At 40.7% G+C, this 144,179-nt stretch overlaps 7 protein-coding genes across 11 annotated transcripts; 5 read left to right on the forward strand and 2 right to left on the reverse strand.

The window, feature by feature from the left end:
- Window positions 1-704: 704 nt before the first annotated feature.
- On the reverse strand, window positions 705-26,520 carry LOC133413205 (gamma-aminobutyric acid receptor subunit rho-1-like). Of its 4 annotated transcripts, none has more exons than XM_061697254.1 (11): window positions 26,089-26,520; window positions 25,578-25,616; window positions 19,072-19,122; window positions 18,443-18,549; window positions 15,353-15,420; window positions 14,979-15,202; window positions 13,727-13,809; window positions 12,288-12,428; window positions 11,673-11,825; window positions 7,536-7,732; window positions 705-5,146 (listed from the first exon to the last, which is right to left on the reverse strand). In XM_061697254.1, the coding sequence occupies exons 1-11, from the start codon at window positions 26,196-26,198 to the stop codon at window positions 4,844-4,846; spliced, it is 1,476 nt and encodes a 491-aa protein (XP_061553238.1). In that variant the 5' UTR covers window positions 26,199-26,520; the 3' UTR covers window positions 705-4,843. The 4 variants fall into 4 exon arrangements, with proteins under 4 accessions (XP_061553238.1, XP_061553239.1, XP_061553240.1 ...); XM_061697257.1 differs by having other exon boundaries at window positions 5,054-6,649; XM_061697255.1 differs by lacking the exon at window positions 25,578-25,616 and having other exon boundaries at window positions 26,089-26,207.
- A 3,554-nt stretch (window positions 26,521-30,074) lies between these two features.
- Window positions 30,075-53,438, forward strand: LOC133412347 (tonsoku-like protein). Its single transcript, XM_061695423.1, is given in 29 exon segments — window positions 30,075-30,339; window positions 30,457-30,552; window positions 32,318-32,460; window positions 32,543-32,723; window positions 32,825-32,954; window positions 34,502-34,673; window positions 34,786-34,900; window positions 36,019-36,170; window positions 36,269-36,421; window positions 36,502-36,627; window positions 37,670-37,868; window positions 38,332-38,387; window positions 38,466-38,555; window positions 38,768-38,840; window positions 38,934-39,097; window positions 42,951-43,071; window positions 43,158-43,396; window positions 44,815-45,256; window positions 45,327-45,529; window positions 47,967-48,061; window positions 48,133-48,289; window positions 48,353-48,431; window positions 49,105-49,199; window positions 49,201-49,413; window positions 50,275-50,446; window positions 50,967-51,142; window positions 51,311-51,384; window positions 52,632-52,765; window positions 53,048-53,438. Coding segments are annotated over 29 exon segments (4,275 nt in total). The 5' UTR covers window positions 30,075-30,314; the 3' UTR covers window positions 53,248-53,438.
- Window positions 53,439-57,114: 3,676 nt separating this feature from the next.
- Window positions 57,115-60,869, forward strand: LOC133412348 (actin, alpha cardiac muscle). Of its 2 annotated transcripts, XM_061695425.1 has the most exons (9): window positions 57,115-57,185; window positions 58,400-58,560; window positions 58,648-58,776; window positions 58,934-59,044; window positions 59,504-59,588; window positions 59,871-60,032; window positions 60,110-60,301; window positions 60,380-60,561; window positions 60,635-60,869. In XM_061695425.1, exons 2-9 carry the CDS (start codon window positions 58,432-58,434, stop codon window positions 60,776-60,778), a joined length of 1,134 nt encoding a protein of 377 aa, XP_061551409.1. In that variant the 5' UTR covers window positions 57,115-57,185; window positions 58,400-58,431; the 3' UTR covers window positions 60,779-60,869. The 2 variants fall into 2 exon arrangements, with proteins under 2 accessions (XP_061551409.1, XP_061551408.1); XM_061695424.1 differs by having other exon boundaries at window positions 60,110-60,561.
- A 2,993-nt stretch (window positions 60,870-63,862) lies between these two features.
- On the forward strand, window positions 63,863-67,652 carry olfm4.2 (olfactomedin 4, tandem duplicate 2). The gene is made up of 5 exons (XM_061697250.1): window positions 63,863-63,919; window positions 63,984-64,151; window positions 66,069-66,281; window positions 66,641-66,782; window positions 66,859-67,652. The coding sequence occupies exons 1-5, from the start codon at window positions 63,863-63,865 to the stop codon at window positions 67,650-67,652; spliced, it is 1,374 nt and encodes a 457-aa protein (XP_061553234.1).
- A 1,467-nt stretch (window positions 67,653-69,119) lies between these two features.
- On the forward strand, window positions 69,120-79,872 carry rps6kl1 (ribosomal protein S6 kinase-like 1). Its single transcript, XM_061695737.1, has 12 exons — window positions 69,120-69,177; window positions 69,687-69,803; window positions 70,642-70,815; window positions 71,280-71,404; window positions 71,604-71,696; window positions 71,797-71,844; window positions 72,882-73,014; window positions 75,784-77,121; window positions 77,195-77,284; window positions 77,736-77,818; window positions 78,141-78,236; window positions 78,731-79,872. Exons 3-12 carry the CDS (start codon window positions 70,680-70,682, stop codon window positions 78,839-78,841), a joined length of 2,253 nt encoding a protein of 750 aa, XP_061551721.1. The 5' UTR covers window positions 69,120-69,177; window positions 69,687-69,803; window positions 70,642-70,679; the 3' UTR covers window positions 78,842-79,872.
- dlst (dihydrolipoamide S-succinyltransferase) lies at window positions 79,502-93,317 on the reverse strand. Its single transcript, XM_061695738.1, has 15 exons — window positions 93,191-93,317; window positions 91,821-91,854; window positions 91,698-91,737; window positions 91,326-91,387; window positions 88,686-88,760; window positions 88,534-88,589; window positions 88,193-88,301; window positions 87,161-87,334; window positions 86,948-87,021; window positions 86,748-86,845; window positions 83,752-83,882; window positions 83,377-83,450; window positions 83,154-83,237; window positions 81,072-81,239; window positions 79,502-80,142 (listed from the first exon to the last, which is right to left on the reverse strand). Exons 1-15 carry the CDS (start codon window positions 93,251-93,253, stop codon window positions 80,008-80,010), a joined length of 1,377 nt encoding a protein of 458 aa, XP_061551722.1. The 5' UTR covers window positions 93,254-93,317; the 3' UTR covers window positions 79,502-80,007.
- A 3,069-nt stretch (window positions 93,318-96,386) lies between these two features.
- Window positions 96,387-113,844, forward strand: prox2 (prospero homeobox 2). The gene is made up of 5 exons (XM_061696716.1): window positions 96,387-96,410; window positions 97,665-99,226; window positions 103,896-104,003; window positions 105,178-105,372; window positions 113,627-113,844. The coding sequence occupies exons 2-5, from the start codon at window positions 97,703-97,705 to the stop codon at window positions 113,792-113,794; spliced, it is 1,995 nt and encodes a 664-aa protein (XP_061552700.1). The 5' UTR covers window positions 96,387-96,410; window positions 97,665-97,702; the 3' UTR covers window positions 113,795-113,844.
- The last annotated feature ends 30,335 nt before the right edge of the window (window positions 113,845-144,179 follow it).

Raw genomic sequence — 144,179 nt, forward strand, 5'->3', positions numbered from 1 at the left:
TTAACGCTAAAGATAGCTTGAGTGTCATAGAGGGACCATTTGTAAAAGAACAAAAAAAAAAAAAAAAAAAAACAACTCTTAAGACACTAAGATGCATTTGTGTTACTTTTCATGAGAAAAGCAGATTAAGCAAAAGGAGAAAAATCCTACATATCCAAAAATATAATAAACACCAAATCATGAAATTTCATTTGGGATAAATAACGGTAAAGACATTTTTAACATTGAAAGTGTGAAAAATAATATTTTTCACACTTTCAATGCTAAAAATTACTGAACATTTTTTCCCTCATATAAACAATTATTACCATAAGAATGATAACAACTGCCAGTAATTCAAATACTCATACCAGCAAAATTACTATAATTTATTTTCAAAATGAAAGACAGTGGAATATGTTTTTACTGTTATTGATGAAATTGTTAATTGTTTTTTAAAATCTTGCAGCCTCATCAGACTTTGGCAACGTGTCGTTCATGGTCCCAGGGATCCATCCCGTCTTCTACACTGGCACAGACGTGTTTAATCACACTGAGGAATAAGCCAACACAGCAGGTAGTATAATAATATTCTTTTAAGCCATGTTGTTTGCCTGTTTACTTCGTGTCCACATGATGCCATCTCCTCCTCCTCCTCCTCATCGTCGACTGTGTCTTTGCCAAGCGCTGAAGAAGCCCAGATGTACACCCTGAGGGTGGCCAAGGCTCTGGCCATGACAGCTGTAGATGTAGTGTGCGACCCACATCCGCTGAGCCAAGTGAAAGAGGACTTTGCTGCGGCCAAACTGAAGCAAGAGTACTGACGAGAACTCATGACAATACAGCGTACTACACAACATTAAAAGCAGTTATAAGGAAAGGAAAAAAGTCATGTCAGTGGCGGAGTTTTTAGGATTTTGGATTCATACGCCAATGCAATGGATTTGAAATGATGCAAAAGGAGCATTCAGCTTTAATTTGAGAGGTTTGACAAAAACATAACATTTACCATTTAGGTGTGAAAGCCAATTTTTTTTCAGAGGATTCCAATTTCCAGGGGCTCAAAGAAAGTTGACATTTGACACAGTTGTAAATAAAACCATCAATTTTAATAGTTGGATGAACATCAATAGAAGTCTGGAGCCCACAGGCATCTTGTTCACTGCAGCACCTTCGCTTGATTCTTGTTTGTGGCTCTTGCTTCTTTCATATTTGTTTTTAGTAAATGAAAAACATGCTCTTCTAACAAGAACAGGTCACCAATTTCATTCGATCAAATATAAATTCCTTTCCTTCAGAAAATATCGAGATGATTCTTTCAACAAGCCTCTGCAGATTTGTTTCCATTCCAGAAAACCATCTCTCATCATGCACTTGAAGGCAATTGACATTGAATATTCTTCAGTGGCCGAGTCAATAGAGTACAGAATGCTTTTTACTTATTGAAGACAAAATTGAAGGTAACTGACTGTAAACCATTTTCATTCATTCTTTCATTTTCAAGTATTGAAAATAATAGTTATACACTTGAAGTCTACACGGTCATTCAAATGCACGTTTTTTTGTGATATAAAAAAAAATAGACTGAGATAAATCATTTCAAAAACGTTTTCCACCGTTAAATGTCACTTTAACCTGTACAACTCAAGTGAAAAACAATACAATGTTGTAAAGCCGGCACGTAAAACTAAACAACTGAGGTGATCGATGCGGTTGCAATCCACCAAAACTTCAACCTTTGTTTCATCGGACCATAACACATTTTTCCACATGCGTTTGGGATTTCAAGTGTGATTTTGCAAACTATAGCCGGGCTTGGATGTAAAGCTTCCATGTTGTCACCCTAGCCTAGCCCATCACCCAGGCATATGAAGAAGACGGGAGATTGTTGTCACATGTACTAAACAGCCAGTACTTGGCAGAAATTCCTGCAGCTCCTTCAATGTTGCTGTTAGCCTCTTGGAAATCTTCCCTGATGAGATTTCTTGTCTTTTCTTCAGTTTTGGAGGGACGTGCACTTCATATTTCATCCAATTAATGATGACTGTCTTCACCGTGTTCCACAGTGCATGTAATGCCTTGGCAATTCTTTTGTACCCTTCTCCTGACTGATGCTGTGAAAGCTCTCTGCAGATCATGGCTTTTGCTGTAAGGTGTGACAACAAAAAATGTCAGGAAAAGCCAACTAAAACATCTGAACTTTAGTTTGGTTTAATCGGGGGCATTTCAAATGGTGGCAGGTGTGTGCTGAGTCCCATTGACATGAGTTTGAATGTGATTGGTTATTTCTGAATGCAGCCACATCCCCAGTTACAAGTGGGTGTGCACACTTGTGCAAACACAATCGCAGATGTTTATTTTCACTTTCCCTCTTTAAAATATTTCCTTTCTAAGTGAGTCGTACAGGTTATAGGGAACAATAATGGTGGAAAGATTTTGAAATGATTTAGCTTCGTCTAATCTAAGTCTAATCACAAAAACCTGGCGTTTGAACAGAGCTAAGTAGACTTTTTACATGCACTCTACTCACATTTGTGTGTCACTTTGTCCGAATACTTCTACCTTAAAAGGAACTTACTCCGACATAAAATGGCTGTCATTCTGCCATACCCTTACACTGTTTGTGAGTCTTCTTAAATTAAAGCTGAAAATCTACACTTTGGTCACATGTTGATTGTTTTACTGTACCGTATCTACGACAAATCAATTTGTGGTGGTGTTTAAAGGCAAAATCACAATAACACTGTGATTGTCCTAATACTTCTGGACCAACAGAAACAATTTCTTTGGCTTCTGGCTTCACTGCATGTTGCATGGGCTTACTCCAGGTACTCCGGTTTCTCCCCACATTCCAAACACGTGCATGTTAGATTAATTACAGACTCTACATTGTGCCTAGGTGTAAACTAAATCAAGTGTGTTCCCAAAGTCAGCTGGGAGACAGTCCAGCTCACCCGTGACCCTAATGAGCATTTCTACAAAAACATTGTAACACAACATCTCACACGTGCCATGTCAAAGTAAATGTTTAATACTGTACCTGTATTTCTATTTATTATTTATTCATAAACCAGCAAAGTATGTTTTGAGTGTAAGCATCTAGGCAGGATCACAGTGAACCTCAAAGCTTCACAACACCCAACAGAGAACACAAGCTGTCCTTGGATTATAAAGAAGAAATAAAGTCATTTTAATGAGTGAGTACATCAGCAAGTGTTTCCCTCTTTTGTGTGTGTGTTGTATTATTATTATTTTTTTTACAATTGTAATAATTTTTTAACGAAACATTGTCCAATCACAAAGATGCAATGCGGTAGCTTCACAGCACTGATACAAAAGTCACACAAGGAAACATACATCGAGTCATATTTCACGTGCTGATTGTCATGAGGAGGTTTAGTGTTGTGTGACTGATTGGCAAGTGTGCAGAAAGAGGTGATGTAGTGCCTATCAACGTTCTCATTCAGGGGTTTGGAACCTTCTGCGAGGCAATTCTAAAAAGAAAATAATGCTACAAGCGGTGATAAACCTCACTCTTTCACTGCAACCCCTTGAAATGATCATTAAACTTCGACAGTTAGCACATCTACCACAAAGTCGAGAGGTTGTGTATTTAGATCTCGGCTCAGGCCCTCCTGTGTAGAGTTTGTGTTGTTCACATGCTTCCGCCCACATCCCAAAAACATGCGGACAGGCTCTAAATTTTCCATACATGTGAATGGTGCTTTGTTTATATCTGCCACACAATTGACCAAACCACGGTGTACCCACTTGTCGCCCCAAAGTCAGCTGGGTTAGACTCCGGCTCACCCGTAACCTAAATGAGGAAATGCACAATAGAAAATGTATGGCTAGAGTTCATCAAAGTATGAGCCCTGGAATTTGCCCCAAATTGCAGATTGTTCAATTTTGGGCATGGGTCCTTGAGACTTTTTCTTGTGTTTTGCTATTATAGACATGTCCACCCAATTTCTTGTTGATCAGTAAAACTGGCAACAGGAAAAAAAAAAATTTTCTAACTTCCCAAGGGCGCTATTGTGACCTCGGGGAGTTACTTTGAGGTGCCCTTAAAATACAGTACATGCATTTTCACCAGGTTACACATGAGTCAGGTCCCCAAAAAGGGGACGAAGTCATTAGAAAAATTATGATGATTAAAGCTGCAATGCTGTAAAGAAGCTTTTTTCATAGGCTTCAGTACGCCCGCGAGCATAGTGTGGATAAGCGTTACAGAAAATGGATGGATGAATCCTTTAATTGATCATTAAACTTTGACACCATACTCTACCCACATTAGTTATTTGTCTGAAGAAGAAGAATCAATGCTGCTGGCAGCGAAAAACGGGCCCTTCTTCATCCATGCTACATCCACATTAGACGGCATAGGCAAAAAGCTTGGAAATTTAGTGCCGTCCATCTGTGAATGATACCTTTTTCAAACAAAAACCTCAGAGCAACATTGAAAAAAAGCCCTAAAACATTTAATGCTTATAATATATAATCAGAAACATATTTGTGCAGCAGTTGCATCTGTTCATCCCTTGAGCACTTTATGAAAAAGTGCTGCTCTCCCCTCTCATAGCAGGCGAACATCAAGCGACAGCAAACGTCTTTCCGTGAACGCCACAACAGTCACAGCATGACAGCACGCGCACACACACGCGCGCGCGCACACACACACACACACGTGCATATGGATCGGAACCAGTGCAAGTCACCAGTTGTGAGAGGCTGTTGTTGAGAAGGCGGCGGTCCTTGTTCCCAGTGGTGTTTCCAGCAAGTCCTCCAAGTGTCAGTTCTTCTCAGCTCGGCGCCCTACCGTGCAGTTCACCACCGGCTGTGACGACGCTCCTGCGTGTGCACCTTACGAGTAGATGGACCAGTAGATGATGTTGAAGAGGATGTAAGCGCCGGGAAAGACCACGCGCGAGTATTTGTCTATGGCGTGCGTGTCGATCCATATGTTCACGTAACCCCTGGAGGGCTTCACCTGGCCCGTGAGTTGCGGGTCGTTTAGGGCCACCTGAGCCAGAATCCGATCCTGTCGCCCGCCGTTCTCCGGCATGCCGTAGTTCCCCGTGGTGTTGATGTCCACAGTGCCGTATCCGGTGATCTGGGGGTCGATCATCATGTCGTCCGGGTTGCCGATGCCGCACGTGCAGGGCAGCTGGGCAGGCGCACGTTTAAAAAACAACAACAACATGATTATTAGTGTGTTAATCTTTAATCAAGACCTCTAAATAAGGGACAATATTTATGGAGAAATGTTTGTACTGGAAATGTTCCTCGGGGGTACGTGGGTGATTTTGGCTCCATATGCCTTGGTATTTGCCAGATGGAATATTGTAAGATGTGTGAGTTCCAGGCCTGCATTGATTAGCCATGGCTTACAACTGATGCAATTTAGAAAATAGTCACTGCAAATTAACATCATATATTATTCATTCTCGTGTGTGCCAGTTTAGAATTTCCTTCAGTTTGTGTATTGGCTGGTTTATTTAATTGCTACGCTTGACTATAATTCGTTTTAAAAACTATAGGAAATAACATAAAGTGGTTTAAATCGTCACAAACTCAAACTGTTGCCGTCATAGAACGACATTATGAACAGGGCTCAATGAACTAATTTGTGCAGCAGCGCAAGAATATTTTGCCCCGTATCACGGCAGAGCACACAGTTGCCGCCGTACTTAATGTTCGTAATAGACGACTGTGACGCGTTCCGATTTACTGTACGTACCAGTTCGCTTCCACCGGTTTCATAGGAATGGAACGCCATCATAAAACAAGAACCTTCTGTACAGGCAACATTTAAGTAATGTTTTAACATTCCTAACTATCATACAAGTATCAAACTAACAACTGTATAATGAAACTAAAAGAAAGTAAAACTACTTACCCTCTGAAGAACATTTCAAGTTTTCCACACATGGGCAAAAAAAATCGTTGGCTAGATTGGTCATTTTCATGCTCGTTATTAGCCAGTATGCCACATGCTATTAATGTTCTTCTTGGTGCAGTTGATCTGTGTGTGCAATTGATAGTTAATTAACTGTATTGCTCATGTTGCACAAAGCAGCCACACCCTCTTCTACATGGCAGAGCGTTCCATTTGTGGTTCTCTGGTGATAGTCTCACTGTCCCCTACCCGTATTTGGTCTCACTAGATGTAAAAAAAAATTGTAGTTGTAGTTTTGGAGTTGTAGACTTAAATCTTCAGATACTCACTGAGCTAAAGTCTCAAAAGTTTTGGATGATGATGGTTTTGTTTTTATTTTGGGGGCATATTTTTTTCACAAGGTTCTGGTTGAACTCCAGACTGTACCACTTTCAGGGTGTTCAATTTTGGAAACTCCGCTCGAGCATCTTTTTTTCTTCTTCATATTTTAAGTAACATTTTAACAAAAAGTTAGAACTGTATATATTAAAACATGAAATCATGATACCTTAGCTTTAACCCCATGTATTGACATTAAAACACTACAACACTATCTTATGTAATGTTAAATGTTAAATCAATAGAACAGTACTTTACTTCCTACTTTCTTTGACAGCAAATGGCCATGCATTCACCAGTTAGCCCGTCATCGCTAGGACCCCACTGCTCGGATAGGGCCTGACCCTTAGTCCTTCCATTTTTGAAATACAGGTACAGGTTTACATCTGAAATCTGACACAAACAAACAGCCATATCAAACTGTGGGATTTAAATCATTCTATTTTTATTCTGAGGTAAACCTCTTTGCATCTGTCTTTTTCATTTGGCAGATGAAAAAAATATTAATATCCACGAGTTGACGTCCCAGGAATAATTGGCCGTAGCACCGAGAGTAGCTTAAACTGATGCAATTTAAAAAATATGTATTGCAAATGGGCGTTCTAGATTGTATTATTTATTAGTGCATGTACCAATTTAGAGCTGTGTTTTAATATAACATATTCAACCATCCATCCATTCATTTGCTATAGCATTTGTCGTCATTAGGGTCACTGGTGAGCTGGAACCTAACTCAGCTGTTATCAATCATTTATTGCACCTGTCCCATCAATTATTTACTGTGGGAAAATATATACATCATATTAATTTCTGCCTGTGTCAGTTTAGAATTATTTTACATGTTTTTAGTTTGAATTTACACCAGTCAATGAGGCCATTTAAGACTTGAGATTTGAATCCGCTTTTTCCAATCATCCACTTCATATATTTTCTCTTCTTGGTCTCAGTCTTTTGCACACAGTAGAATAGCAAAAGAACATTCAGGCAACGAGCGCGTTTGTTTATGTGTTCCGCATCGGGGGGAAAGCTACGTTGATTTGAAGCAAAATAATTGCATTCTTATTGACTTTAATAAATCACCTCTTGGGATCACTGTTATTAGATGAGGCCTTCAAACACGATGACAATACGAATGTTTTAATCTCTTCTCTAATTTGTTTGCGCAAGTGCAGTGCAGCAGATAATATCTGCAGGAGATGATGTGAAAATGCAATTTTCCAGCATCTCACAGGGTAAGAGTTCCATTAACAATCAAAAGGGTGAAAACAACACTACTTACTCTCTCTCTGAGCTTCCTCTCTTTCCTCTCCTGCACCGTGGAGAGGTAGTTGACGGCGGCGTACTCTATCACCGACAGGAAGACAAACACAAAGCTGACCCACAGGTAAATGTCCACCGCCTTGATGTAGGAGACCCGCGGCATGGAGGCGTTGACCCCGGTGATGATGGTGGACATGGTGAGCACAGTGGTGATGCCTGTCGTGAGAAACACACACACACAAACACACACACAGACACACACAAATACCTCAGCTGGTTACAAGCCCATGTTAAATAAAAGACAAAAATAGAAAGCAATACTGAACGCCGTGAGACGTGATTATTTGCGTGGTTTTGCGCCACAGTAAGGTCATAAAGGAAGTAAGCATGTAGGACACAGTCTGCCTGCAGCTGTTCTCGTCAGTGCGCCTCTGGCTTTAAAATGTCACGAGGAAATAAATAGCTTTTTATTTGTGAGGCTGAAAGAGAAAAACATGCATTCACAACGCAAGTATTGCCTTCCTTTGCAACTTCATTAAACGACACATATTATTCAATGTTAATATTACAGGTTCACTCATACATTTACATTTACTCTGTTACATTTACTCAAGTAATATTTTAGATAAATTTTACTTGTCAAAATAGTTTTAGTTCTTTTTACTTTTACTTGAGTATTTATGTTAAGAAGAAATGGTACTTTTACTCTGTTACAATAATCTACATGCTGCTCGCTACGTTCATTTATCAATAATTGCATGTGTGATCTATTTTTAGACTCTCATTTTCAACTTCCACATCAGGCGCCATTGCTCCAATCCACCGTGATTACCACAGTGATGTTTGACTCACGTTCACCAATCAAATGACACAAGAAAGTCACATGTCTGCACACAAAGTCTCCCATTGGGCTTCGTGGGCCAATCAAAGTGAGTCGTGACAGCCGCAGTGACATTACAGATCACAAAACAAAAAAACAGCTTTAACATGCAGCGTAGTTTTGCCACCGCCCAAACTTGGTTATTTCAGCCCACTTCTAACTTGAGAAAACACCTTGCGGTAAGTTGCAGATGTACGTTCTCTCTCTCTCTCTCTCTCTCTCTCTCTCTCTCTCTCTCTCTCTCTCTCTCTCTCTGTCTCTCTCTCTTACACACACACTTTATCAATAAGTCTGGTCAGAAAACAGCTTCTTCATTCAGTCATTTTAGTAGGTAAAGCAAATAATATTTCCATACGGCTCTATGCATGTGTTGATGTTTTTTTTTGCCACTTAAAAAGTGAAATGGTGGCAGGTGTGTGTGGACTCCCATTGATCATGAATTTGAATGTAATCTGTTACTTCTGAACACAGCCACATGCCAGTTATTAGAGGGAGTGCATCTTTGTGAAACAAGATTTATTTTTATTTATTTTATTTAAACTATTTCACCAGGTAAAAGACCTCTTAAAACAGAATATCTCTTTTCCAATGGTGTTAAACATCAAGTCCAAGTCAATCACATGCAATATTTATTTTCACCTCCCCTCTCAAAAAGATGTTGAGTTGTACCAATTCTAGATCGCATTAAAGGTGGAAACAGTTTAAAAAGACTTTACATGTATCTATCTTTGGAATTCACATGTGATTTATTTAAATTCTTTTACATCACAAATACCTGCAATTTGAACAGGGGTGTGTATACTTTTTATATCCACTGCAGCCTTGTTCCTGTTTTTTTGTAATCTGCCTGGTGAGGCTACAGTATTGAAACAAATAGTATAAGACAATTTTTGGGAGCTGAATTTGCCTTAATTTATATTACAAAGATTTAATTTGGTAAAGATTTTATTTATTATGGTTTAGATTAATGATATTGTTCAGCAATATCTGAATTTGCACATTCGTATTTTATTTAGTAATTTTTATTTTATTTGACGTTCATGCTCTGATTTAAAAAATAAATCAGAAGTTACTCACGGGTTAGTACTATTTTTTTTCACTGGGTACTTTCTTACTCTTACTCAAGTAATTATTCGGAGGACTACTTTTTACTTTTACTTGAATCATCTTATTCTAAAGTAATGGTACTCTTACTTGAGTACAATATTTGGATACTCTACTCACCGCTCTATTACAGATGGGCCTAATTGCTGATTAATTGATTGCGAAGACATTCATCCATCCATCCATCCATTTTCTGTACCGCTTACCCTCACTAGGGTCGCGGGTATGCTGGAGCCTATCCTAGCCATCTTCGGGCGGGAGGCGGGGTACACCCTGAACCGGTCGGCAGCCAATCGCAGGGCACATATAAACAAACAACCATTCGCGCACACATTCACACCAAAGGGCAATTTAGAGTCTTCAATCAACCGACCATGCATGTTTTTAGGGATGGGGAAGGAAACCGGAATGCCCGGAGAAAACCCACGCAGGCACGGGGAGAACATGCCAACTCCACACAGGCGAGGCCGTGATTTGAACCCCGGTCCTCAGAACTGAGGCAGATGTGCTCACCAGTCCACCACCGTTCCGCCTGAAGAAATTCAGTGTTAGTTAACTTTGTTGTGACGTGATTGAGACAAGATGGAGTGCATGTCTTGGCAGGGATGCAATCAATTGAGTCTCAACTGCTCTCTAAAATTTTTTTTTCAAAAAATGACATGACATTAGCAATGGGAACTTCTTCCACTAGTCCTCTGGGCAACATTATTCTGCTTAATTGGAAGGTGCCGTGGAAACAGGAGTTTCTCATTATATCTATTATAAATAATAATGTATTGTCTAATGTCAAATAACCCAAAGGTCAAATTCCACCTAAATTTAGTCTAAAAACAATGGAATTTTAACTGTGTTAACACTAGACCAAGAAAAACATGCAAAAGAAACAGGAAGTGAATTTTTATTCACGATGTCCATGAATATGAAATGTTTTCTTTATTCGTGACTTCATGAAGCACCGCAAGTAAAACATGCCCAATGTTAATATTGGGAATGGGTACAATAATCGACGAATTGATTGTTGATTAATAATGTCTTGAAGGATCCAAGTCAAAATGGAGGACACTACTTGTGCCAACCAGCAGCTGATCCAGTCTCAATTACTTTTACTGTGTAAAGAAGTTCAACATGACATCATCTATGAGAACTTAATTTACTATGACTCTGCTCCTCTGGGCAACATCTCATCACATTAAAAATAATAACGTATAAGTAAGGTAAGATAACTTCTCTTTTCCTGAAAAAAATGTCTGAACACAAGAAATCTAATCATAAAAGAAGACATAATGAACACAATAGATCGATAATCATGTACACTCTAAAGTCGAACAACCCTGAGGTCAAATATGACCAAAATCTTGCCTTTAAAGTCTCAGAAAAACTGAATTTGATCTGCGTCCTCAATATCTGAATGAAGAAAAACTTGCATAGGAATGAGGAAGTGAGTTTTTATTCGTGATGAATTTGAAGTGGTGCCTTCATATATGACTCAATTAATCACCACAAGTAAAACATCTATCCATCGACTTTCTCTACCGCTTAATCCCATTAGTGTCGTGGGGGTGGGGGAGCCTATCCGTACTGACCCTGGACTGGTCACCATAAACAACGCTCTCACATTCACACCGATGACAATTTACAGTCTTCAATGTCAACGTCAATGTCAGTCTTTTTGTTAGGACTAGAAACTTGCTACATTGCTGGATTTGAGGGTACGGTAGCTAATAGCATTGCAGTTTTTCTCATGATGTCATGGCAGGGGAGGAATTTCATACCACTTACTTGGATAATCATATTACAGGGCCATATTTGGTTTGGTATCTGCAGATTGCTATGACAGCGTTTGATGTATTCACCAGCGCTTAAAGTGATGCGTTCATTACTTTCTTCTTTGCATTACCCTTGGAGAGAGCATCTCGTGGCAATGTTTAAAGGGAATTGCAACCTCTAATTGTCATTATAGCTCCAAATATAATGTTAATTTGCTAATTAAATCTGAATGAGCAGCACCATATTTCAGGGAATAATAATAATAGTTTTTTGTGCAAATCTATCCTGCGTAGGAGCCCCGTTGGCGGTGTTTTCTTTGAAAGTCTTCGTTTGTGAACATTAAAGCTGCATTACCCCAAAACCTGGAAGGGTAGATCCCTAGAGGAGACTAAAAGGGGGGCCTACCTAGGGGGACTCTGGCGGGTACGGCCCTGCGGTCGATCCAGAAGGACACCCAAGACAACATGACCATGAGTGTAGCGGGGAAGTAGGTCTGCAGCAAGAAGAAGAAGATGTGGCGCCGCAGGGTGAAGTGGATGTACAAGCGGTTGTACCAGCCTGGAAAGCACACACACACACACACACACACACACACACACACTAAGTGGTGTGTACAAGCAGTCGCTAGGCCATAAAACCACTGGAAGGAAAGGTTCATGCTATTTCTGGCAAGGGAAGATAGCGCACAAAATAATTTTAAGACTTGAAAGGCTTTTGTGAGAATAGAAGTGATGGGTGCTGAGAAAACCGCCGCAGGTCATTTAAAGCGCCGCACAAGTTGTTCGAAGTCATTTGATTCATTCGGTGTTCGTGTGAAATTTACTGTAAATAGTAGCACAGTTTACATGGTGGGCTGTGCTAGGAACACAGTTTGAATTTTCCTTGCGTTTGCTTCCGGAGCTTCTCCGCTCACTGTCGATCAGTGTGGGAGAGGCTTCGAAAGCTAAACGAGTCCAACTGGAATACTCGTGATCGTGGATGCTCCCATTTGGCTCGAACACACTGGAAGGAAAAGATTACCTGTGCTGCTGTAGAAAGCCAGCTTGGTGGTGGTGTGAAATTTCTGGATGAGAAACTGGGAAAGGGATATTCTTTCGTCTGTGTTGAGGGATTCGTTGCCTTTCTTCCAGTAAAGCATCAGATCGTCGTCCGTGTACGCATCTGTGGGAAGAGGGAACAAGCCAAGCCATGACAATAGTGCCCCCCGCCCTGAAAGACATTTAGCCCTAAGAAAGAGGACTGATAGATATCACAACTAAAACAAAGTGGTTCACAGATGGCTTTTCAAAAGCCATAACTCTGCAACTGCAATGATTACTATGTTCTCAACAATAGAGAATACCAGGCATTTGAGAGGTTTATGAGTCCTATATTTGTACACGGTATTCGAACTGTATTAAACAATGTAACAGGTATATTACAATGTATGATGTCCTATAGTTCAGCAGGGCATAAACATGGACACACAAAATTGTGGCGTGATCACGTCAGGGTCGACTGGAATGTTAACTGTCGTTAAACATAACATTTAATACTGCAAAGGGAACTTGTTTACAACATACAGTATGGTAAGCCTCCACACTTTAATGCATAGCTGCCTCCGTAGGTGCTGCTTTTTCAGTTGGCAACATGGTTCAAATGGGTCAAATTTGTTTGTCAACATTGACATCTTTGAACATACAGCAGGTGACTTACGACCCTTTTTTTTCTGAGAGCAAAAATGAAGCATCTCTTTGAGTGAGTCATTAATTTGTCCTATGTGGATGACACACCCAGAGACTAATTCAATTAATTGAAGGCCCCTATTTGAGGAAATAGCGTACAGGAGGTCCTCGATTTACAAGTAACCAGAATTTTTATGTAAATCGGAACATGCCATAGTCTATTACTAACCTACAGCAGTAGTAAAGTCATAATTACAGTACATATTTCTATGAAAAACACTTGTAGGCCATAACTAGAAAACAATCAATTGAAAAACAGTAACAATACAAGTACAATGGTAACTAACCGTGGCTTATTTTGCCACGTGACATATTCTTGTGTTGCTGCGCAAATTAGTTTATTGCGCGTGCTGCTGGTAACCTCTAAATGTCACATGTCGGGACAGTCATATACTGAAGACCCCCTGTATATTACTATGGTATTACAATTCTATTATTATACTGGTCGCGTCTGATTTTAATTATCTAGGATTGTGATATAAATTATTTGTATTTGTACAAATGGGTTAGAATGAATTAATCAATACAAATACCAACCCTGTATTCATTTTGGTAATAATATATATATATATATATATATATATATATATATGTGTGTGTATATAGTGCACCACATTTGGTTGCATCAGATGTGGCAGTAAACGAGATAAAAAGGAGGTGTGTTTTTTTTTTTCCATGTGAATATCGCTTTTGGGAGCCCGAGGATGTGAATTACGAGATGATGAAACCACTCACAGCTTTCGATCTCAAGTGAGCAAGTCTGGGTGTCCAGAGGGAAGCGGCTGAGGTCCATGTTGCACATGGCAGTGACTGTGACTCTAATTTACAAGACACAAAAAAGCAAAAAACAAACAAAAAAAAGCATATGTAGTGAGTGGCAGTTTCGCTATGTTCTTTATTTGTATGGAGAGGTGCCTTAAAACATGGGCACAATAGCTATTATGATTCCTTCACTGAATGTGGGATGAATCATTTCATATTGTCTTGTGATGAGCTGGACAATATCACATTTATCTCGTAATGTGATTACAGTTATTATATATTATATTATTACATATCCCAGTTGTCCTGCCCTTGCAGTATCAACCTTCATCTCCAAGGTTTGCTCCTATGCTGCATTTCACATTAATGATTCATTCTATTTTACCAGCATTGTGTTTTGGGGAACAGTTTTTCATTTTTGACCATTCTTTCACTATCACATAAAAACAGCCTATGACTAATTCAATTTTTTTTGGGGTCTGGGAAATTGCACACATGAAAGATAGATACAATTGTTCCCTTTAATGTACAATTTGAAGAAAGCTTGTTCCTTTTTTGACAGACATTTATATAATATATACAGTGCTTAACATATTAGACCACATAAAACGATGCTGCATCATCCTGAGAGGAGTTTCTAACACGTTGTCCCTCTCAAGTTACTGATGAGGTAGTGTTAAAGTTAGCCAGAAAATATTCAAACCAGAAATATTCAAACCAACCAATTGGGAGTTCCTTTATGTGAATGAAGTTCCAGGAGCACAAACGGACAGTTGTCTGTCGTTCATTGGCAAGGAGCAACATCGCGTTGGAGACAGATAGTTTCACAAGCCGTGCCACTAAGTGTCTGTCTCGACAAGGAAGTGCTGTCTATCTTATACTCTACTCTGAGTAGGGTGTGGAGTGGAATGTGCCAGCAAGTTCTACTCCTTATAAGGTAAACTACAGATGTTACAACCTTCAGAAACAAGCCCAGATAATAATTGCAAATATACGCAATATTTTCTGTTCTTTTTCACAGACTACACCTCTCTAGATCTCACACAACATTCTTTATTTATTTCGATATGCAGGCATTCTATCTTTATAAAAATATATCCGTAGGCAATAAACCTCAGTATGATGCCATGCAAAGTACAACCAAAACAATAAATTACCAGTGAATGCATATAAAGAAAGAAACAAAAACGCTAGAATAAAATGTCTGCCGTTTGCTGTGTTTTACCGGAGGCTGTAGAGGACGTTGCCGTCGGGATAAACCCTCAGCATGACATTGTCTGTGGTGGTGTCATGGATGAAAGAGCGCTTGGAGTGGACAAAGAACATGTCCGGGACCCAAATCTTCTTCACCAGGCGACTGTCAAAAGTCATGCTCTGGTTGTTGGTGCTAGGGAACGACAGACGCTCATCCTTCCAGTAGTGACGCAGATAGAGTGTCATAGTGAAGTCCTATATGGAATAAACACAGTTCATAAGGTAAGGCACATCTAATGAGGCCCAATATGAGAGCTTGATCAAAATAACCTAACATTGCTCAGATTTTATTGACACTTTCAAGGATTTATTAATTTTACAATATGCGTTTGTTTATTTGTTCACCATATCCACTTCAGAGATGGTGTCCAAACTTTCCACCTGAACATCTACTCCGACTGGAATGGGAGGACCTGAAATAAAACATGATGGTGAATGTTACACAGACTGCTTTCACGGTCACGCTTCTGCAACAGCCACTTGTAAAAAACATGGTTCAACCCCGCAAATCGGTCTGGTTGGGATTCTACAGCGCATGTGACCTATTTACGCTTTGCGACTCCACAGCATCATCCTGTGATAAAAGTGCGTGAACACAATTAGGTCGCAATAATGGATCAAAGTTGATGCAGCGGCGGGATGAAATCCAGTCCATGCTTGCACTTTAAGGACGTGGAGTTAAAATGTGATGCAGGAAAATATTTGTTTGGTTATGCTCATGTGATGTGAGCCAAGGTTTCCCTCGTTGGCATCAATGAATGTTGCCGTTTATGCTCAATAAATAGTTCAAAATAGGGTTTAACTTCTGAGAGCTGCATCAAAAATGTATTTATACGGATGCTCTGTTTTGATTGACAATCAAAGGGGTACTCATTTAAAAATATGATTATCACTGTGGTTGTTCTGCACTGCTTCATACTGATAGCAATTTTTAAATAGCTACAGCGATGGGCAAAATATGAAAATCCATTCTTAATATGATGCAGTACAGTTTGTTGTACATGAAAGCAAATTATGATCACTACAAGAAAAGAAAACCATGAATAATAATAAATAACAGATTATAATTACAGATACTATATAAACAAAACAAAAATTATTAAAATTAACACTACGGCTGAAATAAGTATTTAACACGTCACCATTTTTCTCACTAAATATACTTCCAAAGGTGCTATTGACCTGAATATTTCACCAGATGTTGGGCACAACCCAAGTATTCCATACATACAAAGAAAGTACAACAAATAAGATCAGAAATTAAGTTGTGTGTAGAGATGTGAAATGACACATAGAAAAAGTATTGAACACATGAAGAAAGGGAGGTGCAAAAAGGCATAGAAAGCCAAGACACCACCTAAAATCTATCCATAATCAAACAGCAATCCAGTCCCTTGTCAGTGCAAATGAATATCAGCTGGTTCAGTCCTAATTGATGGCCTACACAATTGTCTCATTGCCAAGGTGTGAGTCAAGCACATGTTATGATGGGTAAGAGCTGTCTCAAGACCATTGCAAAGTAATTGTTGCAAAACATAACGATGGCATTGGTTAAGCTTCTGAACCTTCCAGTGAGCATGGTTGAGGCCATAATTCATGAGTGGAAAGCAAATCATACCGCCATAACTTTCTCTCGATCAGATGCTCCTCACAAGATTTCTGACAGAGGAGTGCAAAGAATAATCATAAGAGTTGTCCAAGAGCCAAGGACCATCTGTGGAGAGCTTCAAAAAGACATGGAATTAGCAGGTACTGTTGCGAAAAGGAAAACAGTGAGTAATGCACTCTGCTGCCATGGCCTGAATGCACGGTCAGCATGCAAGACCCATTACTGAAAAAAAAAAAAGAAGCATGTCAAAGCTCGTTTAAAGTTTGCTGAACAACATTTTGACAAGCCAGTTAAATACTGGGAGAATATAGTTTGGTCCGATGAGAGCAAAATCGAACTGCTTGGATGCCATAATGCACACCACGTTTGGAGGACAAATGGTACTGCACATCACCCTAAAAACACCATACCAACAGAGAAGTTCGGAGGTAGGAACATGATGGTGAGGGGCTGCTTTCCAGCAAATGGTACTGGTAAACTTCACATTAGTGAAGGAAGGATCAATGGGCAAATGTACCGAGACATTCTTGACAAAGACATTCTTGTCTCTGCTGCCATCTACGAGGATGATGAAAATGAAACAAGGGTGGACATTTCAGCAGGACAATGATCCAAAACATACTACCAAGGAAACTCTCAATTGCTTTCAAAGAAAAAAAATAAAGCTGCTAGAATGGCCCAGCCAATCACGTGATTTGAATCCAATCAAAAATATGTGGAGAGAACTGAAACTCAAGGTCCATAAAAGAACACCACGGAACCTTCCAGATTTGAAGACTGCTTGTGTGGAGGAATGGGCCAAAATCACAGCAGGACAATGCATGCGACTAGTTTCTCCCTACGGGAGGCATCTTGAAGCTGTCATTCCAAAAAAAAGTATTAAATAAATACCAGTTGCCATGTTCGATACTTTTTCCCTGTGTCATTTCACATTATTACACACAACTTAATTTCTGATCTTATTTGTGCTACTTTCTTTGCATGTATAGATTACTTGGGTTCTTCCCAACATCTGGTGACATTTTCAGGTCAATAGCAGCTTTGGAAATATCATCTGCTGTGTGTGTGTATATATAAACATCCATCCATCCATCCATTTTCTGAGCCGCTTCTCCTCACTAGAGTCGCGGGCGTGCTGGAGCCTATCCCAGCTATCATCGGGCAGGAGGCGGGGTACACCCTGTACTGGTTGCCAGCCAATCGCAGGGCACATACAAACAAACAACCATTCACACTCACACCTACGGGCAATTTAGAGTCTCCAATTAATGCATGTTTTTGGGATGTGGGAGGAAACCGGAGTGCCCGGAGAAAACCCACGCAGGCACGGGGAGAACATGCAAACTCCACACAGGCGGGGCCGGGGATTGAACCCCGGTCCTCAGAACTGTGAGGCTGACGCTCTAACCAGTCTTCCACCGTGCCACGTATATAAACATATATATATATATATATAAAATTTTATTAATTTTTGTGTTGTTTATATAGTATCTGTAATTATAATCTGTTATTTATTATTATTCATGTTTTGCTTTTCTTGTAGGAAAGCGGAAGCATTTTCCTCTTTTGGATCTTATTACTGAGATGCGTGCTGAGTTTATATTCAGTGTTGTTTCTCAAAAAAAAAACAAAAAAAAACCAGCTGGTGTGTTTATCCTATAAATATATTTCAGTCCACAATTCTTCAAATCCCTTGTATAATATAAAGAGCTCAGCTATGCCTGTCATAGGAGGAAGTGATGGTACACCACTCCAATGGCTGCAAGCAATGTCCTTTTTTTTGCAGAACCCAAACATGAGTCATGCATACACATCTTTTGCCTGACCTCCAAATGCTGGCCTCATAGTGAAATCGTGGTCGTCTATTCTGAGAAGCTGCTCCGATTTTGTCAACAGAGATTTTGTCATGTCGGGGCTTCTCTTGTAGATCGGGCTGCGGAAATAAAGACAATTTAAGTAGACATGGGCCATTTGGCTACATTTCCTTGACTTACTGTGAAGTAAATCAGTTAATGGATTCATTATGTGTTTGCCATTACTTTTAATGGGATGTGATTATCATTAAATGCTCTGAACTCCTGTTTTCATCCCAGTGTAATGAGCAGAATAACGTTATGCCATTGTGGAAGTCTGCATGGATGTACAGTAGCTCAGCATCAAATAGCTGATTGAGCCTGACTGAGCCCTAGTTCTTCAACATGTAAGGACATCCACTGAATGCAGCTAATTACTGCTTTTTAATTTGACTTTATTACTCAACGTGGTTGCATAATCAAGTCAACGATCAATTCCACACAATCAATAGAACTATCAACAGTCAATTACGTAAGAGAATATTTATTGCTATTGATGTGGAATTTAACGGATTTCCAGTATTTACAGGTGGAATTATTAAGAGTCAAAGAAAAATAAAATATCTCCTTATAAAACCAAATATACTTGGTATATAACTCACCTTCCTGTTTTGTGACCTGAACCTCCATCCATTCTTGTTTCTCTTCGGGACCTAATCATTGACATAAAATATATATTTATATATATATATATATATATATATATATATATATATATATATACATTAGTGTAGATTTAGTTAGCGAGTCTTCCTCTCAGTCAAGAGCATTCATGTTTGAAACTCAGCTTGGGCCTATCTTTGTGGTCATCTTCTCCCTGGTAAGACTCAATTGCCCATTGGTGTCAATGTGAGCGTGAATAGCTATTTGTCTATCTGTGCCCTGGATTGACTCCAGCTCACCCGTTACCCTGAACAGGATAAGCAGTAGAAAATGGATGGATGGGTGGATCAAATGATGGACGAATGGCAGGCATTTCGGGATTTGTATGTACAGTAAATCGGAATGCCCATTTTTGGGGGTTCTGAAGCACCCCTAAAATGAATCCCAGCACCCCTAAATTTTTAGAGCTCAATTATTTTTTTTATTGTGTAAAACCACAATACTTGGTTGTAACTTAATATTTTAACAACAAAAATACAGCACCTCCTAGTGCCTCGAAAAGGTTTGCTACACCCAATCCCTCCCCGACTGGGCTGTGAGCACAGAGCAATAAACTGTCTTTCGGTGATATGGCCCAAGTACCTGGTTTAAACCAGAATACAGTATGTTGCACATTTCTTGACTCCAAACACTCAAAACCAACACACTTTTATCATTACCAGTTCTCATTTTTTGCCGCATTTAATCGTAGCTCACTGTTTATGTTGTTTGGCAGCAGTTAGTGGATATTTTTTTCTAGCTAGGAAACGATTCAGGTGGTCAGACAGCAGAACTGTCCTCTGGTTGAATTAGAATAAGAGAAGTTAGGTTTCGCTGCCTTGTGTGGCGTTTGCATGTTGCCCTCTGTGCTTGCGTGGTATGTCTTCCGCTACTTCCTCTAATGTCCCAAAAACATGCCTGTTGGATTAAGTGTAGACTCTTATTTGTCCTTATGGTATGCATGGTTATTTGTCTGTTTGTGCCCTATGATTGGTGCTACCTTTTCAAATTATGGCCAAAAAGTTCAACCTTGGTTTAATTGGACATGAACAAAATCTACAAACACGTGGGAAAATGTGATTTGATCCGATGAAACAAAGGCTGAACTTTTTGGCCATGATCGCCAAAGGTAGATTTGGTGCAAACACAACACTGCTCATCATCAAAAGCACCATACTTATTTTGAAGCATGGTGGTGGCAGCATCATGTGCTGGGGCTGTTTTGTTTTTCTCAGCTTCAAACACAGCCTTAGTAAGGTGGAGGGAGTTATGAACAGTTCCAAATACTAGTCAGTGTTAGCACAAAATCTTCAGGCTTCTTAATATAAAGTAAAACAAACAAAAGTTAAGAAAACCCCACTAGGACAGCTAAAATGTATTTGTAAATGTTCATCGGAGGAACTTTAAATGGTGGCAGGTGTGTGCTACTCACTTCCATTTAACATGAGTTCAAATCTGATTGGTGGATTCTGAACACAGCCACTTCTTAGCTATAAGAGGGTGTGCACAATTGTGCAACTACATTATTTCCATAGTTTATTTTTACCCCCTCTCAAAAAGACTAAAATATGTTTTATCACATTAATGGAAGAAAATGTTTTGAAAGGATTTATCTTGGTCTCCATTCATCCATTTTCTGCATCGCTTATCCACATTAGGGGCGTGGGTGTGCTGGAGCCTATCCCTGGTGACTTTGTGTGAGAGGCTGGGCACAACCTGGACAGGATGCCAGCCAACTGCAGGTCACATATAGACAAACATGGACAAATAAGCATTAATACACACATTCACACCTGAGGACAATACAGTCTTCAATTAACCTAACATGCATGTTTTTCGAATGTGGGAGTAAACCAGAGTACCCAGACAAACCCCGCACAAGCACGGGGAGAACAAATCTCCACAAAGAAAGGTTGGAACCCTGATACGAACCCACGATGTCCGAACTGTGAATTGATCGTGTTAACCATGCCGTCTTGTAGTTGTCTCATTTTTTATATCTCAAAAACCTAGCATTTGAACAGGGGTGTGTAGACTTTTAATATACACTGTACTTTAAACACTGCATAGGGTTACGAGAGCACACATTTTCTACCATTCTGCTGCTTTTCCCTGCTTTCAGGAGCAATAGTGACTGTGATTACATCACCCACACTTCAATCCCAGCATCAATCACACATGGGCCAAAAGGGCATCATCTCCTCACGGCTTCCAAGTTGAATGAAGCCGCCTCTTCTCTGATGCCACTCTTCCAGAGGCGTGCCTTCAGTACAGTCAGGGCTTAGCTGGCTTTCGTCAGACCACATACGGCACGAGAGCGAGAGAGAAAAGATGAATTCCAAGCCCTCTAAAATGGATTAATGGAGTAGAGCATGTTGTGACAGACAGAGACAAATCCCTCTGACAAGCACAGACAAACATAAAGACGACAGCACAGAAGCAGACGCAAAGAAAGAAAATGAGAAGGGAGGGAGGGAAAAACGGAAATAAGGGCAAATCATGGGTGATGGCTGCACCGATGGCCGATGGGTGCCACTCGTCCGGTTCCATCCAGCAGCTGGTTCCTAATCCTCTTGGCAGAAATGACGCTCCAATCCCCTCTCGGACTGTCATCAGAACACAGCCGACTGCGTGTCTGCACGCCGCTTTACCTCGCAGCACTTTCTCCTGGGGGAGGCCCAGTTGTAGGCCTACTTAATCAATCCGTAACAGCCCCCATGTTGTCAATTTTAATATGGAGAAGTGAGCATCAGGGACGATTCCTGCTGCATTTGACTAGTTTAAAGTGGTCCCCAAAGCCTCATGAGGCGTTTCTAGTGTGCCCTGCTACCCATATCCACCCATCACTATTCAGCATCCTCAAGGCTGAGAGCAGGGAGGAAAATCTGAGTAACAATAAACACACAGCAGCAGCATGTTTTGGCTCCTTTTTACTCTTCTGAAAGGAGGCGATAGGCCACGAGAAATGCCAGATGATTCCCGCCGTGGTGAGGATTGTGTGCTTTGTGCAAAGTGAAACCTCAACTGTGCAAACGCCCCTGAAGGCGTACACTTCGGAATCCAATCCACATTTTCAGGAAAAATAAGTCGAAAATCTTTTGCGCCTTCAGCTCGGTAAACATAAACCCCATAAGTGCTTTTAACTGGACTTTTTGTGTGCTTCCACCACGTGACAGAAGGATGCTGATGACAGCAAAGAAGTGTGACGACCATAGAAGAGGGATCATAGCGACATATGCGTTACATGTGTCTCTGTCCGGGTTGCTCTGTAAAACATGGCAAATAGGGAGGGGCATATGATTACAGGGGTCCTCAGTTGATGAATATCAAAATGTAACCTTAAGAATATCGTGTTACCTTGACTTACGAGTTTAATTCATCCTGTGACCAAGCTTGCAACTCAATTTATTCATATACCAAATCAATTTTCCCCATCGAAATGAATCAAAATCCGTTTCATACACCCAAACAACACTACCTTTTTTTCATTACACACGTTTTTAGTAAAGAAAAATAGAACTGTATTGTATCAAAACATAACAAAATATAATAAAAGACAATGTAAAAATAAACTGGTATCATACAGCGTAATTACTGAACATACTCAAGTATTTGTGTCATGCATATAAATGGAAACACACCCGTATGAACACTCACACACACACGCACACACACACACACACACAAACAGAGCACATATTGACTAATAGTGTAGACACTGTAGAGGAATGGCAAGACACTGAGGAAAGACAACCTGTGGGAACAATCCACACTGAGAGGTGCCACAACCTGCAGCCACAGAGGATGCCGCCACAGAGACCATCACGACCTGGGTAGGCCGGGGTGGATTCTCCACATTGTGTAGAGACCCCTAGTCTCCCGGGTCTGGGGAAATTGCAGGACGACATCCCAACGGGTAGACCGAAAACACCTCCCAACGTGGAGGCTCCCATGAGGAGACACGAGAATTAAACTTCAAAAGACTAAAAGACAATAGGACAGGATAAAAACAAAACATAACTGAAAGACAATAAGCAAGCCAATAAAACAAGATAATAAAAAATAAATAAATAAGGGAGTAATAAATAAATGTCTGCATAAATAATAAAGAAATCAGTTAAAAGCTAAACCAAACAGGTGAGTCGTGAGCCTTCTTTGAAAAGCATCAACAGTCTCTGCGGTCTTGATGCCTTTTAACTCATTCACTGCCACAGATGTTTATATTCCTCAAGTGGAATACAACTGTTATATTGATATTCTATATTCTTCAAGTATGTTTTTCTACAGAAAGGCGAGCAGGAGGGTCTGGTCCAGCTCGTCCGTGAACTTCAGGTTTGTAAACCACTGTAATGACTAACAAATTCCTGTCAATGACGGCGTTGCATCGCTTTGCATTTGAGATCAGCACGGCTTTGGAGTTGAAGATAAAGATTAGGAGGTGAATCTCAGCTCGTCACGTCGATTATGAGGGAGAGAAATACAAATACGTTGGAAGTAGGATGTGTTTAGACACCTCACACGCCAACAGCGTATTTGTACGGCATGAAAAGAGTATGTGTCGGGTAATTAGTAGAAAGTGTGTGTCGCGATCGTGAGAAGAGGATGCAGTTCATGGAGTGAATGGTGAACTGTGTGTGTAAACTCACGGTGCATTTCTTAGTTGTAGATCTGTAAATAAATGATTATTTTGCCATCAAAAGCTCTTTCTCAGTCTTCTTTAGCCGCTTCAGTGGCCTTGTTCCGTAACTTAAAATTAGGCTCGCAACACAAAGCAAAACATTGGTATGTAACTTGAAAAACACCGAATTGGGTCACTTGTAGGTCGAGGTACTACTGCACGTGGTTGTGTCTCATCGCCATTGTAATTCATCATCAATTTATTTATTTATTAGTTGCCTGGTGTGGATTCCTTGATCAATGTCCTGAATTTCCCTTGATAACCTTTCTTTTCATTTGAAAAACAAATGTAATTTCTCGATGAATTTTAGATTTGGAAAAGTACGTTGAATATTTTAAATACCGGGTACATTTTTTAAGACATTAAATTATTTGTAACAAAGACTACTGCTCCCAGAGGCGTCCAACCACAATGAAGGACTATGTGGATGTAGCCTATAGCGACTCGAGCGAGTTGAGATTGAACCAACAGCGCCTCTGCTGCTTGCAGCCAAGTAGTGCATGCCATCGCATCGCTGATAAATCAACAATCATTGATTATTATGCAATAATGGCTAAAGCAACAATAAGTGGACATTACTAATAACAAAAGAAGAATGCAATTTACACTGCAAAGTCAGCTCTTTTTAGTCTTTATGTCAAGAGACTGCTCCCCTCCGAGGCACATGTTGTAATCTCATAGTTCAGCACGCCATCATAGTTAAGGGTGGGTTAAAACATGACTTAAAACATTGCCGTTACAGTTGATTTTAACACCGAAAAAAAAAAAAAAACAGCTGAGAAAATACAAAGAGTACAAGGCTAGATTTGAGATGAAGACAACACAGGCATCTGCAGGGTTTACTGCTTTCAATCACATTTGCATTCATGACTTCATTCCTCGTTCTACTCGACAACCGCCAATCAGCCGCGAGATGATTAGCGACAAAATGGTGCACACTCGCAGCCCAAATGACCTGAGGCTCATTCATTCCAGCTGATGATGCTGAGCCGTTTAATGTCTCCAGTGATCTCTGAAACAACATCTGGACAAATGATAGTGTATCTAAAGGCAGCAGGATTATATGATATGGTGGGCTTCTGCTTTCGATAAACTTGTGACTTCTGCAAGGGTCTTATCATCCTCAACAGAAACCAATCAGAAGTTCATCGTGGCCACAGGCTACGACTGAGCCAAATGTGTATTTAATGAGAAAAAGATTTGAAAAGTGAAAAGATGGTAACCTTTTATTGCGTAAATAGTTTTTTTTTGCACTACTTTAACCATCAAAATAGTTCAGTGCTACTTTCATACCAGCTCTTTAATTTCTGAGTAGACTATCTATAATTTTTTAATGAACTCATACATTAATGATGAAAATAAATCCTTAATCTATATCCCCGGCTCAAAAATAAATGTCTTCATCAACCTGATGGATTTATAATATAACTTGGCAACAATTGAATTCATGTGTTAGTCTAGATCAGGTGTGAGGAATGTTTTTTAGCCATTCTCACTTTCATAAAATATTCCGAAGGCAATAACAAATTGCTGAAAAAAATATGTTGCAACGATCAAACAAATGTTTCTTATCATATATTACGAGCAGTTGATGTTTTGTTTTATAAGGTTTTATGAGGTTTTATTTATTTTTTGTATTTTAAGGCGGGCCATATATAGTTAACACACAGTGGTTTTCCAACCCCTGATTTGTTTGCCTAGCTACTCTACTTAATTAAACAGGAAGTATTCTCAGGCTATGCCCTGCTATTGGCTGGCGACCAGTCCAGTGTGTAGCCAGCCTCTTACCCAAAGTCAGCTGGGATAGGCTCCAGCTCCCCAGCGACCCTAATGAGGACACACAGTAAAGAAAATGGATACATGGATTTTTTTGGGGAGTCACTATTGGGGAAAATTACATCACACACAAAAAAATTCCCATTAGTTTTTTTTCCAGCATCTAATAGTCTAAACACTTGCTAAATCCTTAAAACCAATGGGTAATGAGTTCTAATTGCATAAATGGTCAGCAAGACGTAACCACCGGGTGAAGATATGTCGCCTCGCTTTCCTGCTGCGGTTGTGGGGCAAAATAACTTGTCAGTGGTTCATGAATAGATTCAGGTCTCCTTGCTGTCCAATCTGCTGTATGTGGAAAAAATAAAAAAAATAAAAACTGGAGGGGCAAAGTAGCACACAGGTGATGCCAGCCCACATCCTGTCAATCTAACCTTCTGAACTCCTTTTCAAGCACACACAGCAACAGCGTTTGTGACTGAAGCAACAAGCGCACACATTCATTGCTTTTCCACGTTTGTACCTGCTTTCCTTCAAGGTCTCCAGTTTGTGACCCTGCGACCGAGCCAGCTTCCCGGCGGCGCCCACCAGGCAGACGCAGATGAAGAACACAAGCACAGTATCCACCCGCATGGCTCACATTCCCCGGAGGACGGACCTCTCTCTCTCTCTCCAGTCAATCAGAACGTGCTCCCCTCTTGGGCTCCAACTACTTCCTCAGGCATTCCCTCAGCCAGCTTCTTAGCTCCTATGTTGAAAGACTGAGAGGAAAAAAAAAAAAAAAAAAGCAGCAAGGCAAAGCAAAGCTACACTGGTTTATTCTACAGCCTGGGTGGAAAACATTCTACGTCCTCCGGTGCTTAATCTCCACAGTGGGAAAAGCAATTTTGACTAAACCCATAAATCCTTGAGCGTCAGATGGTGCAGATTTGATCCCTGCAGCGAGCGGCGGATGTGCCTGCCTCTCTGCTGCACTCACTGATGTGTGCTCTCTTCTCTACTTTACTTTGCGCCGCCCAGAAACACCAATTCCCACAATGATGCAGCATGCTCATTTGTAAGGTCAACGCTTTGGAGATGCAGACTCACAGAGGATGGCATGGTGGAGGTGGATGAAGGAGTGGTGGTCTGAGGTTGATGCAAAAGGCTATTTAACTCCTTGTGAGCCTGTCATGAGAAAAATCCATCCATCCATCCATTTTCTACACCGCTTATCTTCACGAGAGCTGTGTGTAAATTGGAGCCTATACTAGCTGACATTGGGAGAGAGGCAATGTACAACCTGGATTCGTCGCCAGCCAATCGCAGGGCTCAATTGACAAACCTTCACACTCACAACTAAAGACAATTGAGAGTTTTCAATAACCTAAGAAGCATGTTTTTGGAATACGTGAGGAAGCCGCAGCACCCAGCAAGCATGGGGAGAACATACACACATGAAGGCTGGAGCCCAGATTCGAACCACCAACCTTTCAACTGTGAGGCAGATGGGCTAATCACTCGACTACCACCTTGACAACAACAACAAAAAAACAATACACTGCATCTGGGTGCTGGATGTGTTTATGTCATGATTGCTGGCCAGCATGTTATTTTCATTCAACAAAGGTTGATGTCAAAGCAACAGTATTTGGCCCACATGGAAGAAATAACAGAGAAAAAAAGTCATGAAGATACATATTACAATGGAAAAAGTTAAAAAACTTATGAGAATGAAATCAGAATGTTATGAGATAAAGTCGTAATATTACGAGTCAGAGCTTTATGATGAACTGCATTCTTCAGAAAAACTAAAGAAAATGTATATATATTTTATATATATATATATATATATATATATAAAACTGTTGTAATTCCTACACTGCTCACCTGATTTGGATGTAAATACTCTCAAATTAAAAAGTCTGCATTTAAAGAAAATCTTGTTCATTTCATTTCAAACCCATAGATTCTCTATAAATAAAGGCTCATGTTGACACCTGCAGATCTAATATGTGATATAATGAGATGACCTAACAGAATTGCCTGAGTCAATATCACCATCAGATGTCTTTGAGACCTTCCCATTTCACCAAAAGCAAAACAGCAAACTATGTGAACTTGCTGACACGGTGGACATTTTTGACTAATGTTAGCTTTTAATAAGAAACATGATTCAAGCTGACTGTTTAACAAGTATATTTAAAATTTCGGAAAGGTTTTTACATCAATTGATATTTCATTATGGCAGAGGGGACATGTGAAGCCTAACAACATCCTACTACACACAAATATGATAAAAATTCTGAAACCTAAGGTTAAATATTTATTCTGCAACTACCACTGTATAAGAAAGACAAAATGCTGGTAGTAATTTTATATTTGAGTTAATCTATTTCAAGGCTTGTACCTAGAAATGTGTCATCTCATTTTCAAGGGGGCCCTTGATGTCACTGAAAACATCAGAAGGTTTCTTAATGGTGCAGTTACTCCATTATGACAAGGTGGACAGCAATTCCAGGAACACGTTTAATATGATTATGAAAATTGAATATACCTGATCAGAATTACTCTTTTTATCAACTAACCTGTTGTGGACTATAAAACCTTGTAAAAAAAAATATTACTCTTATTACACACACTGTAGGAAGCAGAGCAGTGTGTGGGACATGCCAAAATCACATACACCCAATGAACAAATATTGTTTAAAAGGACGGAAACACATTTCAAGAGACTTATCATTGTACAGTGATGTATGTATAGCGCTTGCCGTTATAAGGGAAATAGGTGGGCTGGGGCCTATCAGTTCACACCCTGGACTAGTCGCCAACCAATTGCAGGGCACATCCAAACAACCATTTGCACTCAAATTCACACCTATGTATCTCTGATTAAATCGAACATGTTTTTGGAAAGTGGGTGGAAGTCGGGAGAACACCCACGTAAGCACGGAGGGAAAACGCACACTCCACACAGGAAGGGCGGAGTCAAGATTCAAACCCTAAAACTCAAAACTATGAGGCAGATGTGGTAAAAACATTTTACTTTACTTTTGTTTAATAACTAATCAAGCAAAGTTGTTTCCAAAGTAGCATTCTTTTTAGACTCATCATTTATTCTATTTCAGCACTTAGTTTGGCATGCGGACACACAAATTGAAAGTATCCCAGTGCTGCCACCCCAGCTTTGATTTATTTGGCTTTTTTTAAATTATTATTATTTTTATTTTTTTTTAACACAGGCGGTTGGATTAGAAGAACACGGATTTGGGTTAACTCGACGGATGTCAGGCTTGATAATTGGTGTAAGTAATACAATACTAGGCTTTGTTTGTGCAGCTGTCTTTGCAGCAGCACAAATATGACAGCACAAGCTTGCTCTTGGCCTAATCACAACTACACTAATTCCCTCTTCCTACGTGTTGGGGGTATTGTTGTTTGTGAGTCTCCTTTTATGTTTTAGATTTATTATATAGATGGGTAGGCAGGTAGATAGTGGCACTGTCTAAATCGTTGTTAATTAAGAGAAATTAGAAAATGTAGGGGAGATGCTCGAGTCATTTAATATATGTTGCATTAATTTTGCTGTTATTTTCCCCAAAAATGTATTCGTTAAAATGTATTTATTCATTTTACCATTCATTCAAATCATTGAACAATTGGTTGATTGGGTGAATAGTAGTAAAATAAATAAATAATCAAATACATAAACTTTTAACAAGGTTTTATTTATTTTAATAAGTAATTTGATAATTATTATAACTTAATTATAAAAGAATGAATTATTGTATGAGCAAAATAAATATTTTACATGCAATTATTAATTTCTTATTTCGTATTTATTAATTTGTTGCATTAAATAATGGCAGTTTGCCCAAACACATTAAGGCTACTTCTGCCTTTCAATTTTTTGGTAGCTAGACAAAATTACCCAATTAAGATAAATGTTCCTGTACTTTCAAATTAATAACTTGTTCGTGTTAAATATTTACATGAAAAAGGCAATATTTCTTAAACCATAGCATAATAAAAATGGACGTCACTTCGTGGAAAATCGTACCTGTGCCTCTCACACGCACTGAATATTTGCTCGTTTTGCCTCTCGTATCTTGTGTCTCCAAAAATATAAATAAAAATAAAATACATGAATAGATGTAATGTATTTCTGAGTGTCATGACGCACCAGATTAGAACTTCATACTGTTGTTTTCTTGTCTCCAAGCGTTATCCATCACGTGCACTCCCGGTAGCCAATCAAAGCCCATTATTCAAGTTTATTTTCTCTCTTTCTTAATTGACAGGCATAATGTACACCTCGCTTTTACCGCTATTAAAGGCAACCATCAAATTTTTTCTCTTCCCATAGATTTCTTGAGCCAATTTATGTATGTATTTGAAATATGACTATTACATATGATCAGGAAAAGAGGAATTTTGCCTGACAGTCAAAATGTAGGGTATATTAATAAATGCGTTTATTTGATTGGTTGGCAACGCGCTGGCGGGGCTTTGTAAAGTTCCAGAAAGGCAACACACTTTTGTCTCTAAAAATGGTGATGTTTCATATCAGGAGTAGTTCACGATCTGCCACGTCAATTACCGGTAACGATGTATCTTAGTGAAAAGTACGCGTAAAAGTGTGTGTCAGTCAGTGAGTCGGCAATTGTTTTTGGACGCAACAGATTGAGCTGAGCGGGTTCCACTGTCAAGTTATTATTATTTTTTTGCTAGCAAGCTAGCTTGTGGCTAGCATTGCCGGAAAGCTTCACGATGAGTTTTTCACGGGAGATGAAACGTAAGTCATAAATAAGTATTCCCGTTTATTTGTTTGCTATCTCACCTAGCCGCGATTGTTACGTTCTCGTCGTCGTCGTCATTGTTGTTGTCGTTGGCGGCGATTGTTGTTTTGTAGTGCTGCAGAAAGCGAAAAACAAAGCCCAGAACAGCAAGGACATAAGAGAGGAGGCCACCATCTGCAATCAGCTTGGAGACCTGCTATCAAGAAACGGTCAGTGCTCTATTTCTGTCCTTTATTTATTACCTTTTCCATCAAGGATAAAGGGGACAATAATTGGGCGAGTCACGTCTCGGTTGGATTGTCTCCAAGTGTTGGTTAAAATCACATGCTGCTATTTCTGGTTTTCTTAATATAGTTGACATTAATGACGAATATAATAATCAAACAATAAATACATGAAAATTGTAAATTTATTAAAAAATATATGCATAGTTTAAGCGCTTGAAATGCGCAATATAAAAGCAAGTAGTTATAGTAATCATTTATTATTTTCACATTAGCCAGCAACACCATAGCTCCATGATATTGTCTTGCAAATGGGGTTGTAAATCATCTGTAATGTTGCATGTGTAATGTGCATTTATGGAAATTTTGTATTTTTAAAAAAAAGTTTTATACGGTTATGAATTATTTTATTAGCAATGTAAAAAACTTTTCCCCAATATGATTGTCTGTCATCTATGTGCCCATTGATTGGCTGGCGACCAGTTCAGGGTGTACCCCGCCTCTCGCCCGAAGATAGCTACGATAGGCTCCAGCACGCCCGCCACCCTAGTGAGGATAAGCAGTACAGAAAATGAATGGATGGATGATAGTCTGTCAAAATGCTGAATCTGGTTGCAATGGCCACGTCAACCTTAGCACAACGCATCAAGAATTTTGAAAATCAGAGGATGGGTTCCCCAGCAATGTAGTCTTTTGTGTCGGACAGAATGGCCGAGAATGGGAACGTTTTTGTTGCCAATCTAAAATCTGGTCAAAAAATGGCTTCAAATTAAAGCAAATCAGTATAACGTGATTCTTTTAAAATATATTTTAATTATATATATATATATATATATATATATATATTTTAGAAGAGCAGTGTGGGCAGTAGAATTGGTCATCCATCCATCCATCCATTTTCTGAGTCGTTTCTCCTCACTAGGGTCGCAGGCGTGCTGGATCCTATCCCAGCTATCAACGGGCAGGAGGCGGGGTACACCCTGAACTAGTTGCCAGCCAATCCCAGGGCACATACAAACAAACAACCATTCGCACTCACATTCACACCTACGGGCAATTTAGAGTTTTCATTTAACCTAGCATGCATGTTTTTGGGATGTGGGAGGAAACCGGAGTGCCCGGAGAAAACCCACGCAGGCACGGGGAGAACATGCAAACTTCACACAGGCAGGGATTGAACCCCGCTCTTCAGAAGTGTGAGGCTGAGGCTCTAACCAGTCGTCCACCGTGCCGAGAATTGGTCATATACTTTCATAATCAATTATTTTTCCATAATGTAATTAATTATGGAGGATTTTAGGGGCACTTGAAGTGCTTTTTAGATGGCCAAAGATAGCAGCCACTTGTCACGTATTTGTATGCAATAATTATTAATGAAAAGAGTACATATTTGTATTCACTGAGTCGCATAATTGGTTATGTTGAATAAAACCGTCCAATTAAAACATACACATTATTTTATATACTAATTTTACCTGGTATAAAAAATAATTAATTACCTATTTATTTTAATGCCTGACATTTTCGACCTACTGTAAAAATGTCACCAGAGAAACATCCCACACACATGCACACACTTTAGTAAGAAAAACAGTATAGGCTACGATGAGATTTTAAAGGCTGTTTTTAAATGTTTTAAATTTTAGGTTAATCTATAGCAAGAAATTGTTCTATACATTTATTTTTTTGTCCCTTTTGCAAAACTTTATGATGTTTTTTTGTGGATTTTTTGGGGGGGTCTTTCGTCCAGGTGACTATGAAGCAGCCATTATGGAGCACCGGCAGGAGTTGTCGCTGTCTGAGGTGTTAAACGACAGAATTTCACGAGCTGTGGCCCATCGTAAGATTGGAGAGTGCTTTGCTGAGCTGGGCAACATTGAGGCTGCACTGAAAGTGAGTTCATCTACAGTATGTACAAATATTCATTTGGAAACAGAATCTCTAAATGGGTTGTGTCTGCGTTTGTCTTGTCCAGCATCAGCGCTGTCACCTGGACTTGGCCCGCTCTGTCAACGATCTCGTAGAGGAGCAGCGGGCGCTCGCCACGATTGGTCGAACTTATCTCTTCCGCTTTGAATCGGACCAATCGAAGAAAAGTCTCAAAGAAGCAGAAGATGCCTTCCGGAAGAGCCTTAGTATTGTAGATGATCTTCTCGGTGTGAACCGTGAACATGCTGCTGCTCTCTGCTCCTCTCTTGTATAAATATAATAATGACCTAAATTAATCTTTGTGCCTGTGTCTGTGTGTATTGTTAAGGGACTGTGCCAGAGCGAGACATTCATGAAATGAAGGCTCGACTTTTCCTCAATCTCGGTGTGGTTTGCGACCACCTGGGAGAACCCAAGCGCTGCAGCGAGTTCATTCGACGCAGTGTCTTCACCGCAGAGTAAGAGCTGCCTCAATAAGACACAGACACTTTCTTTGGAAAGTCAACTCTCCTAACATTTTCAGCACCTTTCCTTAACCTTTGTGGAAAACGTCATTGGGTCAAGGCGAGATACAAAATGTGCTTTCTTTCGAACATGGAAAAAAACAGCACTGTTTAAAATGAATTTGACTCTACTTTTCCTGACTGATGGCATCATGCAACGGCAAGCATTGCTGGCTTAAGGCCAGGTACACATAAAGACAATCGGCCTGTTTTTGTGCTTATTCTGCCCCTTCTCGACCTTGTACGGCAAATGCCAGACAATCTTAACTTTTAAGATTATCCGATAAGGTTGTCCTTAGGTGTGATGTGTGTTAAGAGTGGATTCGTCCCGATTTTAGAGTCTGAAACAGGTCGGGGCCCGACAATCTTAAATAATGAATGTGTTCAACATTTACGACCAAAGCTCTTCGTGTGTGGGGAATGCCGACTTCTCCTGAGTCATGACGCCGATAATGGTGACGTGGAACAGAATGTAGCCACTCAAGAAGCACCCGAGACTGACGAATACAGAAGTGACCGTAAATAAAAACAAAAATGTTTTACCCGAAGTTGTTTTCTGGATAAAAGTGTGTTCTCCAGACAACAAGGTGTATTTTCCAAACCAAGTTGTTTTTTGAGAACATCCCTGCTGTAGCAGATAAAACCTCTTTAAGAGTGGAAAAATCTTTGTGTGTGTGTACCAGGCTTAAGTCTCAAGCGTGAAACTAGTATTTCCCAAAGATGGACTTTAAAAAGTCCTGTGTGCTTGTTATATTTATTTCAGTCTTTTGTTGCCAACAGCGAGAATCAACTTATGTGAATGTGGAAATTGACTGCTCCCAGTACTCGTTCTTAAATGTGAAGTTGGCATTTTCTTTTCTAAATTATGGGCTACGAAAATAACTTATATTTTTTAATACTAACATCATAAGTTATTGTTTTGTAGCGTAATAGTAACTTACCCGCAATGCATTGCTTCTTCTCCTTAGGCGTTTTCTTTTCTGTTGGTTCTGTAATCTCGAGCATCTTCACGGCGTCGGTATACTTTGTTGATGGCCTGTTGATTTAAATATTTTTGCTATAAAGGATTATAGGTAAAATCCTTTTTTTAAAGGTTGGTCAGGAGTAACCTATGCTAACGGTGGGTTAAAGGTTGCATCGAGGCACCTTTTCTCAGCATTTTTACAATTTGAACACCTTTCCTTAAAGTACTTTCGGTTCATCTCGCTTGGATAGGAAAAGAAAGTTCCTAAGTAAAAACCAGAATCCAAAAAGGCCCATGATGTCATTTTGTTTGACTGAGAGAGGTCAAGTGGATTGCTCATCCATTGATTGTCTTTACCCCATTTATTGTCTTGTCCCATTTTTGTTCCTGTATTTGATTTTTGTTGGACTTTTGGACCATATTTTCAAGAAATTTCCAGCTGAATTTCACTGAGCTGTCTGAGAGTCCTGTGTACCTTCAACGCTGAACTAGCTTCCTTTGCTTGCTATTAACTCTCTTCCCCTTTGCTCTTAAAAAGGAAGAGCGGGCTGCTGGAGGATCTCTATCGGGCCAACTTCCACCTGGGCAACATCTTCTTCCGCAACGGCCAGCACTCCAACTCCTTGCGCTGCCTCGAGCAGGCCAAAGAATGCGCCCGGAAGATGAAGGACAAGTTCAGCGAAAGCGAGTGCTTCTATTGCATCGGCAAGGTAACAACTTGCTCTAGAAAAGGGATAACAAGATGGAGGCTAAAGTTAAACTATAAGTTTTGTGACTTTTTTTTTTTTTTTTTAATATATATATATATATAAACGTACTCAGGTCCAGCTTTCTTTGGGTGATTTTGTGACCGGGAGACGATCCTTTAAAAAAGCGCTGTTGTTGGGTTCCCAGCAGCCACAAGACAGGCAAGCGGTGAAGAAACACTTTAAATATGGTAAAGGAGATTACTTGCTTTTTAATATACTCTACATTATATTTGTTTTCAAGCAATGATGTGTACGAGTGTTAAGTCACTATTAGATTGTTTGTTTTAGAAATGCTATACGACAGTTCTTCAACGCTGTGCACAGGTTCTGGATGGCGTTTACGTGTTGTTATTACATATTGTGGTTTGAGTGTTTGCATCATCTTCTTGAAGGTCTGGTTTTTCACCATACTGTAGCCTACGGTCAAAGGTTCTTGCATATGAACACGGCCAGAGATTCCGTTATTTTCCCCGCATGGAGAAAACTTGGCGGCAGTTTGCAGGCAAAAGCTTTGTCAAGTTGCGTATTTTTTTAGTTAACAGTTTTAGCCACGGGTTGTTGCAAATGTTTGTTATATTACTGCAATACTTAATTCTGCCTGATACAGCTTACGAAAGACATTACTTTTGTCTATTTCCTGTGTTCCGGATTTAAAAAGGAATCCAAAATGACCCCAAACGTAAGATTTTAAAGTTGAAGGCACTGGATTCTCGCTGCTGCCGGTTACTTTGGATGCCATTTTTTTGGTGGGGGTGCTGATTCCAGCCTTGTCCATAAAATGTGAATCACGCGCAAAGCGCCCCCTACTGGTCAGGAAGTGAAGCAATTCAGAGGAGCTGCTGAATCGTTATTGAATTAGGTGAATTGTGATGCATCGATTATTTGATATTTGTACCACCCCTAATGTACTGGTAGCATAGCACAAAACAGTTGACTAAGTACAGTATGCCAGAAGTGCCATTTCCAGTCCAGTGGTCCTCGCCAACCCTTGTTTGCTCTTGCCGGCACCTTTTTGTCATGTGGTTTGTCAAAGAGGCTGCAACCAGCAGAGGCGCTATTAAGGCAAATGGCGTATTGATAGAACAAATATGTACATGTGACGCCAATGGTGAAATTACCTGTATCAGCAACTTTATCCAGATTCTTGTTAAAATATACTGGTGTTTTGGTTGGCCCATGCATGCACGACCCCTCTTAAAAATTCTGTGGAAATCAGTTTAATTTGTGTAATCCTGTTAACTGTATTTGCCCTACTATTTATAGTTATACTATGTCAAATACGGCTTTTTAAAAATCCATTCCATAGCCGACCGGGGCTGTAAGCTTGAAGAGGAGTTGGGAGAGGTTCAGGCCAGGAAACCGAGCTCCCATGAGGCTGTGGGGTTAGAAGAACAACTCGGAGATCTCTACTGCAAGGTTGGCTGCTTCCACAAAGCTGTGAATGCATATCAAGCTCAGGTGATTTTTATTTTTTTTGTGCGTTTTAGGTAATTACTTTTTAAATGTAATCTATAAAAGCACTTTTTAAATTAATGCCGCTTATCCATCCGGATTAGCTTACAGGCGCTGAGGCGTTGGGGAAGCCCGCACGCGAACTGGCGGTCATCCACGTGTCTCTGGCCACCACCTTCGCTGACCTGGGGCGGCATAGTGAGGCTGTGGGGCACTACAAGCAGGATCTTGCGTTACGGCAGGGCAGCCCGGCCGAGGTAATCCGATTTGCGAGTGATGGGTATAACGTGCCAATTCGCATGTCAGCCGGATCTGTGTGTGTCTGTGTATGTGTCAGGAATGTAGCTCTTGGCTAAACATCGCAGCGGCCCAGGAGGAGAGCGGCAGTGCCCCAGAGGATCAGGACAGCAGCTACAGTGCGGCTCTTCACTGTGCTCAGACGAGTGGGCAGGCAGGATCACAGGTCAGGAGGCCTCTGAATCAGGGATGGGTGTCTTGAGAGCCTATGGGCATAATTAATTATGAATTATTGCAGTTAATTTGATGTGATATGAGAATCTTGAAATGTTCTTAATCCATCTGTCAAAGCCAGTTTTGTACTGAAAGGTTTCACTCTAGAGTGGATCAACTTGCTGTAGCTGTCATGTTTTCTTCATAGGACCACAAAACAGCTGCGACTCAATCAACAGGTTACAGTCAAGTATTGCACTCTATGTTGCTTCAGTTCATTCAGGGCATGGTTAATCAACAATGAATTCCCCTCTCTCGATCAATATAATTCTTAAGAATCAATTATTATGCCCATCCATTCAAATTTTTAAACAGAACCAAGATGACTCCATCACAGAAAAAGACACCTCACCCACCTCCAAGTTAACTGCAGTTTAGGATCTGTGTTGCCATGGTAGCAGACAGCAGTTACATCAGAATCATGCGCCTTTGCGGATTTTCTTTGGTAACATTTATTTCTGTACACTCATCATACCGAGGTGTGCTTCTAATAATTTGGTTATTATTTAGTATAGCAGTGTATATACACTATAGTGTATATATAGTGGTTAGCACGTCTGCCTCACAGTCAAGAGGTTCTGAGTTCATTTCTCTTGTTTGGAATTAGCATGTTTTTTTTTTTTTTTTTTTTTTTTTTTGGAATTAGCATTTAAAACAAACATGCTTGTTAAATTCATTGAAGACTCAAATTGTCCATGGGTAAGAATGTGAGTGTGAATGCTTGTTTTGTCTACCTGTATGCTGCAATTGCCTGGCAACCAGTTCACCACTCCAGGTCACCCACCCCCTTAATGATGACAAGTGCTGAAATTAATTGAAGGACAGCTCTCCACACATATTATTAAAGGAATATCTCTCTGTGAGTTTCAATGAATACATTTGTGAAGGCAGATTCTTTTATACCGCTCTTGCCATTGCATTGTGCATGTGTACCTAATGTTGCGGTCAGTGAGTGTGCATACGCAGTAGTCAGCTCAGGTTTCCCTCCTGTACAGAAGCGTGTTTTGAGGTTATGGTTGGCAGCCCGGAGGCGAAAGGGCTCGTCGGACGCCAACGACACTGAAGCCAAGCTGCTGGAGCTATGTGCTTCCGAAGGTTGGAATCCAGATGGAAGCGATGGAGAGGAGGCGTTGGAGGAGGAGATGGACAACAGTGAATCTCAGGATGAAAGTGATGTCATCCTCTCAGACTCAGGTGTTCGTTTTTTTTCTTTCACTCAGAATCAGAATCAGAATCATCTTTATTTGCCAAGTATGTCCAAAACACACAAGGAATTTGTCTCCGGTAGTTGGAGCCGCTCTAGTACAACAGACAGTCAATTTACAGAACACTTTGGAGACATAAAGACATTGACAAAAAAACAATTGTGCAAAAAGATGCAGAGTCCTCTAGCACTTAGAGCAGTTCGAATGACTAATATTGCAATAGTCTGGTGCAATGACCATTGTGCAAAGGGCGCTGAGACTTCAAGGAGTGTATGCGGTTTAAAGTGACGGGTAGTACGATAATCTGGGACAATGTTGGTTGTGCAAATGTTACAGATACTCCTCAATCAGTGTGCAAATGGAGCAGATGCTACTCTGGCATGAGTGGCCAAAGCGTACATACCATGCATTTGCTTTCAAGTTGATCTCACAATACCTCGTATTGTTTCTAGATGAGGACCTGGAGGGATATGACAAGATGGTGTCCGGGAGGAGGAAAGCAAGAGGGGTGAGAGGGAGGGGGAAAACATTAGTTCTCTTGCACAACTTCAGTGTTGAACTTCTGTTGCACTGCTTGTTTCTGCAGTGGAACAAGCGCAATATCAAGGGTGAGACAGCCGTCCACAGAGCGTGCATAGACGGCGACTTGAGGCAAGTCCAGTATCTGATAGAACAGGTGGGTCAAAAATTGATTTAAACATGGAAAAGATACAAAGTCCTTGAATGCAGTCACACCATTGCCTGAGCGTAGCAAAAAAGCAAACATCAGACAACCTGTCCTTGTAATTTCCTTGTATATGGACCAGACTACCAGTCATTTATAGAGCCGCTTTGGTTATACTGCAAATATCCTTTAAAATTTTTTTCCATGAACTAATATGCTGTCAGGGCCACCCAGTGAATACTAGAGACAACATTGGCTGGACTCCCCTGCATGAGGCCTGCAACTTTGGTCGCTATGGTAACCGATTTACACTCATTAAACCACTCTACTGTATACGTTTCTTTGGTAGAACGCCGTCTCACCCTCTCTCTATCCTCCATTTTCATCCAGACATTGTGGCTGTGCTGCTGGACCGAGGTGCCCACATTAACGATCAGGGAGGCAAAATGTGTGAGGGTTTGACTCCTCTGCACGACTCCCTGAACTGTGGCCACTTCGAGGTGGCCAGACTCCTGGTGGAACGAGGGGCCGCCGTCAACCTCCGCAACGCTAGGGTATGTGTGGATGTGTGTGTTTCTGTCATTGTCAGAGTGTGTTTGTGTGTCGGTTTTACAGTGTGTTATTCTGTGGTAGTTTGTTCGTGTTTGTTTGAGCGTTATTATGTCTGTGTTAGGATGTGTTGAGTTGTGTGTCAGTGTTATAGTGTGTTAGTGAGTGTGTGTACTTCAGCATTTCATAGTGGTGGTGTGTGTTTGTGGTAGCATTATAATGTGCTAGTGAGCCCGACCGATTAATTTGTGAGAATTTTTTGACCCCGTTATTGCATGTCAGGTCAAAATGTAACTGATGTGTTAACCTTTTTGCTATGTTCCTGTGTGTCTGTGGATCTTTTTTCAGATCAATACTAGGTACGTGAGTACTCATCGATAATGACACCAAGTACCGATACCACGACTACTTTTGTTACAGAAAATTTCACTTAACACAATGACAGTTTTGAACAAAGACCTTTCTTTTATTTCTGATAAAAGGCAGCACATTCATTCTGCAAGAGAGAGTTAGTCCAAAATAAAAACGACTCTCTCTGAGTTTAGGATTCATTTGTAATAAATTAACACAAGTGCAAAATAAACGTTTTAGTATTTGTTTAAAATCAATTGAAGTGCAAAGTAAATCAGGTTTATATTCAAAGATGTCAATATGAAACAAAGAACAAAGTTTCAACCTTTAAGCTGTTTATAGTTGTCATCTGAAGGTGAAAAGGTGACGGGTTCTTATTGAGGAACAGAAGCGTCTCTGTATTTTCAGCAGGGAATCTATTGTGACGTTAAGATTGCAAGCTACTGAATTAGAGAGCCGTTCACTCTCCACGCTGCGGCGTGGTGCTGAGAGCTATTTTCTGGCTAACTTGGCCAGAGAGGATTTATAAAAAAAAAAAAAAAAAAAAAAATTCTGTTCAGCCCAGTATTGGAGTGGATTGGCTTAACGCTCAAGTACATTTTCTGCAAGGTATTTCTGCAGCTGCATTGCAGCAGCGATCACCAGCACTTCTCACAGTGCTCCGTGACAATGATGATGCACGGCCCAATCGTTAGATTCAAGCTGTTCTTTAACATTGTCATGTACCTGTGGTATCCCAGTCCTTACAATTGTGGCTCGAGAGGGAACTTTATACTTCAGCTCCACAACCGTCATGAACCAAAGTTTGGTTCGTCTGCACCTTTAAGTATTTCCAAGCCGGTGAAGTTTTGGCAAGAAAACCAGCCATGCATGCGGGTTTTTCGTTGTCTGAACAGGAAGTGATGCACATGATTTGCCGTAGTGTCAAACCGTGGCAGAATAGCGCCACCTACTGGCTAGGATTTAAAAAAAAAAAAAATTTTTTTTTTTTAATCCAACCATTTTCTACCGCTTATCTGAGGTCGGGCCACGGGGGCAGTAGCTTTAGCAGGGACGCCCAGACTGCCCTCTCCCCAGCCACTTCCTCCAGCTCTTCTGGGGGGATCCGGAGGCGTTCCCAGGCCAGCCAAAGGATGTAGTCTCTCCAGCATGTCCTGGGCCGTCCCTGGGGTCTCCTAGCGATGGGACGTGGCCGGAACACCTCAGTAGGGAGGCGTCCGGGAGGCATCCTAATCAGATGCCCCAGCCACCTCATCTGGCTCCTCTCGATGTGGAGGAGCAGCGACTCTACTCTGAGATCCTCCCGGATGACCGAGCTTTTCACCCGATCTCTAAGGGAGAGCTCGGACACTCAGCGGAGGAAACTCATTTCAGCCGCTTGTATCCGGAATCTTGTTCTTTCGGTCACGACCCACAGCTCGTGACCATAGGTGAGGGTAGGAACGTAGATCGACCGGTAAATCGAAAGCTTCGCCTTTCGGCTTAGCTCCTTCTTTACCACAACGGATCGATACAAAGTCTGCATCACTGCACTGCCTGTCGATCTCCCGTTCCATTCTTCCCTCACTCGTGAACAAGACCCCAAGATACTTGAACTCCTCCACTTGGGGCAGCATCTCATCCCCGACCTGGAGAGGCCACGCCACCCTTTTCCGACTGAGGACCATGGTTTCAGATTTAGAGGTGCTGATTCTCATCCCAGCCGCTTCACACAAGGCAGCGAACCGCTCCAGTGAGAGTTGGAGGTCACGGCTTGATGAAGCCAACAGAACCACATCATTTGGAAAAAGTAGAGATGCAATACTAGCATGCAGGGGCACGTGAAACTGGACCATGGTGCAAAAAAGATTGGGGATCGCCCGGGGGGGTTCTAGGATGAGAGGTTTAGGGGTGCTGACCACGCTTGTAACAGTTTTGTACATTTTAACGCAATTTAATTCCCACATTTCTGAAAGACCAGCACAACCTGTGGGAAAGTCTGTGACTAACCCATGAAATCTGATAAAGGTTCTTCAAATGTTGAACCGCAGTGAAAGGGGAATGTATTGTAATCAAAATATTTCAAATAAACCTTGTAACCCTTATATCTGGGCGAAGGCAACTCATGTTGATACAGCAGGACTTCCACATACACATTAACAGTATGCCTTTTTTTCTGGACAAAACCAGCCCACATTAGTGACTACCAAAAATTTTGTATTAGGAATGCAATGCACAACATGTAATGTGTTTACAACATGTAAACACATGAATAGAAATTGAGTTTTGTGAATACTAATATGTGTCTCTTTGCTGCAAGGTCATCCGGTGAGTTGGTCACGAAACATATGAGTACCAAGCAACAATCTCTGGTGCTCCTTTGGGAGCCAGAGCAAAATTATGTACAACTTTGTATATAACACAACACTTTAGTGCCCCAAGACAATCACATCCTTGCGGAAACATGCTGTTATGGCATGTCAAGGAGAAGTTTGTAGGTGTTTTGTTTTTTTAGAGTGCATATTACAGCGTTTTAACGTCATATAGATTGCATCTTTGTAAAATAAATAGACATCCATCCATTTTCCGTACCGCTTTATCCTCACAAGGGTTGCGGCCGTGCTGGAGCCTATCCCAGCTATCTTTGGGCGAGAGGCGGGGTACACCCTTAACTGGTTGCCAGCCAATCGGAGGGCACACATAAACAAACAACCATTCGCGCTCACATTCACACCTATGGGCAATTTAGAGTCTCCAATCAACCTACCATGCATGTTTTTGGGTTGTGGGAGGAAACCGGGGTTCCCGGAGCAAACCCACGCAGGCACGTGGAGAACATGCAAACTCCACACAGGCGGGACCGGGATTTGAACCCCAGTCCTCAGAACTGTGAGGCAGATGTGCTAACCAGTTTGCACCGCGCTGGCTAAACAAAGACATGCAACTGTTAATTCCCATGTCCACATTATCTAATGTAAGAAGTATTTTAAAGTTGTGCAAATATCTTTGTGACATAAACCAAGATATATGCAACTGTTAAGTCACATGATAATCATTGTCCTATATAAGACTTCGATACAATTTTTTTTTAGTTGTGTAAATAGTTTTTGTGAGATGAACAAAGATAAATGCACATTATAATTCCCATGTCCACCTTTATCCAATATAAGACATACAGCTAACAGTTTACAGTCCTTATGTTGATAGTGGTACTCATTAAAGTTCCTTGTTTTCATTTAGTAGTGCTCTGCTTCTTCCTCTTGAATCATATTTTGTTTGTTTGCTTGTGTTAGTGTTACAGTGAGTTTCTGTGTGTGCGTGCATGTGTGTATGTCAGACATGTTAGTGTATGTTTGTGAGTTGATGTGGTAGATGTTTTTTTCTATAGGAAACAATAGGAACAATAAAATAAAATCAAGTGTGAGGAAGTAAGCTAAATCATTGGCAATTTGCATTTATTCTCTCGATTTATATTCTTTTTATTTTATCTGTGTGTTTCAGTCTCATGCTGTGTTTTCTGTCTCTCAGGGTCAGACTGCTTTGGACACACTCCGTCAGTGGCAAAGGACGTACAAAAAGGAGCTGGACCATGAGACCAGGCAAGCGTGTGCAGCTACAGAGCGACTGCTGATGGAGGCGGTTGCAGGAGGTCACTTGTATTTCTTATTCAGTCAATTTGCATTATTTTGCCTCCAAAAAGTCTCAAATCAGATCTCATTTTGCTGCCTTCCGCAGTGCACGTCGCGGCCACCCCTCCCAAACCTTTTGACGCTCTGCAGGACAGCCAGCTGTTCGATGCCGAAAACTCTGAGCCACTTTCGTCCACTGGAGGGGGCTCTGCCACCAGTCAAGACAGGTCCGGGAGCAGCGATTGGTTGAAGGCGAACGCTTGTATTAGCCTCAAGAAGCGGCAACTCTGCAGTTCATCGGAGCGGCTCCCAGCCAGAGGGACAGAGGCCACTCTTCTTTATGGGGTAATGATAGTTAATGTAACAATACACTAGATGCTTAATCGACACCATAACTCAATTAGTCATCCAATGCCAAATGTAAGCAATTCTTGCAAGTTTTTGTGATATATAAAATGAGAGCAAGATAAATCATTTCAAAGCTTGTTACACCTTTTAATGTGACCTACGACCAGTTCGAGGCAATTGGGGAAAAAAATGAAATCTTTTCGGGAGGGTAAGTGAAAATAAAACAACTGCATCTCCTTCAACATGCTGTTGGCCTCAATGACTAGTTTTCTTCTCGTCATTACATCAGTTTTGGAGCAACGTCCAGTTCTTAGTAATGTCATTTTTGGGCCATATCTTCCCCACTTGATGACTCACTTCACTGTGTTCCATGGTACAGTATATTTAATGACTTGGAAGTTCTTTTGTACCCTTCTTCTGACTGATACCATTAAACAATGAGATCCCTCTGATGCTTGGAAGTTCCCTGCTGACCACGGCTTGTGCTCTTAAGATGTGAAAATCTCAGGAAAAGCCAGCTAAAACATCTGAACTCTATTTGGGACACATCAGAAGCACTTTAAATTGTGATAGGTGTGTGTTGACTCCCATTTTACATGAGATTGAATAGGACTGGTTAATTCTGACCACAGCTACATCCCCATGGATGAGAGGGTGTGCACACACTCAGTTTTTACTTACCCTCTCGAAAATATTGATTTATTCCCCCCCCCCCCCCAATTGAATTGCACAGATTTGGGGCACATTAATGATGGAAAAAGTTTGGAACTGTATTGTCTTGGTCTTTTTTTGGTCTCTCATTTTAACAGTGGTTTGTAGACTTTTTATGTTCACTGTATTTAGTTTGTATGGTGCTGTTGGGGGATTTTGGTGTGTCGGTGTTTGGATATGGGTTAATGTGTTACTTTGGGCTGTGTTTTTTAGTCTGTGCATGGTTAGGGGTTGTGTGTGTTTCTCAGGGTGTGTGGGGTACACACTATGATTAATAACATTGTGCCTAGTCATGCACTTGAATAAATAAATGACTCTCCCCAAATAAATGCCTCTCCCCAAATAGAGGCCCGCTTTTTTACTCCTACAACTAGGTTGTACGATAGCTGTAAACAATAAACATTGTCACTGTCCAATGAAATGCATATACGTACAGTATGTGAAATTTGAAAGACAAATCTATTTTTTTTCTTACAGCCGTGCAGTAATTGCAAACCTGTAAAGACAACAGATTACCTCCTCACCATTGTAATGATAATAGTACCTAAAACGTATAGACTGTGGGTTGTTTACAACTTGGACAAATTGTCTCGTCATATCCCTCGTATGCATGCGTCTACAGTAGAATGTGTGACGTGAAGAAACTCTTGGTACTCTAAGCATTAGAGTAAGTACGAAACACATTTATTATGTTTCGTTTTCAGCCAAGCTCTTCAGACGACAGCGACTCCGACAGCCCTGTTAGTCCCCTACGTCCAGTCCGCCAAAGACTCTCCGTCCAAGCAGCTCAGAGTCAAAAAGATACAACTCCAAATCAAGAAGTGGGTTCAGTTACTAACCCTGGCCGGGAAAGTGGGCAGGATCCCCCTGCGCCTTACGTCTTCGCACGGGACGAATACCACAGCGCTATTCGAGGGTTAGGCAGCGCTAAAACCCTACTACAAGGCCGCTCAACACAGCCTCACATCCCCAGCACGCCTGGCCCTTCATCCAGCAGCAAATCAGCTCTGGTTCCCACAGAGGAATATATGGAAGATGACTGGCTGGATGATGATTTGGCAGAGAGGCAGCCCAAAAAGAAGAGGCGGATTCAAGATGAGCAGAACTCTACTGCGAGGGTTCCTAACTCTCAGATGTCCTACAGGAGTGAGAACTCCGAAAAATATTTGATCTCCTTGTTGCGTCCATAGTTTTGACAATATTTGTATGCTTTCAGGTTCTGCACTTCCGCCTTCCAGCGCCAGGGGGCCCTCTTTGAAAAGGAATAGCTCACTGAAGGCACAGCAGGTGAAAATGACTCAGATGCCTGGCATGATCCGTTTGGGCAGACGAGAAGTCAACACGTCACATAGCCCCACCCTGGCAGATGACGACGGGAGACCAGACACGCCTCCACCACCTCAACGAATACACATGCAGGTCAGAGAACAATTATACATATTCATGTTTAGGCGACATATTAAGACAAATGCTCTTTAAGGCTTTAAAATGGATAATATCGAAACATAAACCAGTTACAACACTAGGTACACCTGCACAATACACTATCAGAGCTATGTATTACATCTTTTTTGTAGGTAAGAATGCTCAGTTTTTATTGACACAGTCAGAGATGATAATTGAATAGTGTTTATTATTGTAATTACCTATAGTATGAGGGAGACCTACAGGAATGAGATGGCATCTGTAAAGCTGAAGTCTAGAGTGGTGTTAAAAGGTGCATTTCAAATGCATGCATCCGTTTTCTATAACGCCTACCCTCATTAGGGTCACAAGACAGCTTGCGACTGATCGCCAGCAAGTGTACGGCACATACAGTATGAACAAACACAACTGCATTCACACCTATGTGGAGTTGAGCAACCGAGAGCTACAGTGGGCTAATTTTTGCAAGAGGGATGATTTCAGTTTTTTGGGCTGCAATAAAATCTGGAAGATTTATATCTTGGTGATGGCCATGGTTACTTCTTCTGGGTACTTGCTTTCACATAAATTGTAGTTTTCCTTACTTTTTTGTTTATTTGGAACATTTGTCAAATCTAGCAATATTTCATGAAAGATGATGCATTCATAAATAAATAACATTCAGTTACACTAACAAGCTAAAGCACTACTCACTCTCTGAGTCTTCTATCAGTCTCTAAACCTTACTTGGATGTTTTTGTGAGAAGTGAAGCCTGGTTTCATTGTTGATTGTAATACTGCACTGCCTCCTATCTGTCAAAATTGGAAGTAAACCTTGATTTAAACCAGTATTCATCTGAAAGCTATGCTTTTTCTATATACATTTCTGCACTTAACTTAAAAAAAAAAGAAAATTTAAAAAATGGAGTTGGTCTGCTCTAATTCTCACTGGCTCAATTTAGTCTGCAATTAACATAGCATGAATGTCATTTGATTGACACGGTCAGAGATGTATTCCTTTAACAGTGTTATTTATTATTGTTGTTGTGACTTTCGGCTTGTCACATCAAGGCTCACCAACAGCCATTCACTCGCATGTAATTACCTTTACTATAAATGAGACCTACAGGAATGACATGGCATCTGTAAAACTGAAGCCTACAATGGGATTAATAAAAAAAAAAGTTTCAAATCAAGTATCATAATTCGTGGGGAGACATTTTTAAAGTATTGTATTTAATGTTTTTATAGTACAAATAGAGTCCATCCACCTAGTATTGAGTTGTACCACCTGAGTTGTACTCTGCAGTTAAGTAGATAAATGCCCTGCCTCTGAATGAGGAATATATCATTATGTTATTTATGAAATTAATAGTTTGGAAAAAAGTGAAGAGTTCAACAAGTTGACTTACTATGTTTCAGTACCAGGAGCAAGATCTGGGTCCATGTTCATTCATTACTGATTACCGTCAGACATTGATGAATGTATGGCAGGACAATGTATTCTAAGAAGCAGGTGCGGGATTATCAACCATCTGAGTTCAAAATACATTACAGTGTGTTTTGCCTCAGAACACATGCAGCACACATTTAGTTTTATAGTTTTACCTCAATTTGATCTGTAAAATAGAGGGGGATGAGCAAATAAAATGATGGGGGGGGGGGTCACAAAAATGCCATTATAAATATGGACAAAATATATTTGTGTTTTTCCATCCATCCATTTTCTGAGCCGCTTCTCACTAGGGTCGCGGGCGTGCTGGAGCCTATCCCAGCTGTCATCGGGCAGGAGGCGGGGTACACCCTCAACTGGTTGCCAGCCAATCGCAGGGCACATAGAAACAAACAACCATTCACACTCACAGTCATGCCTACGGGCAATTTAGAGTCTCCAATTAATGCATGTTTTTTGGGATGTGGGAGGAAACCGGAGTGCCCGGAGAAAACCCACGGAGGCACGGGGAGAACATGCAAACTCCACACAGGCGGGGCCGGGGATTGAACCCTGGTCCTCAGAACTGTGAGGCTGACACTCTAACCAGTCGTTCACCGTGCCGCCTGTTTGTGTTTTTATTTAATTTTTTAATTGAACCCACTGTACATCACGGTATATTAATATCATGCTCAAATGCATATATAAAAGATCTACTTTTCAATAACAAAGGGTTTGAAGCAAACAGCAAAATGAGCACGTGTTGTGATTTATTTTTTCATCCCCCCGTGCAAAGGGCTGTCATGCATAAAAATTATCATTCAAAGATAGCACAAAACTGCTGAGCAGCAAACCAAAATTAACTGCAAGAACATGTTTTGTTCATTTTTTTTTCACCAAATCAAAGATTTTAATCCTATACTACTGTTGTATTTTGCCCCTCTAATTTACCATTTTAGGAAAAATATTATACAACAATCCTGTGAAACCCCATTTAATTTCGCCATTTTGTCCTTTCAGATGATGGCTGCCTCTACCCCCACAACACTTCCTCCACCAATAAGGATGAGGGTCAGAGTTCAGGATGACATTTTCCTCATCCCAGTTCTGCAAAGGTTTGATGACGCAGTGAAAATATTTTATTGCATTTGTATGATGTTGATTGTTAATCTGCCATCCACTGTAGCGAGGCAGACTCTTGCACTGTGTCATGGCTCTGCGACCAGGCGGCACAGCGTTACTACCAGAAGTGTGGCTTGCTGCCCCGCCTGTCGCTGCAGAAAGAGGGCGCTTTGCTGTCCCCGCACGACCTACTGTTGGCCGTCCTGCACACCAACGAGGAGGTTTGGATGGCATGAACGTCTTTGTCGTAACAACCTGAAGACTGATCAAAACCGATGTTGTAGGTGTTGGCTGAGGTGTCGTCTTGGGACCTCCCCCCTCTTCAGGAGCGCTACAAGAAGGCGTGCATCAGCCTGGCAGTGGGTGAGCAGTTAACACACATGTGCCAAGATCTTTATTCACTGTGCAAGTTTAAAGGGCACATATTAGGTGGAAAAAAACCTAACTTTTTGATTGCTTAATTAAATAGTTGCGTTTCTGCAGGTAAATCCTTTTTACGTTTTCAGTGTATTCGTCCTGCAGCGTAGGTCAATAATAATCTTTGAAAAATATACAAGCAAAACAAAATCAGCCACAAGATTTCTGTCTTTAACTACATTCTACATTGGTGGTGGAACGGAACTTTACAGTATATGTTTGTGCGTGGTGTGCTCTGTTGAGTTTATCGGCGCACGCCACACACAGTATGATCGAAACTGTTAAATTATGCGGGGTCTGTATAAGATGAATAAAAATCCTCGTGTGTGTACCATGAAAGCAGGACTTTCCATTGGCCTGACAGTGTATGAGGCATGCTGAGGGCTTGCTCCCTTGGATGAGATAGGGTTGGCTCCTAAAAACAGGCCAGATTTGGCAAGTCAAAAAATAGCGTGTGTCTGTGTGTGTGTGTGCGTGCGTGCGTGTAAAGGGCTCTGTAATTCTTGATCCTTGGGCTAGTTTGATGAAAGCATGTCACATTTTATTAAGACACCTGGGACCTGTTTTAAATAAATAATAAATAAATAAAAAATGTCAACGCATATACGTGTCCATGCAGAGGAGAACAGGCGCGTGACGCGGCTGTGCGAGATTCAGGACGGGAGCTCCTCCATGTTGGTGTGCGGCCTCGGTTTGGCCGCGTCCTCCCTTCGCCGCCCTCCTCCGTGCCCTCAAACTGCAGGCCAGCCTCACTGAGCTACGCATGTCGGGCAACCGCCTCCACGACAACCTCCTCGCCGAGCTGGTCGCCACCGCCGCCACCATGCCTCGACTCTGTCTGTTGGACATTTCGGCCAATCAGGTCACAGGGGAGGGGCTGGAGAAGGCCGCAAGTACCATAAAGGGACTTAGCCATCCTGCATTTCCAGTAAGTAGCATTTCAGTAAATGTTCTAATCCGGATTGTGATGAAGCTGACTTTTAATTAATTTATTTATTTTTTAAAACAAATTTATAGTGGAACCGCCAAGTCGAACACCACTGTATAATAGAATTCAAATTAAGTAAAACTACTCATGTTTTGAAGGCATCTGACATACGTGATAAATGGGACAGGAAGGTCTCCACAGTTTGGTTCTGTCACCTAGTGAAATTTTCTAGGTATTGCTGGCAGTAATAAATTGTCTTGTGTAGTATTCATGTTTACATCCGTTTGGTAAAAATGACATTTACTGTATATGTAGTGGATATTTGCTTATGTTCCATTTCTAGTTCTATCATTATCACGTTGCCTCTTTGTCATCAATCATAACCTGTGGTGATGTCACAAAATTCAAAGAAAAGGAAAAATACACAACAAAACAAAAGTTCATTTTAGATTCTGAGATACTGTATGAGCTGAAGTCCCCAAGATTTATTTATGATGCTGATCATGTCCCACACAGACATAATTTTAAGAACTGTAGAATAAGCGGCAATGTTCACAGCATTATAGAGGTCCTTTTTACGAGACTTCTAGTGATACTTTTTCAAAAGAGCGATGAGCGCCACTTTAATTCATGCTAAGAAACGGAGTACGTAAGGGCATCATTATGATGTTAAAATGTATTTTCCGGATGACAAGAACGGAGCCCGATGGAAAGAAATCACGTTGAACATTGCCAAAGATGATATATGTTGCAAAAGCAGTGTTTGTTTATGTTGGAAATGTTTTGACTCAAGAACCGCTGGACATAAGCCTTCTCCCGTATGTGTCAAATACTGTAAGCGTTGTTTGTGTTTCCTGCCAGTGTCTGAAGGAGTTGAACCTCAGCCTGAACCCACTGGGTGACAATATATCAGAGTCTCTGTCCTCGCTGCTGTCCTCCTGCCCGCTCCTGGCTGAGCTGTCTCTGCGCGGCTGCGGCCTGACATCGCGTTTCCTGCAGCAGCATCGTTTGCTGCTCGCCAGTGCCCTGACAGGTGGCAACATTTGTCCTAACAGCAGGTGTTTCTCAACCTTTATTGAGCCAAGGCACATATTTTGTATTCGAAAAAAGGTCACGCCACACCAACTAACAAAATTGTCACATAAAGTATATATACTGCAATAATGATACTGTCGTCTCACTTTATGTGACAATTTACTTTGTGTGAAATGTGGTGGTGGTGGTGTTTAGTTGAACACAAAGCTATTATTCTGTTGTATGAATGGCAACAGGTGGAGGCACAGGTTTATTGGCCCATCTGCCATCAAATGGTAGAGAATCTGTTCGTTCTGCCTGTCAGTGTGTCACTACACGTCACTGGCATACACATAGATAGATGAACAAAGGTAAATTATTTGCAGTAAATAAGACTCTTTGGATCCATTAGGTGATACTTTTGTTCTCTCTCCTGGCACACTAATGTGCTTTGGCACACTGGCTGGGAATCACGTCTATAAGTTGTTACAAGCCTGTCTCGCCAGTAAATGACTATATTCATATTGCTTATTTCCCAGGCATGGGCCACCTCAAGTCAGTGAGTCTTTCCCACAATGCACTAGGCTCCACTGGATTTGAGCTAGTTCTGAAAACGCTGCCTCTACACGCGCTCACACACTTGGACCTGTCGGGTGTGCGTAGGGGCACAACTGATTACCCGGCGCTGGAGCACCTCGCCAACATCCTGTCGCAGGTACATGCGCTTGCGGGTCATGACGTTAGGTAGACCTGCACCATGAATGGACCAATACGTTTCCTGGTCCAATTAGAACTGGTATTGAAAAAGTCCTCTTCGTGCTGTTCACATATGCAGATGTTAATAATGTGGAGTTAAAACATTTTTTTTCTCTCCTTTTAACAGGATGACTGTTCACTAACCCACCTCAATTTGGCAGCTAATGGCTTAACTGATGGCAGTGCAGCAACCTTGGCCAGGTTCGGTAATAACATGCATTTTTGGACGAAATTATTTTTACATTTACAACAAATAACATTGCAATACCTGAGATTGGCAGATGACCAGTCCAGGGTCTACCCTGCCTCTCGCCCAAAGTCATCTGGGATAGACTCAGAAATCTTTGTAAAATATAAAAAAATCAAAAATATCAATCCATCCATTTTTTATAGTGCTTGTCGTCACCTCGGGTCTCAAGATGGCGGGGTACACCCTGGACTGGTCGCCAGTCAATCGCAGGGAACTCAAAATATTGCAAAACTTCTTAAAAATGAAATATTGTGATAGGATTAAGTTCATGTTGTCCACTGATCATCATATCTAGTGGTATGGAAGTTTATTTTTTTTTTAACGTCTCGAAGGAGACGTTTTGTGCATTTACACAAAATAGTTCCCAAGTGTCTTCATGAAATCATCATCAAGGTGCTGAATTACATTCATCAATTAGTGTAGCGGATCTGTGCATGTGGCGCATGCGGCATAACATTGGGGTCTATGCCAGTTAACACTGGTAACATTGTTAGCTAATGCTGATAATACTTCCGTGTAGTCAGGCCGTAGCTTGGAAAAGGTGGATCATTGTCCAGCTGAGAAACTGGTGTGTTGGGCTGGTGTTTGTAAATTAGAAAAATTGTGGTGTTACAATTTGGCAAAATTCTTTACGGTTCGCTCACTGAAACATTTTTGGCATTATTTGGTTATTTAATTAAACACTCAATGGCTGGGCAGGCACTCCAGAGAGACAACTAGAGTGGTACTTTGACATTCGAGTGCCCCATCTCACGGGATTTTCAATTTAGAGCCGTTTCTTGGCCTATTAAGTTTTGCTTTATGTCACGAGCCAAAATTTGAGTGACGGGCAAGCTTCAGATACTCCACCACTTGAGTGAAGAGGAAAAAAGGAGCAATGAAGATAGCGCAATGCCTGCCCCTTGCATTTGGACTCGCTGAGGCATTTTCAGCTGCGGCTGCTGTAGGCCACAACTCACGCTCACATGCAGACTACAAAGTAAGGTCCCGATGTCAAACCACACATCAACACACAAATACAGTACATACAGTAAGTACTGTACTTGAGATGTCTTAACTCCTCTGACAGATCATCAGTACAGCACTAATATGTTGTTCTACGCAGAGGATAAAGAATAAATGACTGAGTCCAATGATACATGGACTTCTATGTATTATTTCGCTAAATTATCTTTTATTTTAACCCTTCTGTTTTTAGGTGTCTCCCTATATGCCTCAACCTGGTGAATTTGGACCTGTCAGGAAACCCTTCAATCACCTCAATAGGATTGCACAGCATCCTCAGCGCCCTCCGAGAAGCACGTCGGTCGCTGACTCTTCTAAACCTTCAAGGTGCCTCCAGTAGTAGTGTGATTATAACTAAATAAAGAAAATATATCAGAGGAAGTCCAGTATGTACAACCCTAATTCCAAAGAAGTTGGGACGTTGTGTTAAACATAAATGAAAACAGAATACAATGATTTGCAAATCATGTTCGACCTATATTTAATTGAATACACTATAAAGACAAGATATTTAATGTTCAAACTGATAAACTTTATTGTTTTTAGCAGATAATCGTTAACTTAGAATGTTATGGCTGCAACACATTCCATTTGTTGCACCACCTTCAGGTTGCCAGGTGTCGGGGCCTTTGGACAGCGAGGATCTGGATGCTTTGTCTGAGCTGATTCAAGACCTGCGTCTTTGCTCTCAGGGCCTCAACAAGCTGGATCGGCAGGCTTTAAAGCAGAGCTGGACCAGTAGTAAACCTCACGGCTATTTTGTAGACCGAAAAGCAGCGTTCTTCCTCTCTACTGCGGCCACTATGTGATGTAAATGTTTGTAAAATGTGCTTGCAGACTAGAGACAGTGTTATGTAGTTATTTGTTAAATCACGTGAAATCTGCAGCTGCATTTTATTTCTCAAAATATTGTTAAAAATTAGCTTGTAACAGGATTTCTTATAAACCAGAATCTGCACGTTATTAGAACAACATTTTAACAGTTTTGTGTAAATACTTAGATGTCCTTTATTTATGTGATTGTATTTTTTGTATAACAATGTTTTGTTGGCTTTGTAATTGTACTAAAAAATAAGAGTGAAAACAATTAAAGAAGCCTACGTTTGTCATTTTAAAGGAAAATGTTTGCTTATTCATGTGCAAAGTCCACATGAAGCCTAAAGGAAATACAGTTTACCGGATTTCACCAAATAGTGGCCTTCACTTTAACATGGTGCATGCTGTGTGTTTCCCAAACTTTGAGCCAAGGGACATATTTTCCATTAGAAAAATCTCACAGCACATCACCAGACAAAAATATTACAAAACATATATGCAGTTTTCTGATGATATTTTTTTTCACATGACTCACAAATTTACTCTGTGTGAAATCCTGGCCTGTTGAACACACATTGATTCTATTGTGTGATTGGCAGTTAATTATAATTGTACCTTTTGTCATCTAGCAGAAGAGTGTTTCATTGTCCAGCCTGCCACTATACATCACTGACATAGATTGATGAAGAAACATTTGAATAATTTTCTGATCAATTAAGGAAAATTCATGTGGCCCACTTGATTATCTCTCACTGGACACAGAGTAACTAGTTTAAATAAACACAGCACCTCAAATTAAACAAAATTGCTTGGTACCGGCGGGTTGTATGAGTTAGTTTTTCGGTAAGCTTCTTGCTTTTGCAGTGTATAAATGGGTACCATGTTTGTGCACTATTGAGTGCAATAGAGTCCGTAATTGTCTTCCACTTAATTGTCATATGCAAACGTAAAAATAATTCCACTCGTGTTATCTGTTTCTTTGGAAAAATAGTCACTCGGTCATTTGGAAAAGTTGCTTAATATGATGACCAATTTGCTAATTTAGCAACACAAGGTGCTTTTGTAAACTAACTCCGCTGTGTTCGCAGCCATGTTAATGGAAGCAGTGCACAGCAGTTTGTGGCGAGAGATACATAATTAATTTGGTTAATTTTCTACTAAACAGGCCATGTATATTTTAATAAAAAATTCACCCCCAAAAGGCATTGGGATTATGGGGAGTTCTGCAAAAAATGTCTCCCTTGTAAAAGGTGTCTGGACTCAAAAAGTGTGAGAACCCAAATCAAGACACCAGAGTAAAGACTGGCTCTGGAGAGTCACCTTATGAAAATGTAATACCCTTTTATTCTCTCTATCTCTCTCTCTCTAAATCTGCCCTTAAAAAAAAAAAAAAATATATATATATATATATATATATATATATATATATATGAGAAGCTTGTGCTGCAATGACCTTGGAATGGTGCTGGTGTCACAACTGAACAATGCCACATACCTCCCACGGACCTCTGTCTATATCACTCAAATGACTAAAACATATACTGTATTGTTTGTCCACGTGTGCTGTAGTAGTACAGTGTTGGGAAAAAATATATATCGTTGATACTGTATTTCTGCCCTCGGGAGTGTTTGTGTCACTCCGTGAACAAGTTTACCTCATAAGGTTCACTATACATCAAAGAAAATAATCAGTTATGTGGGCTGCACAGATATGGAGCTCATCTTGGTAACTAGCGGCTCAGTAACATCAGTGGCCGCTCATTAATGACTCCGCTGCCGAGCATAACCCTAGAAGGAGACGGCTCGGCCAATCAGGGCGCAGCAATGAAGCTCTGACCGCCAAGCCACTCACAAGCAGTCTGAGCACACTCGGGCTTTACCATCAGCTGTTGCACACATGGCTGAGGCTCAGCGCACATACCAGCCACATGGTTCACAGTCACACATATGCAATGTTTTCATTTCCTTAACAAGTCACCAGCGGCGCTGCCTTGACTGGGTCATCAGAGTGAGCCTTGGCCTTGGCCATGAGTGGTGTAAAAAAAACTCTGTAGTGGTATGAGAGGTGTGTGCCATCGAAATCGAAATAACATGAAGCAGGGATGCCCTGTATTTATTTTTTTCACATGATGTCATTTTCATACATAAAAAATACATCAGAACTCATATAACGTTCCGAGTTCAGTCAAATATATCGTTTATATAGTATACCGGAAAAGCTTGTGGTCTGGATGAAATTTCTGTTGAAATGCTGAAAGCAGGAGGCAAGGAACTTAATAAGATCCTTGTAAAACTATTTCAACGCTGCTTGGACTTGCAAGAAGTACCGGCGACATGGAAAGACGCGGAAATCATTTTGCTACATAAATCAGGCGATAAAATGCAACTAAGAAATGATCGCCCAATAAGCCTGCTCTCAACGATTTATAAAGTCTTTGCAAAGATATTGGACAAACGAATTGGAATCAAACTCAGTGAAGCACAGCCGAAATGCCTCTGTGTGTAACCTTCATCGACTGTGAAAAAGCATTTGGCTCAGTCACCACCACTTCGATACTGCAGGCGCTCGTAAATCAAGGGATAGAGGCGACCTATATCAACATTCTACAATCAATATACAACGATTCTTCAGGTTCAATACGAATTGATGATGAAAGAGTGCGAATAAGTCGAGTAAAAGGGGTCAGGCAAGGCGACACACCGTCTCCGAAGCTATATACAGCTTGCCTTGAAGAAATATTTAAAAAGCTCAATTGGGAAAAAGAAGGACTAAAAATTAACGGCGCTTATTTGAGCTATCTTCGTTTTGCAGACAACATCATTTTATTCTCCTACGATGCTGAACAACTACAGCGTCGTATTCAGGGATTAGAATTAGAAAGCCGTCGCTCAGGTCTGAAAATGAACAAAAGCAAAACGAAGGTCATGTTCAATCGTTACTGTCCACAAAAAGATATCAAAATGGAGGACTATGTCCTAGACGCCGTCGACAACTACATCTATTTCGGCCAACTTGTAACAATGGATGGAAATACAAGCACTGAAGTTGAATGGCGCATAAAGCCTGTCTGGAAGGCTTATGGAATGCTTCGTGTTATATTCAAGAACAATCTTCCCATTTGCTTGAAAAGAAAGGTTTTCGATCAATGTATTTTACGAGTCCTCACTTACGTTCGGTAGTGAAACTACGGATGCCAAAGTTATACAAAGACTACGTGTAACCCAAAGGAACATGGAACGCCAAATGTTGAAAATAAGCATTGGCGACAAGAAAAGATGCAGTTGGATAAGACAGCAGGCGCGAGTTACCGACGTCATTCAAAAAATAAAAAGCCTTAAATAGAAATGGGCTGGCCACGTTGCCCGAAGAGCTGACAAAAGGTGGACCACAGAAACTATCAGTTGGATACAAAGCGACGACGGCGAAGACCTAAAAGTAGATGGATAGATGAAATCATTAAACACCAAAATACGCTGGCAACAAACTGCAAAATGTCATAGTACTGGTTGGAAACGTGAAGAAGAGCCCTTCACCCTGCAGTGGATAGATAATGGCTGATGATGATGATATAGTATGCATGTATAATAAACACCCAGCAATAATATTTCAGATGTACTCCATCAAATGAGTGAAATAGTTTTTGCCTCCTCACATTCCTTTCATTTTGACGTTCGGAGAGTGTCCTGTTTTGCACAAGGTCTATCTGTGATCATAACTAAAGATCCTTTTGCTGGGAAGCAGTCGTATCCCGATTTGCCAAACACTCTTCGGTCTGGCTTGTTGATTTCCTTTCTCGCGGCACTTATTTGGACTTGTGTGAACTTTCAGACACGCCCCCTGGCCCCAGACTGAGCCAGGGTCTTATTTAAGGGGCTCATCTCAGCCCCAGTCCTTGTCCCAGTGGAAGCATCCATCTACGAGTGCACCTTGGTGAGTATGCTTCAAGGAGCTTTATATTACACAAATCTACCTTCTAGTATATTCATTTAGTTCACTGAATTGAACAGTGTGCAATGGTGATTTTATCTGTTAAACATTTCTATCACTCAATAGAGTGCTTGACCAGTTATATGAGACAGTTAATTGCGGTGGTGAAATGAACTTTTTACAAATATCCTAAGACACAATGGAGTACAGAGAGTAGATGATATTGCATATGGAGCCCATTTTCACAGTGCACTGCTTAAGACTTTGCCAAATATGCTTGCTCTAGTACACCCATGAACGGGGTTAATTGTTGCTAGGGAATGGGGTGATGCAGTCAAACAAAAGTGTCAAAGTGTGGCAACAGCGGCATGCCGGCAGACTTGAAATAGAGGGAGATGCGCCAAGTGTGAGGAGGCCGGGCCTAAAATAGACCTCCCTCTCTCTCACTCTCTCTCTCTCTCTCTCTCTCTCTCTCTCTCTCTCGCTCTCTGTTATGACCCTTTTTGGTGCTACCTCAGCAGCTCCTAAGAACAATCATGGAGATATGATATCAGACATTCTACAACATGGGTGGGCAAATGTTTGGGCTCAAGGGCCACATTTGGTTTTCAAAACTGACAGATTGGTGTCCATATGGGCATGAGGTTTAAATAAATAAGGCTTAATATATATGTAATAGGTAAAATTCTTAAGTTGACTAATAACATTTTACTGTAATTTGTATTGTATTTACAGTATGTTAATACTTTAAGTAACCCTCCTGCTTCTTAATTTAGCCATGAGTCTACGTGGCCCGCTGTATATTTAATCATAAAAAAGTAGTTTTTGTTTTTTCTATTTATTATTTCAGTGAATATTAAAAAAATCACAGAACCATCAGAACAGGGGGGGGAAAAAGAGCTACAGTTATATGAATGTAAATGGAGTAAAAGATTATTACAGGACTCTTAATAATGTAACTGCTCGGCGACTGTATAGGCCGTATGTGGCTCACGGGCCATACTTTGCCGAACAATGTTCACCAACAAGGTCCACACGAAAATACTGGCGCCTACAAGGGCAAGTCTAATTATCACCCTAAATATAAACACCAGTGTCAGGTCTTTTAAAGTCACACTAAGTCAATAAATGTTTAGGATACTGCTGGCAGGCCATTGTAAAGTTCTTTCATGACATGCATCCAACGCGTGTCGGTTTCTTCTCTTTAAAAAAAAAAGACCAACTCAGACCACTCCAGTGAAGCCTAATCATGTGTGACGACGACGAGACTACCGCCCTTGTGTGCGACAACGGCTCAGGCTTGGTCAAGGCTGGATTTGCCGGAGATGACGCTCCCCGTGCTGTCTTCCCTTCCATCGTTGGAAGGCCCCGCCACCAGGTATGCTGGACTTTACCACGCACTCGTTCTTTTCTGTTGTGTGTCAAAAAGGACGGAAAGTTAAACACATATTGATTCCTTCCACAGGGTGTGATGGTGGGTATGGGTCAGAAGGACAGCTATGTAGGTGATGAGGCCCAGAGCAAGAGAGGTATCCTGACCCTCAAGTACCCCATCGAGCACGGCATCATCACCAACTGGGATGATATGGAAAAGGTCTGTATTAACATTGAAGCTGACCTTCCAGCTCCTCGACAATTCACAGGCTGACCACAACTGGCAGAGCTATTTTTAACACGGGCGCCTTACTTAGAGGACCAGGTCGCTGTTGTTGTTTCAGTCCTGAGAGCAGCTGCTCTCTTTTGTCAATCAGATCTGGCACCACACCTTCTACAATGAGCTGCGTGTGGCCCCCGAGGAGCACCCCACCCTGCTCACTGAAGCCCCTCTGAACCCCAAGGCCAACAGGGAAAAGATGACACAGGTGCTTCGTTGCCTCCTCCAGTTGTTTGATGCACTTTTATTTTTATATTTATTATCATTTATATGGTCTATATTAATAGTTTCAACCTCAAATACACTGTACCGCAAACTCATCTTACATCATTCGCCTGGCAAGAAATGGCTTACATATCATTTGATTTTGAAAAAAATGCAAAGACTGTGTAATTTCCACTAACAAGCCAGTCTAAAGCTCCTCCCCGATAGACAAAGATTTTAGTCTCTCAGTTTTGAACTATCACGTCAACATACGTCCTTTACACCAGTTTCCTATAAGCCAAGGCTTTGGCACCATCTTGTAGCATCTCACAGTGTTATAGAAAGACCAAAGATAGGTGCGTTTTCCAACGAATAGGGTCTGTATAATAATAAAAAAAAAAATTAAAAAAAACAGCGCAACTGTACTTCCTCACTTGAACAATCTGCTGGCCTTGTTTTGCAGATCATGTTTGAGACCTTCAACGTCCCCGCCATGTATGTGGCCATCCAAGCTGTTCTGTCCCTTTACGCCTCCGGCCGTACCACCGGTTCGTATACAAAGCTATATTCACAGTACGCGGCATTATCCTTTTATAAGTCCAGGACTTGGAATGGTTCCACAAGTGAGACATGTTCACACATAGGGTGTCAACCGTGTGTAGGGATTTCTCTCACTGTAAACAAGAAGTGTTAGTCCCACTTCAACAAGCTGTGTGCATCTTTGTGTCAGCAGTAGTAAATCATTTCGCTATAAGACATACTTCAAGTGAGCTGATTTTTGTTTTTTTTTCGCAGTCACTAAAATTGAGGGTCTTTTCTGCTCGCCAAAGGTATTGTGCTGGACTCTGGTGATGGTGTGACCCACAATGTCCCGATCTATGAAGGATATGCTCTGCCTCACGCTATCATGCGTCTGGATCTGGCTGGTCGTGACCTCACTGACTACCTGATGAAGATCCTGACTGAGCGCGGCTACTCCTTTGTCACGACTGGTCAGTCCACTTGTCATAGTTAATTGTTTTAATCAAGCATGAGTGTAGTTGTCTAACTTGAACACTGTGTGCCTTAGCTGAGCGTGAGATCGTGCGTGACATCAAGGAGAAGTTGTGCTACGTGGCTCTCGACTTTGAGAATGAGATGGCCACCGCTGCCTCCTCCTCCTCCCTGGAAAAGAGCTACGAGCTGCCTGACGGACAAGTCATCACCATTGGTAATGAGCGTTTCCGTTGCCCCGAGACCCTGTTCCAGCCCTCTTTCATTGGTGAGTCTCTATCCTTTGTTTCCATTCTCTTTTTTTCGTGTTTGCAGCAACTCATGCGTTGTGCTTGTCACCTATCAGGTATGGAGTCAGCTGGTATCCATGAGACGGCCTACAACAGCATCATGAAATGTGACATTGACATCCGTAAGGACCTTTATGCCAACAATGTGCTGTCTGGTGGTACCACCATGTATCCTGGTATTGCTGACCGTATGCAGAAGGAGATTACAGCTCTGGCCCCAAGCACCATGAAGATCAAGGTAAAAGGTTTTCTTTGTCACTTAACTCTGCAAAGTTACACAAGACTGCATTTCATGTTTTCCCCTATCATAGATCATCGCCCCACCTGAGAGGAAGTACTCCGTTTGGATCGGTGGCTCCATCCTGGCTTCCCTGTCCACCTTCCAGCAGATGTGGATCAGCAAGCAGGAATACGATGAGGCAGGCCCTTCCATTGTCCACAGGAAATGCTTCTAAACACACAACCAACCTCATTCTTCTTGGATTTGTCCATTGTTGTCTCCTGTATATACATGATCTGTTGTAATAAAACTAAGCCCTTGTGAGAGTAGCTTCCCTATTTGTCGTCGTTTCCACTACCTCGCGACGTGATCACAGACTGTACTGTGGCTGAAAAATAAATAAGCAATAAAAAGGTACTGCCAAGTCGATCAAAGATGTGAAATAGGTAAACAACGGTTGTCCTTTAAGCCATACCCCCACAGATGTAAATCTGTCATCACCAGTTAGTTCCTGGCATTATTAGCAATAACATTGAGACTAATCCTGACTCAGTATAAATGTTACGGGGTCAGGGTAAATAAATAATGATGCATGAAAATACTTTATCCTGAAAGTTTTTATAACATTTAAGAACTCATTCGCCATTTTATACAATTGACATCTTTAATGGCCTATGAGTAGTAAAATCAGAATCAAAATCATCTTATGTCAATTATGTCAAAAATACACAAGGAATTTGTCTCCGGTAGTTGGAGCCGCTCTAGTACGACAACAGACAGCTATTTGAGAGAAAATATGTTTGTGACATAAAAACATAAAAACACAGCACGGAGAGTCACTGAGGTTACTGTGACTCTCCGTAATGTGGTAATGCTGATACTTTTTTTTTTTTTTTTGGACACTTGTGCAAATGATGCAGAGTCCTCTAGCAATTTAGAGCAGTTTGAAATGACTAAAAGAGAGATAATCTAGTACAGTGACCATTGTGCAAATGGCGCAGAGACTTCAATAAATTTAAGCAGTTTAATGTGACAAGTAGTGTGATAATCTGGAACAGTGTCAATTGTGCAAATGGTGCAGATACTTCACAAGCACATGAGAAGTCAGTATGGGTCAACAACAGATATGCAAATAGTGCCAGCAGTCCAGTGCGTGGCGCATTATGAAGTTATGAAAATACGACAACGGAGACCCCAAAGTGTTAAGAAGCAACTAAAGTTGTACATCGAGCAAGAATGGGAAAGAATTCCACCTACAAACTTTCAAATTTGTGTCAAATTATCCATCTATCCATCCATTTTCTTTTGCGCTTATCCTCACTTGGGTTGCGGGCGTGCTGGAGCCTATCCCAGCTATCTTCGGGTGGGAAGCAGGGTACACCCTGAACTGGTCGCCAGCCAATCGCAGGGCACATCGAAGCAAACAACCATTCACACCTACGGGCCATTTAGTGTCTTCAATCAACCTACCGTGCATGTTTTTGGGATGTGGGAGGAAACCGGAGTGCCCTGAGAAAACACACCCCGGCACGGGGAGAACATGCAAACTCCACACAGGCGGGGTCGGGATTGAACCCCGCACCACGGAACTGTGACGCAGATGTGCTAACCAGCCGGCTCGTTAACTTATATTATACATAAATTAATTAATTAATATTATATCCTCAAATGTTTGCAGTTTTCTTGAAAGTGGGAGTAAAATGCTTGAGGAACAGCGGCAATTGTAACTGAGGTGTAAATGGGTGGCGTTTGTCGTGATGTGTACAACATAAGTGTCACCCATTGATGACAGTGTCACCTCAGGGGACCTGTTTGGAAGATTAATAGAGAAATGTAGTTGGTTAAAATTCCAAGTTATCCGGTTGAAAATGTAACAGTAGTGTAACTATTTCGATTACATTCTCATAGTTATATATATCAGAATCAGAATCAGAATCAGAATCATCTTTATTTGCCAAGTATGTCCAAAACACACAAGGAATTTGTCTCCGGTAGTTGGAGCCGCTCTAGTACAACAGACAGTCAATTTACAGAACACTTTGGAGACATAAAGACATTGACAAAAACAATTGTGCAAAAAATAATTATATATATATATATATATATATATATATATATATATATATAATATATATATATATATATAAATTAAAAAATTACATTTGATTACATTTTGAATGAATGCAACAAAAAGGCCCTTGGATGTTTGCTCTGAAAAAGAGGATTAACAAAAATGGCATCCATGGCAGACTTCCAAGGCGAAAACAACTGCTGACCAAAAATAACATAAAGGCCAGTTTTACTTTTGGAGGGGAAAAAAAAAAGCATCTGAAAGACTTTCGTGAGAATATTCTGTGGAATGACAGTTGAACGTTTTGGAAGATGTGTGACTCGTTCTATCTAGCTTAAGTATAACACAGCATTTCAGAACAAGCTCATCACACCAGTTGCCACTCATACAACAGAATAAGTCATGACTTCCTGAGAGTATTATCAGCTTTGTGTTCAATTAAACGCCTGGATTTCAAACTGAGTAAGAAAATTTTAGAGTAAATTGAGACCTGATCATCATTATGTCAGTATTCATACTTTTTGTGACACTTTTTTCATTGGTGTGCAGTAAGATTTTTCAAATGTAAAAGGGGTGTCTTGGCACAATAAAGGTTGGAAACACTGATCTAAACTAAAATGAATATTAGTAACAGTGCATTTTTCATACACATTTTTTAAATAGGGCCACAATGTGACAATAAACAACTCGAACTTTTAATACATAACATTCAAATAATTATAATTTCCTTGATCACTGTTAAAACTAACAGTCTCAAAACATTAAAAGGACTGTGACAATGTTAAATGAGGGTTTCGCATGTTTAAAATGCATATTGCATATATATATATTATACACATTACAATTTTGCATTCAAACGCAATTGTAATGGCAACATCTTTAGAAGAACACTCTAAGGAACTTACATCAGTGAATTTAATTATTAAAACTGTAAAGAGACTGTAATAAAATTGCTACTCCGGCTGTCACGTATGCACTAACGTAAGCAAACAAACCATAAACATACTTGGAGCTGTTTAGGCTTTTACATGTGCAGATTTTCTCATCCGCCCTATGGTAACATTAAAACTCCCGTGTCAAACTGTCATCAAACAATTCTGTGTGAACCAACATCTGCACTTGCGTTTCAGGGAGCTCAATAAATTTGGGAAAGGAAGAACATGTGTTTGATGATCTGATAAGACATTTTGTTTAAAAGGGCTTTAAGCAGGCTATCAATGAGACACTTGGAAGGTGAAGTGAGACGAGATGCTGTCCACTCTATTCCTGCTACTACCGGTCATCAGTCCCACTTTGGCCTGGATCGTAAGTATAACATGCAACTTGAGTGTCATCACTGCTAACAATGACCATTTGTTGCCTTTCTCAGCCAGTGCAGGACTGGGGGTCTGGCAATGTGACGTCGTCAGTGGGAAGTTTGGGTGAGTGTGTTTGTCACGTGTACCTGCCTGACACCACTTTCCCTGCTGATCGGGTGCAGCACATGCAACAAATTAGCAAGGATCTGATCCAGGAAGTGCAGATTCAAATGAACAAGGTATGGTACCAGATGTCAATGACGACATATTGGATGTACTCCACATACTGTACATTCAGATTTCAGCCATCATTAGAGTAAAAAAAAAAAGTCTGAATCTTGGGCATTTTTTTTGTCTTGGAACAATATATAAAATATCGATGTGAAATAATGAAACATATTTGACAAAATAGACTTAAGTGAGGTGTGGATGCAGACATAGTCAACCCTTTTTGTGTGAAAAACATCCATTCAGTTAGGTACTCATTATAATGTCCAAGTTCAACCTTGGTTTCAAAATTTTGCTGTAAACACACTTGGAATCTCCCAAATGTGGGAAAATGTGTTATGGTCAAATGAAACCAAGTTTGAACTTTTGGCGATCATTCCACAAGGTATAGCCATGCAAACACAACACTGCTCATCAGCAAAGGAACATCATGCCTACAATGAAGCATAGTGGTGGTAGAAGCATGCTCTGGGGCTGTTTTTCTTAAGATGGACCTGTGTCTTAGGCAAGGTGGAGGGAATTATGAACAGTTCCAAATACCAGTCAGTCTTAGAACAAAACCAAAAGCAAAGGTGGATATGCGTCCCACCTCCTACTCACAAACAATGGCTAAAGGATGTGCTCTATTTTTGAAGACTTGAAAAAATTACGCTGTCAATCTCTGGACAATCAGGAAAATTCAGTAGGATTTGGAACCAGTTGTTTTTATCCTAATTAATGACACTTTAGCATCAGATTGAGCTGCTGATTGGACAATTTTGCATGATATTATACAATGACGTCACATCTGAGGGTATTTTGTCTATTTCCTTTTATATATATATATATATATATATATATATATATATATATATATATATATTCGATGTATGCCTTGTCTGTCTCATTGTTATCTTCTTTCATTTGCCGGGGAAGTGTACCAGCAAGGGTTGGGTCGGTGGGGTTTATTTGTTTAATGTTTGTTATTTGTTCAACTGTCGCATTGTATGACATTATTTTGCATGCTGCATAAAATCCATAAAAGAAGATGGTATAAAAAAAAAATGTAAAAAAATATGTCAGGAAAAGCACACTAGAACAGCCGAACTTTATTTGGGGTTAATGAGAGGCTGTTTAAATTGTGACGTGTCTGTTGACTCCCATTTAACATGAGTTTAAATGTGATTGGTTTATTCTGAACAAAGCCACATCCCCAATTATGAGGGTGTGCACACTTGTGCAACCACATTGTTTAGTTGTAGTAGCTTTTACTTGAAAATATTTCTTTTTTAATCAATTGATTTGTACAGGTGACAATAAAGGTTTCAAAAGTTTTGAGACTTGGAAAATCTGTCACCATGATGCAAATTTAGAAAAGGCAAAATTGTGATTATTATTCAAATTAAGACAAAGCTTGTGAGAAAGCATGATTTTAAAGTGAAGAAACAAATTCAATATTATCTTCAATATTATATTCCACGTGATCTCAATCTCTCACATACATTTAATGGTTGACTGTTTTCACATTTTTTGACTTTGGAGTTGAAAGAGAAGTGCATCTTTCCAACAACTACTTGCACTTTGTTAATTATACGTCGATAGATTCGCTTTATTTTATGTAGCATTGTTGTTGAGTTTCTTCTGTTGCGTAGGCCCTTTCTTTCTTACAAAAAAAGTAACTCTTTTCAAGAATATATTGAAATATCACATTAAAATGATTTTTTTATTTTACTTATTTATTTATTTTTTTATTCAAACAAGGTACAGATCTAAAAAGTAATAATAACTATAAGGCCAACAAAGGAGAGGGCGCGCGCTGTGACAATGGTTTTACAGTGCATTGTGGGGCTTGTAGTTTCAGTACCTGGTCAATTTACAAGTAAACAGAAATAATCACATTGCATCACAGTTTGACTTCTGCGTCTTTCTTTTCCTTCCTGATCGTGTAGATAAAAACTTATGAAATAAAGCTGGAGATCTATTTGGGAGAACTGAAAAAGCTGCTGGATAGAGTCACCATCCTGGGCTCCAGTGCTGACGATTACATCAAACTGGACTTTGAGCTGCTCAGGATTGAGCTCAGAGAGTTCGAATCTCTGGTTTCTCAGCTCAAAGATGCCTTCAATTCCTCCTCACCCATGTTTGACTCTCTCTATACCGAGGTGAAACCTACATCTTTTATTGTACCCATTGGATATACAACCACTGCTAATACTTATTTTTTGATCAGATTATTATTATTCGTTAACAACATCTATGTTTATAGAAGTATGAGTAAAATATGAGTAATGAGTAAAATGTCAACATTGCTATCTAATTTATTTGAATTTTGAGCTTTATGACATAAGTGTCATTAAAAACTTCCCAATGCACAATGGGATGTGTGCACCTGTATTGCACAGCATTACACTTGCAGCACGGTACAATAATGGATTGTATTACTATTTTTTTTTTCAAGCTGCTGCAGATCCAGTTACGACCTGTTTCACAGCTTTCGCTTTCCACTAACCTTTCATCGTAGATCCGCAACATGACTCTCATTGTGAACACACTGGAGTCGTACGACAAGAGCAACCTGCAAGTGATCCGCATTGAGTTTGTCAAACTGCAGAAGAAGCTGGAGGAGTGCCAGAAGGAACAAGAGTTCTTGAAGCCAGATATCGGTCGGTCAGCTTGTCACCTTGTGTTAAAATAACTGATGAAAAAAGTCAGACGCTGTAACATTGTTTTCTTTTCCAGGAAACTGCAATCACACAGGAATCATGAGACTCAGCAAACCCATGGTTAGCCAACTGAACTCTCATTTGCAGACAAGTTATATTTATGGTGGATGGGGGAAGGACTCCAAACCCGCTAAAGGTTCTGAGTCCACGTACTTCTACAGTGGATCCAGCAGTACTTTAACAACCCAGTTCTATTTTTACCCAGACTATAAACACCTGCTTCTGATGTCAACATCAAGTTCCCTTGACATTCCACCTAGTTATAGAGGCTATGGTAACAACTACATCGTTCGTGGTAACAGTATTTATTATCAGAGATACTCGCCATTTAGTATGGGCAAGTACAATCTTACCAGTAAACTGTACGATTCAAGAGTGATCCCGACTGCCACTACGGCCTTCTCATACAGTTACTCGAACAACCAGAACATGGACTTTGCAGCGGATGAAAAAGGATTGTGGGTAATGTATGCCTCTGAGGAGAGCAAAGGTAAACTAGTCATTGCAAAGATAGACGAGAAAGGCTTCGGCATTGAGAACGTGTGGAACACGGCCGCGTACAAACAGATGACCGGCAACGCCTTCATGGCCTGTGGAGTCATGTACGCCACCAGGTCTGTGGACCTGAACACTGAGGAGATCTACTACTCCTTCGACACCAAGAGCGGCGAGGAAAAACACCTCAACATTCGCTTTCCGAAGTTCCAGGAGAATTATTCCAGCCTGGACTACAACCCCACCGATCAGCTCCTCTACATGTACAGCAATGGCTACTACGTGTCCTACCATGTGAGGTTTAACACGGCATGACTCCCCTCTTTGCGATCAGCTGCATTGTGATTGATACAGTTGACCTTTATTGACCCTTTTGCTCAGTGCACGCCAACACACGTTTATTGCCTTCTCCTCAATAAAAATCGAATTGAAGCATTCAAACGACTTGAGTCATGAATGAATGAATTAATGAAATTATGCCAGGATATTGTTGAAGCATTGCCCTTTTGTTCCCATTTCGTTTTGCACTAGTTTTTAGTTGTGCTGGCTGTTTTGCTCAATATTTCTCAACCTCTAGTGAATCAAGGCACAACTTTTACATTAAAGGAATCTCACAGCACGTGACGAAGAAAAACTGTCACGAAAATCTTAACTAATGAAAAAATTATGACCTCGTCTCAATTTACACACAAACTTACTTCCTTAGTGTAAATCTGGGCCTTTTTAGCAGTGAAAGTTCTGGTGGGTTTCACATTTACAATTGCATGTCACAGGGGGGGGGGACTCCACTCTTAACACCAGGAAGATCATTCAGGAAGACATGAAAAATCAAGCCTTTGCTGACTTTGATCACGCGTGAACGAAATGTTCAAATTTGGTCTTATTGCTTTTGAGGTACGAATCTGGGCTCTGGAGTAGAGTTTGCATGTACTCCTCATGCTTGCAGGGGTTTTCTCCAGGTACTCCGGCTTCCTCCGAAATTCCAAAAACATGACTTTGAGGCAGTGTTTGATGTCACATTCCCACCAATGGACCTATTTAGAGTCATCAATGGACCTAACGTGCATGTTTTTGGAATGTAGGAGCCTGGAGAAACCAATGCAAGCAAAGGGAGAACATGCAAACTCCACACAGGAAAGACCCGGATTCAAACATCCAACCTCTGAACTGTGGGATGGATGTGCCACCAGCTTGTCCACCATGCTGACGTGGTTTAAACAATACTTGAAAAATAGGGAGGTGATAAAAAAAAATCTAATCAATACTGAGCTTTTCGGTCCATGCAATTGCCACATCCTCTTTTGCTTTTGAGGCTGCTTCTTCCTCCTTGTGTTCCCCTCCTTCTCTCTCAGGCTCTCTCAAGGTTACCACTTCCCCTCTGTAATCCTGCCCTTCCCTGGGGGGTGAGAGTTTGAGGGAGCAGCCTAGTTCCATCTGGTACTAAGCCCCGGGGACTATGGAGTCTGAATATGAGCCTTCCGTTCATAAGGGATGGCACATACATGAAGGAGATTTACTGTTTTACTATTCATATAAGGGATTATGCTGCAGTTGAATCCCAAACGCAATTTAGTTTGGAAGTAAAAGTGAAAAATGACAAGGCCCTCATTCAGTGCATGCAAGAAAACAACACTGTCGCTTTAAATCAGACAGCATCTGGCAGGATGAGAGTGGGGGAAGTGAGTGCTGCGTGTGAAATGGTACCCGAACGTGACATCACACACAGCCAATCAGTGGCCGGGCCTGCGGTCCCTCCACCTCCGCTGCTCCTCAGAGGAGTGTGTTGTGTGCTGGTTGATGCTGATGCTGCTAAGGCACACGGTCGGCCTCATCACTTAAGGTATACCGGGTTTATCTGTGCATTATCAATGTTTTTATGTGGTGTTTGTAGTGTTTATTGTCACGGGAGAATTTTTAAATACTGACTATTGTTCAGTGCACGTTGAGTAGATGACGATGTCACCTCCTGCTAAAAGGATGTGATGCTTGTGTTTGGCAGAATTAAGAGGAAAAGAATGCTATATGTTACCATAATCAAATGTCCATGATGCAATTGATTGTCAGTTTAGATATTGCCCTCATGTTTTGCTTGGATATATTATAAGAAGCTTTTGTTTTACTAAAGATAAAGAGCATAGTTGAATTTATCGGTGTACTGTAAAGTGAAAAACGCTGACATTGTGGTTAGAAAGACTTCATGACACTGTGGTGATGAAACATTTTGGATATTTTTTTTTATAACATGTTGCATCTGTCCTTACATAAAAAATAGCAGGCCAGATTTATTTTTTTTCCATTCACTTTCTGTCTGTACAAATGAAGGTTAACTCTTTGCTTCCACTTTTCCAGACCATCATGCTCTGTCACAGAGGCCTAAAGCTCAAAGTCACTGGGGGAAGAACCACAATGAGCCCAGTGACCCCGAGCACAGATGTGTCCTGCTTTTCATGAGACCGGGAAGCAAAGGTGAGCCTCCAAGTAAACTGACTCACTTTTGAAAAACTTAACATTCACTTCCTCTTTCAGGTTTAATGGAACAAAAATAGATAACATCTTGCTAATCAGTACTGACTTAGTTTAAGTATAGTTTGCAATTTTCAACAAAAGAAAACAACACTTTTTGTCATTTACTGTATGTTAAAATTGTCTGTATGACCTGACAACAGAATATTATTAAAATGATCTTTTAAAAATATCACTAATTCTGGCCCCACCTAATGCATCTAATTTAATTTGAATTATTATTTGGCACTTAACTTGGCACGGCGTGACAAAAATATCCTATCGGAGGCTGTAGAGACAGTAGGCATTTGCACACGCTCACCACACACGAAGCCTCGGGAGGACGCACCGCAGCCTCTCTCAAATGTGACTATTATAGTTTCTTGGCTGAATTATTTCACTGCGGTTAGCAACAAAATTTAAAAAGAAGGAATTGGACAGCTCTATCTCTCGAGACAATAATTTCTGAGCTGAGACGTTAACATGGCTGAGCTTGGAAAACCACCACATACATTACATCACCATTCTCACCGGTTCATCAGGTAAGTTAATCACCTCTTGTATTGTACATTCCCCAAAATATATATTTCATGTAACGTTGTGTGCTTGCGGGCGGTCAGGAGAGCACGACGTACCGTTGTCCTTCTGGATCTTTTTTTGTCAAGTTTAGTGAACTTGGGGCAGTTCTTTGGGCAGAGACGTAAGGGGGCAAGGGCGGGGGCTACATTTATATCTTGTTCGCGGTTTGAAAACTGCATATTGTACTTGTATTGGATTGTACTCCTTCTGATACTGTGCCCAGGCCCGAGTGGACCTTGACAGGTCTGAAACAAGGTGAGGATGGCGAAGCGTGATTACTTGGTGGAGGCAGCCAAGCAGATTCACATGGCGGTGGACAGTGAGGTCAACGAGGACTATGAAGCAGCTTTCAGTTATTATAAGAATGGGGTGGATTTACTGCTGAATGGGGTCCAGTGTAAGAGGATCCTTTTTTTGTCACTTCTACTTCATAATATTCTGCTGTTACTATCTATACAATATATTCCATTATTATTGTCATATTTTCTTAGCTGATTGGCTAGTAGATGACATTCTTCCCAATAGTGAGGCAAGTATTAGCACCAGTCAAAAGTTTGGAAACACCATTTAATTCCGTACCATGAGCATGCGCGTCCAAACCTATGACATTCTGATACTGTACCTAAACGTTGACCCAATCACAGAGTAAATGCACTTATCTGCATTTGTGCATTTTTATTATACTATCAATCCATAGCTGTGTGATACATTAAATATGATATTTGTGCAGCACAGGACATGTGACGGGAACATATTGGACCAGAATAAACACAGGAAGTTACAAATCAAAAGTTCCATTATTGTCTTGTTCTATTTTTTTAGACAAATACACACAGTGGTCTGAGAGAGTTTGTCTTACAGTGGACCCGAACAAGGAGCGTCGGGAAGCTGTGAAGAGAAAGACAACCCAGTATTTGAAGAGGGCTGAGGAAATCTTCATAACGCACCTGCAGGACAACCTCGGCAAAGGGAACTCTCATTTAGGGGTATGACCATGACGATATGACGATCGTTTCAAAAGTACAGCACTCTATCCCTTTTACGTGGTAGAGTCTCGTCCACACCCAGAGTTTTACAAATGATCATGATGATGCCTTATTGACTTAAAATGTGGCGAATAATGTAAACATTGATGGTGCCCTGTGATGGGCATAGGCTAGCAGCTGTATTTCTCTGTATTACCAGGGCTACAGCAGTCTGAGATTCCGTCCGGTAAGACACTTGAGTTCTCCTGTGGAAGATCTGGAGATGTGTAAGGTGGTGGGCGTAAGTGACAAGGTAAACGAATCAGCGGCGCTTCCGTTGATGGAAAAGCATGTTCAACTTTGAAATCCTTGTATTGTTGAGCTATCAATACTTGTTTTGTTTCTTTCCATAGGTGCTAGTTGTCCAAAGCATGGTTAATAAAGAGACATTTGTTGTAAAGGTGAGTGTTTGTTTATTTATTACAACAGAGGTAGAGTAATAAATGTTTTGCCAGGCTGCAGCCACCTGCACTTGTTGGGTCTAGTTGCCTTCATATTTGTCCTCAGCGAGTGAAAAGCAAGCTCTGTGTAATGACTTGGCCTTCAGCCTTTTGCATGTTTGTCACATGATGTGGTATGCTTTGGATCATTAGCTGTTCCTTTCCTACTACAGTTACCAGTCATTTTCATCTGGTTTAAACCTTCTTTATTTCCATTCATAAGGGTATCTGCATAGAATGTCAGTCATCCAGGTAATGGTAATGTGTAAAAGTGGAATCGAGGCAACTGGACTCTTATCGGTTGTTGAAGATGTTAAGGTTTCTTCAGTTCTAAATCTCAGGTATGGAGTTCCCTATGTGACCACCCCTAGGGGACACACCCACCAGTGACATAAACAGGGGAATGCTACAACTAAGACTTAGAACGAAAGAAGCTTTTTACATTCAATGTGAAACATCGACAACCAACCCAAGTCCACTGCCTCGATTTACCTTTTGTGGACATTCATGAGGCTATTTATTTTCCAGAATACTGTAGTCTTGATTTTTCTCCATGTTCTGGTTGTCATTCTTTCTTATTTCAATCACCACTGTAGTTCTTTTACTGCAAGTTACAAAATACTCAATACTTTTTGAAAGCAAACAAATCCTTCACTGGCCAACTTAGTAGACTGATCTCAACGCAAGAGTGTGTGCTTTTTACTTGCCAAAGACAAAAGTGAAAGCACCAAGCGCAATAAATATTGACAAATGAAGTATGATGCAGTGAAGGTCTGGCAGCCAGGGAGGAAAAGAGAATTAAATCCAAAGTTTTGATACACTGTATAAAGGCAAAATCAGACAAATCTCTTCAAACACTAAAGCAGTACTAAAGCAGAAGTATAGTTAACAAGTATTTTTACTTTGGTACTTCCCACCACTGGTTTTTAAGACAACAACAGTAAGTCATGTTTTCCTTTCAGAGAAGCTTACACTATGTCTTACATTTATTTTTGCAGAGTCTGATGAAATCCAGTTGGGAAAGCAGGGAGCAGCCGACTATCATTCCTCAGGGAGTGCCGTACATGGTAAAGCTGCTGAGGTATTACGTCAGCGAGGACACGGTTTACCTCCATCTTGAACATGTCAAAGGTAAGAAAAATACAGGACAAAAGGGCATCTTAAAACTTGTAGGATTTCAGTATAGTGTTTCCTTGCTACTCACAGGAGAGACCGAACTGCGAATAGTGAAAATCCGCAAGTAATTAAGGCCCCAAGGTTTATAAAGGCCCATAGAGGCCACAAGATGGTGGCAAAGCATTACATTTGTCTGCATGAAACTACTCAATTCTCTTCAACATGATAGCTGGGATTGGCTCCAGCGCTCCTGCGACCCTTGTGAGGATAAGCGGCTCAGAAAATTAATGATGAATACAGTAGTGCCTTGAGATAAAAGTTGAATTTGTTCCATGACCACGTTCTTAACTCAAAACAGTCGTATTTCAAATCATATTTCCCCACTTAAACAAATGGAAATGCTTCTAATCTATATATATTTTTTCCCGAGTTTTTAAAAAATATTATTTTACTTTGACATATAGTAATAATATAATTAAGTAGAATGTCAAGAATTCAAACGTTTGTGCATCTTTCTGGTGTGCACCACTTGGCTGCATTATATTAGAATCATGCAGACACACCAAGAAGTTTCCGTTTCATTCACCTACTGTAAGTGACCCCATAATCTGCAGGGATATTAGTTGTTTTTCATAGAGGGTACAGAATATATGCCTATGAGTATTGTTATATTGTCTGTCTACATTAGTTGTTGTTTGGTGCAAGCGTTATAACACTATCACTATTTGTAAACCTTTCTGTGACGTTTTACTTTAAGTGTTATAGCATTAAGCTAGCGGAGGCCTTTCTAGGCAAAGTTGTGGAGATGTTTGAATATACACAACTAATTATCTGTTTTATTTATTATTATTTAGTTAGACAGTAAACTAACTGGGAGTGCCAGTAAACAACTTGAAGCTTCTTTTTTGAAAATTTGTTCACAATGCCAAACTACTACTTATTGTGAATTGAGCCAAGCTGAGTTCACTGCCACCATAAAGCACTCGTATCTAAAACTTTTCCTCACAAGACAAAAAACAAGAAAATACATGCCAAACGATGGCTCGCATCTATAAAAAAAAAAAAAAAAAAAAAATCATTGGGTCATTTGCATCTTTTTATTGCTATGGCAAGTTTCAGCAAATAACCAAGAATAGGGTAAGAAGAAAAAAAATCTGTGAATAGGTGAATTTACGAATGGCGAGCAGTATTGGGGAGTAACTAATTACATGCAACGAGATTGTGTAATTTAATTACAAAATATATGTAATTGTAATAAATTACAGTTGCTTTTGGAAATTTCCATAATTACAATTTGTTACATTTGAAAAATATCCACAAAAGCCCCGATTTTTCTTTCATATCACTTCCTCGTTCTAAAGCTGACGCTTGTGATTGGCTCTCTCTGCCATTTTCCAAATATGACCTGGAAGTGCCCCCTTTTGGTGAAATCTATTTGTTTGTCTGAGATTTTAAAGTGGCAGGCCCAAAAAAAATGGTATGTAAATACAACACACTACAGAGAAGAGTAATGTTAACAAGCCTGCCAAATTTGAATGAATAAAACAAATCGCAAAGTGTATAAAATCAGGTTTCAAAACTTGAATAATAAGTGCCACCTCTCAGCTTCTCCGACGGTGTGTGGGTGTCAAATGGATGCGCCAAAAGGAATCAAACATACCGAGGGGGTGATAGCTTATACAATGTAAAATCACGTTAAGGAGTCTCAACTTTAAAATTTAATGATTATTGTGGACTATAATCATAAAAATAAGCGCATGTCATCTTAACCCTCGTTGCTGATGACATAAAGTCACAGCCGAACATGGCACCTGATGACACCGGGATGGTAGGAGGAAGCCCAGTTAGTTAACACATTCACTGCTGCCATTGACGGCTTTCTAAGTCAAATATCCATGTTAACTGGGAAGGCTGGCAGTGAATGAGTTAAACACTCAGCACAGCTCCATTCACTCGTATCGAGTTACCCACAAAGCCATGTTGTTTTTAGTGAAAGCTTACAAAACTATCCGTCGTAAAATGCGCACTGCAGAGTCGGCTGGTGGTGTTGAGGTTCAGCTCGCCATCCGCGTGTGTCTTCAAAAAGTCAATCCATTGCTTTTTTTATTTCCTCATTTTTTGAGAGTTTAAAAAAACGTCACCGATCTGTTCTGTAAATTGAGGTATGCAGCAAAGACGCATTTTCAGGGTGTAGCCATCGTTAGCTTGCTAACTGCACACTGGAGTGGTAAATGGGCCTTGTTATGGAAGCTAAGCACAGCTGACACTCAACTGAGCAGCCAAATGAAATGACGTCACGTTGTCATTATATAGTGGGGGAGGGAACTCACGCTGGAAAGTATACGCCCCAGCTCTGTGATGTCACAGGGCAGTGTTTTAGCCTCACCCACAAAATCAGGAAAATTCAAACGGTGAAAATGCTCACTATATCTCAACACTTCAGCACTTATATTGTTAAAAGCCTTTGCATATGTTTTAAACACTTATCTTCAAATATATTTGTATTTAGAAACAAAACACAGATATCTGCTTAGAGCCACTTTAAAAGGTTGACTCATAGTGACACTTCAACACAAAAAGAACCCATGACTTTTGAACGGTGTCATCTTATAATTTTGGACTTTATAGTTACACTACTACTAAATTTTCAACAGGGTAACATGTAATTGTAAGTAACTACATTTCCAAAGTAATCTTCCCAAAACTGATGCCGAGGCGGTTCACTAATTTACACAGGAACTTCAAGTCCTATGTGTGTTTTATTTTTGGTTTTTTTTTTTCAAGGTGGGAAGCTCTTCTCCAAACTTCACAAGCTGAGGAAAGAGGGAGCCAAAGAACACCCAGACTGCATCACATCTGGCCAGCACAACATCAAGATGAAGAGCAGCTACACCTCACCTACGATCTGCACGGACTACCAGCGGGGCGTCAGCATGGAAAGCGGCCCTCAGAAACTGAGTGACGAGAGCCCGGATGTGGACGACCCGCAGTCCTGGGACGAGACCCAGCGGCGTCTGGAGAGTTGCGGGACTCACTCCTACATCGAGGAGACGGGCTGCTTGCAGAACTCCCGCTCGGCTGCATCGTTCGACACTGACCTCGACCGTGTGACTTTGCTTTCGGGACCCACAAGAACGCAGGTCAGCGCTCGCATTCATCCACCAGCTCCGACTTTGTGTTTGCACTCATCTCAAACTCAGGACAAGCCCACTCTTCCTCTGTCTTGTGCTCGTATCAGTCAAGCTCTGGACGTCATGTCAGAACCCAATGAGAGCAAAGCTGGAACTGGACTAATAGAGTGCAGCTCTGCCTTTGAAGTAGCTTGGAAGGCTGCAGATCCGGCACTTAAAGGTGATCAAATAAACGCCTATGCAGTTGTTACTGACAGCGACTTGAAGACGGCACCTCATTCAAAACAGACCTTGTGTATAAAAACGGAATTTCCCAACACTAGAAGTCACATTTTAAGTTCCTCTCCGGCCATTTTGCATCTTCCTCTCCATTGCCAAACACAAATTCACGGAAGGGCGTCTTGGGTTGCCTCTGGCTTTCACCAGGGATCCATTCTAAGTGCAGCTTACGAGGTTACAAACTTGGACGCCAAGCAGGCCATCAGCAGTCCCACATCAGAGGAACGAAATGGACTGGTGGTCCTTAGGAGCACAGACCAAGTTGTGTTCTCAGACCACTGGGAAGCACGGACCACCTCGGGAAGCTCTTGGCCTTTATCTGCAAGGGAAACAAGTCCAGTCGACATGAGCGCCGGTGTTGAAGAAGCCTGTGAACTACTCAGTCCAGGAAATGTGGCCCCACCCACAGAGGGACTCTTTTCTAGCTGGTACTCCCCTCGCCTCCTCGGAGCCCAAAAGAAGACCGAGGACTCACCGGTGACGATAGACGGGCAAGGAGATGACCAGATCATTGAGGTGGATGGATGGTGCCACATACCTCGTATAGCGCTCAAATCCTCAGATAAGTCCAGCCGCCAGACCTGCTGGGGGCTCCCCGAATCTGAAGTGCGTGTGTGGGGGGCCCAGATCCTGCTGGCCCTTGAGAGCCTTCATCAGCAGGGCATCTTATGTCGTGACCTCAACCCCAAAAACGTTCTGTTCACCAGCAACGGTGAGTGCCATGCAGACGACTGCATGCAGGAAGTTTGACTTGGTTGAAAATATATTGCTTTATATTTATACAGGAAAGGTCTGCTTGACTTTTTTTGGACAATGGAGCGAGGTTCAGTCGGAAATCAACTGCGATGCCATGGAACACATGTACTGTGCGCCAGGTAGCTCCATTATATTTGATTACTTAATTTTGAATGAATCCATTAACAGGACCCTTGGATATTTCTTCTTAAAAGTGGATTGAAAGCATAGATAATTGTTTTGGAAGGTGGCACTTGAAGGTCATATTTTGAAAAAGATGTCATGTTTGAGACTACAGCAAAATGGTACATGACCAGAAAGCCAATCCCAAGCATGTGCTTTAAAAGGAGGATGTGCTATGAAAAAAAGCAGAGCTTTTTGCAGCTATTTTTTTTTCAAATGTACTAAAATTGTAATCATGTTCCGAAAGCAACTGTAATTGAATTACACATATTCTTAATTTAATGGATTATAACTGCATACATTTTGTAAATACAGTAAATGACATAATCCTGTTATTAGTTACTCCCCAACACTGTATGTATAGAGATGTAGTCATTACAAGCATTAAATGGCTGCTTTTGTCACCAGAAATTGGTGGAGTGTCTAGAATTACAGAAGCTTGTGATTGGTGGAGTCTGGGGGCCCTGCTGTTTGAACTTCTCACAGGAATGGTAAGTGATGCACACACACAAACTACTCACAAAGTGAGGGATATTCAGCTTTCGGGTGAAATTTCAGAATGGATCTGAGATGCACTATTACCTTTACGGGTGTACTTAATTTGAGCTCTTCAAAACTTTTGAGGGGAGGGGCTGGGGAGGGTCAAAAGTCAACTGGAACATCTCCACAACCCTTCATTTGAATGAATGCACTGACTATGCACTCTCTTCATTTGAAATGCCATTATCCTTGAAATTGAAAATGCCAACATTTTGATACAGTTCTTGTATTGGACCCCTTTTTCATGCACATACTTGCTCTTTGTGCCTTTAGCCACTATGGCAACTCCACCCGGCAGGAATCAACTCCCACACTCAGCTGCTCATCCCCGACCACCTGAGTACCGCAGCTGCATCCCTGCTTACTGAGGTGTGGAAAACACACTTCTTTTATGATGATATTGCTCTATGACATGAAGCCGCCAAAGCAACATATACATTAGACTAGTGGTCCCCAATCATTATTGATCCAAGGCACACATTTTACAAAAATATCAAGGCACACCACCAAACAAAACCTCACAAAAATTATACAGTATACTGGTGAAATTTCAGGATGAACCTAAAAAGCACTATAAACTTTACAGGTGAACTTAATTTGATGCTTCTCTAAACTGTTAACTACTAAGCTGTTCAGTGCTTCAGTACTTTTTTTTTGCACAACTTTCTGTTCTTTAACAAGGAACTGAACAACAAAATTCACAACAGGTGTTTGACTCATGAAACGACCAATACATTTTCAAGAACGCCTACTTCTATGCCTTTCTGTGACTCAGACCAATGAAATGAGTTTGGCGAATTTTCCACGGCACACTAATGTCTGAATCACTGGAGTAGACAAGGCCTCTGCTTCTGCTTCCACAGTTGCTTCAGTTTGACGCTGGCTATCGCCTGGGGTGTGGCGGTGGAGGTGTGAGCGACATCAAGTGTCATCCCTTCTTCAGCAGCGTCTCCTGGAAGGCTCTGAGCTGCTAAGCGGGGCAGACCCCGCTGCACCGAGGTCTCCGTGATGCACTGTGTACTTCCCAAAGAAAATTGACTCACAAGAAAAGTAACAAACATAAATTTCCATCAACAGCGTATACGTAAAAGTATTCGATTTTTGATATTCATGACTTTTTTATCTTCGTGCTCATCTACCATTATCACCATGCATGACATTGGTTAACGTTTGACAATCTTTTAGGCCACCGGTCATGATACTATACACTGTGGAGAAAATGAGACAATGCATTTCACACTCAACAGAATACTGCCATCGCCGCACCATCTGACTGTCTCTTTAAAGATCTCCGGGTGGTTAGAAAAAGTTATGTAAAACACATACCGAAAAGGATTCTTGATAGGTAGACTCAAACAACTCACACTATATTAAGTCTTCCTAAAACCGAAGAAAAAAAACTTTTTGTAGGGTTAACCATGAATGTAATTGTGCTGATAAAGCTGCACGTGCATATCAAGTCAAACTGGAAAATATATTCAAACATGTTAGCAGCTTCAATTCATACACTACATACCCAAGTAGTATGATGTGTTTTACTTCAGTCATGAATTAAACTGCAACTTTCCATTAAATGTTTTGTCTCATTATAGCCCACTGAGACGGTAAGAGACCTTAAATAAACATACACCAAGTCAAGTAATGTAGCTTTTTATTAAAACACTTTTTCTTAAATATTCTACCAGAGCATAAAGAGAATGTTCCACATTGTTGTGAAACAGCATCAATTTTCTAATTAGAGTTCTTAGCTTTGGACATAACATTGTGTTCCTTGGTCTGAATGCATCCATATTGTTCCGTCAGCCTGCACGTTGACTCTAGATTTGCCATCCCACATTAAGTTGAACATGTTGTATGTAGAAAATTACATATGGAGAACATACATGATTGAATATACTATTTGATCTAAACACCAGAACGCAGGAAATCCTCAGACAGTACCAAACCCTTATATCACTGCCAAACTGATATTGCACAACCCAACTGTGTACCCCCCCCCCCCCCCCCCCAAAAAAAAAACTAAAATAAATCTGTGTTTTAGAGTTAATCAGTTGTGTTTTTGAGTAACGTCCACCAGGTAGGTATTGCCACTGGTCGTGGAAGGCGGTTCAGTTGGTCGGGTCTGGAGCTGAAGAGGAACTCACATGTCGAGGAGCAGCACCCTGGGGTCCTCCACCACGGACTTGATCTTCCGCAGGAAGGTGACGGCCTCTCTTCCGTCAACGAGGCGATGATCGTACGTCAGAGCGATGTACATCATGGGACGGATCTCCACCTGTTCGTCCACAACAACAAAAAATCAAGTAAAATAAAACACAAAATCTACACTCCACTCACATGACGAGCTGTCTTTATGTATTCTGTGTTAAAATGACCAGTTAAAAGTTTTATACTCAACTCTCTAGTTCCATTTTTTAACCTCCCTCTAGTATAAATACAGCTTACATGCAACTGTGTAGAACTTCATCCTAACGTAGAATAGGGCTCCACCTTGTGGCGCTTTATGGCACTGCAGAACGTGCAGTGCTGCTTTTACTTCAAAGATGGATGCCCTGAAAGGCTTCATGCTACCCTAAACACATACACTCACCTGCCACAATATTAAGTACACCTAAGCATTCAATTTAGATGGGTTGTATAATAAATGGCTTTTAAAAAGATAATGGGTAGTTTCGGTGAACATTTGGAGCTGTAGAACTGCAAGACATCACAATGACAAGTTACCGACCGGTAGTAATATTTATGTGATACTATACATATAGCTCCAAAAGTGAATCCAACCTGCCTTTGACATAGTGCTGTGATTCCAACTACAAGTGCATCTCGATACGTTTCAATATTGTAGAAATCTTCAGTTCAATTCAAAAAGTGAAATCCCTAATTATACAGATTAAACACACCAGATTTCTCTATTAAAAAATCATTTAAATTGTTGCTTACATAATATTCTGATTTCTTGAGATGGTCAATTTGGGTTTTTGTTAGCCGTAAAGCTATAATTAAAATGATTTTTAAAAAATACATCAATATTTTAAGTGTGTACTGAATCTACTGAGTTTTACTTTTTAATTTGAACTCCTCAAAATTATTAACTTTTTAAATTCATGAGATGTACCTGGAGTGGCTAGTGAATGTCTATTTAACGCAAATAACTTTTTTTTTGCACATATTGAGAAACTGAAGTTCCATGTGGAGAACACAAACCTTGCCAGCGACTGCCACAGGCCTGTCAAATATGCCGTGCATGCCTAAAATAGCAGATTGAGGCGGGTTGATGATGGGTGTGCCGAACATGGAGCCGAACACGCCGCCGTTGCTGATGGTGAAGGTTCCTCCATCCATGTCTTCCACAGCCAGCTCGTTCTTGCGGGCCTGCAAACAGATAATCACAGACACTTTGACACTTCAAATGAACTATGGAGCTGTATTACCATAGTGACGCAATCTTCATAATGTTCCCTGTTATGCAACATCATGCATCCATTTACCATACTATTTATCCTCATTAGGTTTACAGGCAAGCTGGAGCCTATTCCAGTTTACTTTGGCTGAGAGGCAGGGTAGACCCTGGACTGGTCGCCAGCTAATCACAGGCCACATATAGAAGATCAACTTTTATGTTGAGCAAGGGTGTACAAATGTTTCCTTCTGTGAAAAAAATGAGGATGCAAGGGCCACTTTGACATTTTCCACCTTTAATTAATTTAACATGCTAAAATCAATCATTGCTAGCCAATTATATTGTTTTTGTATATATTTATAAAAAAACGGTAAGCAAAAAAGTCAGATTTTTCAAATAGATCCACACCTGCACTGAGCAGCAGCAGAACCATGTCCACTTTCCGAACAAAAACAAGAGCAGTCTGTACTAAGCTGACAACATTTAAAAGAAATGTTTACATGCGAATCATTAGTGTGATACGTTTCATAATATGGACCTCGACACAAAGCAGAAAGTGGAGCAAACAAGCACGATTCATGCTATTTGCTGCTGTAACTAATTCATATTTATTCACGGGGCATAAGTAGAATTGTTACTATATTACTTGAAATTACATTATGTTTTTTTTAATCTAGAAAAATACATTACTATTATGGGAAGTAGTTTTCGTAGTAGTCAGGGATATTGCACCTAATGAAAGGTTTCGGAACCTCCACTTGTGACGCTACTGAAGCAAGCGCAGGGGAGAACATGCAAAGTCCATACGGGAAGGCCAAAGCCAAGATTCAGACTGGGGCTCCACGATATTGGAAAAAAATGACTTCAAATGTTTTATTTTTTTTAAACCTGCGATATATATTGTGATCTGAAATAAAATAGGATAAGTGTTGGTTTCTACATGAAATAGTTCAAAGTTCAGTTCATAGTTCCAAAAAATAACTAGTTTACAGTTTATAGTTCATAATTCAAAATGTTGAACTAAGTTCACCAGTCCAAAAACGAACTAGTTCGTAGTTGATTTTTTTAATATGCTGCTGATGGGCTATTACCCTCAAAATACTGGCATTTAATTTCCCCATTGTTTCCACCCATTCAGTCCACACTAGTAGCCACCTGCAGGTTTCACCCTACAATCTCAAAAACATGAGGAAAAATTTCTTGCTTGGTGTTATTTTTTATTTATTTATTTTTTAAATGTGGAATTAAAAGAAAAACAGGACTTTTGTCCTTAATGTGGAAACCAAAACACGCAACGCAGTATGACAGGAATGATGATGAAAGGACATTAATAACTTTGCCTTCCTCACAGCTCTGGCTGACTAAATCAACTAAATAATTTATCTACTCTTATATTACAAAAGAAATACATTCCATATCATCACAGTGTAATTGTAAAGTGTTTTAATTAAACCATTCTGATACAAATAATAATTTTCCTAGGAATCAATTTTTACAATTATGTACTGTATTACAAAAGAACACATTCCATCCCATTTATGCAGTGTCCGTGAACGCACCTCGCACAGTCACACAGCTGCCGTGTGCCTGCTTAGTGTCAATCTGAAGACCAAATAGAAAATTTACCAGGCGTACATTCTTTCTACTAGCATGTCCAAACAGGTCCCATTGCTGGTCAATTTTAAAATTAGTTGATTCAATGTATATCCCAAAACACCAAGATAGCGGTAGACCCAGCAATGTGACTATTGCGCACACGTACATCGCGATGACAATGCTCAAACAAAATATTGTGCAGCCCTAATTCAAACCCTGATCCTCAGACCCATGAGGAAGACTTGCTAATCACTATACTTATGCAAGAGATTTTTTTATTAAATACAAACCTTTTCGCCCAACATATTGATGGTCTTCTCAATGTCAGCAAAATTCATCCCTTCAACATTCCTGATTACCGGAACAACCAGACCCTGAAGGAGAAGTCACATGAGGATTTTTGCCAAGCGTGCTGTTGAACACTTCCTATGAAGATTACGCACGCACACACACGCGCGCACGCACGCACGCACACGCACACACACACACACACACACACACCACTGGGCTTACCTTTGGCGTGGCCACAGCCACACTGATGTCTACGTAGTCCCTGTACACAATCTCTTTGGTTGTGTCATCAATGACTGGGAAAACAAAAGGTAGCACACACCTGAACAAATATGGTTTACATGTACGTATAAATGTGAAAACTGTCTTAGACTATCATGAAAAAAAAAAAACACCCAAAAGAAAAACCTTGCAGACCACCAATACTTCACTGTGGTCGCTTTAAGTGGGTCAGCATTGTAAAAATGCAGTAAATACATTTGGTGGAAGTCAGTGATGGTTTTGAGGTTCGACACTGAAAGGCAACTTGACAGGATACACTGAGTCAAATAAAACCATAGCGTGATGCCAGGCAGTCTTGTGTGGTGAAGTCTATACCAGCATTGACAGCAGGTTGGTCAGTCAGAGCGTAGGCGGACGCCTTCACGAACGCAGACATGAAGCCCAACTTGATGTTGTGCTTCTTCAGGAAGGCGTCTTTGTAGGTCTTCCTCATCTCAGAGATGTTGCTGCAGGGTGAATGCAAGGAAAGGTCACACATGAGCAAAGCCCATCCATCTTTAAACCCTACACAAGGTCACATTTAAAGCCCTCTGTAAGTACTTGCAAAACATGTTTTCAAGATTTTCAGGAACATGACATATCTACAAGCTTGCAAACTCAAAGATTCACAACATACAGAATGGAATACATGTCATTTATTTATTTATTTTATACTTTGGATGATTACAGTTTACAGCAAAGAAAAACCTGAAATTCAGCATTTTAAGAAATTACATTATTTTTATAGACGGTTGAAATTTGTCTTGTGTTTGTTTAAATTTGAATTTTTTTTTAAACGGAACTACTGATATTAAAAAACAAAACATGTCACCAGTATTTTCTAATTTATTGAGATGCACCTGCAAGCATGCCGTTTCAAAATAAAGGGGAGTAGTAGTAGTGTTACCCATCTTGCTTCAAGCACAGAAGACTAAGATTTTACAATTCTTGCTTGTGACAATTTCGAATGCAAAACGTAATTACTTTTAAAGCCTTGATAACAAAAGATTAAACTTCAAGCCTGGATGTATAGTTTTGGTCTTTGTTTGTAGGCTAAACAATTTTATAATGCACTTGACAGATTACACATCCCAGCAAACATCTAATCTTGAATTCTTCAGGAAATGCGTGCTAATGATTGACTGTTTCTTGCCAGTATTTGCCAGTTAGAACGTGCAAAAATTAAAAAACCTTTAAGCTTTAAAACAAGATAATAGCCCTTTGGTAAGCTATTGCGATTGGCCTGCTAATCATTTTACCTTTAGTCATTTTTCACTTTTATCTTTCTTTTTAATTGTTTGTTTTCCTGTCTGTAAAGCTCTAGGGTTTCTCTGCTAACATAATTAGCCCCTCCCAAGACACTGACTATGTGAGAAAGAAGAGAAGAAGCGATAAAAATCTTCTCTTTCTAGAGCGTTTAAATCTTATTGGGCTGTCATAAAAGCCCATATCGGTGGAGGCTGCCCTTGCACTCAGGGCGCAGGTCTCTGCGGGCCCACGTAGATGCTGCTGCCTCGTGCTTTGACCGTCTCCTTCGGCTCCAGATGAGCCCGAGCCTGGGAAGTCTTTCTCCAGACCGTCAATATCAATCCGATTAGGATACATGGAAAAGCTTCAATAGCCGAAAGCTGACACCTCACATTTGCGGATGAAAGAAATCGTCAGTTTCCTCTTGAGCACCAGGGGCGAGGGCAGACAATAACATTTCCTTTTAAATTAATAAAGCCCATTTTAACATTTCTTATCTTTGTTTTAGATGTAATTCTGACCAAATATTTACATTCCGGTGTTTCAGATGGGGATCCGGTTTCAAAAAGCTATTTCTATTGGGCAGATTCCAATCTATGACCACTTGTGTTTGTATCATTTGCACTTACAGACAGTAAATAGGGCACTAGCACCTAGAAATATGGTTGAAATACTTGCATATTTGCTACTAGAAGAGCATATGAAAAATAAAGTAGGGGTGGGCTACTCTTGGGATACATTTGATTATTTAAAAAACAGCCAGATGGGGAGGGCTTTCATAGGCGGAAATGTTTATTTTTTTTTGTAAATAAAGTCAAATTGAGGAAAGGATTTATTATAGTCAATAGAAAATCTGGTTTAAAAAAACAAAACAAAACAAAAAAATGCTTCAAATTAGAGCAAAACATCCATTCATCCATTTTCCACACCGCTGATCCTCACTCGGGTCACGGGGTGTGATGGAGCCTATCCCAGGTGACTCTGGGCGAGAGGCGGGGTACACCCTGAACTGGTTGCCAGCCAATCGCAGACAGCGCAAAACAGCAAAACTTAATTATTTGTGTGTATGGAGCTTACATGAAGAATAAATTGCCCACAGGTGTGAATGCGAGTGCGAATGGTTGTTTGTTTATATGTACCCTATTTTCACGACCATAAGACGCACTCCAAAATGGACGGGGCGCCTTATAATGCGGTGCGCCTTATGTGTGCACCGAGTTCCAAAATCTATAAAAGATGTGATGAGCACTCTGCTTGACATTTTTTTTTTTTTTTTAGCGACACGCTGCTTACACAGATGAAAAGCGGACGTGGCTGAGGGAAGGGTGCGTGAAGTAGGATGCTAAAGCCACGCCCCCAGTAAGTATATAGCGCTGGGGTGTTTTTTTTTTTTTTTTTTTTTTTTAACCGCTTAACTGACTGGGAGCATTTCCGGGGTGTGCATTGTGCAAAACAACATTGGTTTGGCTAAAGACCTCCGAAAATGTCACTAACGAAGAGACACGCTAACGAAGCACAGTTTAAACTGCAAGCTATCAGTTACGTGGAGGAACATGGGAATCGAAGAGCCGCGAGAGAATTCAAGATCAACGAATCCATGGTTCGCAAGTGGAGGAAGCAGGAAAACGAGCTTCGCCAAGTCAAGAAGACGAAGCTGAGTTTCCGCGGAAAAAAAAAAACAAACAAAAAAAACACGGAAACAAGGCGAGATGCCCCGAGTTGGTCTTCCAAAGAACAGCCAGGAGAAGCGTCTCTACAGTCACCATTCGACTGAGTGCAATAACTCGGGGCTTGCCATCATTGCGGGAGGCTTGATGAACCGCTGGACATCCGTGTAAACAGGGCGTTCAAAGTGAAGTGAGCGGCGTGGGACCCATGGATGACAGATGGCGAACACATCTTTACTAAGACTAGGAGGCAGCGCCGGGCGAGTTACGCCACAATTTGTGAATGGATGGTGGATGCTGGGGCTAACGTGTCTGCTTGCACTGTTGTTCGAGCTTTCACACAGCAATGAGACTGATCTGGCACCCATGCCATATTTTACCCAACCATGATGTAAAAGAATGATGGATATAGCTTACCTCATGTCAATTTCATTAAAGGTAGTCAACATTGCGCAAGTGTTCTGCGCTTCCTTCAGCCTTTGGGCAATTCTCAGTCTCATGCGGTTCATCTTTACCTAATTTAGAGACAGAATTATAAGCCTTAGCAAACAATTCTCACTCTGCCTTACTCAATCATTAGCCATCAAAATTAGCTCCCAATATGTTTAGCTGTTTACCCTGCTCTCTGTGCGGGCTACTTTCGCTCCTCCATCCACAGGAGCTGCCGGTGTGGTAGGCTTGATGGCTGACACTGTGAAAAAGACACAAAGAGACAGTGAGCATCACTTAAGTATATGGAGCCGTTGGCCACATAGCCAAAGAATTATTAATCATGTATTCTAGAGGGTCAGGAATTGTGAGGCAGTCCTCACATAACACGAGCCCCGAACCTGGTTTGGCGTCCATAGCATGTGATGGCACAGGTGGCACAGGGGGCATCGTGGTGGGAATGGGGCCAACAGCTGAGGGTGGGGGAGGTGAAGGTGGGGGAGCAGAAGGTGGTGAAGGAGCTGCTGCGGTCGGGGCCTCAGCTTTCGGGGCTTCTGCAGCTTGAGGAGCGGCAGCTAAAAGGTAAAAGAGAAACTGACACTTGAATAACACTTCAGTAGTACAATTGGTTCCAAATACTTATTACTTTTAAAATAGTCATGACCAATAGTTCCATGATTAAAACTGTGTGTTTTTCAATTACATCGCAAACAAATCAATTCACATATCTTGCATCAATAACAAAGCAAATGTGCATTACACCGCATATACAGAGCAAACTTGAGATAAATGTCATATTTTCAAGTTCAGCTGGTTTCGGGTTTGTATCACATGATGCATTTGACGGACTGAAACGTATTCATTCTGCTAGCGAGAGGAGCCAAGAGGAGAAGCTGAGAAACGAGTGAGTGATTTACACGGGAGGTCTCAATCATACTTGTTTTTATCCACCCAAGTTCAATCTAAGTGAGACGTAATCACTCAGATGGCTTTTTTTTTTTTTTTTTAAATAAATCAAGGTTGCCATACATATGTACTTTATAAAACAATATATCACATTATTAAACAATCAAAAATTATTTTGCAAAACCAACAGGGACTTTTAAGTCGCTCCCTTTCGGTTCAAATTACCAAATCATCTGAAGCAGAGACTCATATAACGACATAAAAAATTTTTTTGTATCATATAAAAAAGGATTGATATTATCGTGAATGGTATGACATGACACAGCCCTTTCGCTCTTTCCCACTATGTGCGGCACATTGAAAATCCAGTACTTGCTGCACTTACATATTCCGCCAGAACTACATTATTTAATAAAAGATTATTGAAATGTAGTATCAATTTAAAATGAATAATTGATTATTCCTCCCACCACAACACTGCACTGTATATTAGTGACAACGAAGCTATTCTATTAAGAACTACCCACGGCCTTTTCGAAGTTTGAAGAGAGGCGTTCCTCCCTCGACTTTCCCTCCATCAGGAACCAAAAACTCCACGATCACTCCAGAAGAGGGAGACGGAACCTGCACGGATGTCTAGTGGAGAAAAAAAAAAAGACAATGATGTTTTAAGGTACTGTCAAACCTTTATTTGGAAAAAATGCAACTATTCCCATACTACTAGGGCATCAACACAATTTTAAGCAAGTATATGTTTATATGATAAATATGCTGTATGAAGGTTTGATTAAACTGTCACAACGATAATAAATGCTGTTGATTGGTGGGCTTTTACTTGCTACCAGTGGTCGTTATGACATGTACATACCTTATCAGTCTCAATTTCACACACCACCTCATCCTCTGAAACAGTGTCCCCCACAGCTGTAAAAAAATGTTTGTTTCAAGATCAAAATGGTAACTCCACATGGCCCACATCAAAAGCAAGTACTGACCTAAGGATCTTTTTTTTTTTTTTACCTTTTTCCCACCTCACGTCCCCCTCTGTAACAGACTCCGCAAAGGCAGGAGTCTTAATGGTAAGGACTTCATCTCCTTCGTCACAAAGAGAAGATTAGAAATGCAGTTCTAAATCCAGTTCAGGTTGTACATTGTGCAAGAATGCAATTGCATGTGTATGTACAGTAGGTGTGTCTATGTATTATACAGGTGCATCTCATAAATATTGTAGAAAAATAGATTTTCATCAGTAATTCAATTCAAAAAGGGAAACTCAGATTCAACAAATCCATTTTAGAAAGAACATTTCCATTTTGATTGTTTATCTACCGGTAAAATTCTAATTCCTTGAAATGTTGAATTTGGGGTTTTCATTTGCTTGTAAGCTACTCATCCATCTATTTTCTATAGTGCTTCTCCTCATTAGTGTTGTGGGTAAGCTGGAGCCTATCCCAGCTAACTTTGGGCAAGAGGTGGGGTACAGCCTGCAATGTGCGCCAGCCAATCGCAGGGCACAAATAGATAAACCACCACTCACACCAAAGGAAAGTTTAGAGTCGTCAATTAACGAAGCAGGCATTTTTGGAATGTGGGTGGAAGCCACAGTAATAGGCGAAAACCCACACAAGCGCAGGGAGAACATGTAAACAACACAGGAAGGCTGAAGTCCGGACTTGATCCCCGACCTCAGAACTGTGAGGCAGATATACTAACCACTTGTCTATCATTAAGCTATAATCATCAAAATTACATAAAATATTTCACTGATTGCAGTGAATCTGTACTTGCACTTTTTTAATTGAACTCCAGAAAATTTTCACACAATGTTGTAATTAAGCGATGCATATTCACATCCAGTACTGGTACAACTAAAACAATTTGAATATCGTGAAAAAGTTAAATAAAAAAAAAAAAAAAAAAAAAAACGCACAGTGGTCAGAGAAATAACTTGAATCTGACAAAAGTAATACATAAAACATTTAATGAAATTTTTTTTTTTTTTTTTTAAAAAGACTGATTTTGACTGATGAAATATTTTAAATAAACTCATGAAACAGGCCTGGACAAAAAGTATGGTTCCTTTATCTTAATATTTTGTTGCACAACCTTTTGATGCAAATACTGCAGTTCAACGATTTTTGTAACATTCAATGAGACTTCTGCACTTCTCAGCTGCAATTTAGGCCAACTCTTCATGAGCACACTGCTCCAGTTGTCCCAGGCTTGAAAAGTGCTTTCTCCAGACACTATGTTGCAGGTCCTTCCACAGACGTTAAATAGATTTAGACCAGGGCTCATAGAAGACCACTTCAGAATTGTCCAATGTTTTGCTCTTAGCCGTTCTTGGGTGTTTTTATGTGCGTTTTGGGTTATTATCCTGTTGCAAGACCCATGACCTGTGACTGAGACCAATCTTTCTAACACTGGACAGCATACAGTATTTGTCTCTAGAATACCTTGATAGTCTTGAGATTTCATTGCACCCTGCACAGACTCAGGACACCCAGTGCCAGATGCAGCAAAGCCCTAGAACATAACAGCGCTCCATGTTTCACAGTAGGGAGTGTTCTTTTCTTAGTATGCTTAATTTTTGCATCTGTGTACATCGAGCTGATGTGCCTTGCCAAAAAGTTCCAGTTTTGTCTCGTCTGTCCATAGGACATTCTCCCTGAAGCTTATTGGCTTAACAACATACAGTTTGTCAAATTCCAGTCTCGCTTTTTCATGATTTGTTTTCAACGGTGGTGTCCTCCTTGGTCATCTCCCATCCACTTTTGCTCAAACAACGACAGATGGTGTGATCTGACAGTGATGTACCTTGACCTTGGAGTTCACCTTTAATTTCTTTGACGATTGTTCTGGGCTCTTTTGTTACTATTCGTATTATCCGTCTCTTCAATTTGTCATCAATTTTCTTCCTGTGGCTATGTCCATGGAGGTTGGCTACAGTCCTGTGGATCTTAAATTTCTGTATAATATGAGCAACTCTGGTCAAAGAAACATCAAGCTGCTTGGAGATGGTCTTATAGCCTTTACCTTTAACAAGCTTGTCTTTAATGTTCTTTCTAATTTCCTGAGACAACTCTCACATTTGCTTCCTCTGGAAGTGTATCACACTCCTCTTGAGTGTGATACACACAATATCACCAAAAAGCACAAGGATTACTTGTCACACTTTAAATAGGCCGACTGACTGATTACAAGTTTCAAGACACCTGTGATGCTAATTAGAGAACACCTTGTTTGAACAGGTCCTTATGGTCAAATAATGTTGTTATCTTTTCTCCGGGTACCATCATTTTAGTCCAGGCCTGTTTCGTGAGTGTTTTTAAAAATACAAATGCAAAAAAAACACAATTCAGTGTCTGATTTTCATTGGTTAAGTTTCATATTCAATTTAACTAAATTTTGTTTTATTTATTACTTTTGTCAGATTCAAATTATTTCTGTGACCACTGTGGGCTCTGTGAACAGAGGGGTATCAAAATTTTTGTCCTTGTGTGCATGTGTAATGCATTAATATAAAATAACAGTTTTAATTCTGAAATGGCTGACAAAAAATATTGAACTTTTTTCATAATATTATCTCTCTTTTTTCAGTTGTACCTGTATATAAATACATTTATATGCATACATAATATATAACATAATAAGACATACTGTAGGCAAAAGAGGTCCTGAAGTATTGGATTTGGAAGACACTGGAGCGTGGATCAGATTTTCTTTAGGAGGGAAAATAATATTACACTGTGTATTAAATACTTATAAGTTCAACTGTTACTCATGCATAAAATTACACACAGTCACTACAATTCTAAGTAATTTCAATCAATAGGTATGTGAAGTTTGTTTGAGAACTATTATATTTGTAATGGGATTGCAGTCCCCATAGGGGAAGCTCTTCTGAAAACAGTAAAAGCACTATACAACAATCGTATACTAGTAGATGCAATTATTTACTCAAATGCTGTAGGGGCAAAGCTTTTTGCTTTTCCAAACAGTGTGGTTTTCAAAGTCAGTTTGTGCTCTTACACAGTGTTTCTGAGAGTGAAAGGGTAGCTACTTGATATAGCTGCGGAGAAAAGGACAAAGAGACATCAATAATTTGACAGCAGCAACAACACCAAGAAGCACAGATATGGACTTCACGCATACCTGCTGCGCCTCTGCGAGTCAACACATTATTTCCCTACAAAAAAACACGACATGGTAAAACAACAGTGTACAGTGAAGACTCGCCCATTTGTGAGTAGGTGAATATATTTGTGCAAATTTTTCCATTAAACATAACTAACAACTATTCACTGAAAAACAACTATTCACACCTATCCGCATAGTTTTGTGCTCTTTCTGGGTTGCCCTAATTCCACAAGTTGACGCAAACGTCCGTCTAATAGGAACATAGAAATTGGTGTCAAGCAGGTATGTTCAAGTAATACAGGTCAACTTTGCATGTGCAGGAGTAGCTAAATTTAGCCAGACATTTTATCCGTAGTTAGAGAGAGACTTCCCTGAACGTGTGTTTTTGCTCTGCTGAGTGACTATTAAAACGCTCAAGTTAACAAACTGCGGTGGTCTCGTCATTGCTTTACAATTGTTATTTTGCATTGGTAATTTTTCCAAAATCAAATCTCTTTACCAATAAGTTAAGCAATGTTGTAAGATGAGCATGAACGGAAAATGTTTTTGGATAGTAGTTTGCAGTACATTTACAGTTTTTTTTTAAACTTTAAAATAAGAGAATTAAAAGTGATACCATTTGTAATGGGAGATTCGTTCTTGGTCCCTAACTTCACTGTACAAAGACAGACAAAATTTAATATTGTAAGTGCATGTGAAAGTAACAAGTTCCAGCATTGATTAGATTTGACAGTTGTGAGTCTACCTACAAAGCAATGAGAGTCAACGGCAGGAATGGCACCCTGGGTCAACAGTAAGGCGTGAGACGATGGTCCTGCTGACACAATCCGTCTCGTGGGCAAACGCATACATGTACTGTATGGTTTACCCGTGTGAGACCACCAAACGTTTGTCCACAGAAATAAGCAGCTAAAATACTCAAGTTCATTCAAACCTAATCAATTATATTATATTCTACCGGGCTTTCTACTTCTACTTTCGAAACATCGAGATTCATAATGAAAAACTATATTGGACGCATCTCCAGATACGTTTGTCAAGTTAAGCTAGTGCAACCTACAGTCACTAATAACATTTAAGTTAGCATGTCACTGCTAGCTAGCGATACAAAGTTTAACTCCAACGCTACAGTTACGTTTTAAGGATGAAAACCATTTAGGGCGATACAGACAACATTCGTGTTCTGTTTTGACGCGCACCAGAGAGGACCCGGAATACTTAAATCGCAAAGTGTCATACTGTCCTTGGCTCACAATGTTACGGCCTGTTCCGTGGCCTAGTGGTGAGGCTAATGCTAGCGATGACAGAGGCTAAACCAGCGCACGCCCAAAGTGTTTCAAACCGAGAGTGTCGTCCTCCTGTCGCATTTGTGCCTTTTGGCCTACCTGGCGGATCGCAGACAGGGAGCGACCAAAATTCCTGGAGAGACACCGGGAACGGGACAACATGTTGGCTGTGTGACAGCTGCCTGTCAACCGAGGGGAAGCGGGTCAAACAGACAAGGCTGCAAATGGAGGAAGCCCGGTGGGACAAACCAAGTGCACTGAATCTAGGGGGGGGGGGGGGGGGGGGGGGGGGTCGCAGCCCAGTAGAATGGACTCTTCTGAAACGGACAACTCAACTCCTGCAATCCAGGGAAAAGAATATACATCTAGCCATTGTCGATAGCGTTTATTCTGGTCAGGGTCGCGGGGAGTTTGGAGTCACGGAACGCGTGCACTACTACACGGAAGTCAGTCTCATGTACCATTGCCAGGGGTGGGCAAAGTTTTGTGCTTCAGGACCATATTTGAATTTTAAAATAGATTATCTTTGTTTAATGAGGTATTTACACTGTAATTGATTTAATTAATCAACCACCAATTATTTAATAAACAAAAAATATATGTACACACAATAGTTTATTTTAGGTTTTATTTGATTATTTACAATAAATCAACTAACCAATTATTTCATGAAATAAATTCACTTTTTAAAAAAAATAATGGCTGAATTAAAGTGACAAATATTGCAGGACTCTTGATAAAGTAACTACTCAGTGAGCTGAATTAAAGAAGAGCATGGCGGTCCACACTTTACATATACGAACCCCTGCCCTACTCAATCAGTGACAAGTAAAAATAAATGTCTTGCTCTGACAATGCCAATCAAAGCTGTTATTATTTATTGTACTGGATTCAAGTATCACTAATGAACTGCCATAATGAGAAAATTTGTATTTCCTCTGCTTTTTATGATTCCTGGGTGGGGCAAAGTATGGCCTACTGGCCACATAGGCCTGCTACGTTCTTTATTCTGGCCAACTAACAGTGTTTAATACAAATAAATTGTTTGGTAATTGATTTATTTGAATAACAAAACAGAACAATGTTGGTAAAATAACTTTGTTCATTTTATTAAGTAATTGTTCAATTAATTAAAGGCCTCATTTCAGTCGGCGCCCCTGACCCTGTCTCTGCTGCCTTGCGTCACTGCCCAAAGAAACACCTTCAGCTCACTAAACTTGGACATCAAAATAGAACTGAAGAGACCGGTTCGTTGTGCTCACCTGGCTGCCTCAGAGTTTACCTCGGGGTGGACCACGGGCACGCAACATTCCACGAAATCTTATCAGTTTGATGTCGTATCTTTTGGAATGTAAAATCAATAAAAAATATATAAGGGAGATTGTCAATTTACCTGACGACTCTGTGAGAACAGTGACATGACATACGCAGTGGTTTTCCAAGCTCAGCCATGCAGCCGTCTGCATATAGGACATACGCCACTGTTATATACAGTTATCTTTACCTTGATGTGAAGTTGAGAAACAATTCCTTTTTAAAAACTTTTGCTCCTAACCGGAGTTAAATAATCCAGCCAATAGTCTCCATTTGCGAGAGGCTGCGTGTGTCCCTGTGTGCAAATGATTGACAGACTATTTGATCACCCATCCTGTCACTACACTTTCTGATTGACTATTCTTGTCCCTCAGTGTCAAGTTTTATAATCCACCCATCCATCCATCCATCCATCCATCCATTTCCTTTACAGCTTATCCTCACTCGGGTCGCGGGCTGCTGGAGCCTATCCCAGCTATCTTCGGGCAGGAGGCGGGGTAGATCCTGAACCGGTCACCAGCTAGTCGGAGGGCACATAGAGACAAACAACCATTCGCACTCAAGTTCACACCTACGGGCAATTTAGAGTCTTCAATCAACCTACCACGCATGTTTTTGGGATGTGGGAGGAAACCGGAGTGCCGGGAGAACATGCAAACTCCACACAGACGGGGCCGGGATTTGAACCCCGGTCCCCAGAGCTGTGAGGCAGATGTGCTAACCAGTTGGCAGATGTGCTAACCAGTTGTCCACCGTGCCGGCAAGTTTCAAAATAATAATTAGAATTAAATTAGAGGCATTAGATGGGGCCAAAGAGGGATGATTTTTCAAAAGATCATTTTAATAATATTCTACTGTCAGGTCAAGAAGGTATGACAAAAGGTATTTTTTTTTAAAACTGCAAATTGTACCTTTAATTGAATAATATAATTTAAATATTGAATGAGCATTATTATTATTAAATGAAACGTTTAACATAAAATACAAAACATTAGTAAAATATATTTTTGCATTTAATTGGTTACTTCAGTATAAATAACTATAAGTAATACAATCATGATGGCCAAGTAGTTTGTGGTCCATCTGCCTCAGAGTTCTGTGGTTGGGGGTTCGAATCTAGGCTCCGGCCTTCCTGTGTGTAGCTTGTATGTGCTGTTGGTGCTCTTTTCTTTTGGGTATACTCCGCTTTACACCCATATTCCCAAAACATGCATGTTCCCCTGAAGTCAGCTGGGATAGGGTCCAGCACACCCGCGACCAATGGGGAGAAGTGGTGAAGAAGATGGATTGATGGAGCGATTATACAACCAAAAATCAGGAATGTTTTTTTTCTCTCAATTTATTATTTAAATAAACTATTTCACATGAAATATACAAATATTAGTCATATAAACACGTGTATTTTTGTCTTTTTATTAGATTTTTTGTATATATTTAATTACATTTTAAATAATACAATTAAAAACAGTGCAGACATTATTATTAATTATATTATTATTATTATTAAGATAAACTGTTTTACACAAAATACAAAACTAACAGTAAAAAAATAATAATTTGACTTTTTTAAATTAAATGTTTGGGTAATTAATTTAATTACAATATAATACCATACAAAAACCGGCATGAATTACCATTTACTCTTAAAACAATTGTACATATTGTAGATTGACATTTTAACTCTTTTTTTTCTAACCACATCTACAAATGAGATCATTTGTAGGGTTAAAAATCTAATGTGGCTCTTAATAATCACAGCTGTTTGCCCGCTCCTGGGCTACACTCTTGTTATGTGACTTGTCCTACTTGTAAATAACCTTCCAGAATTTAACATATGGATATGCACACACAAAGCAGGTCCGAGGAGCCGAGCACGGGCAGGAGCTGTCAGTCAACTTTCCTCGCTAGTGATGCGTTCATGGTCACGCCTCTTGGAGCACTTCAGTGCATCTGCTGCCGCACTCCTCACATCACAGTGAGCGTGAGGCCACCAGCCCGGCAACAGGTAAGGGGGATCCCTGTCACTTTACTTCCTCTTTTTGTTCTTTAACAGTCAAGTGGTGTCCAAAGTGTTCATTCCACTGTTTTGTTGTTTTCTTTTAGAAGCTTTGATCACGTGATAGTTGACTTTTTAAGTTTCAACACATTTCCGGTTTTTAAAAACACCTTTAAATAGCTTGTTTTGTTTTTCATGAAAATATTTCTTAAAATGTAAGTGAAGGTTTACGACACTCGTTTCAGAGGTTGATATCTTTAAAACTTTAAATATGTTTATGTAAACTGCTTATTCCATTTATTCAGTCACTGTTTTGAGAATTAAGTAAAACAAATCTTATTAGTCATTTTAATGTAAACTTTTACATTGTAGAAACTACATTGTAAAGGAGTTAATAACTGTTGATTTCTACAAAATGTCAATCATTGTACCTTTTTTAAATAATTGAGGAAAAAGACAATTTCAGTGTTTAATGGCTTTAATTTTGTCTACACTTACAAATATTGTATTGAAGAAGAAAAAAAGCACACATCAAGTTAAACAATTTTACTGAAACACTGTAAAGTGTAATGTACATTAACAAATCAAAACTGTCGTTTTCAAATCCCATCTATTCTGGTTGCATGTTTTTTTAAGAATGCACTTATGGTCCATGATTAATTTTGTGACATCCAATGTGCAACTGAAATGAAATGAAAGCCAGCAAGAGGACACTATGAAAATGAAAAAGAGAGCGTGAATGGATGTTTGCTTGTTGATGATACAAAAACAGAGGATTCAAGACAATTGCTCTTATAAATAATTTATACACAGTTTTGAATCATGTTTCTTTTATCCTTTACGTTATTATCACATGATCAAAAGGAAGAAACTCTTATTGCTCCAAATCAAGGTTTTGCTTCCTTACCATCTTGCAAATACTGCAGCATTGGCTGATTTTTGCTGTGTGCAACAATCAATTTGCGTGTTCCAGCAGTATTCAAACTCTCAATTGTAACTACATTTTAGTGTATAAAAACATTAGGTTAAGGGTGATGAAAGCTGTAACTGTTTGGTCAAGATTATTTTGATAGTATATAAACTACAGGATATATATATATATTTAGAAACAATGTCCTTCAGAGCTTTTTCCTTTTCTGTTCACATACAAATGTAAAGCTATTGAGACATTTTTGAATGTGTCAGGATTGTTTTACTTTTTGAAAACTGTGATTCCTTCATTATTATGTACTTAATTGTGTTCATTGTACCCCATCTTTTCAGATTCTGATTTCGCAAAGAGTGTGTAGAGCTTAGCGAAAATGAACCTCAGCCCTTCAGACCAGAGTGTGCACAACTCCAATGAAGGCTGCCTGGAGGATGACAAACACAGCGTCATGCTGCCTTGCTTACGCAGAAACATCTACGATGAGCCACTTTCCTCATACTCCAATGGCTCAATCATATCTCAGCTTCTACGGAAGACCATGCACAGCAAAAGGGCACTAGAAGAAAGCCATTTCTACCTTTCCAACTCTACTACCACTGACTCTGGACAGGAGGACCGCAGCAGTGTGTCGTCAAAGGACAGTACAACGGAAGCATCCTCACCTAATTGCCACCTTTCTACAAGGTGCAGCTCAGAGGGAGAACCACCCATGACAGACCACCTTCAAGCGAAGCGAGCCCGAGTGGAGAACATCATCAGAGTGATGTCAGGTTCTCCCAACAACAGGCCACATGAGGACAATGAGCGGCCTGACCTTGATTCCCGAGACACCAGAGAGTCTCGAGAGGCATACCGGGAGAATAAACGCAAACAACGGCTACCTCAACATCAGGAGCACAGCATTGGAGGGCCGGCAAGTCAAAAACCTGGAAGAGATCACGATGATACTAACACCAAGGATGAGGAGTGCCACAAACTAAAAGAGCAGCTCCACAGCATGCAAAAGCTTCTATGTCAGCTCCAGGAAAAATTCCTTCAAGTTTATAAGCAGGAAGATGCAGCTCGCGACGACAAGGAAGCTGTAGCCACTGATTGTCACACCCCAGTGGGAAGCAACTACACGGGCGCCGAAGATGGTTGCGAGAGGAAGAGCAGGCTGATTTCAGAGCGTGAGGACAGAATGAAAGATGGTCAACCGACTCTTCAAAGAGAGAGTCAGAACCTTTGGGAAATCTTGAAGCAGGAGCTCTCCAGTGCTATGAATGACTGTGTGGACCGAGTGTTGACCAAGGTGTCCTCATCAGGGCTCGATCTATCCTCTCAACAGCGAATGTGCCCATCTCCAGAGATGCAGATCAGTTTGAGTGCAGGCCAAAAGAACCAACAAGATGGTTCAATACAGGAGCACCTGCAGGCTGAAGAGAGCCCCACCAAGCCCCACTCTTTGGAGTGTTATGATAACTCAGAGGTGCATCAGGACCAGACAGAAGCACTCTCACTGGTGGTTCGCAAACCAGTGACAACACCTCTGAGCTCAGTCACCTCCACAGTGAAGAGGCCCTATCCTGTTCACCAGACGCCATTCCAGTTCAACTACAGTGCCCCTCTGCATGAAAGCCAGATCCTGGAACACCTTCTCAAGTACGGGCCACACACTAACTTTGGGGGTCTCCACTGCATGCCCCATTCAATGGACAGGACCTCTCCAGACCCAGTAGACCTACCTTGGGACACCATTGCATTGCGATCCAAAGTGACACCCAGTCACATCAGCCACCACTCTCGCCCCTCTGCACTGGGGCCTGTGACGGTCGAGACTCTGTGCCTCCCTCATGTCAAACTAGAGTGTGGTGAGCTGCAAAGTATGGCCGAACGAAACCCCTACATGTCTCTCAACATATCCTTTCACCAAAGTAGCCTTTGAGGGAGACAATAGTGTGATTTTCATTTTTTACGTGATGCAGCCTGCGTTCACACATGGCAGGAGAATTGGTTAACAAAGAAAACTAGAAAGTACTCCAGAGAGTTCATATAATTTCTTTTTAAGTATGTTGAATTTAAAAGAGAAGACCAAAGAGAAATTTATCACAGAGGCCAAAGTTTGTTTGTTCGTTTGATAATGAGCTACCAATACACTCATAAAAATGATTCAAGCCCTTCTTTCATGCAACATTTATTTTATGTTTAATTTTTCTAAAACAAATCTAATTAACAACTTATACATGTACTTTTTGTTAAGCTGAAGTAATAGTTTCACTTTGACTTTCATGAACTCAAAACAAATGTTTGATTTGAAATTTGAATTGGGACCGCCCATTGCAACGCTCAGACACTTGTTCCTTGCGCTCTCAGCTTGCTTTCTTTATCGACATTCGACAATTTGTGGCGGCGCTGCTGCGGAGAAAGACAGCTGTAATTTCCCTCCCTGGTGAGTACTGAGTGTTTTTATAATTCTTTTATTTAAAAAAAAAACAACCTTTCCCAAAAGACCGCGAAGACCCTCAGCGTAGTTGGGCAGGCATTATGGGCTAGCTAGCTAGCTAGCTATGCTAGGTTTAACTGCTAGTAGGACTACTCGTGTTTGTAGTTACTCTAGTGTTTTAACCGCATAACGTGTTCTGGAAAAAATAGTGTACGCGTACGTTCGGAAGCTACGAACGTGAATTATTAACGAATAATTGGTTTTGCCAGATGCCCCCTCTGCATAGCGCCCCACCTCCCACCCCCACCACTCGTGGAGTCTGCTCAATGTATGTAGAATTGAAAGTTAAGTGACGTGTGTGCTTTATTCACTTATCAAAAATCGCCTTATGAATGCAAGGCAGGTCATTTATGGGGCATTTATAGTACAGTATATTGTTAAAACACCAAAGGGTAACTAAACTGCCCATTGAGAGACGAGTAACACCTGGCACGTGACCGCCTTCTCTCCTCGCGCCCCTTTTTCTTTCTGCAAGCGAATCAAGTTGGGCAAAACATTTAAGAGTTTGTGACCAAGTGTCGTGCGTACATTAAAGTGAGTACAGTACGTATTGTTTACGTTAACCGCACTGGTCTGTTAATCACGGTATTTTATTTGCTGATACTGAATCAGTGCTATTTTTAGCTGCTCCGCCACTATTGCGTTAAGAGTTAGCAAGACTGCTCGTCATTTTATTCTATCCCACTCTTGACCATAACAACTGATAAACCGTTGGTTTAAACTGCTGTATGTAATTTTGTATCTGGATTTCTGTTTGTTATCCCCCGTGTGTTGCATTTTAATTAATTTGTTTTCTGTTTTTGTGTTGTTATTCAGCCCGCGGTAGCTAAGGATGCAGAAAGGAACATCACCACCACAGTCATAAAGATTTACACAATCTGAAAAGATCGATATGATGAGCCAGAGGATGTGGGAATTGTGATCGAGGGCATTAAAGTCCGCAACAACGCTGGCAGTGTCATCATGGTGTTGATCATGCTGTTTGGGCTAATCTTGGCACTTCATCTAGTCTTTCCAGTAAACCTGAAGTACACTTCTGAGTTTTTACAGACGATCATTATGAACTTAGATGGACCCAAGCTAAAAGCAAAGGTACAGCAGCTGAAAATCTAACTTTTTTTTCACAAGGGACAGTCAGGGTGTGTGCTCACAGTCCAAGACTATCATTTAAGATGCTTTTCTAGTACTTAAAATGTATTAATTCAAAATACACTAACCTGCGTTGCTATATGAGTGACAGGACTCACAGGTGTTTTATACAACTACAAAGAAGCTTAAAAATTTAAGCATGTAAAGTTCAAAATGCATTTCCAAAGAATGTAGTTGTATTTTGTGAGTTTTCAATAAAAACACATTTACCAGATTTTGTGTTGTGTGAAATAAATTGTGGGGAGGGGTAAACGCTAAAATTATTTATTTTAGACTAATTATAGTAATTTGAGTTGGACTGATGTGAATCAATGTAGGCCACTTAATGTACTTATTTTACTTTGGCTGTATTTGATGAACATTGGTTTGGCTGACTCAATTATATCACATTACATGGAACTACGAAGTTTGAGTTGGAGTTACACAAATAAAATGGATGGAAAACCCTCCCAAAATTTATTTGTGTTCATCCAGTGAGTCATCTTTTTGAGTGTAATAGTGATTAATACATATCAACACATAGCAATCTTTAGATATCATATTAGGGATAGAAATTTCACAAAATATCCTTGATCCATTTATGGGAAAAACTAAGAAACTAAACCTTGAATTATCATTCTTTAAATATAAATTATGGGATAGGAGAATATCTTTTCGTATTGAATTGAGCAGAACAATGCTGCCTGAATAAGTTGTGCCACAGTTAAATTTTGCATGGATGCAGGCCAGCCTCTCAGCTGATGTGATGATGATATTCTTTAGACTTCAAAGTTGAGGGTAAGCTATGTAGAAAACAAAGTCTGGACAGTGACTTCCGCAGACATATTGACACCCAGATTGCCATAACGTCACTATGTAGTGGAATGCAAGCAATTGATTGCCACCCAGGCGGTGCTGGGATTTGAACCCCGGTCCTCAGAACTGTGAGGCAGATGTGCTGCTACACACACACACACACACACACACACATATATATATATATATATATATATATATATATATATATATATATATATATATATAAATCTTCATGATCAAGAAATTGTACAGCTCCAGATGTCATGCTTAATATGCCTGATAGAGTAGCATCTAGCGCAATCTGATTGGACACTTGAGTAATTGCTTTAAGGCAAAGCCACATCAGAAGTTGATTCTAGTTGAGTGTTTGTTCTGACAAAAGTAACAGATAACCTGTCTTTAACAAACTACACATTTTGTTCCGGGATTAGTTTTGAATCGGTTGAGCTGAGAGCTACTTCTTCTCTTTCGGCATGTTTCTAAAACTTGTGATGTTTGTATGAATGAGATTTACCTAAATTTTGGCCCTTCCTGATCCAACACTTACAATTCCAGGTTTGTAATTGGCGCTTGACGCATGTTAGGGGCAATGAACGAAAGTGAAAGACAGCACCATGTACCACTAAACTACCAACTGCCATTAGGGGTAATGAAAATAATTAGAACAAATTATACTTTGATATGCAATAGTGTGTATGCATGTACTAGCGCGCAGTAGTCACAAAAGTATTATATTGCAATGTGTCTTAAAAAAAAGTAAAAAAAAAAAAGAATCAAGTCAATACTATGCTATAGTATCGTTATACTGACACAATGTTTGGCGGTGTCTCATCTTTTTACGCTACCTATAATTGAGCTTTGGCTCGGTGGTCAGTTTTAGAATGGGCAGCGCCAGTAACTTCAAGGAGAATTTATTGCTTTGATCTTGCCCCCCCCCCCCCCCCCCACCATTGAAAATTACTGCATCTTCTTTAATCTGAGCGGAGAAATGACTTTAAGTCCGCAAAAAGACAAATAAAAAGGAATACAAGGCTTTGATAAGAATTGCCAGGAACAAAAGCCGACTTTTCAAAGGCAGCGAAAGCATCGTGTTGTTTCAGGAAGCGTCATTTTTTTTCATACTTGAAAAGGTGCAGGATCTATTTCTACATCATCATAGTGATGGGGGTGCACAGAAAAGGTCACATCTGAGTGCTGGTGGAAACCACAAGTGCCTCCCAACCATAACACTTGAGCTCTTGTCTTGAGTATGTGTTATTGCGTACCTTTGTGAGAATGCACACAATTGTACAAGAGTACAAGATGACAGCAGCAGCTCTGACTTCTGTGAATGCTGAAAGAAAACTAGTAGGGCACAAGATGCTCCAGTCACGTCCATTGCTTAAACCACGTGATGACTATCATTAGTTTGATTACATTTATTGTACCTCATGGAGGAAATAATTTAGTCAGTATATCTTGTTTATCTAATGCGGGAGAAATATTTGATCGGGATTTATTTTAGCTTTCGAGTGCAAAGGGAAGTGCTTCTCTTTGAACAATAGCACATTAATCTTTCATCCCCACATCCCTGTTTCAAAGCTAGGCTTTTCTAATAAATGTATCATGTTGTGCCCTGATGAAGAAATTTTGTGACCTGAGGCATGGTGGTGGACTACAGAGGAAATGCTCCATAGCATCTTCATTGCCACAGGGGGGAAACATGAGTAGAAGCTGCACTCATTAAATTGCTGTGTATAACCCTCTAAATACCTATTTTTAATCAAAAACTTAAAAAGAACAAAATAGCCAGAAGTAAAATTAAACCACCTTGAACCCCCCTTTTTTATTTTCATTATTATTATTTTTTTTTAAGAAAAGCCTGTGACATATGCTGTCTTTAAATGAGCTCTTTTTTTGTTTTAACAGCCTGCCATGAAGTGCTTTGCTCGCTAATTAAAAATCCCTAATCTAATTCTTAATTCTGTTTTGCCAATAAGCACATGTTAGGGTCATTATTGACTCGAGCTACTCTTCAGCCAAATTAAATTTAGCTGAAGATTGATGCAACACAATACTCGGCTCCACTATCACCTTGCACTGCACTGCACTACATGTTACTATTTGTCCGTGCGTCTGCCTTAACGTGATGGTGAACATCCAGGAGGGTCTCACCCCGAGTCACTTGAAGAAGGCCAAACTGATGTTCTTCTACACTCGCTACCCCAGCTCCAATGTCTTGAAGACATTCTTCCCTGATGTCAAGGTAGTATTCTGTATATCAAATTTAACAACTTCTAAAACTGTTTCTCCTGCGTCTAACTCCTGGGATCAACTTGTCAGTGTGTGTTTGGGACAGAAAAGAGCCGCAGTGTGTCGGAGGAGAGAAACAAAAACGCAGAGGGTTTAAATAACAAAGCCACTGAGCTGCTAGTGTGTCCTAGGGGCAAAGGGAGATACAGAGCCATTCTCTGTTTAAAAAAAGCCACTCCAGTCAGCAAATGGAGTGACAAAGGACTCTGTAAGCAAGGCATTGCTATTGAGTGTCAACAGAGTTGGTATTAGAGACTTGCTGGCCCTGAACACAACATCCTGTTGGCCTCGGTCTTGTGTCTCTAGCTGTTCTTAGCTCCCAGCTTCCCTTCTTTTTGTCTTTGCATCATTTCTTTTCACACCATCGATGCTGCATTATAAATTTCTCCAAAATGCTTCTTCTGTCCCCGCCTATCATCCCTCATCCTCCCTCAGTCTGGGCCCCTGCCTCCCAATCTATGTTGACCCCTGGGTCAGGGGGGAGGATGCTGCGGCGGCAGCCTGCGAACGTCTCCTCCTTGCTTACAATCCGGCGGTGGGAAGTGGCACCGAACAAAAGAGCGCCTAATCCCAGTGTCTGATTCCATCCTATCAGCCCGAGTCAACGAGAGGGAAGCTTCCTTCTGTCCTTACCACACCACGTTCACACCCATCACACCAGTGGGAAGAAGCGTCTTTGATGCCTGCCCAGCCCTTAGGCCTTTTTTTTCTATCTTTCACCCAGCTTTCTGGATGACGAGATAGAACAACACGACTAATGTCAAGACTGCCTTTAGAAATACAAAGGCCTGGCAGGTTTTTTTAATTTATTTTTTAACTGTGGACATTGGTGGGAAAAGATCAGCACAATTTTTGTCTCGTATAAATAGGCTGACAGACTATTAGCTGGAAGTTTGCCCCACAGGTACTGAATGTAAGTTACTGCAGTCAATTATTGTGAGAGCCTTCAATAACACACATCTGCCACAGAGTCAGTTTAATTGATTTGATTTCAAAGCACAGGCCTTAATAATTTTAATTGAATTGAAGTCTCAAATAGGAATGAGCAATTCACCCATTTTCTTTGGCCTTCTAATATCCCTATGAAACATTCTATTTTTTTTAAAAACATTTTTTTCTGTTTCCAGTTCAATCGGTGCATCACATCTCAGCTGATCAAGTGGTTCAGTAACTTCAGGGAGTTCTACTACATCCAAATGGAGAAGTTTGCCCGCCAAGCCATTGTAGACGGCATCAGTGAAGTCAAAGAAATCACAGTCAGCAGAGACTCCGAGCTGTTCCGTGCACTCAACATGCACTACAACAAGGCCAATGACTTCCATGTAAGTGCTGCTTGTTGGTCAATAATTCATCTTTTATATTGCATGTTATATTGTTACCTCAGCCAGGGAGCTTCGGGTTTTATTGACTTGGGTTTGTCATCCCATAAGATCAGGTTTTAAATTGTGCTTGTGAAAGATGTATAAGAATAATTTTTAGAGCTTTAACCCCTTTTAGATATTAAGAGCCCAACAATTGCTTAAATATTGGAGGAGGTTTGCACTTTCTAATAGTGCTCTGTTTTAGTGTATTGTGATTTCAAATTCCACAAATTATTTTTTCTTACATTGTTCAATTTTGTGGCAGCACTGTGGCCTAGCCAATTTCACTTAATTTGTCTGAAAATTATTATTTATTAATAGTACAATCATGCTGGTGACATACAGTGGGTACAGAAGTATTCAGACCCCCTTAAAGTTTCACTCTATATTGTAGCCATTTGCTAAAATAATTTAAGTTCAGTTTTTTCCACAATGTACACACAGCAACCCATATTTACAGAAAAAAACGGAATTGTTGAATTTTTTGCAGATATGTTAAAAAAAGAAAAACTGAAATATCACACAGTCATAAGTATTCAGACCCTCTGCTGAGTATTTAGCAGAAGCACCCTTTTGAGCTAACACAGCCATGAGTCTTTTTGGGAATGATGCAACAAGTTTTTCACACCTGGATTTGGGGATCATCTGCCATTCCTTGCAGATCCTCTCCATTTCTGTCAGGTTGGATGGTGAACGTTGGTGGGCAGCCATTTTCAGGTCTCTCCAGAGATGCTCAATTGGGTTTAAGTTAGGGCTCTGGCTGGGACAGCCAAAGACAGTCACAGAGTTGTTCTGAAGCCACTCCTTCGGTATTTTAGCTGTGTGCTTAGGGTCATTATCATTTTTGAAGGTGAACCTTCGGCCCAGTCTGATGTTCTGAGCACTCTGGAGAAGGTTTTTGTCCAGGATATTCCTGTACATGGCCGCATTAATCTTTTCTTCGATTGCAACCAGTCTCCCTGGCCCTGCAGCTGAAAAATACCCCCACAGCATGATGCTACCACCATCATGCTTCACTGTTGGGACTGTATTGGACAGGTGATGAGCAGTGCCTGGTTTTCGCCACAAATGCCACTTAGAATTAATGCCAACAATTTGTATCTTGGGCTCATCAGACCACTGAATCTTATTTCTCACCATCTTGGAGTCCTTCAGGTGTTTTTTTTTTTTTAGCAAACTCCATGCGGGCTTTCATGTGTCTTGCACTGAGGAGAGGCTTCCGTCGGGCCATTCTGCCATAAACCCCTGACTGGTGGAGGGCTGCAGTGATGGTTGACTTTCTAGAACTTTCTCCCATCTCCGACTGCATCTCTGGAGCTCAGCCACAGTGATCTTTGGGTTCTTCTTTACCTTTCTCACCAAGGCTCTTCTCCCCCGAATTGCTCAGTTTGGTCAGACGGCCAGCTCTAGGAAGGGTTCTGATCGTCCCAAACGTCTTCCATTTCAGGAATATGGAGGCCACTGTGCTCTTAGGAACCTTAAGTGCCACAGACATTTTTTTGTAACCTTGGCCAGCTCTGTGCCTCGCCACAATTCTGTCTCTGAGCTCTTCAGGCAGTTCCTTTGACCTCATGATTCTCATTTGCTCTGACATGCACTGTGAGGTGTAAGGTCTTATATAGAGAGGAGTGTGGCTTTCCTAATCAAGTCCAATCAGTATAATAAAACACAGCTGCACTCCAATGAAGGAGAACCATCTTAAGGATGATCAGAAGAAATGGACAGCAAGTGAGTTAAATATATGAGTGTCACAGCAAAGGGTCTGAATAATTATGGCTGTGTTGTATTTCAGTTTTTCTTTTTTAATAAATCAGCAAATATTTCAATTTTTTTTTCTGTCAATATGAGGTGCTGTGTGTTTATTAATGAGGAAAAAAATGAACTTAAATGATTTTAACAAATGGCTGCAGTATAACAAAGGGGGAAAAATATAAGGGGGTCTGAAAACTTTCCATACCCATTGTATAGTGACAGACAGAACAATTAAATACTCTTCCATTAGATGGTACAAACCCCAATTCCAATGACGTTTCAACATTGTGTAAAATCTAAATAAAAACAGAATACAATGATTTTCACATTCTTTTCAATATTCAATTCTATACTTTAAAAAAAAAACATTTAATGTTCAATCTAATGAATGTTGTTTTTTTTGGGCAAATATTCTAATATATAAATTTGATGCCTGCAACCCCCCCCCCCCCCCCCTAAAACAACAAAAAAACTTTGATAGGAGCAACACAATACTGGGAAAGTTGAGGAATGATAATAATATACCTACAAATGCAAGTTAAAACTCTACCATGCAAAGCGAAAGTCATATATCAACAACACCCAGAAATGCTGCCGGCTTCTCTGGGTCCGAGCTCATCTGAGATGGACTGTCGCAAAGTGTAACAGTGTGCTGGGGTCTGACGAGTTCACATTTCAAATTATTTTTGGAAATCATGGACATCATGCCCTCCGGGTCAAAGAGTAAAAGGACCCTATAATTTGTTATCAGCCAAAGTTCAACAGCCAGCATCTGTGATGGTATGGGGGGGTGTTAGTGCCGATGGCATAGCTAACTCTGGGAAGGCATCATCAATGCTGAAAGGTACATACAGGTTTTGGAGGAAGATATGCTGCCATCCAAGCAAAACAGAATTTCTGCGATGTCCCTGCTTATTTAGTCAACAGTGGCTTCGTAGTGAAAAAAAGTGAGAGTACGAGAAGAAGTTCAGACCTGTCTCCCATTGAAAATGTGTGGCACATTTGAGGCGCAAAATATGACAACGGAGAGTCCTGACTGTTGAGCAACTGAAGTGTTACATCAAGCAAGAATGGGAAAGAATTCCACCAACAAAGCTAAAGAATTGAAAATTTTTTGCAAATCATTGTATTCTGTTTTTATTTACAAAAAAAATAAACCAACTTCATTGAAATTGGGGTTTGAAGAGGATACAATAAACCTCTGTTGCCTTTGATACAACAAAATAAGTAATTTTCTTCCTGCTAGTTCATTAGCTTTGTGTTCAATTAAACAGATGTCACACTAAGTAAGTACATTTGTGAGGAAATAGAGATGACATCATAATTACTTCACTATTCATACGTTTTGTGACCCGTTTGTTTTGGTGGTGTGTAAAATGGGTGGCTCGAAAAACGTTGGAAAATACTTCTCTAGATGTACTTCATGCTCAACTGTGTCAAACGCTTAAGAAAGATCAATAAAAAGAGGAACATGATTAAGTTTGATATCCAAAATGTGCAATATCATTCACAACCTTCATGGTTGCTGACACAGTACTATGCCCAGCAGTAGCGTCGAACTGGAAGGAAAAAGGGGACAACTGTCCAAGGGGCCCTGATCATTTGGTGGGAGCCCTCGCTGTCCGGGAGGTGGCCCAAAGTCTGCTTAATTATGTCGACTACTGCTACTCTGCACTGTAGGGTCTATAGTACTTTGTTGTCTGTTTGCCTGTAGTCAAAGAATATTCATGTTAGATGAACTGAAGGCTATCGCTCAAGGGTGTACACTGCATCTTGCCCAGTCAGCTAGAGTAGATATACAGAAGTATAGAACATTTTAAAAATAGCCACATCAGCATTCTCATTACTACCTAGCCAAGGTATGTCAGAGCTCCTGCATGTGACTCACTCCTCACCTCCATCCTCCTACTGACCTGTGTGTCACACTGCACCTGTGGCTTGCCAGCCTTTGCTGCCTTTATCTAAACTGCAGAGTGATGCTTTATCAAACTGTGGGAAGAGGAAGCCGCAAAATCCGGCTAAAACAACTCCGGATTAGAGGACCCGTACGCCTGAGCGAGGCCGAGATTGCTACTGATGCGGAATGCTGAGAAAGATGCTGTGGATTGCGAGGCAGAAGGCCACTCAGTGGGAAAGGGATGAGACCGTTTTCTTTACCTTGGGACTAAGACATTCCTTTCCCAGAGATGCTTTGTGTCAGGAGATGAGGGGAAAGAAAAATAACTAATGCCAACAACTAGTGCTGACTGCCTGGCCAGTTGATGGGAAACAAGGCGGTATTCTCCCAGCATACCTTGTGAGTGCACCTCATGAGTGGTAATATTATTGTTCATTCATAAACACCGTGCATAGGTTTACAACTAATCTTTTGTCACATCTCACCTGTGTCATTACCTAGTGTCTTTGGCCGTTTTCTGGTGTGTGTGTGCGTGTGTGTGTGTGTGTGTGGGTGAGGATAATATAAATAGACACAAAAATCCTTTTTTATTGCAGTGCACCATTAATGTTATGAATGTTTCTATTTTCATAATTTCTTTTGCGTCTTATTCTCACCAACAATTTGTCTGCAGGGACTATTTGGATTGGGTGAAAATGAGCTACAATTTACAGTCAGTCACATCATTATTTCAGTTTTAGTATTTTAGTTTTACAACCCCAATTCCAATGAAGTTGGGACGTTGTGTTAAACATAAATAAAAACAGAATACAATGATTTGCAAATTATGTTCAACCTATATTTAATTGAATACACTACAAAAACAAGATATTTGATGTTCAAACTGATAAACTTTAGTTTTTTTTAGCAAATAATTATTAACTTAGAATTTTATGGGTGTGACACGTTCCAAAAAAGCTGGTACAGGGTCATGTTTACCACTGTGTTGCATCACCTTTTCTTTTAACAACATTCAATAAACGTTTGGGAACTGAGGACACTAATTGTTGAAGCTTTGTAGGTGGAATTCTTCCCATTCTTTCTTGATGTACAGCTTCAGCTGTTCAACGTTCCGGGGTCTCCGTTGTCGTATTTTACGTTTCATAATGCGCCACACATTTTCAATGGGAGACAGGTCTGGATTGCAGGCAGTCCAGTCTTGTACCCGCACTCTTTTACTACAAAGCCACGCTGTTGTAACATGTGCAGAATGTGGTTTAGCATTGTCTTGCTGAAATAAGAAGGGGACATGAAAAAGACGTTGCTTGGATGGCAGCATGTTTCTCCAAAACCTGTATGTACCTTTCAGCATTAATGGTGCCTTCACAGATGTGTAAGTTACCCATGCCATGGGCACTAACACAGCCCCATACCATCACAGATGCTGGCTTTGGAACTTTGCGTCCATAACAGTCCAGATGGTTCTTTTCCTCTTTGGCCCGGAGGACACGACGTCCACAATTTCCCAAAACAATTTGAAATGTGGACTCGTCAGACCACAGAACACTTTTCCACTTTTCATCAGTCCATCTTAGATGAGCTACGGCCCAGAGAAGCTGGCGGCGTTTCTGGGTGTTGTTGATGAATGGCTTTTGCTTTACGTAGTAGAGTTTCAAGTTGCACTTAAGTTGGGATGTAGCGCCAAACTGTATTTACTGACATGGGTTTTCTGAAGTGTTCTTGAGCCCAGGTGGTGATATCCTTCACACATTGATGTCGGTTTTTGATGCAGTGCCGCCTGAGGGATCGAAGGTCACGGGCATTCAATGTTGGTTTTTGGCCTTGCCACTTACATGCAGTGATTTCTCCAGATTCTCTGAACCTTTTGATGATATTATGGACCGTAGATGATGAAATCCCTAAATTCCTTGCAATTGTACGTTGAGGAACATTGTCCTTAAACTGTTCGACTATTTTCTCACGCACTTGTTCACAAAGAGGTGAACCTCGCCCCATCTTTGCTTGTGAATGACTGAACAATTCAGGGAAGCTCCTTTTATACCCAATCATGGCACCCACCCGCTCCCAATTAGCCTGTTCACCTGTGGGATGTTCCAAACAGGTGTTTGATGAGCATTCCTCAACTTTCTCAGTCTTTTTTGCCACCTGTCCCAGCTTTTTTGGAACATGTTGCAGCCATAAAATTCTAAGTTAATGATTATTTGCTGTAGTGGTACACTCGCCTGACTTTGGTGCAGGCAGCATGGGTTCAGTTCCCACTCAGTGACGGTGTGAGTGCGAATGGTTGTCCGTGTCTATATGTGCCCTGCGACTGACTGGCGACCAGTTCAGGGTGTGGCCCGGAGTCAACTGGGATAGGCTCCAGCGCCCTGCGACCCTAACCAAGATAAGCAGTGTTGAAAATGAAAGGATGAGTTGGAGGAATATTTGCTAAAAACAATAAAGTTAATCAGTTTGAACATTAAATATATTGTCTTTGTTGTGTATTCAATAAAATATAGGTTGAGCATGATTTTCAAATCATTGTATTGTGTTTTATTTATGTTTAACACAACATGGAATTGGGGTTGTATTATATTTCCAAGTAAAAGAAAATAAAAAATAGGATAACAGATTTCTACCTAACACAAATGGAATGAGCTTTGCACAAACACAGTTTCCCTGATTGACCAGGAGAAAAATTAACTCGCAACATTGTTTTGGAGGAAATACTAAGGGAGTAGTTTTCAATCTAGAAAATATTTCAGGAATAATCGAGAAAATAATGGCTTATTATTATTATTATTATTATTTATTATTATTATTATTAGTAGTAGTAGTACAGAGTTGTTTTAATAATGTAACAGTAAATTTTAATTATATACAGTAGCACTCCTCACAGAGAGGATTTACAAAGTATGAGATTGCGCGAGTCAAAAACATCCAGTTAATGCAAGAAAAAAAAAAATAAACAATCAAGTCTTATTTACTGCCTAAACAAATGTTCTTTAACTGATTTTTAAAAGTTTAATGAAGTAATTATAATACAGTAAATGCTTTGTAGCTATAGCACAAAACTCCACAGCTGAAGTCATGCTGTTCTTGTTAATATCAGAAACGATGTAAGGCTGCCTCAACTGCTTCAGAACAAGATTACTCATCAATCATCCATCCATCCATCCATTTTCTGAGCCGCTTCTCCTCACTAGGGTCGCGGGCGCGCTGGAGCCTATCCCAGCTGTCATCGGGCAGGAGGCGGGGTACACCCTGAACTGGTTGCCAGCCAATCGCAGGGCACATAGGAACAACCAACCATTCGCACTCACAGTCATACCTACGGACAATTTATAGTCTTCAATCAACCTACCACGCATGTTTTTGGGATGTGGGAGGAAACCGGAGTGCCCGTAGAAAACCCACTCAGGCACGGGGAGAACATGCAAACTCCACAAAGGCGGGGCCAGGGATTGAACCCAGGTCCTCAGAACTGTGAGGCTGACGCTCTAACCAGTCGGCCACCGTGCCGCCTACTCATCAATCAATTCCACACATTTTAACAGAATTATTAATAATCAATTAATCAATGACTATGCCCACACTCTCTTCTCTTGTCAGGGAATTATTTACTTTCAATTAATTGTCTGAAAATTATAATTTTTTAATTTAAAATATATCTTGGCGGCATGGTGGTTGACTGGTTAGCACATCTGTCTCACAGTTATGAGGACAGGGGTTCAAATCACGGCCTTGCATGTGTGGAGTTTGCATGTTCTCCCCATGCCCGTGTGGGTTTTCTCCGGGTACTCCGGTTTCCTCCCACATCCCAAAAACATGCACGGTAGGTTGACTGAAGACTCTAAATTGCCTGTAGGTGTGAATGTGAGGGTGAATGGTTGTTTGTTTATATGTGCCCTGCGATTGGCTGGCGAACAGTTCAGGGTGTACCCCACCTCTCGCCCGAAGACAGCTGGGATAGGCTCCAGCACGCCCGCAACCCTAGTGACGATAAGCGGTACAGAAAATGGATGGATGGACAAATGTATCTTTGTTCGTCTATGGCAGCAACGTATAGTGACAAGCAGAACAATTAATTGCTGTTCCAATAGATGACAGAAGGTACAATAAACCTGAATATCCACCTGTTGCCATTCATACAAAAAAATAAGTCATGGCTTCCTGCAAGTATATCAGCTAAGGCTGCCTCAACTGCTTCAGAACTGCTTCAGAACAGGATTCAACAGGCCCAGATTTCAAGTAAATTTGTATGTCAATTGAAACATGATGGTCAACATTTCAGTATACATACATTATATAACTATATTATTAGTAGTAGTAGTAGTAGTTTTTGGTTGGCAACGTGTCTTGATCTTTCTCACTTGGTGCCTTGGTTCAATAAACGGTAGGAAACACTAAACAGCTAAACAGTTGCGAAGATGTGTTGTGAAGGGATACACCACAGCTTGTCTGCTGGTATAAGCTCATTAGTCAGTACTGATGGAACATTTTATAGTGTAAAGTTTCTACTTTAACCTTGTTCGTTTTAGCCACAGTATACTGTCTTTATTCTCCACTTGCCTTCTTTTCCAGGTTCCTGACAAATTCCTGGAGGTTGCTGAGATCACGTTGCATGAGTTTTACAAAGCCATTTCTGTGGCCAAAGATTCAGACCCCTCCTGGAAGAAGGCCATCTACAAGGTCATCTGTAAACTGGACAGTGATGTTCCTGACGAATTCAAGACATCCTCCTATTTGTAGGCCAAAGGGGATAAATGTGACAACAAGTATAGGAATTGGTGACAGGGGAAAGCTAGTCAATTGAATATTATGATAATTTCTTGTTGTGCTTTTTACTAGTGAAGTGAAATGTAGCTGTTGGATTATATTGGATGACTAGACTGTAGTTTGTTAATATTCTTGTTACATCATGATCAAATGAATGATTAATGCTTTTTGTGTATTATACTGTATTGCTCATGTTTACTTATATAATCTGCTGAGGTACAATTAGACAATTATTGAGTTTGTAGTGCCAAATGTTTCCAGAAATGTAATCCTTTTTCAATGCCATCAATTGGGGCTGGGCCTTTGACTACATTTCCTTGATTGACTGTGGGAGATGTTAATTAATTGTAATTTAAAAATATACTGTATATTTTAATGAGATGGGAAAGTCTCTCTTAAAAACGTTCTGGACTCATCTTTCGATACAAGTGTTTTATTGAGCTGTAAATTGCAGCCTACATGAGTTGTGCCATAGCGTGGAAGGAGCTCAACTTCCCTTGGGTGTTGTTCTTTTTTAGACCACAAACTAGTTGAGACTGAATCAACCTAAGCAACAATCAATTAAATATCAGTTTTCAATTCTAAACAACAATTAATCGATTTATTTGTTCATCATGTCCATCCCTATAGTATCAACACATAGTTTAGCTTGATCCTGATTTAGATGGTTGTATTGAGACATTTCTTTTACATTGCTCCGTGCTGTGGAAAAAACAAACAAACAAAAAAAAAAAAACATGCACTTATGCTGTTTGTGTCATAATGTTCTGTGATTTTGGTATAAACTAGTTGCTTAACATAAAGCACATGTGGAAATAATGCAAATGATTTATTGTGGACAAAGGTGAAGGAAGCCTTTGGTTATGTAAAGTACAATCATTTTCGGATATTTCAGTAACGGACAATGTAATGGATGATACTGGAATTAAAGATGATATAAATTATGACATAAAACAACTTGGTTATGTTTTCTTTCACAGTAATCAATCATTGCATTCAATCAAAAGCTTTGCTTTCAGCCGCACATGTTGAAATATAAAAATACTGTGTCCAGGCTCCGAGCCCTGAAGGTGCCTCTAATCCACATTGACCCCAACTATTCTGTTCACATTGTTCACCGGAGCCAATTCAAGTCAACTTTCTAAGGCCTGCATTCATTGTGCAGCCGCTGCCATTTTCTTAAAAAACAGCCACAATGCATTCCCTCCTCATGACTAATGCCCGAGGTGACCTCATAACACAGTTGTGCCATCGAAGCAGAATTCCACAAACCCACTGGTTCTTTCTTCCAGGCAGCGGGCCGCTCAAAGCACACTGATTGCAAAACATGCACACAAGTCGGATGAAATCGCAAACACCATGATGCTCTTTCATGCCTTTAGGGCTTCATCTAGGCCACATATGTCAAACTGGTGGCCCGGGGGCCAGATCTGGCCTGCCACATCATTTTATGTGGCCCGCGAAGGCAAATCAAAATTGCTCATTGTGTTCTGGTGTAATACCATTGAGATATTTGCAACCTTTTTTTTTTTTGTTACCAATCCCCTTTTGAAAAGAAATGTAATAGTTGAAAAACATGTTTTTATAGGCTTCTGATTTCAAAACTGGTTTTTCATCAATGTGTTGTATATACGGTATGTAATTAGAATATATGTGGTAATCTCACATTTCTATGGGTTCACAGTCGTAGCGGTTCTGGAGACGGGGGTTCAAAACCCGGCCCCGCCTGTGTGCAGTTTGCATGTTTACCCCGTGCCTGGGTGGGTTTTCCCCGGGCACTCCGGTTTCCTCCCACATCCCAAAAACATGCGTGGTAGGTTGATTGAAGACTATAAATTGTCCGTAGGTGTGAATGTGAGCGCGACTGGTTGGTTGTTTCTGTGTGCCCTGCGATTGGCTGGCGACCAGTTCAGGGTGTACCCCGCCTATCGCCCGAAGATTGCTGGGATAGGCTCCAGCAGCCTGCGACCCTAGTGAGGATAAGCGGTAAAAGAAAATAGATGGATGGATGGATAGGGCACAGGTGTCAAACTCAAGGCCCTTGATCCAGATCCTGTCCGCCACATCATTTTATGTGGCCTGTGAAAGCAAATTAAAATAAATTATTCAAATAATCATTGAATAAACATTTTTATGTGATTGTTTGGTGACCAGTTCAGGGTGTACCCCGCCTCTCGCCCGTAGTCAGCTGAGATAGGCGCCAGCACACCCGTGATCCTAGTGAGGATAAGCGTTTGAGAAAATGGATGGATGGAGGGATGGACAAATTTTTTTTACTGGCTTCTGATTTCAAACTAGTTATCCATCAAATGTTTTGTGGATATGTAAAAATATGACACGATGATACATTTATATGAATTCGGAGTCATAATGGCCCCTCCGAAGGAAACGCGACAAAACGAATTCGAAATCCCTGCTGCACCCAAAATTTGGTACATGTGAATAATTTTATGAAATCCAGTACATCTAGAATTAATCTATCCATCATCCCTCCCTTCCTCCCTCAATCCATCCATCCTTCTTCTTCCCTTTATCTGAGGTTGGGTCATGGGGGCAGTGACTCATGCAGGGAAGCCCGGAGTTCCCTCTCCCCGGCCAATTCGGCCAGCTTTTCCATGGGGATCCCGGGGTGTTTCCAGGCTAACCGGGAGACAGTCTCTCCACGGTGTCCTAGGTTGGGAAGTTCCCGAAACACCTCACTATGGAGACGTCCAGGAGGCATCCTAAACAGATGTCCCAGCCACTTCATCTGGCTTCTCTCGGTGCGAAGGAGCAGCGGCTTGACTCTGAACCTCACCCAGATGACCGAGCTTCTCACCCTATCTATAAGTTAGAGCCCAGATACACTACAGAGAAAACTCATTTCTACAGCTTGTTGCCGTGACCTTGCTCTTTCAATCACGTCTCACGACACTCAGCTCGTGACTTTAAGTGAGGGTAGGAACGTAGATCGACCGGTAAATCGAGAGATTTGCTTTTCGGCTCAACTATTTCTTCACCACGACGACTGATGTCTGCAACACTGCAGCAGTCCACCTGTTGTTTAATTCTTCCTTCAGTTATGAACAAGACCCCAGAATACTTGAACTCCTCCACTTTGGGAAGGATACTACCATTGACCGTTTCCGACTGAGGACCATGGCCTCAGATTTGGAGGTGCTCATTCTCATTGTATTCACTTTACACTTGGCTGCAACCACTTCAGCAAGAGTTGATGAGTTGAGACCACAATACAGGCGGAGTTACCACATTCAATTCCAACTATTAAGAGAATAAATTCTAACTTTATGAAGTCAAAAGAACCACATCATCTTCAAAAAAACAGAGCTGTAAAACTGAGGCCACCAAACCAGACACCCTCAATGCCTCGGCTACCAGCTCTTATGCACTCTCCAGAACTCCACGTCATCTCCTCTCCTCTCACCTCATCTCATGAAACTGAGATTTGACATCCCGATGGATCATTCCACTCCAGAACCCATGAATGCATCCTACCAGGGAGGCTGAGGAATGTGATGCCCTGTAGGTGGAACACACCCTCCAGTAACCCTTCTTAACAAGGGGGACCACCAGTTGCTCTGCCATTCCCGAGGCACTGTCCTCAATCTCCACGTGATGGTGCAAAGGAGGGTAAACTAAAACATACCCACAACATCCGCAGCCTTTGAGAGTTATTGATGGTTCTTATCCACCCACCGGAGCCCTGCCACCGAGAAGCTTTTTAACCAACCCGGCAACCTTAGACTCAGCGATAGGAGGGACCACCTCCTTGGGGGTCATTTCCTTTAGTTTTGACTTTAATTGGCCAATAAAGCTGATCATGATTGTGTTTCTAACACACGGAGCTACAAGATACTTTATGTTATGTGAACTGAGACAAGAAAACATAGCACAGTGCATAAGTGCCACTTTTTCTTGTCACTGCGTTGGTAACAAAAACAAACATTTAATTGGAAAAGCTGTTAGGTAGCAAAGCACCAATTACATCAGAAATGATAACATTAAGGAAATTGAAACATTAGTTGGATTTGTTGATGAGAAAGACAGGAAACAATAAACCACACTAATCTTTTAATAGACATGTCTTTTCAATTAGAGCTACCTTCTTCAGCAAATTGATTTACATCCTCAACACAATTAAAATGCCTCCGGTTGAAGCAAAATGCTTTGCTTCAATTAATTTGTTGGGTGACATTTTCAGAACAAGACTTGGTAACCTCTGATAGAATGAAAGAAACAAAAAAATACCTTCAACTGCCTCTGGCTGACAAGGCGTCCACTTAAATGGTCTGATACAAAATTATGTTTTAGGTGAAGCAAAGTGTGTCAGTAATGATGATGAAAAGGCTGCAGAACTAGATGAAATTGAAATAGAAAACCGCACAGTAATTTACTCCATGTGAGAAATATATGAGCCTAATGAATCATACGCCAAAACTGTTTGGCTGAACCTGAGCAGAGGAAAGACAAACACCGCCATCTAGTGGAAATATAAGGTATGGCACACACTCTTGCCTAAACGAGACCTCCCAAAAACATTTTTGAAAGTTAATTATGGCTGGAAACGATGTCAGAAATAATTACCAGTGTATTGTTGCTTACAGCTTTGCTGTATCTAAAAATATATAACAGCGAGTTGCATTTTCCATGCAAGTGAAGTGAGTGTAGCTGTGTGGATCCTCTTGAACAGGTAGGATGAAGACAGGATCAAGCGGCTCAGGAGGATGGGGAGGAATGGAATCAGTGAACTGGGAGGTCTGAAACGTTCGGCCTATTTAATCTCCACGCTCATGCTCATACACAAGCTTTTTTTGGCATCGCGAGCAAGGGGAGTGCAAGTTGACAATGGGGGAGGCTGACTTTAGGCTGCCCTTCAGACAACCACTACTTGGTGTAGTTTTGTGCGATCACCAGTAAATCTTTATTAATTTTAATTGGAGCCTCCATTTAAAAGAGCAATTAAAGCGGATTAATCGAGCCCATCCCGTATAATGTCTTCTGTTAATTAGTTTGTCAGCACTGTTTTAATATCGCTTAATGACTTCATATTTCAGGGATGACATTAAAGGGATGCTGAAGGAAAAGAAATGGCCTTATCACAGTGCGCTGCTTTAATAGAAGATGTCCCCAGCCAGTATAGGCAAGGTCAGACCCATGGGCCGCTGGGGAGGAAGATGCTGCAGGGTGGCACCACGCTGCTATGCTCCTGGGATACATACAGTAGCTCACACACACACACACACACACACGCACACACACACACACACACACACACACACTGTATGCCATTTAGTAAAATGTATTTCGTCATGCACTATTACGAGGAGAACTCAAAGTGTGGGAGACATTTAAGACGGAAAGTATAACTCTCAGGTCAAAGTGTCCAAAATCTTGCATTCACACAATGTACAACACTTCACAAAAGCGTCATCATCTTCACATCAATACTAATTAAGAACAATTACAATTAATACAATTATTAAACAATAAAGTCTACCTAAGTCTAATATGAGCGCAGCTGTACTGTACATACATATTACGTCCAAATCACATGTTCATTTCCAGCATCCCAATCATTTAAATCTCAATTTTCATGTTTTCGAAAGGTTAGCATTATACCCACTCTTTTAAAAGCTACAGTATAATAGCAGTAAGTTATTCATTTTCCCATCTGAAGTCTGTGCACAAGGCCATTTTGACTGCAAAATATGCAGATGCTTGTATGGGAGCGAAATGGAATGTACAATTAGGTAATTAAGTCATTGGACAGTGACACATCTTCAATTGGGTTGACAACTGAAGAATAGTCATCATTATTATATTTATTTGCTTTTAAAAAGTCTTGAGTTGCTTTCGATGTATAAGGTCATTGTACATCTGCACTGTGAAGAGTCCTACCAGTTTTGTAGTAAATTACAACGTTACAACAGCATGGCTTCGTCATAAAGAGTGTGGGTATTTAACTGGTCCTTCAGCAGTCCTGACCTGTCTCCCATTGAAAATGGGAGGTGCATTATGAAGTACAAAATATGACAACAAAGACCCTGGACTGAAGTTGTACATGAAACAAGAATGGGAAAGAATTCCACCTGCAAAACCTCAACAATTAGTGTCCTTAGTTCCCAAACACTTATTGAGTGTTAAGGTGATGTAACACAGTGGTAAACAAGCCCCTGTCCCAGCGTTTTTGGAACGTGTTGCAGGCATTAAAATTCAAAATGAGTGAATATTAAAAAAAAAAAAAAAAGAATAATTAAAAAAAATAAAAAGTTCATCAGTTTGAACATTGAATATCTTTTAGTGTATTCAATTGAAAGATTTGCGAATCATTTTTTTTGTCAAGGCTGTGTCAACACACAAGTGGTTGGACCCTCAAACAAACACAAAACAAGCTTAATGAGTTTTACAGTATTTATTAAACAAATCGAGCATGCAAAGTGCGAAACTACAAATAACAAAAAGCAACTTGACAGAGTGCTGACATGGAAGACAAAATTGTAAAGACGATAAAGCGTGGTGGACGGAGGGCCACAGGAGAAAGATAGTAGAGCTAATAGAGAAAACAAACACTCTAAACTTACAAAAGGTGGAGGTAACAAACGGGAACAGACAAAGCACAGTAGTAACAAGAAAAAAACAAACAAAACGAGTAACTGCTGGCAGATAGAAGCAAAGAAGCACAAGAGATTAATGACGAGGCCATAGCAAATAGCAATTACAATATCTCAGCCTCTTTCTCCTGCGTCTTAAATACCCTGCCGATCAGGATTGCAAGCAGGTGTGATGCAGGAGACTCCGCCCACAAACACACGCTAAGGAACTGCAACAGCACGAACAGGAAATGAGCAAACAAAACAAGATATGACAGTTTTACACAACATCCCAACTTCATTGGAATTGGGGTTTACAGTTCCATCATGTCCAAAGGTGGCCACGCCACTAGGAGTTGCAAAGAAACAACCAGAGCGCATCCTCTTATTGCAACCTAGCCTGGCCTGCATCCCTGCTAATTTGAGTGTGGCCTCGCACCTCCACTCTCCTCAGCAGATTCATAAATCTCATTCCCATTATCCCGCTAATTAGCCGGGATTACAGGAGCATGTAATGCTCCTACTTCCCAATAGATTGATTGGAGGATGGTCTCTTTGTTTTGAAATCACTTCCTGATTGATGTACAGAGCCCTAGTTTGCAATTGTAATGGCCCAGATGTTAACAATCAAATGCGTTTCCGCTCCAGGAAGTAACAGTCTGTCATGGAAGAGAAGCCAGCCGAGCGTGTAACGACACATCACAGGAGTGTGGGGAAGGAGGGGAGGGATGCAGAGATGGGAGTGTGGGCAGCTACAGGAGCCCTGGCATACAGATGGCACAATGCCTAGGTCCATGTGTACAACAGAAGTCAACTTTACTTGTACTGTTGTGATAAAATACTCTGACTCTGGTCTGGATTTTGGATTTGTTTCTTCTTTTTCTTTAACTATCTCATCAAAGATGATTGCCATTTGGTTTAGGTATTGAATGAAATAAGATAGAGAGAGGGAGATCAAATGGTCCTATGTTTAAAACACAGATCCGATTCCCAAAAGTTTATCAGAGCATCAGGGCTGAATATATAATCAGATGGAATCGGGACAAGTTAGAATCAGTAGAGGGCACTATTGTCTTACTAAACTGTCTCCTTCACTTTCTCATACCTTTCCCCCGCACCCCCCGCCCCCATTACCCTTCACCAATAAATCACTTTCCCAGATAGTTAATGGATATAGAAGCAGATCATGAGTGAGCTATCTGTGCGGCGATAATTTAAGTGAAGATCCCCACACTGATTGCTGTGAAAGGTTATTTATTTCAACAATAATGCGGGACACAAAGGGGGAATCTGGGCGAGATTACCTGCAGGTGCACGCTAGAGTGCTCATCTCCAATGGAGCAGCGTGTAAATTGGGTTCACTTTCCCCAATGAAAATACAGACTGCAGTTTATTTCTACTTTATGCACATGGAAGGCTGTGCTTCCCGCTCAAGGGTGGCTGGGGACCCAGAGATGGCTCGGAAGGGAGGGTGGGCTTAGACCTTGAAAAATGTCTCTTTTGTCCCCGAGTTTTCTGAAGGCTGAACTATTGAGGTTTGGTTGTCCACCAGACAGCTTCCACTCCCCTCTAATTAAATACACAATAAGGAAATTGTCTTTTGCGTGCTGGACTAAATCAGAAAAGGCCCTAAAATGTGCCCTTGATAAACTGTATATGTTGCATTTGTGCATGCACACACGGGTGATGGGCACTATTGATTGTCTGTGTTGGTGGAGCACCTTGGGGCAAAGAAGCCAGCTTGGTACAGACTCTCCGCTTCTCCCCTCATGCAGAAAAATGCATGATTAAGGCCTAACTGACATGTCTAAAACGTCCTGGGGAGAGAGAAGAGGAAATGGCTCCATATGCTGCCCCATGTGGTTGCAACAACCCAAATAAAAAATGTGGCAGCAGTGGCTGTCTGGTGCGGCCTGGCGTCCAATAACCTCCAATCACAGTGTTCTGCCAACAACTGTAAACATGCCACTGCAGAGCGAACGCAACCTAAAAGCCTCGATGCATGCTTCTCCGCACACTCGCGTATACAATGTATACGTTTACATGTCTGCAATACTGCAGGCTTTCAACTACACTGTCAGCCAAGATATGCATCAGACATGGATCCAATGCAGTGTGAGATATAAGCATTGGGTAAAAAGGATAGGAGCCCTTGAGCTGCATGATAAGCACTGTCACGTAGACATAACATATGTAGCTATGCTATCCTTTGCTTAACGCTCCAATGGGCTTTGGTTGACTCTACCTGGAGCAGTGGTAGAATGGTGGGAAGTGACAGTAGCAGCCAAAACGGCTTCATCTGTGGGACTTTTAGGTTTGGGTTCTCCAGGGGAATATCTATCCCTCAGCTGGGCCTTGTAATCACCTTCCATCAGAAGTGGCAAAAATACCCACAATCTGTATTTAGGTAGATGTACCTGTGTAAAAAAAGACAAAAAAGAAGAAGAATAGAAAAAAAAAACTGTACTGATTCAACTCATTTACTTATGTAAGTAAAAGTGCAAAAGTAGAAAGTCAAAGTTAATTTGACTATCATTATATACAATACCCGTTCGGTTACTTGTCACAATGAAAAATAATCTTTGCACACAAAACAGTAAGTTCCCTCTTTTATTAACTTGCATATTTCTTGTACTGGCAAGAAAATATAAATTACTGGACACAGCTTTGCTGCAAGCTACAAGATAATCAGCACTGAATTGACAACAGGTCTTGCATGAGCACCTGAATACGTTTCAACGGCTTTGTATCTGCTAAAATAGATAATGATAACTGAAAAAAATACCTTTTGTGTATTTTTTTTCTTTTTTCTTTTCTTTTTTTTAGATTGGATGTTGAATTTCTGAATACCATAACCTTGTGTTTTTTAGGGTGACACACGATACAATGCATGGGCCACAAATCATTCTTAGAACGAGCAACAGCAAATAATTCTCTTAGATAAGGCCATGGTTTGGGAATATCTTGTTTCTCTGAATCTGTTGCATCATCATTGTTAATGTTCCCGGGACCATGCATGTTCCGATTTCTCAGTCCCTAAGATCTTTATCTTTTTTACGTCGCGTCGTCATCTGCAAAGGTTGAATAAAGTAACAAGCGTATGTGGACAAAGTAAGGAATAGAAAATACAGATATCCGTTTTCAAATAAAAGCAGTGTTGGGGAGTAACTAATTATATGTAACTAGATTAGATCATTTAATTATAGAATTTATTTAATTCTAATCCATTACATTACTGGGAGGAAATGTGTCATTAAATTACAGTTGCTTTTGGAAATGTTCATGATTACAATTTTAGTTACATTTGAAAAATAGCCGCAAAAGCTCTGATTTGTTTTTATATCACTTCCTTCTTTCGAAACCGAACTCTTGTGATTGGCTTTGTCTGGTCATGTGCCATTCTGCAGTAGCCTAAAACATAACATAACTTTCCAAATATGACCTCGAAGCACCACCTTGTGGTTCAATCTATTATTTGTCTGATATTTAAAAAAAGGTTGAGTTACTGAGTTACACTTTTGAACACGTAAAAGAAAATTGACTATTGAACAGTTTCATCTTTATAATTTTTGACTTTTTGAAAATTCACTTTTCTGGTTTGTCATATAAAGCTATATTTTCTAACTTGTGCACATTTGTTGGTGGTTTTCCACATGCTGTGCACATTTAATCCCACAAACATTTTTAATGATGTATTTACATTTCTTCATGTTTTGTTATCAGGTCATTGTTTGTGCAAACAACAAATATGTGGCTAATAAAAAAAAATATGATCGATGGTTTTAAATCTACTTTTTAGAGGAAACATCCAAGAGTCTTGCATTCATTCAAAATTAAGAAAAGTCACCAAGATGTAATCAGATTTAATGAGTAATATTACTTTGAGGAAGTAGTTGAAATAGTTACACTACTATTACATTTTCCACAGGCTATCTTGTAATTGTAACCAACTACATTTCCAAAATACTCTAACCAACACCGAATATAGGGTGTAAGCAAAACGTCATCAGAAAAATAAATGTTCAAGTACAGTACAGATACCTGAAAAAGCTACTTAAGTACAGTGACAAAGTATTTGTACTTTGTTCCTTCCCACCACTGCACTACCTCCTCAGGGAGAAAGAATCAAGCAGGCTTCTAAACGCAGATGGATGGATCAAATCCCAGACCCAAATCCCAAATGTCTGCATGGGGACATTAGGGTGGCCTTTCCCAAGGGACCACATGGAGCAAGAGGAAACCTGTCTGAGACTGGCAGCTGTACCACTCCCTCCTAGCACAGGACACCCGAGGGTGGACCTGCTGCTCAACTTGTGCCACAGTGGTGTGCGACAAATGGCAACATGCTTCTGCTGCCCTGCTTTGTTTGATCACAAGACCTGATAGAAGGACAACAGCAGAAATTGACGAGGAGGATCTTGAGAATTGGGGGGGGGGGGAGGGGGGGGGGGGAGTAATGAAGAGGGGGTGGAGGGTGTTTTGGAAAGCTCAGACAGTCAGACAAACGAAAATAAAATGATATCATTTGAGCACATAAACATATGCAATTTTCCACAATAATGGGACAGTGGAGATGAGCCATCATTTTATTTCCATATGGATGAGTCAATTTTTGTTTTTATGCATGCTGCTCTCTTCATTATAATGTGCACTTGAACTCATTCACAGGAGGATCATATTTCACTGAGGAATAAGGGGAGTTCCAAAGCATTTTGAAGAAATAAAACAAGAAAGACACCCGTCTCCCCCTGAAGTTCAAGCAGCCTTTATTAAAAGTGCGCTATGATTGATAACCTGTCAGTCATCGGAATAATCGTGGCCAATCCCGTTTGTGGAAGCCAGCTCTGCTTCCCGCCCTCATCCTTTATGCCCCTATCGCCCCCAACACATCCACTTGCCATTGAAAACTTGTAATTGAATGAGTTTTGTCATGATTGTGATTAATCATATTAATTTAAACTAATTAAGAGATGTGTGAAGTTATGACAATTCGATTAATGAAATTTTTTTTTTTTTTTTTTTTTTTTTTTTTTTACTTAGCCTAGTAAAAAAAAAGGACAATCAGACCAGGACTGTTATGAAAACTCTGGAATTTGATTCTAATTGAATGTCTAATTTTATTAATGATGAAATTTATAAAAGTCCTTGAGGGGAAAATTAATGCAGATTCGGTTCCGAAGAGTGGAAAATTAATTAAAATTCCTTCTGATGTTCCTGGCGTAAGAGGCACAGGCCCTGTTAACCCTGGTCCTACTGTGTCTACACACACGGCCCCCTGAGGTAACTATAAGCAGGAGTGGAGGCATTTAAAGGATGGCAAATAATTGTTAATAACCCCCAAGATAAGTGTCGTATCCGGGGGTATTTGTCCAGCCTTTTTATGGTAAGTTATACAATCAATGTAGGCTCTGTCTTCGTCCTCACTACCGTTGTTAAACAATAAACACATGGTTCATGTTTTAGACTGGAGAAGTAATTGAACAAGCCGTCACTGTTAGTGTTGTGGTTCTCATTCTGGGCTTTTGTGGAACAGGCTTGAGATTGATTCACACTCAATGCCTTATTTAAAATCTCCAGATGGGCTTCCAGACCCAGTTGTGAGTCTGTATTGAAAACAAATCTACAGTATGGAACATATATATTTCAGAAAAATAATATTTTGCTGACCACCCATTCAACTTTCTCCTTAAATATGAAATACAGATACTGTATAATGTGGCTTCCTCCTTTTCATTAGTCACCATTACTGTAATTTCTCGTGTATAATGCGCATTATTTCCCCCCAAAAAATTGTCAAATCAACAGGGCAGATTATACATAGGGATAGGGGGTAAATGAATTCTTTTTTTATAAATGTATGCCGCCATCTCGAGGTTATAAAAAAGCTGTACACTTTCATTCTAATATGCCACCACCACCTAGAGGTTATGAAAAAGGTGTAGTCTACACTTTCATTCCAATATGACGGGCATGTTTGACTGCATATATGTACAGTTGTGCTCATAAATTTACATACCCTGGCAGAATTTGTGAAATATTGTTTTTCTAAATACGAATGATGACTGAGCAACAACCATCATTAATTTCTTTAGGGTTATGTTTTGTTTAATGATAATGCTTTTTCTGAAATACTTGACAGTTGAATTTTAATTCCATTAAAATTCAAATGTGTTTCCCCTGGCCTTTCATATTTTGTTTAAATAATTGTACCCATCTTACATATTCCGCCTTGGTAATCAAACATATGGCCACAACTGTGTGTTTTCTCATGTACTAAATACAAGTAGGGCTGTGAATTTGAAAATAAAAGCAGGTAAATAAAAAAGAAAGTATTAAGTGTTCAATTAAATGCTTAGCTTCAGAATTTTTTTTCCAGAATTTTGAGGTCAACTTTGGGAGTGCGTATTATACACGGGTGCACGTTATAGATGAGAAATTACGATAATGCAGCAGGGCTTCTCTTTCCGGTACATTTAATGGAGCTTTCCTATAGTTCATTTGTTGAAATGGATACTCACTGAAAATGATCAGTGTCTGCTTTGTTCTCTTAAAAGACAGTGTGCGGTTGCAAACAACATTTCCCTGAGTTAATGTCAGAGAAGTTAATGGTGCTCAATGTTGGACTGTGGTTCTTCAGAAACACACTTTTACCTTTTCTTTACCAATATCCAATAGTATGCATTTTTCCACTGATTTGAAAAACAAGTACATTTTTATGAGAGTCAAACTGCAGTTTTTTGGGTCAAATCCAAGCAATCCTTGTACTGTTCCCTGGCCTTTCCCAATGATTGACACCCAGGTCAAGCTCTGCCACTTCAGGTGCAGTCGGGGTCTGACACTTGTGTTGCATTGGCTCTGCGTTCCCCTTTAAGCTCTGCATATTCACTAGCCTGTCTCCCACTCTGTGGGCCAATTCATAATTAACAGCTGTTGGCTTGTCAAGAGTGGCCCTGGCCATGGTGCGCGCGCACACACACACACACACACACACACACACACGCACACACACACACACACACACACACACACACACACACACACACGCACACACGCACAAACGCACGCACACACACACACACACACACACGCACACACGCACGCACGCACACACACACACACACACACACACACACACACACACACACACACACACACACATATATTTATATTCACTGTGAAGACCCCCTTGCCATGGATGGATGTCAGAGGCCATGAACCCATCCTCTTTTCCTGAATGATGGACACTCACCTGCAAGCTGAAATGCATCCTCAGTGGAGCCGATCTCAGCATCCCACCACAGACTCCCTCCTTTTCTCTTGGTGTCTCACTCATTTATTTCCTCTCCTGCCTGCTCTATGCCTTCTGCCCACATGTCAGGAACTTTTGCGTGAAATCCAGCTCAGTCTGGCCTGAAAGAGAGGAAAGTGTATGTAAATGAGGCACGACCGTGGCTGGGCCTTTGCTATGTGTGTTTGTCATGCCTGTTTAGGTGAAGTTGAAATGTAAATATAGACCACGGGAGATCTCGGCTGCGATAGGCTGCTTGAAATTCCAATAAACAAGTAGCTGTCCAGTAATAATAAATGATACCCATAAAAAGGGGTGATTCCCTGTGCAGATAAAGATGAAAAGTAATTGTTTGTGCTCACACAAAATTAATCAGATCAAAACAGGGGCAATCATTTTAAAGAGACACCAGACCCATAAAAAAGGCAGAGCTGTGATAAAGTATTGGCTATCAGGCACGCAGTCTGGAGGTTAGTATTACAATATTATTGAGGGCCAGTATTCATGTAGCTGGAGATAGCATTATTGCATATATTCATATACTTATGTTGCATACAAGCAGATTCACAAAGGCAGTCAAGGTACAAGGTCATAAGAGAGTTTTGTCGATGTTCAAGCTCCATTAAAAGCGCTAACACTTACGTGGATAATGTTTTCTCTTATTATATAATATTATTCCATTGCCTTAATTTTTGTATGTAATTCGAGAATTATTATTTTTTTTTTTCCTTTTGAATACTTTTCCTTTACTGACTACTGCAAGGCATTCCCTTAATACATTCAACAAAAGAGAAGTTAATATGTTTGTGTGTCGCTGCAATTTCAATTTTTGATTTCGATTTGATTTAGCATTGTAAAATTAACTTAAAAGCTAGACAGCAAATTATTTTTTTCACTGGTCTCTTGCTATGATGATTAATTGATATGTGTAATTTGAATCTAATATGTGAATGAATAGGAATGAATCCAGATTTTCTTTCTTTCTTTTTTTTCATAAGAATGATTGTACATTTAGGTTGTTTTTTCCTCAGAATCCCGCAGTGGAGGGGTTTTGAGACTTAATTCAGAACCTTCTGTTTGGAATTTTCAGTTCTCTCCCACATTCCAAAAACATGCATGTTAGGTTAAGTGGAGTCTTTAAATTGCCCTGAGGTGTGAATTTGTTCATATATGCCCTGTGATTGACTGGTGAATAGTCCTGGGTGTATCCACGACCAATGTAGGCCAATACCCTTAACAGGATAATGACTGGCTTAATGACATTTGCATTTCATTTTATATTTTGGTTTCCATAGTTTGTCCAGAGAAGACACACTCCAATGAGGTCAAATGAATACAGCATAAAACTAAACAAGCAAATAATGAGAAATTCATAAACACTATGATTTATTATTGTGGTTGTAGTTCCCGGTGAAGTAGAACTACGCTGCAAAGTACTGAGCGCTGTCAATGACGACAATAAACATAATGCTAAAAGGAATACCTCATCCATAACAGTGCCAATTAAAACTGAGCATTATAGTATGTTAAGAGTGTATGTTGTGGCCAGGAACCATAGATGCAGTAACTTTGCACCACTCCAAATGAATGAAGGGCACGGACATTTTTGATATACAATACCTGATGGCATTTGTCTATCACTACATGGTCACGCTCGGGTCTTGTTTGCTTTGCCGTGGCTGCCACCGTGGCATGCGACTGAAAGTAAACTCGTGGCAGTGCCAAGCTGGGGTGTTCCCACTGCCCATATGCCACAGTGACCAACACACAGTGTGTGTGCCACTCGCTCTGAGGACCTAGATATGACAGATCACCTGGAAAGAGAAGAGGCAACACAAACATGGCTATTTTCACAGCTTTGCTATACTAAACATACAAAAGCCTCTCCAGCATTAAAAAGGGGGCCAATTTGGGCTGCTCAGTGTTTAGCCATTCACATGCTGAGGATGTAGAGCAGCTCTATTGAGCTCTGGTGCACTGGCTGTGGTCCTATGCAGTGTGTTTACCAGAGCATTGGAGAGAGACACCACGATGCACACAAACAACAATGGAGCACAGTTCCTGGAGACCATCCATACTCTATTTGTAGTGAGAGAACCAGATTTTTCCTTTTTATAACTTCACTTTCCCCAATGAGACATTTGAATGAGTTTTACAGGCAATTTCAGTGTGATTTTTTTTTTTTTCAGAGTAAGCTTTCAATACTTAAAACAACCAAGTCAAGTGGCAATGACCTGTTTTTCCAATTTGAGTGCCTCCATGGCAAAGTTGAGCACAACGATGGTGTCAAATAGAGGAGATCAACCAGTCTTCCATTTAGCGACTGTCCTAATTGAGAGGGTGATGAGGCAAAGACTCCTCTGTAGGGTATTGTGTGCGTTGGCAAGTGTCTCATCTTGTTTCTTTTGAAAATGTACGCCGAGCAGCCGACGACGGCTCTTGTATGCAAACTCTCAGCGGATCCTCAATTCCCTGCACTATTTTTTTTTGTCTCTTTCCTCTTCTCTGGCAGGTTGTAATGGAGGTAATTGCACAATAAAAGCTATTCTCTAAATCATTTCCTCTCTGTCCATACAAGATTGATCACAGAACCAATCCTTTCTACTGGTGTAATTTTCATATTTAATGAGCGTGACTCCAAAACTATTACACTAATTAGTCAAATCTCACATATCGGTAATGATGCTCGCAGTAATTAATATTGTATTTAATTAAAAAATGACCCATTTCGATGGCTTGCATGCCTGCGGGTAGGAGGGGACGTCGGAGAGCGGGTGTGAGAGAGGGGGAGGGCTGTTGGACAGTACACTGGGATGGATCGTGAGCTAGAAGACATGGTGGGGGGAGTAGGTGTTGTGGAGAGGACAGGTGGAGGTGCCCCTCCTCCCTCTTGTTGTGCCTTTGCAGGTTCTTGCAGCATATGTCTGTGTGGTTAGGGTGTGCTCAAAACCCCCTCTTTCCTGCAATGCCAGCAGCCAAGCTGTGTGATTTATGTGGGGTCCCCTGTTCCACTGTGCATACACTGGAAAATCTCCAGTTTACACAAGAATTGCTTGAAAAATGAGATCTGTGACTACATTCTTTTCATTAGCGGCTTATGCTAGCGTGGAGCCTGGCAGCCTCTGAGCTCCTAATGATGCGCAGTGCAGGCCCGCAGCCTCACAGCTGCTCGCACTCTCTCATTACCTGCAATATCTGAGTCACAAACACTTTTTTTTTAAATTTACACAACAATTAAAAAAGAAAATATTTATTAAACTCTTTCTGCTTGAGGCAACCCGATGCTGTGTTCATGCACAGGTAGTCTGACAAAAACAAGCTATTATCAAAAGCATTTCAATATTTACTTTCAATAAAACAAACAGAATCAAGATGACTAAATGTGCAGCAAATGTGAGATGCGTGTTATTATTTTTCACAACCTGAAATGTTGGACCTTTTCCACAGAAAGGTCAAAATTATGTACAGAAGCAGTGTTTTATCTATTTATCACGTGTCTTAACTTTTTGTACTTTTTTTTTATATTATGAAAAAATTGTCACTCTGCAGTAGGTACATTTCACACCAATTTATGCCACTTTCCATTGCAGAGCAGTGGTTCTCAAACATTTAGGGTCCAGAAACCACTTACTGGGGCCATTTTTATTTTCAAAGCACCCTCTCATAATCCTGATATGTTCCCCTAAATACCATGAGAATTATCAATGTTTTTAATAGTTTCAACCTAAATAATCATGACCTGCTCAATAAAAAGGAACCACATAAGATTTAATCAAATTAAATATTTATCCAGCCAGACACAAATAGAGGGGCAACTGGTTGTGTTGAGTGTTTGTCCCAAAAGCTTGCAATTTAGATACCAGATGAGCCAATTTCTCCTTCTTTGTATTTTCAGTGAGTCTTGAATTCCCTTTGAAACATACTGCCTCTCTAACTCAACCTTTTTAGTCCTAGTACTGTATTTTCCAGCAGCATCAACTCTGAACTGAATTGGAGCCAGTCTGATAAATCGGCGGGCCGATTAATCGGGGCAATATAGTGTATCAACGATAAATCGACATCGGTCAATGTGTAACCAATGGATTAACTCTTTATCTGCGTGGAAATTCTGTGGCGCTACTCCTGTGCGTCTGTGCTGCACTTTGCCTGTATGGCTGGCCCCTCCCCCTCATGCATACATAACATAAATCGTGTGTGGTGTGCTGTGTTGGTCATCTCGTACACCACACACTATAAGAGCAATAAGCACACATATGCCGATTTCTTTCCTTATCAGGTGTGGGGTCTCTCACATTAAAAAAAATCTATTAAATCGATGTGTGCGTCCAGCTTTTATCCAAGAGGTTAAAGAGGGCTACTGCAGCAAAGTGGAGACTGTGGAATTTAATATTGCAACGTCCAGAGCTGAGGCACAGCAACTGGGTAGGCAAACATTAACATGCGTCTGCTTCGATATGATGACGTGGCAATGATAACTTAAATCGCCTCTTGACCAGGTACTAGAAAAAAATATCTGGAAGAAGAGGTACCATGCAGAATGCAAGTGTATGCATGGGATACAGTACATGTGTGTACGTGATAAATAAAATTCTTGTCGACAAATTCTATTGTGCCAATGAAATCAATGCATTTGATCATCTATTATGATTGGACGAAATCATCACCGATACTGCCGTCGTGGTGTCTGCGAATTGCTTTGTAATATTGATGCACTGTTATGAACCAGCATACTTTTTTTTTTATACACACACACATTATATATATATATATATATATATATATATTTATTTATTAGAAAGAGAGAGACAGAGAGAGAGAGTTTGCCAGTTGTTCACAAGTTGTTTCTGAGGTAATAGTATATTCTAATTTGCTGATTGTTTTTGTATCCATGCAAAGAACATTCAGGCTCTCTTATTTAATAAAACAAGCAAGGAGCAGACCGTCTCACACAATACACATACACACACACACACGTACACACAAACCCATCTCGTCCCCACCTCTCCAGCCATCAGTAACAAACAATGATGCTCTCATCCCAGGCAGCAGTTCAGTTCTCTTATCTAAATAAGATTTAGCCTTCATTTAAACGGGGCCTCCATCAGTTGGGAGAGATGGCAGAGGAATAGTCAGCAGGATAGAGGACCTAGGGCACCTCATTTTATCTATATTTATGTCTCTCTGCCTCGCTCTTTTACCAGCAGCAGGACTGCTTGTGCACATGCTGCTGCCGCGACGCACTCAACAATGTAATTGGGGTGATGAAAAATTATCGTGATTGGGGGCATTGCTTCTCTCCCCCTCACCGCCCCCTGGTCCCCGAGCCTGGTCCCACTCCTCTGTACACCGTCTCCCCCGTGCCTCCCCTAACCAGTAATAACATCTCCGGGCCCATCTGTCACCATCTAATGTGACAAAGTTTTTATCGCATGTATTAAGGCGGGCAGATTAAAAAGTAAATACAGCAATCTCACCAGGCCGCTGCGCTGGCAGGTTATGGCGCATTTCACGGTGGCCTGAGCACCTCATCAGTGTTCCGCCGCCTGTGCCCCTGGCAGGGAAACAAACAGGCCCCCAGGGAGCAGAGCCGGAGGGGGTGGAAGCAAAGGGAACCGAGGTGGGCTGGTGAGTGGGCTGCAGAGGGGAGAGGAAGGGGATGGGAGGTGCTCGGCAACCGAGGTGGGATCAGGGTTAAGGAGATGTTAACGGATACCATTAATGTTATATGTCTTCTTCCCCAAGAGGTAGACGACAGCAGAGATTGGTCCTTTGTTCCCTCCACATTTTCTCTCCCAGATCTCCACGGGCTAAAAAGTAGAATGAACCAGGAAACTCTTTTGAATGCTAAGGTAGACACTCTCTCACGCTTTCTGGCTGTTTGACCAAGCTTAAAGTCGCCCTCTGCTTTCCTGCATCACTTTACACCTATGGTCAATGGCTCGATTCTAGAGTGGGCGTCCATCTGGCCCGTCCATCCCCGCTCGCCACTCAGAAGGAACGCACAGTGACTCTCACCACCCTGCCTGGCAGATGGGGGACTGAATGCTGTGTGCCTGTCAGATTAGCTGATGTAATGGCTCATTTGGGCGCCTATGAGGAGATATTAGCACATGTGTTCCATACGTCTGTGTTGAGCTCCATTAAGCCACCGGGAGAATCCTTCATGAACACGAAACACACCTCAGGAGTCATGTGAACAGAACACACTAGTGAGTACACTGGCTCCTTGGAACTTTTTAATCGCAACCTCTGGCAGGAGGCTGGTCAATGGCCGGTTTGTTCGGATTTCTAATTCATTTTACCCATTGCAACAGCAGCAATTGTCATAAATGCAAAACAAAGTTAGAAAAGTATAGTGTTCCCTGCTAGAACGTGATTCATTGTTCACAGATTTTTAAGCCAGTTGCACGCCTTCAGTGTCATACCATGTTGTGTCGCAACATGCCGGGCAGCACTGAGGTCTACTGGAAGGGATGCAGCGTAATATCTGTGAGAGGAAGAAGAAGAGGCACAGAAGGTCCCCAACGAACCCCAGTAACAGTCATTGTTCCCACAGAGCAGAGAGAATATATGCCTGTGAGTATTGTTGCATATGCTCTGTTTGTATTGTGTTGATGCTCCGTGTGTGTTGTTTTAAAGTTTATTGTTACGTAACCTCCCATCTATGGCATTGTATGTGCCATGTTATCATTAAGCTAACAAAATTACACGGTTTGGTTGAATATTTTAGTGTTTAAATATACAATGTTCAATTCTATTTTGTTTTACAGTATGTGTCAGTTTTACAGTAAACTTTAACTGGGAGTGACCAATGAACAGCTTGAACACTTTTCCTCTTAGTTGGAGAACTGGGCGAGCAAGAGAGTCATAACAGGTACAAAGGAATACTTTAAAATGTACGTTTTAATAACTTTAAGGGTGTTGTAACACATTTAAATGTGTTTAAAGCATGTGGGAGGGGTAACACTATATGCAGTATAGAAAAAAGTAACATGGTCTCGCTATTTCAGAGATTTTCACATAATAGTGGTGGGTCTGGAACATATAGTCTTGCATAAATTGCTATCTGAAAGCTATACTTGAGTAAAAGTACTGTAAGTATCTTAACAGAAATTTACTGTGGTAGAAGTTACCTTATAGAATATTACTCGAGTAAAAGTCAAAGTATCTGACCTTAAATGTACTCAAGTACTGTATCAAAAGCAATTTTCTCACATTAAATGACTTAAAATAAGAATTGTTATTATTATTTTTTTTAAATTGAGTGGTTAGAGTTTTAAACAGTTTTTAGCTCATCATTTGAATTTTATTTTTATCTATTTAGTTTACTTCAGTGGCGTAATTAAAGATCTGCGTGTTGGCTGATTAGCAAAGTTAGCTGGCACGCGTTAGCCTGGCCATCATGTTAAATGTATGCCCGTACAATGGTAAAATTTGGAGTTCAACCACCAATTTTCAGGAAAATAACTTGTCCGGCATCGTCAAGAAATAATTTTAGGTGGGTCGCACACTAATCTAAGAGGTTTCACTGTAATTCTCTCCTCAAGAGTACACGACAATACAAAACAACTTTCAACAGCAATTAAAAGCAGCAAAGGGCTGTTTACTTGTGTCCGGCATGTGTTTAACGAAGTGACCAAGACTGCTTTAAATAAAGCCGGGCTTCAATGAATCACGGCAGCAGCAGGCTTGGCGGAGCAGACAGAAGCGAGTGCAGAGATTGTCAGCCGAGCACCTGGGATAGGAGGGCTGCGTGCTGGGCCGTGCAGGCTGACAGGCTGGCTGCTGACAGCTTTGTGACAGGTCAGTGTCTGTGCACGAGCGCTATCTGTAGCCTTCCTCCGGTGGGAGAGCCGGCGAACATGTGTAGCTGTCTCTCCGCCTGTCATTAGGGGCTGCTTAGCGAGAGGGCCCCAGAGCGCCACTCCAGTTCACAATTAACTTTGCAGGAAGCTGCAAAGTGACAGACTGGCGAGTGCAAGGATGGTTTCGGGCCAACAGCGAGGACAGGGCGGCCGCTGTGCTGCTGTTCCGTCCGCAACAGATGCGGGTTCACATGCCTGGGACCCCTCACACCCTTGTGGACCTGAGACGACACTTTGGACCAAGACCAGCAAATACACTTGTCATAGTGCATCATCTTGTGATCTGGTGGAATTCATCCTCCGCAGATTATGCTCAAAGATTTGCATGATACCAAAGCCATCTAAATGTTACTGCTGTTACCTCACAACAAGTCTTATGGGTTCAAAGTTCTTGGTTTGCAGGTCCTTCTGTGTGTGTGTGTGTGTTTTTTCCCCCCCAGCTTAATACCATACTGCAAAATCACATGCGTGTTAGATAAAGTGGGGTGCACTTTGTCGGGCTGAATTTCAGCGTCTTTCCTCCTTTCTGATGAAAAAAGCCCCGACGATGTCTCCGAAGGATTTTCCTGAGCGATTATTCTTTGGCGTGGGGTTGTGTTAAGAGTGATTTTCCTCGCCGATCTTTTCAGTAAACGGTCGGGACAGACAATCAGAAATGGGAAACCTGTTAAATATTTCAGATGACAAATCTTTATTATGCCTCAAAACCGAGTGCTGCCATGGACTCCGAGATTGGGACGTGAAAAGTAACGATAGCCCATTAGGAAGCGACCTGAATGCAAAATACTGACGATTGGCAGTCGCTACTAACCTCTTCTTATTCGCTATAGTCAGTAAGTACTATATCTGTTTCATGTTCATCAGTTCACTTTTTTTTTTTTTCCATACTGATAAACGGACCGAAATTGAGCTTTTTTCCTCTCTTTAGATCAAAGTCAGTAAAGGCCCGATTGTCTAATTTCTCAAAAACATGGCCCTGTGGTGTGGGGTGTGTTAATCTGGTCAGAAAGCAGTTGGGCCGACAAATGTGAATGTTAAAACCCTTCACTATTTTCTGATGGCAAATCCTTATGTTTGTGGTCAACTCAGAGTTGGGCTGAGCCGCGAACTCAATGATTGTGGCGTGAAACGGAACAGTAGCAAACTAGGAAACTCGCGCGGTTGTTGGATTTCGCAAATGCTGTGTAGTTATTAGATAAATTAACAGTTAACCTACATTATTTCTTCTTGTTTTACTACTACTACTCTTTCTTCGTATTTTATGGCTGCATGCTTTGTGGCACCCTGCTGCCTCTCACAGGACCTATTATTTTGTTCATAGCATTCTGTAGTCTGCTGACTGTGCAGACTTTACCAGGGGTGGCCAAAGTATGGCTGGAAACCCGTATCTGTTCTTCAGCCGTTTTCCCTTAGAATTGGTTATTTATTTGTAATAAAATGTATCAATCGAGTTTTTTTTCTATTCTTTTATCTCATTAACATCAATTGATTTATTGTAAATAATACAATAAAAACATCCAGCCATCCAGTTTCTTTACCGCTTATCCTCACAAGAGTCGCGGGCTGCTGGAGCCTATCCTAGCTATCTTCGGGTCGACCAACGTGCCGGCACAATAAAAACATGAATGAAATAAACAATGTATTTTTTTCTAATTAAATGATTATATTTAAATTAATTCTAAATAATAAAATGCAAAATTAGCAGAAAATATTATTTATCATTGCAAAACTAAATTTTTTAATACATTTAGACTTTGACCCTACTTTATAGTTTATATACCGCTGCTTAGTGATAACACTACAATCTTTATGGAAAACATACTGCCGCCTTTACAAAGGGTCTTCATTATAACAACAAGGATGTGGTCACTGTATCTAAGTGACAAGAGAAGATGATATTATCATGTGTTTTGGAATGTTTAACTATTGTGCAAATACGCTAATTATCGTACATCTGGCATCATTGTGCTGACGTCCATCGGCTGCAGATGGAGGACACCTGCGGTGCTTAAAAGGCCAGGGTCAAACACTCAGAAGTCCATTGAGCAGATAGGAGGCCGCCATAAAAGGTCAAGTGGAGACATTGCTGCATTCAGGGAGGAAGATGTGGAAGAAATCAATTCATAATCTGCTACAACGGAACGCTTTTGTGTGTGCGCGAGTGGGCCGTCTTTGCTACAGTATGTCTCTTTTTCTTGACATGCGCTTTGTTACTGAATGACCTATCGTGTATAAAGTGTTAACACACGCACACACACACACACACTGTTGAGTCACAACACTCACCTTATCCTGCTCTTACCCAGGTGCGGGGAGAATCTAAATAGGCATGCAGCTACGTGACTTTACTTACTGTGTAGATGAAGAGAAGTTATTTTTGTGTCTTTTCAGAGCTCCAAAGAGATTTTTCCCATAATGTAAAAAAAAACACACAAATGTGATACCGGTACACATTGCAGAGGGGGGAATATTAAATAAAGCTTTAACAGATTCACTCCTTTTCTTCTCAGCACCACAGTGTTTCTGCCAAGTGGCCATCTATCATTGATTCCTGCAGCCATTGTGATCAGATATGTGAATGTCCTCTCATTAAGTCAAATACAGCAGATTAATCAGGGCCATTGGGTCCCGTTTAGTAGCAGGATGGGAATAGGAGGAGAGATGTAATGACTGGGATATGAAATGAGAGGGGGAGGAAAGGGATGTGAAAAGACAGAGAAATGGATCATAGGTCAGAGGAAGAGAAAGGCTCCAAAAGTGGAATTTAGTCTGGAAGACTAACCCAAAATCTTTTGTTTTCTCAAATGTACTGTATTTGTGAGTGTACAAGTTATATCTATTGACTCACTTGTATCACTCACTCATGTACATTAGATAAACCTGAAGTGTAAATGTCTGGGATCCAACATGAGCTGTATCAAATTCTGCTTTCGGGAAAGATAAAAAACAAATCTCAGTTTGAGGTGTTAATGTTGATCCGCAAGGCATTATACTTTGATGGTTATCTAATTTGCTACACAAAATAGTAGACACTCAGTGCAGATCTGTACCACTACAAGCACAATAATACAGGATAAAAAGTAATTATTATTATTATAGTAATCTAATTCTTATCTTTAAGACAGAATTGTAGCTCCAGCTCCCAGTCAATTAAACAGATGACCTGTCAGTGTCTGACAAGGAGTGTAAAAATACAAAGGAATAATGTTGCCATAATTACATAATTTAAAATAATAATAAAACGAAACAAAAATTAAAATTGTTGTATAAAAGAGATACTGTAGTCAATCAATAAATCATAAAAAGAATAGAACACAACAAAATAACTGTATTAAGCCCATGGAAATTTCAGCAAAATCTGAAGATGTAGTGAAAGAATAAATCATGCTAAATGAGGCCCATCCATCCATCCATTTTCTGGACCACTTATCCTCACTTGGGTCGCGGCGTGCTGGAGCTTATACCATCTATCTTCGGGCGAGAGGCGGGGTACACCCTGGACTGGTCGCCATCCAATCGCAGGGTACATATAGACAAACAGCCAAAACACACAGGCACGGGGAGAACATGCAAACTCCACACAGGGGGGCCCGGGATTTAAACCCTGGTCCTCAGAACTGTGAGGCAGATGTGCTAACCAGTCGTCCACTGTCCCGCCACTAAAAGAGGCCTTTTAAGATAAATAAATCTTGATGGCAGATTGATGTTAGCCTAAAATGTTTTGTGGAATTGGTCGGCAATTCCTAACCTCATAATGAAAGAAGAAGAAAAAAATAATAATAATTAGAGGGAGGAGAGGACAGTGAAAATGTCAAACAATTTTGGTTATTTCTCTTCTTTGGATGTGGCTGCTGCGGACCAGGTGGGAGAACACAGGGGGGCAAGGTCTGCGTTTGATGATACTTTTTTTCATCTGTCTTTATTTTTTAGCATCCACCTTTAAGTTTCTCAAAACAGCATTCCCGACTTAATGAACACTTCAATTAGATGGGATTGCATAAACAGTTTGCCAATAACTGCAGAAACCTGCACGTAAGCACTGCAAACAATTGAAGGAGTTTTACTCATTATGACAATGAGAGCAATTGTGTCACACAAATGATAATTAGGTGTCATTAGCACATACAAAGTGACGTAATTAAGGATCAGGAGCATAAACACTTGAGGTTCTCTGATCAAACTTCTTGCGCTGACATTGGTAGGAATAAATCCAGCAGAGGTTGAGGCTTTACAAGCACAATCACCGGACCAAAACTAAAATATGTATAAACAAAGAACCATTCCTTATGCAATGTATTTTATCATACTCGCAGGCTCCCCCTTATCATCCCAAGTTTTATTCATGGAATATTCCTGTGGTAATCTGTAGCGGCCCACAGCATCCCCCACTGCGACAGCAAGATGGGACACTCACACCTGAACTTTTGATACTCTTTAGAATAATTGCATATCAGCATACAGCATCACTGTGGTGCACACCAAACAAGCTCTCATGCATGGGCAAAAAACCCACTGTTTGCATAAGCCCATTTATTATGAGTGATAGCGCTGCCTTCACTGACATTTTGTAAACTGGAGGTGCCTAATCTTGTTTGGGCTCGATACTTATTAAAATACCAGAACAGTCAGGCAGGCAATGTCCAAAGCGGCACTGGCCATGTCCTGATAGGAGGCATGTCTTTGGTTACAAATATAAATACATTTGTCTTGCAGCCGACTGGCTGGTTGGCTTTGTCCGAAAGGCTGTCCGAGGTGAGAGAAGCCCCTCTGGCTGGTTGCCTCAGTCACATGATTTATGATCTGAAAGGAGAGTGCAGGACGACATGAATGAATGGGGGGGAAAAGTCTACATTCAGACCAAACACCAGAACAGAGATGCTGTCAATAGGACTATGAAGACCATCGGATGTGAAGGTGGATGGGTAGCGCGACTGGGAAGTTCGCAATTGAAGACAGGAGGGGGTAGTGATGTTGAAATAATTGAATTTTACAAAGACTGGCAGATATCTGAATGTGACTTTGTGCAGCTCCAATCCTTTATCCATTCTCGGTCCAGAGTATTGACAGCTAAAAACAACAGCCATTATCTGTTAATTACATTAACATTTTATCAGCCGTTGGTTGCTGGGGTGCGTGTCCCACAGCTGGACGATAACTGTCAGTCAGCAACACCAGCGCGAGGGGGACGGAGGAGCAGATCTCACAGCCCGGTGGCGCCGACGGGGGCTTGCCATCACCTATCCACACAAGACAGGCCAAGATAACCACTGACACCTGCCAAGCTGGACGACCCTCAAGGGGGGCCGAGACTCGCCAATCCAAAACATCTATTCGGGACAATGGACTTGAGACACATGACATGCGATCAATGACTATTCTTGTTGATGACTAAAGTGGGAGCTGTTGCTTCTGAAGCCTTTGCTTACAACCAGAGATGCCGAAACAGGGTAGGCAACCCAGGCAATTGCCTAAGGCAGTCGTTCTTAAGCTTTTTTGACCGAATACTACCTAAAAAAAGGATACTTAGCTCTCCAAGTACCACCTTCATGACCAAAGTAAAACACAGCTGTGTAGTAGGCCTCAGTGTTCATAAAAAAGACTGTTTTATTCCTAAAACGTATATTCAATATTATTGTAAGCCGCTGTAACATTGCACACAGTTTTAACATCAACACTGCACTTTTATATACAAAATGAAGGAACTGTCCTTAATGATTAAATTTAAATGTATTGCACACAAGTTCTTTTTTCACCTAAATAAAAGTTTAAAATCAGTCAGTCAATGGTTTTTACTTAAAAGTGAAGAATTTTTATTTATTTTTTTCCATATGAGGGAGCCTGTGCATCACCAGTGGTGCACATACCAAACTTTAAGAATCACTGGTCAGGAGACCGAGCGACGGCTGACATCGATCCATATCAATGACAAAACAATGGCACTGCTTTCGACATTGCGAGGTTGGTAATCTCACGCATAGTGCCCCTTACTGGCTGTCAGACCTGCTCTCTGCTGGTTGTGGTCACATCTCTGTGATGTCTTCTGGAGTCTCATTTTCATTGGAATCCTTCCGGTGACAAATTTGCTCACTATAGAGGAAAAACCTTAACGTAGATTGTCACAAAACTCCAATCGTCACCAAAATGCGGACATCTTTACTTTTGCCCACTTAAACTTCAGAAAATATCAGAACAATCACCCTAATATTTTGGAATTTGTGGCTGTTAAAGCCTTTTCGTCATTAGAGGCACACACAAACACAAACATAATATACATTATATATTTCATTCAATCATTTTCCGTACCGCTTATCCTCACGAAGGTCGCTGGCGTGCTGGAGCCTATCCCAGCTATCTTCGGGCGAGAGGCGGGGTACACCCTGAACGCCAGCCAATCGTAGGGCACATATAAACAAACAACCATTCGCACTCACATTCACATCTACGAGGAATTTAGAGCCTTCAATCAACCTACCATGCATGTTTTTGGGGTGTGGGATAAATGCCGAGATGCACATTTCAGGTTTATTATTTGTTGTGATTACTTATACCATGTATTTAAATATTGCTTTCAGTGTTGGTTGTTAATTTATTTGTTATAAATTTTGTGTATGTCAATTATTCAGTAAAATATATTGCTGCTTATCCAGTAGATCGTTCTGCTTTATATTTTTTGGGGGTGAGGGCTGAATGGTCCTTTTTGCCTGGGGCCCACACAGGGTCTAGAGACACCCCTGCTTACAACTGGAAGTGGACTCACTCCGCTGGCCCTGCAGCTCTTTTTCTCATTACAGCTCTCATATGTTTTATTTATGCCGTCTGTAGAGTGTCCAGTTGGGCCTGGCTGTGGGCATGGGTGGCACTGCCAAGCAGAGGATAATAGCAGAGGGTGCCAGCTAGCATTGCAGGATTTGGCAGAGGGTTTCTGTGTGAAGGCCTCACCGTTGAAGGCTTGGATTCAAATGTGCCTGCAGGTCTTTGGGGTGATCCACAGACCTCAATCGCATTACCCCCTGGCTAGTCGGGCCTCTGCCATGGGGACCGGGTCCCATCCCTCGTTGCCTCTGGGTCTGTTCATTGATTGGAAGTGGACTTATAACTTAATATTTCACCTGCTTATTTTCCCCACTGAGGCTGCTGCCTGTCAGAGGGGTGATGGAGGATCAATGGGAACCTTGTCTGAGAGGGGGAAGGTCTCAGCAAGGGTCGTCCGCTGATTGACAGGAGCCCGCCATTCACTTGGCAGCGGGACAGCTCACGGTCAACGAGAAGAGTCGTGTCACTGCGGCCGCGTTGGGTCTCCTTTGCAATTAACATAGTTGCTGTGTTTTTACATGCGGTGGGCTGGGGAGAGAGTCCAGTCACTGAGGGGTTACAGGCCACTCGCTGGAGTGAACACACACAAACACTATGAACCAAACTATACACAAGAAATGCCAAGAACCAGGAATGACAAAGAGAGAGTAAAAAAGAAAGAGATATCAAGTGTAGTAATCAAAATGAAAAATGGGTCTCCGGCTACTTTAAGCACGAGCTAATTTATCACCAGAAAGTACGGATAAGTAGCCGAGATGTTGCCGTTCAGTAAGTACCCGTTCTGCACCAAATTATTCCACCCCTGCCTGCGTGCAACCATAAATCATACACTTCCACACATCTTTTCCTATTAGCAGCCTTGCTAGGCATGGACGCGTGCTCAGCTACCAAACACAGACTAATAGGCTACAACTTTTAATTTTAAGAATGCACCCCCACCCCTAAAAGCTCCCCTGCTCCAACCGCACATTTTCACATCCAGGTCCCCTCCCCACACACTACAGTATTCTCATCATGAACATGACACAACCATGCTGTCCAGCTACTCAAGGCCCAGACAGGAAACACTGTCCTTCCCCGTGTTTCTTGTTTTCTAGGAGGCTTCCTGTTCCTGTTCCAGACAGGAGCACAGCCCTTTCTGTTAGATAGAGCTGATCTTTTACCTCTTGACACCGCTGCAACACCTGCAAGCTCAGCACTTATGTGGACGACAGCCATCAACAGAGAGGATGGTGCCACAGCAAGTATACATCAAGAAAATGTTGAGAAATACTGCATGTTTGCCAAGCTCACATCAATACAACAAATATATTGAAGACTATAATATTGGTTAAAATACAAATACACCCCATCGACAGTGGTGAGCAAGTTACTTCCACAATGTAATGCAGTATTGTATACAGTATATCAATAGTTACTGTCAATAATCCATCCAAGCAATCTATTTCCAAAACAGTGTCCCCCCGCTATATCTTTAACTATTGAGTTGTTTTTTTCAAGAGATGTTTTTTTTAATAGTATAGTTACTTATTGTAATGCCCTCGCATGTAGGGAAGGAGAGCCACTGTCGAAGATGTATTTTTCAGCCATTTATTGTAGACTGGGCGAACAATAAAACAGAAACGCAGGAGCTGCTCTCAGCCACAGCTCACATCCAGACGCACACGCAGACTGGCCAACGTCACACGCCAACCCACCAGGCTCTACCTCTTAAAGCCACATGCATGCACATAGATGCTACAGTACAAAATGTACAGATTTTGTTTTCGTGTTCATATATGTTCACAATGTGTTTAAAATGT

The sequence above is a fragment of the Phycodurus eques genome, chromosome 14 (assembly GCF_024500275.1).
Source record: "Phycodurus eques isolate BA_2022a chromosome 14, UOR_Pequ_1.1, whole genome shotgun sequence".
NCBI classification, from domain to species: Eukaryota; Metazoa; Chordata; class Actinopteri; order Syngnathiformes; family Syngnathidae; genus Phycodurus; species Phycodurus eques.

Bases quoted from the DNA above. Each gene is read 5' to 3' on its own strand.
- LOC133413205 (XM_061697254.1), bottom strand. From the start codon at position 26,198: ATGCGGGTGGATACTGTGCTTGTGTTCTTCATCTGCGTCTGCCTGGTG. The intron at 15,421-18,442 runs GTCAGGCAAAAG...GTTTTATTTCAG, and splicing joins TATGAGGCCAGCATTTGGAG to GTCCTCCCATTCCAGTCGGA. The intron at 13,810-14,978 runs GTAAAACACAGC...CTTGTAAATTAG, and splicing joins AACGTCCTCTACAGCCTCCG to AGTCACAGTCACTGCCATGT.
- LOC133412348 (XM_061695424.1), top strand. From the start codon at position 58,432: ATGTGTGACGACGACGAGACTACCGCCCTTGTGTGCGACAACGGCTCA. The intron at 59,045-59,503 runs GTGCTTCGTTGC...CTTGTTTTGCAG, and splicing joins ACAGGGAAAAGATGACACAG to ATCATGTTTGAGACCTTCAA. The intron at 59,589-59,870 runs GTTCGTATACAA...TGCTCGCCAAAG, and splicing joins CGCCTCCGGCCGTACCACCG to GTATTGTGCTGGACTCTGGT.
- olfm4.2 (XM_061697250.1), top strand. From the start codon at position 63,863: ATGCTGTCCACTCTATTCCTGCTACTACCGGTCATCAGTCCCACTTTG. The intron at 64,152-66,068 runs GTATGGTACCAG...CTGATCGTGTAG, and splicing joins TGCAGATTCAAATGAACAAG to ATAAAAACTTATGAAATAAA. The intron at 66,783-66,858 runs GTCGGTCAGCTT...TTTCTTTTCCAG, and splicing joins GTTCTTGAAGCCAGATATCG to GAAACTGCAATCACACAGGA.
- rps6kl1 (XM_061695737.1), top strand. From the start codon at position 70,680: ATGGCGAAGCGTGATTACTTGGTGGAGGCAGCCAAGCAGATTCACATG. The intron at 71,697-71,796 runs GTAAACGAATCA...TTCTTTCCATAG, and splicing joins TGGTGGGCGTAAGTGACAAG to GTGCTAGTTGTCCAAAGCAT. The intron at 78,237-78,730 runs GTGTGGAAAACA...CTGCTTCCACAG, and splicing joins CTGCATCCCTGCTTACTGAG to TTGCTTCAGTTTGACGCTGG.
- dlst (XM_061695738.1), bottom strand. From the start codon at position 93,253: ATGTTGTCCCGTTCCCGGTGTCTCTCCAGGAATTTTGGTCGCTCCCTG. The intron at 83,883-86,747 runs GTAAGCTATATC...TTCACCCTGCAG, and splicing joins TTTAATGAAATTGACATGAG to CAACATCTCTGAGATGAGGA. The intron at 81,240-83,153 runs GTTTGTATTTAA...ATCTGTTTGCAG, and splicing joins TCAATATGTTGGGCGAAAAG to GCCCGCAAGAACGAGCTGGC.
- prox2 (XM_061696716.1), top strand. From the start codon at position 97,703: ATGAACCTCAGCCCTTCAGACCAGAGTGTGCACAACTCCAATGAAGGC. The intron at 99,227-103,895 runs ATATCCTTTCAC...GTGATGGTGAAC, and splicing joins ACCCCTACATGTCTCTCAAC to ATCCAGGAGGGTCTCACCCC. The intron at 104,004-105,177 runs GTAGTATTCTGT...TTCTGTTTCCAG, and splicing joins CATTCTTCCCTGATGTCAAG to TTCAATCGGTGCATCACATC.